Source organism: Aulonocara stuartgranti (genome assembly GCF_965226115.1).
Source record: "Aulonocara stuartgranti genome assembly, chromosome: 7".
Lineage (NCBI taxonomy): Eukaryota > Metazoa > Chordata > Actinopteri > Cichliformes > Cichlidae > Aulonocara > Aulonocara stuartgranti.
The window spans coordinates 58,022,582-58,154,498 of record NC_138945.1 but is presented as its reverse complement, the minus strand read 5'-3'; the positions used below and the strand labels follow the sequence as shown (position 1 = coordinate 58,154,498).

Here is a 131,917-nt window from a genome sequence, read left to right as displayed (position 1 = left end):
TCATCTTGTCCTTGCGGTGGTCACCAGAAAGCTCCAGGCAGAATTTGAGTAGGTATGGACATCAATGTGATGCCGAAATTTTATTATCCTGTTTGGAAGAGCCAAATGAATCTAAAATAACACTCAGGTTTACTGTTTGCTGTTGCACTGAAGAACCCTGATCCAGCCTTCCTGTCTTATTAGTCCGTTCACATTTATCTGCAGGAAACGAAACGCAGAGCATGAAACTGCTTCACCTCACTGGAAGGAGAACCGCAATCGGTTGTAGCCGTGATGCCCTCATTTAAACATCGGATAATTCAATCGTGCAGGAGGAAGGTTTCCATGTTAGAATATTATGTGGAGTGGTGTCTTTGAAGGCCACGCAGGAAGAAATATACACAGAGCAAAGATTTATTAGTGTGTGTGTGTAATGTGAGAATGGTGGTTTATGTATGTTGAAGTTTATTCTCCTCTAATGACTTCAACAGAAAACATGAAACTGAGGAGAAACTCTGTTAGTCCGTGCTGCATTTTCCTACTACAGGCCATCATTGGCGTATTAAGATAAGATAACCTTTATTAGTCCCACACGTGGGAAATTTGTTTTGTCACAGCAGGAAGTGGACAGTGCAAAAGTTATGAGGCAAAAATTAGAATACAATAAGAATAAATACAGTACACAGCTGTACAGAATAGAATAAAATAAAATACTATATACAGTAGAATAAAATAAAATAAATATACAATAAGATAAAAATAGAATACAAATACTATATACAACTGAGTAAAAATACAACGATGACAGAAAGGATTATTGCACTTAGTGTTATTGCATATGTATGGATGTGTGTGCTTGATCAGTTAAAGTCTTTATTATGGAGTCTGACAGCAGTGGGGAGGAAAGACCTGCGAAATCTCTCCGTCCCACACCGTGGGTGCCGCAGTCTCCCACTGAAGGAGCTGCTCAGTGCTGTCACAGTCTGCTGCATGGGGTGGGAGATGTTGTCCATCAGGGATGACAGCTTAGCCGCCGTTCTCCTGTCACTCACCACCTCCACTGGGTCCAGAGGGCATCCTAGAACAGAGCTGGCCCTTCGGATCACCCTGTTCAGTCTCTTCCTGTCCCCAGCAGAAATGCTGCCGCCCCAGCAGACCACGCCATAAAAGATAGCAGAAGCCACAACAGAGTCATAGAATTTCTTCAGGAGTGGGCCCTCCACTCCAAACGACCTGAGTCTCCGCAGCAGGTACAGCCTGCTCTGCCCTTTCCTGTAGAGGGCGTCTGAGTTATGAGTCCAGTCCAGTCTATTGTTCAGATGAACACCAAGGTACCTGTAGCTGTCCACAGCCTCAATATTCTGTCCCTCCTGTTATTTCTAAGGCATGTTTTTTATAAGTTTGTTATATGGCGGGTCATAATCATTCGTTCTGTAATTAACTGTTGCAACATGTCAGAAAATATGTTTATTCCTGATCTTGTCTGGGCAAAGCCTGCCATCTAGTGGGTTGACAGGGTAGCACCATGTTAGAGCGCAAGCAGTGGTTTTCTCCCAGCGCTCGACAGGGAAGGTCCATTTGGCTGTGTCTCTGTAAATTCCTGCATCTGACGCCCTTGAAAAGGCATAATCTGTAAGTGTGGCAAAACGGTTTATTGTTCCCACTTATTAGTACCTTGTTCAGCAAAGTAATGAGCTTCTTGTGTGTTTAGCGAGTTTGTTACATTACTAGCACAAGCTAGCTGTTAGCCCTTTGTTTAGCCTGCTAACATGAAGCATACCAGCATGTGGTGTTAGCTGTATCTCTTACCATCTCTGTATCTCTTGATTGTGTAGTGACTGTTTACATAAGTCAACAATATTTAATGTAATCTTTGTGTATTTGTATGGAGAGTGAATACACTGTATTCTGTTTCTGTTATTACAGTTTTACAAAAAAGGAAAATAAGGATCAGTAAAGCTCCGAAGAATGGCACGCGGTCTCCTGAGTGTTTACTGAAGCCATTTTATGTTTAGCTCACTGCATAAGCTGGATAGAGACATTCAGCTGAGGGCAGAAGAGTAAAAAGATTGTCCACGCATCAAGTGCACTGCCAGGATCCTGAGACACTCCAGCGACAGCAATCATGTCCAACCACGGGGACACCTCGCAGCTTTCACAGCTGGAAGTCAGGTCGGAATGCAGATCAGCAGCTTCACGCCGGTCAAACAGCTCAGCAGCTTCACGCCGGTCAAACAGCTCAGCAGCAAGCCTTGCTGCAGCACGAGCACGAGCTGAAGCCGAAGCTGCTCGAGCAAGAGCAGAATATGCCAAATGCCAAATAGACATGGAGGTCGAAAAGGCCCGGATGGAGGCAGCGCTAAATGCTCTGAAGCAGGAGGGAGAAGCAGAAGCAGCACTTGCAGCTGCAAGGGTCCTAGAGGCTGCAGTTCTGGACCAAGCAGAGTCTGTGAAGCCACCAGACATTCCTGCCACAATAGCTGCGGCTGTCAGCCGCACTCAAGAGTATGTAGATACCCACTTCCACAATAACACTAATATGGAAGGTGAGTCAAAACACAGTAGAGAGCAAAAATGTGACTTAGACAACACCCACACTACAGGGCCGGACATATCAGCAGCAGCTGCGCGTGGGTACCCCCCCAGTTCTCCACCTGTTTGGCAGCCCAAACTTCCACCTCCCCATTGGTCCAACTATGTTGGAGCAGCCAAACCACAACGACAAGCAGATGTATCAGACCTCGCTGCCCTCCTCTCGCGTCATGACCTACTGACAGCAGGACTGACAGTGTTTGATAACAAGCCAGAGACTTATCTAGCATGGAGATCTACGTTTCACAATGCCACTGAAGATTTAAACCTAAAGTGCAGTGAAGAACTCGATCTGCTCACTAAGTGGCTTAGTGGGGAGTCTCTCCAGCATGCTCTGAGAATCAGGGCTGTCCATGTTAACAATCCAGAAACAGGTCTTCAGCGTTTATGGCAAAGGCTAGACAGGATTTATGGCTCATCAGAAGTTATTGAAGCTTCTCTGTTCAAACGCCTAGAGAGCTTTCCCAGAGTTACTCCGAGAGACAATCACCTTCTACAGGAACTTGCAGATCTCCTCCTGGAACTTGAAGCAGCAAAAAACGAAGGATATCTGCCAGGCCTCAGCTTTCTTGACACTCCAAGAGGCATAAACCCAATTGTGGAAAAACTCCCACATACCCTGCAAGAGTCATGGATCAAACAGGGGTCCAAGTATAAGAAAGAACACAGAGTGCACTATCCGCCTTTCTCCTACTTTGTCCAGTTCGTAAATAGCAATGCTGAAATGAAAACTGACCCCAGCTTTATCCTACAAAATTACAGCACTGGGCACATGAGGATAGAAAGGCCGCTGGTGAGACAATCACATTTTAGAGCCCCGCTAACAGCAAACAAAACACAGGTTGGCACACCCAGCAACAAATCTAACACTCACTCTCTTGATCCCGACAAACGGTGTCCAGTACACATGAAGCCCCATTCACTTGCAAAATGTAGAGGGTTTAGGATGAAAACACTGGATGAGCGGAAAAGTCTGCTCAAAGGGCTTTCGATCTGTTACAAGTGTCTCTCATCAACAGAACACAGGGCCAAAGACTGTAAAGCTGATATTCGTTGTCTGGAGTGCAAAAGCGATACCCACATCTCCGCCATGCATGCCGGGCCACCCCCTTGGAGAAGTGGGAGCTTTGATTCTACACCAGAGGCACACGGCGGGGAGCCAGACATCCCGAGCTCCACAGTGACTACATCTAACTGCACTGAGGTATGTGGACAGGGACAACAAGGACGGTCTTGTTCTAAAATTTGCATGGTGAAAGTATATCACAGCACAGCCCCTCAAATGAAAACGAAAATGTACGCAATTTTAGACGACCAAAGTAATGTGTCACTGGCTCGTTCTCCCTTTTTTGACATGTTTAATGTACATGGTGAAGCCTTTCCATACACAATGAAAACATGCTCTGGCACAACGAACAAAACAGGCCGTAGAGCTCACGGCTTTGTCATTGAGGGTGTGGACGGAAAAGTGTCCATACCACTACCAACACTGACAGAGTGTAATCAGATTCCTGACAACAGGAGTGAGATACCCACCCCAGAAGCTGCAGCTGCTCATCATCACCTAGCTCACATAGCTGCACAAATACCCCCTCTTGATCCAGAGGCAGATATTCTCCTCCTCTTAGGCCGTGATGTAATTCAGGCTCACAAGGTTCGACGCCAGGCAAATGGGCCCAATGAAGCACCTTATGCCCAAAAGCTTGATCTTGGATGGGTAATTGTTGGGGATGTTTGCCTCTCGGGAGCTCACAGACCCACATTGAACTCCTACAAGACTAACATACTGGATAATGGCCGCCCCAGTTTTCTCTCTCCCTGTGGCAACAGAATCTACACAAAAGTGAAGATCACAGAAGAATGCCCCCTTTTTGAGAGCACACAGGTCAAAGATGAACTGGGCAAACACATCTTTCAACAAACTACTGATGATGACAAAATGGCACTCTCTGCAGAAGATAAGACGTTTCTGAACATTATGCACAAAGATGATGCAAATAACTGGGTCGCCCCCCTGCCCTTTCGTCATCCCCGACGTCGCTTACCCAACAACAGAGAGCAGGCTCTCAACCGCCTCATGTCCCTACGGAAGACATTAAAGAGAAAGACGGAGATGAAAGATCATTATGTGGAGTTTATGAAAAGGATCTTCGACAAAGGTCATGCAGAAAGGGCACCCCCTCTCAAACCCCACCAAGAATGCTGGTATCTCCCACACTTTGGTGTTTACCACCCCCAAAAGCCAGCAAAAATCAGAATAGTCTTCGATTCAAGCGCCCAGTTCGAAAATGTGTCTCTGAATCAAGTACTGTGTAAAGGCCCAGATCTCAATAACAGCCTTGTGGGCGTGCTTCTCAGATTCCGAGGTGACCCACATGCTGTGATGGCTGACGTGGAGCAGATGTTTCACAACTTCACGGTCAGAGAGGACCATCGTGATTATCTGCGTTTCCTGTGGTTCCGCGATCACGACCTCGATGGAGAAGTGGACGAGTTTCACATGACAGTCCATGTTTTTGGGAATTGCCCGTCCCCCTCAGTTGCCATCTATGGACTCAAGAAGACTGCTGTGGAAGGAGAGAAAGAATATGGCAGTGATGTAAGGGAATTTATTGAGCGCCATTTTTATGTAGATGATGGGCTAAAGTCATTTCCCTCTGAGACCCAGGCGATTGACATCCTTCACAGAACACAAAGGATGCTGGCTCAGTCTAACATCCGCCTTCACAAGATCTCATCCAACAGCCCTGTAGTCGTCAGTGCCTTCCCAAGTGAAGATCTAGCCACAGGCCCGCAGGAACTCCAACGTGGACAACACGCCCCACTCATGCAACGCAGCCTTGGGTTAGGCTGGGACCTGTCGACAGACCAATTGTCATTTCAAGTTGAAATCAATGACAGGCCTTTCACCAAACGTGGTGTATTGTCAGTCATCAACAGTTTGTATGACCCACTCGGCTTCGCTGTGCCAGTCAGCATCGAAGGCCGCTCCATTCTGAGAGAGATCTCTATGGACATTAGCGAATGGGATGCACCGCTGCCGAGGGAGAAACAGGACAAGTGGCAGCAATGGAAAGATTCCCTAAAGCACTTACAACAGCTCAAGATCTCCCGCATGTATACATCCATCTCACTATCTGAATCTCAGAGAAAAGAAATGCATGTTTTTTGTGATGCATCCACAAAAGCTGTTGGAGCCGTCGCTTACCTGAAACTCACAGCAGGCAATGGGCTCAGTGAAGTTGGGTTTCTTCTTGGAAAGGCCAGGCTGGCTCCAAAACCAGACATCACAATTCCAAGACTGGAACTTTGTGCTGCTGTGCTGGCTGTAGAAGTGGCGGAAATGGTCCAGCAGGAGCTTCACACTACTATCAATGAGGTGAACTTCTACACCGACTCGAAGGTGGTCCTTGGATATATTTTCAATGAAAAAAGACGCTTTTATGTGTATGTGCATAACCGTGTGGAGCGCATTAGGCGTTCTACCCAGACCCACCAATGGCATTACGTACCCACACAGCTAAACCCAGCTGACCATGCCACACGAGCACTGCCCGCTGAGCATCTGTCTCACTCTACATGGCTTAGCGGACCTGCCTTCCTTACAGATTCAGGCCAACGACAAATACAGAAAGAACCTTTTGACCTTGTTTGCCCTGAAAACGACACTGAGCTGCGCCCAGATATCGTATCCTGTGCCACCTTTCTGTCAAAAAAAGAGCTCGGGACCACAAGGTTCGAGAGATTCTCAAATTGGAGTCGTCTGCTAAAAACTATTGCCAGACTGCTGCACATTGCCGAGTCGTTTAAAGGTGAAACAGAGAGCACATGTCGTGGATGGCACAAGTGCAACAACTATGCTACAGAAGAACAGCTCCAGCAGGCCAAGGTTACTATCATTCGTGCAGTTCAAAAAGAGGTGTATGCGGATGACATCAAGCGCATGGAGCAGAGTGAGTCCATTCGCACACAAAGTCCACTTAGCAAGCTGAGTCCTTACATAGACGCTGATGCAGTCCTTAGGGTCGGTGGCCGGCTCGCAAGAGCTCAACTGTCAACAGATGAGACACACCCCATGCTCATTCCCAGTAAACACCACATAACCCAGCTCATAATCAGACACTTTCACGCACAAGTACGTCATCAGGGCAGACACTTCACCGAAGGTGCAATCAGAGCTGCAGGTTTTTGGATTGTGGGTGGGAAAAGAGCCGTCAGTAGTGTCATCTTCAACTGTGTCATATGCCGCAGATTAAGGGGCAAGCAACAAGAGCAGATCATGTCAGATCTACCAGAAGACAGAATGTGTACAGACCCTCCTTTCACGTGTGTGGGCCTAGATGTTTTTGGTCCGTGGCCTGTTACAGTCAGAAAGACACGAGGAGGTCAAGCAGAGGCCAAGAGATGGGCAGTGATCTTTACGTGTATGAGCACTCGTGCCATACATATCGAAGTGATAGAAGCAATGGACACTTCATCTTTCATTAATGCTCTGCGCTGTTTCGTTGCCATGCGAGGTGCTGTTAAACTACTCAGATCCAACTGCGGCACAAACTTTGTGAGTGCTTGCAGAGAACTCCAAATCGACAAGAAGGGTTGTCATAACGACAAAATCAACAAGTATCTTGGAGACAGAAGCTGTGAGTGGCAATTTAACCCTCCACATGCATCGCACATGGCTGGATCTTGGGAGCGCATGATTGGCGTCAGTCGGCGGATCCTTGACGTAATGCTGCTGCAGCACGGAAATGCAAAGCTCACACATGAGGTGTTAGTGACGTTCATGTCGGAGGTCACTGCAATAGTCAACTCAAGGCCACTTACCACAGTTTCTGCTGACTCAGAGCATCCTGAGATTCTCACTCCTGCCATGCTACTCACACAAAAGGTTGGTGCGCCCCCAGTACCACCAGGTCAGTTCCACGATCAGGACCTGTTTAGAGCGCAATGGAGACGTGTACAGTACCTAGCCAACATCTTCTGGGGACGATGGAGGAGAGAGTACCTCAGCGGACTACAGGGTCGTCGCAAGTGGAGGGCATCAAAGCCCAATCTACAAATTGGAGATGTGGTCCTGCTCAAAGAGGGACAAGAAAACAGGATTGACTGGCCACTAGGGCTAGTCACAAAGACCTTCCCCAGTCAAGATGGCAGAGTAAGGAAGATTGAAGTCAAGATCATCCGCAGTGGCGAATGTAGAGTGTACCTGAGACCCATCAGTGAAGTCGTCTTGTTGGTACCTAAGAGCTAAGTCTGAAAGACTCTTAATATCCTTTGTAATAGTGGGATTCAGCTTTAGTTGGTGTGACGTCCTGCAGACGTCAGGCGGGGAGTATTCTGTCCCTCCTGTTATTTCTAAGGCATGTTTTTTATAAGTTTGTTATATGGCGGGTCATAATCATTCGTTCTGTAATTAACTGTTGCAACATGTCAGAAAATATGTTTATTCCTGATCTTGTCTGGGCAAAGCCTGCCATCTAGTGGGTTGACAGGGTAGCACCATGTTAGAGGGCAAGCAGTGGTTTTCTCCCAGCGCTCGACAGGGAAGGTCCATTTGGCTGTGTCTCTGTAAATTCCTGCATCTGACGCCCTTGAAAAGGCATAATCTGTAAGTGTGGCAAAACGGTTTATTGTTCCCACTTATTAGTACCTTGTTCAGCAAAGTAATGAGCTTCTTGTGTGTTTAGCGAGTTTGTTACATTACTAGCACAAGCTAGCTGTTAGCCCTTTGTTTAGCCTGCTAACATGAAGCATACCAGCATGTGGTGTTAGCTGTATCTCTTACCATCTCTGTATCTCTTGATTGTGTAGTGACTGTTTACATAAGTCAACAATATTTAATGTAATCTTTGTGTATTTGTATGGAGAGTGAATACACTGTATTCTGTTTCTGTTATTACAGTTTTACAAAAAAGGAAAATAAGGATCAGTAAAGCTCCGAAGAATGGCACGCGGTCTCCTGAGTGTTTACTGAAGCCATTTTATGTTTAGCTCACTGCATAAGCTGGATAGAGACATTCAGCTGAGGGCAGAAGACTCAATGTCCATACCTTGGATGTTCAGTGGTTGCAGTGGAGAATGCTTGTGCCTGCGGAAGTCTACCACCAGTTCCTTGGTTTTACTGGCGTTGATCTGGAGGTAGTTCAGCTGGCACCAGTCCACAAAGTCTTGGGTCAGACCTCTGTACTCCTTGTCGTCCCCATCAGTGATGAGGCCGACTATTGCAGAGTCATCAGAGAACTTCTGCAGGAAGCACTGGGTGGAATTGTGGGAGAAGTCTGCAGTGTAGATGGTGAAGAGGAACGGAGCCAGAACCGTTCCCTGTGGGGCCCCCGTACTGCAGACGACCCTGTCCGACACACAGCCCTGAGTCCTCACATACTGTGGTCGGTCGGTGAGGTAGTCCAGGATCCAGGTAGTGAGGTGATGGTCCACTCCAGAGTTCACCAGCTTGTCCTTTAGAACCGAGGGAAGAATGGTGTTGAAGGCACTGGAGAAATCAAAGAACATGATTCTCACAGTGCTTCCAGCGGTCTCCAGGTGAGCGAGGGAACGATGTAGGAGGTGAATGACGGCATCATCCGCTCCAATGCCAGGCTGGTAGGCAAACTGAAGTGGGTCCAGTGATGAGCTTATTAGGCGCCGAAGCTGAGCCAGGACCAACCGCTCCAGGGTCTTCATCAGGTGGGATGTCAGAGCCACCGGCCTGTAGCTGTTGAGGTCCTTGGGGCATGAAGTCTTTGGCACTGGTACAACACAGGAGGTTTTCCAGAGCTGTGGGACTCTTCCCAACCTCAGGCTCAGGTTGAAGAGGTGCTCCATCACCCCACACAGTTGGTCCGCGCAGGACCTGACGACCCTCGAGCTGATGCCATCTGGACCCGCTGCCTTCTTGCCATTAATCCTCCTCAGTTCCCTCCTAACCTGGGTGGTTGAGAGAGACAGGCTGGAGCCTTGTGTTGAGTGTGTATTGGATGCTGTTGTTGGGGGTGGGGGGGAGTGAGCAGGGTGAATAATTTATTAATTATTTATGAATTTATGAATTTATGAATTAATTTGGGGTTGGCCATGAATGCAGACATGTTTGTTATTAATAAAGAAGAAGAAAGTACTACAGATGCAGTACACATGGGCACTATAGGATCTGGGGTCTGGAGCAGGTTAATGAATGTAGCTGCTTGTTATGAGCAGCCTGTTGCAAAAACATTTATTCCCATTTCTTTAGCTGAATCTATGACAAATGTCAATAATAACACAGTTTGGCAGGCATAAAAAAGCATTATTGCATCAAGAAGGTGATTCTGTAAGAGCGATTACCCATAAATTTGGCACATCTTGGCATAGTGTGCAGTGTGTCCTTAAAAGTTTGAGGAAACTGGATAAATGGAGGTCGAAAGAAGAAGTGTCAGGCCTAAAAACTATCTGCTGGAAAAGGGTGAGGTATGCCTAATTACATGGTTTGGTAGTGACCAAATGCAGTGACCGCTCCTCAATAAAACGCACACGAGGGCCCGCCTGGAGTTTGCCGAAAGGCACCTGAAAGACTCTCAGACCATGAGAAACAAAATGCAAAAGGAGTGGTGAAACAAAGATTGAACTCTTTGGCCTGAATGCCAAACATTTCATGCAGGAAACCAGGCACCAATAATCACCTGGCCAAAATCATTCCTACAGTAAGGCATGGTGGCGGCAGCATCATGCTGTTTTTCAGCAGCAGGACAGATGAATGCTGCAATGTACTTAAAGTTAACCTGCCCCAGAGCGCTCTCGATCCTTAGACTGGGGCAAAGGTTCATCTTTCAACAGGATGACAACCATAATCACACAGAGCCCAGATCTCTGGTTATCGGAAAATGGCTGTACATCGACGCTCCCCATCCAACCTGATGGAGCTCGATAGGTTCCGCAAATAAAAATGGGAGAAACTGCTCAAAAATGCCAAACTTATAGCATCATACTCCGAAAGATTTGAGGCTGCAATTGCTGCCAAAAGTACTTTGTAACAAGCGTCCGGCTGCACTGTAGATGTGGTTCCTGTGAACATTTAGTTGAACTGATGCTGAAGCCACCGTGTCATGTTGGAGACGAGGTCAGGTATTAGGACAAACTTTGTATTCCTCTCACATGGTTTGGTCAGACCTCTGTCACAGAGAAAAACTCTCTAAATCAGATAGTGAGATGGTCCAGTCGTCTGATAGGTGAGCCACAGTCTTGTTTAGCCTCCCTGTACTCTAAGCAGGTACAGAGGATGGCTTTATCAATCCTTAATAATGGTTCCCATCCTCTAAGGGGTGAATTTCAGCTTCTTCCCTCAGGACGGAGGTTTCTATTTCCGAGATGCAGGACAAAGCGTTATAAAAATAGCTTTGTCCCCGTTGCTGTCACTGAATTAAATAAGAACTGTTTTTGATTCGAAATATTAAAGTATGTGTCACAGTGAGTTTTATATATTTTACTAGGTATGTGTGTTTTTAAAGGGATGTCAAATGCTGTCATTTTTCTGTAAAGCAAATTTACCTTGCCTTTAGGTATAAATAAAGTTACCTTACCTTACCTTACCTTACCTTACACCTCTGAAAGCATGATTAGCATTTTAGCTCCTGCCTCTCCTGCAGTGCTTTTACACTTTGAGCAGAGAAACTTCAGAGCATTTTGAGCACTTCTCATGTTTGTAGAGCAAAAGATGAAGCAGTTCTAATAGATCAGTTTCATCAGGCATAGTTTTATGAAGACAGCAGAGATGAAAGTCATTGTGTAACAAAGTTTATTACATATGTCCAAACATATGTACAACACATTTCTCACTAAGAGTGGTTTTTTTGTCACAAATATAAATTATTTAGACTTTCTTAAAGAACATATGATACAGGAACTGTAGCTTGCTTGATGTGGAAGAAAACATGGGCTGGCTGCTCACTGTAACAAATCGGTTAAGTACCCCTGGACAGAAGACGCTTGATTTTCCTTTATATTCTTGTTTAAATATTTCTCAAATCATTAACTCTTTTGGAAAAAGCACACAAATTACCAGAGTGGGTCCCTTCACCAGTTTGCAAAGAATTACAATTTTGTACTTAAAAATGTGCCTGCGTGAGCCCTCCGTATTGTTCGTGAGCTGATATACAGTTTGATAATACAGACGTAAATAAGGCACAAACGGAGAAGCAAAGAAAAAGGTAGGGAAAAAAAAAAGAAAAATGGGGGTGGACAGGGTCAGATTTGGCACAGGAAAAGTGACTAAAGACAATAAACACAAAGAAATTTCAACAGCAACTTCCTAATTATAATTCAAGAACAAAAATATTGCCAAACGATTAAGTACAGAGAGGAGAAAAAAGAAGAAGAAGCTTATGTCGCTTAATTCCCCCCCACCCCAGAAATAACTGAGTATTTAACCATCGTAATACTGATAATCAGGGATCGATTGAAGTCGTAGTGTTATAAACTTTCGTACAAGTTGTTGCAATAAATACTGCTTCCAAAGCTTTCGATTCATCGGACCTACTAACAGTAAAGTGGTTAAAGTCAACAGAGCAGGAGGATTTCAATGATTTATACTACTACACAATGATTTTTTTTTTCCTTTTTAAACACGTGAGAAGTGTGACTTTGTTAAAAACCATCGCTGCGCTTGTAGAAGAAACAACTTGGCTTGTTTCGTCATTTAAGTGTCAACAGATCTCATTTTAACCTGCATGTTGAAACCCCCATGGTTCTGTTCGGCTACATGTTTGACACAAAACATTTTGAAGGTGCAGGTGAGAACACGGTACACATTCTATCGTACGGAAACCTTCTTATGACATCATTTGCACTTAAAGCTAAACGCAAAAATAAAAGTTCATGTCATGGTTCCTTTGGGAATTATCCCATACATTTACCATTCAAAAAGGCCAAAACACCTTCAGGCACTTTTAGGATGGAGATCATGGAGATTTAGTTCTTGTATCCTAAATTTTCTTTATATAATAATAGTCCATGGGACTAAGCATCCATGAGCGCGCCACTCAGTCTTTCCGTGATTAACTGATGAGTTCGTTTAAATAAAGTTGCATGTTTTAGGTTCTTTGTTTTTCCATCTTTACGACAGAAAACAAAGTTCTTCCTTCACGGCACAAATTCAGAGCCACAGTCACTGTCGGGGGCGGGGAAGAGCAAAAAATAGTTTGGTTTTGCTGGTAAAGAGGGTACGTGTTGATTCCCTTTTCAACTGTGAGCTTATGTTTTGGCCAGTCCAGACTTGTCCATCAGCAGCAGCATGTGGCTTTGACCCTGGACTAAATGCTTAAATGAGTTTTTTCAGCCTGCTCTGGGCAGACTTAAGTTTTCCTGTTGTTCCAGTTCGGATCTGCCATGGCATTCAGCTCTCCGGGCCTCTCCAGTGGAGAGCGGGAGTCCTGTGGCGACTTCTGAGCCTGCGGGGAACGAGGGTCTAGAAGTGGAGGAGGTTTTTCAGGGTGGAACGGCCTGTTGTAATGATCTGGCCCTGAAGGACCTGCAGGCCTGTGGTCCGGCATCCTCCTGAAATCCTGAAGAGGACCGTCTCTTCCCTGGTGGTAGTTAGGGCGGAAATCATCAGGACGTCTTCTTTTGGGGTCTGGATGCCTGAAATATAGTTGAAAGGTCGTTAAACTAAAGAAACAATGGTTCTCCTTACAGTGTAGTATTGTAGGGTCTTTACCTTAAAATATTAAGCACCTTGAGGCAACTGTGTTGTGATTTAGTATAGTATTAATCGAATTTATTTATCACTAAAAATAAATTCGTTCCAGTAATAATAATGGAGCTAACATCTCTGTAACTTAGGTGAGAAAAGAGCTTATTACGCACAGTGAACACGCCTGCATTAAACAGAGAGCTCTCTCTAAAATGTTACCCCATTATCTCCTAATGAGCCTAAATAAGTCACCTGATACTAGACATCCCTTCACAGATGTTGGTGTTACCATCGAGCCTGACGCTTTTCCCATTTCCTCCTGTTGTTTGTTAATTATTCTGGTTTTTCCTGAATAGAGGAATATTTGGTGCCACCTCATTTTTGTATTCAAAACCTGAAGTAATAATAATAATAATAATGGATTGGATTTATACAGCGCTTTTCAAGGCACCCAAAGCGCTTTACAATACCACTATTCATTCACTCTCACATTCACACACTGGTGGAGGCAAGCTACAGTTGTAGCCACAGCTGCCCTGGGGCAGACTGACAGAAGCGAGGCTGCCATATCGCGTCATCGGCCCCTCTGGCCAACACCAGTAGGCAAGTAGGGTAAAGTGTCTTGCCCAAGGACACAACGACCAGGACAGAGAGCCCAGGGATCAAACCGGCGACCTTCCGGTTACAGATGCGATTCCCAACCCCCTGAGCCACGGTCGCCCTTTCAACAAAGTGAAAACATTTTTACTTGAGTATAGTTTCTGGCTAATCTACTAGCCTCTGAAGGTCACCATATTCACGTAAACTCACCTGTCATAGTAGGGTCGGTGACCCCTGTGGTCCCGGTCGTTGCTGTACTGCTCGTATGGTCTTTTTCGAGGAGAGGAGTTGTTGCGGTAACCGCCCGAGCTGCGGTAGGGGTCTCCGTGCGGCCGTCGATCACCGTAGTGGTCCTTATAGCGATGAGGGTCATAGGGATGATGCCGATCTCCCTGCCACGATGAGTTGCTGTTACCTGGGTAGCTGTATTTACGGTCCCTTTGCCAGTCTCCTCGATCTGTAAAAAAAAAAGAAAAAAGAAAAAAAAAAACACAAGCAAGCTGACATTAACTGACCGATGTCTGATTTTTCTCCCTTTGAATAATCATCAAACACACGTACCGTCGTTGCTAAAGTGCCGCTTGTTAGCGTTGTACGGTTCTCTGTGGTGTCCGTGGGGTCCTGGCTGAGTGGAGTGCGATGCAGATCTGGAGGACGGCTGAGTCCCCGTGGAGTCTCGACTGGAACCAGACGGCTCTGGCCTGAATGACTTTACTCTCCCTGAAACGTCCTCCTTCTTCTTCTGCTCCTTCTGCAAATGTCACAGGATAATTTCAGCGCTGCTTAGCCACAGTATAACAGGTCAGGTTTAACCCCAAACAGCTGCTCACCTCTTCCTCATGCGATCGCTTCTTCTGTGCCATTTTGTAAAGCTTGTGTAGCTTCCTTGCACCAAACTCTGTAAACTTGGACACGAAAATCCAGAGATTTCTGTCCAACCCCCCCCCAAAAAATAACATAAATAAATAAATAAATAAACGATCAGCAGAATTCAAGAGACAATCGTCATGTTCAGTTACACACAGAAAATTCCCATTTTAATTTCTCACCTTCGCCATATTTTGACGTGTTCGGGATCACTGTAAGCTTTAAGGCACTCTGTGATGCGGTCTCCAATCTTCAGTAGGCATGTGCGTGTGTGCTGGAGCTGCTCCTGGTCGCTTAGACCCTCATCTGGTTTGTCCAGTTGCTTTAGGGCCTTTTTCACAGGCCTCATGCGTTCCTTACACTACAAACACACAGACAATGATTAATGCAATGCTTTGTTCTCGGGCATTCAAAAAATAAATGCAGAAATGTGATTTGTTCACAAGAGCTAAGAAGAAACTCACAATACTGAAAGTCTCCTGGTCAAGTTCATCGTCCTCCTTTTCTTCAATGGGAATTGGTTCAGATCCAGCTGTAATATGAACTGGACCTTGAGTCTTCTTCCCTTTGGCTCCTTTAGCCTGAAAGAGCAGACATCAAAACGTTCTTCAGCTGCACGTTAAAGCACAAATCCTGTCCGATTTAGCCTGTGTAAATGTGAGGAAGGCACTTAAATTCAGGTTATCAGCGTCTCTGAAATACCTTTTCTTTTCTGGGCTTGGCACCCTTCTTTTCTTTGTCCCCATCCTTTTCCTTTTTGGGAGTTCCCTGTTTTTCTTTGTTCTCTTTGTTGTCCTTTTTCTTCTGTCTCTTCTTCACAGTGGACTTTTCTGTTCCATCCTCCTGATTAAAAACATATAACAGCAGGTCATTAGTCATTATTTATTTACTTTTACTACCATTACATGTACTGCAGGCAGGCCTGCGTCCACACGCAGCCTCTAACATCCATAAAGAAGTAGAATTCAGTCTGACCGACCTTGACCTCGCCCTCTTCTGACGGGTTGTCTGACAGGCGAGGGGAAGAGATGTCGTTTCCCTGCTCGTCTTTAAGAATCTTGTTCTCCTTCTTCACCCGGGGCTTCCTCTTCTTCACTTTGACCTTGAAGGAAAAGACAACGAGTGAGGCTGAGGTACCGAAAGTCCCTTTGTGTACATGCAAATCCAATTTAATGAGATACTCAGTGATTAATAGTAGCACACCTCCTCCCCGGTTTTAGCCTGATCTGTGCTGTCTTGTTCTTTTTTAAGCAGCTTGAGAAGATACTCTGCCCTCGCCTGCAGCTGCTTGGCCTGAGGCTTCTTGCTTGGATCATCTGGAAGAATCTGTACAGACAGATTTTATTGTTAGACTCTTTAATTAATCTGTCAATTTTATATATTCATAAGGAGTGCAGTGAATATGAAGACAGAAATAAAACTGGAAAGAACTTAAAACAGCTTTTTCGAAAGCTTTTACAATAGCTCCATCAAGCCATTTTTCTTTAAATGCTTATAATAAAACTATTTTACATCGTGTGCTTGTGTAATTTTTGCTGTCTTCTACACTGAAGCTCTACTTTTCAGCTTAGCAGTAAAAGTAAGCATGTAACGCTTGCCTTATCGGCGAGTTTAAGGTCAGAATCAGTCTTGATCAGATCCCAGTTGCCAAAGCCGTGCTCGTAGATGCCGAGCAAGAGCTGAATGTCATCCTGCAGATCCCAATCTACATCAAAGTGAGCCACTTTCACCCTGCACGTCAGCTTAAACCTGGCAGAAGCAAAGTGTTGGTAGTTTTAATCCACAACAGAACATCAAATCTTCAACATGATACAAGACACTGTGTTCCTTCTTATTTCTACAGTGATATCTTACTTATTTCTCTCAGCTGGGTTGGAGGGCACAACTTTGTGCAGCGGCTCGAACTCTTCCTCGTGCTGAATGATGGACTTTGCATTGACTTGCACTCCTGAGATCTTGATATTAATTCCTCGTCGCTTCCCAGGACCTTTAGCTGGAATAATAATAATAATAATGATGCTGCTTCCTCATTTTTGCCACTCAAAAACCGGTTTCTTTATTAGCTAAATGACTAAAAGCGACATACCTTCGACTGGGTTCTCTTTAAGGTGCTCCTCGTGCTCCTGCACTGCAGTCACGCAGCTAGAATGAATCAGTTCACCGAGCCTCTTCAGGTCTGCGATGGATTTGTCCACCAGTTCAGAGTCTCGGGCAATGGCTTCCAACCTGGACACACAAAAATAAATAAATAAATAAATAAATAAATATGCAGAATTTAAACATAAATAAATAAATTTAAAAAAAATCTGCTCACTGCTACCTTAACATCTGTGACAATAGGCTTACCTTTCAAGTGGACATCCAAACTTCTTGTATGCCTTGATGAACCTGATGATGAGATTATGAATACGTTTTTATTGTGCTGACGAAAAGATGCTTTCAAAGAAAACCGAATGTCACTTTAAGAACAATAAGAAAAAACAACACACGGGACAAGTTTTACCTGCGAATCTCCGCGTCAGTGAAACCCTCCACGTTGTTTTTGCGAGCTCTTGGCCTTCCTCGCTTCTTTGGCTTCTTGTCATCATCGCTGTCATCGGTCTCACTTTCAGAGCCTGATGAACGGTGCTTCAGTTTGGAGCCCACATCACTGTCACTGTCATTGGCCTGAGCCTGAAAGCCAAAAGAGCCACATATTGAGCAGCTGCCTTTTTCCCCCCAGTTTTCTGTAACTCTTATGTGTAATAGTGACATAATCCATAATATATACTCAGTCACGAGGCTATGGGTTCATACAATTAAGGGTGATGCAGGAAAAATAATGGAAATGCAAAACATAATGCAAAGAAAATGTCGACATAAAGCCAACGCAAAGTCTAAAACCAGACAATCGAAAACTGTCATCATTATTACTCTTTCAGCTGCTCCCTTTAAGGATCACCACAGGAGATCACCTGCCTCCATCTCACCCTATCCCTAACATCTTCTTCTGTCACACCAACCCCCTTCATGTTCTCCTTCACTACATCCTTGAATCTTTTCTGAGGTCTTCCTGTGTTACTCCTGCTTGGCAGCTCCAGCTTCCTCTCATGTACTCGTTCCTAATCCTGTCCTGGACAATGAACTCTTTGCCTCTCCAGCTAAGCCTCCGGTCTTTTTGTCAGTGCCACCATCTCTAAACCACACTTTATAGCCTTGCTGGTTTCCTTCTATCACTCATCTCCACCCTGCCTGGAATCTTCAACTTCAACAATTTTCTTCAACTCACTCGAGCACTGTCTGCTGCTTTGGATGGCTGACCCCAGGTATTTAAACTCATCCACCTTCAATACCCCATGCCCCTTGCATTTTCACACCTGTCTCTCTTATAGTCACTCAAATGAACATTACATCAATTCCAGCTTTTCTTTTCGATCAATGCTACACTGCATCAGCTGGGAGGTACTCAGTGGGAAAAGCACTATGCAAAGCCTGAAAGCTTAACCTCCACCTCACATCAACACCCAGGAGAGGGGCATCTTGCTTCAATAAACTTCAGCTGAACTTTTAATAAGACCAAACTGATTAACTTTGTATGTTCACTATTCATAGGCCCTCATGGAGGCTGGATGAGTAATGAGAGGGCTCTTCCATTTGGCCATGCAGTGTGGGAGATTCAATTGTCTTGTGGAAGTTAACAATTTCATAGTCTTGCAAGCTTTCAAGGCTTAAGCTTGTTAGGTAGATGCTGTCATTCATCTCTTTCTTGTATATGTATGCAATATGAAACAGAGACCAGTGCTGCTTTCACAAATAACCTTTCCTACCCGCTTATTAGAGCTTCTGCTTCGAGGCAGCATGAAGATGTCCTCCATCTCCCGCTGCTTCGCCTCCTCTTCAATTTTGCGACGTTGCTCCTCGGGAATTATGTCATCCCATTCTGGAATGGGCTTCTCCTCGAACTCTGGAGTGCTCTCTTCCATACTGGAGAAATTGGCCACCTGCATTGACACATCGATGCGAGAGAAAGAAAAGAGACACTTTTGATCAGTATTTTATAAAAAAATTAATTAAATTGGGTTGGTCTTTGAGGATGCCGTAACAGCTTGCAGATACCTTAAACTGCGACAGAAGTTCATCTGTAGCACTTGAGCCTTGATCACTTTCTCTGGTTTCGGCCAACCTCAAAATCTCATCAATGTCCATTTCCTATAGAAACAAAGATCGTCTGTTTTAACTCCCAAATATGTGAAAACTATTTTAAGCACACACGAGCTTATTCACCCATTTTGATACCTGTGGTTCAGACTCCTCGCCTTCAGCCTCTTTGAAAAGATCTTCTGCACCAAACTTGAGAATAGCGGTCAGTTCTTCTTTATTGAACGGGTTTGAACTGTTAAAACAAATTAAAAGTGTTAATCACACAAAGAACGTCCACATCCCCTAAAACCTTCACTGCTAAACTCTCAAAGTCTTACTTTGTGTTTCCTGAGTTGCTGTCCAGAACAGTTCGACCAGTCGTGTCCATTCTCTGAATGACAAGATGGTCCAAAACCATCTTCTTCTTCGCCCTCTCGATAATGTCCTCCTCCACTGTTCCCTTCGTGACAAGTCTGTATATATTCACCTACGAGGGAAGAGCGCAGATACATTTTTATACAACAATCTCACTAGTTACAAAGCACACCTACGATTACAGACGTGAACCTGAGCGTTAAGATTACCTGTTTCTTTTGACCAATCCTGTGAGCCCTCGCCTGCGCCTGCAGGTCGTTCTGAGGGTTCCAGTCAGAGTCAAAGATGACGACGGTGTCTGCCGAGGCCAAGTTAATACCTAAACCTCCAGCTCTGGTGGATAAAAGGAAGCAGAAGTCCTACAAAACAAAGAAAAACAACAGAAACGATTATGTGAGCAACTGGAAACTAACTAATGGCGCTATTTGGGCCTTACTGTATAATTTATAAACTATACCCTTCACCAAATTTGCCATATTCTGTGTGTGCAATAAAGAGCAGCCCAGGAAACGTGAGGACATGCAGGAAATGGTCCAGCTGGCCAGGACTCTGCTATTAAGGGCATTAGAGCCCACGTGCCTTATGCCCCAAACATTTGGTCATCGATTTGGTCAGCAGTTGAGCCAATAATAAAGAAATTGCTGTAAGTGTATTCTACGTTGTTAAAAGATTAGAATAAAAACTGAAACTCTTTTATTTACATACCTCTGAGCCTTCTGCGTTAAAGTGGTCAAGTGCTTGTTTTCGGATTTCTCCCTTTATGGAGCCGTCGAGCCGCTGAAGAGGAGACAAGCAAAGAGAAATTTACCCTTTGAAGATTTTCCCGCCAACCACTGCATTACTCGTCCTTACATGCCACGCATTGCACTGATCTATATGTTTAAACTGACCACAGCAGCCTAAGACTAAGACTGTAAGCAAAAACAACCCGAGTCGAGTGACTTGCAGGAGTCCGTCTGGCCTTCGGTAGAAAATAACTTGTTGATATAAATAAACACATGAACTCTAAGGCCGGGAGAAGTATGCGTGCAACAACACTGACATCTGATGCCGAGTCTAATCTGCCCAGTGCAGCCATCCCCAAAGGCGCTTTCGCTGTAAACACCAATAAAAGCAACAGTCAAAGCCTGAGGCCTCTATTCACTGATGTTCCCACTGATGGTGGCGTTGTTATCATGAACAGGAGGCAAGGCGACAGCACCAAATGTATGGTGAAGGTTATGAAAATACTTATTTATATTCCGTCAGGTCCTCCTGATCTCTAACAACTTATCAAACAAGAAATTGCACATCACAGGAGGTGCATCACTGCCCTCCTAACCCTGGAGAAATCACAAAACTGAACACCACAGCCTGAATAACCACACCAATCAATCCTTAGTGAAATCTAACATTAGCCTTCTATTTTTTTTTTTTTCAAATCTTACCTGAAACGGATATCGTTTCTTAGACAGGTATTCAGCCAGAATGTCCAACATCCTGACCATCTGGGAGAAGATTAGGACCCTGTTGCCTCTTTCTCTGAGCCTGGTCAGCAGCTTGTCCAACAGTACCAGCTTCCCACTGCCCCTCACCAGAGCCTAGAAGGCACAAAAGTCAAAGCAAAATATCAGTGAGCGGGAAGAGCCGTGTTTTCTTCCTGTGTTAAACTGCAGCTAGTCTCTTTTAGCAGCGCTATCCTGGGGTGACGCTCGGAGCTAAATCGGGTTCACACTGAGATATACCTGCAGGTGTTCCTGTTGCGTTTCAGCGTCTCCATCCTCGGGCTGTTTTATGAGGAAACTATGGTTGCAGCACTTTTTAAGCTCCATTACGATGTTCAGGAAGCCGCTGGAGCTGCCTCTGGTGCCTTTGGCAAGAGCTTTGTAATTCCTTGTTAAAATCCACCTGGAAATATTCAGGAACAAATCAAGTTAATGAAGAAGAGAAATGCAGCCGCTACAAATGGCATTTATAAGAAAGACAGAAGCAATAAATGTTACAGAAGGAAGAAATAGAGTCATACTTGTAAAATTGTTTCTGCTGTGCGGACATTTCAACACGGAGGATTTGCTCCACCTTGGCCGGGAGAGATTTTTCCACATCTTTTTTGACACGCCGGAGCAGGAAAGGCTCAAGGACTTTGTGAAGACTCTGATAGCCGTTTTCCCTTCCCTTCCCATGCTCATCCTCAAAATCCTCCCAGGAGTCAAACCTACGATGCACAGCAGATATAGGAAATGCCACTCGTGTCACACAGGATGCCATTTACCCCGCTTTTGTTCAGTAGAATGCTCAAAGTGTGAATCGGGACGTACTTGTCAGGCATGAGGAAGTGTAAGAGTGACCAGAGCTCTTTGAGCGAGTTCTGTAGCGGCGTGCCGGTAATGAGGAGCCTGTGATTAGACCTGAACTCCATTAATGTTTTGTAGAGCAGGGAGTCATCATTCTTCAGCCTGTGAGCTTCATCAACGCCCAGGAACGCCCAGTTGATGTTTCCGAGCACCCCCTAGAGTCAAATTTTAAGATGCCGTCAGTTATCTCAAAGTATAAACATTCATTTAAAAAAAGAAAAAAGAAGAAGCCTACCTTGTCTTTAAGTAGAATCTCATAAGTGGTTAGTAGTGCATTGAAACGGATTCTTTTGGTTTGATGGTTCACCCACTCATAATCACGGATCTGCACAACACAGAAGCACCAGTTCAAAGTATGCAACTATTTGTCGAGCCAGCAGGAGGACAGAAGTATTCGAATTCGACCTACTATTTTCCTGCTCATGACGTCGCCAAGGTAGACCACCACATTCATGTCAGGGGCCCAGGTGTCGAACTCCCGCTGCCAGGAAGTGAGCGTGGACAGAGGCACCACCAGTAAAAAGGGCCCATAGAGCTGATGCTGGTGAAACAGGTAAGACAGGAAGGAGATTGTCTGGATGGTTTTTCCCAGCCCCATCTCATCAGCGAGGATAACGCTATTGCACCTACGGAGGGGGACAAAAAGATAGTTATGCAGGCTTTGTAAAATCCTATTTGGAGGGGAAGGGGGCGGCCTTGGTTATATTTATTTACCTGCACCAGGAGTGAGCGAGCCAGTTTAACCCATCCAGCTGATAATCTCTCAGTTCAAGGTTGGAGTCCCCAATATATGACGGCTGCTTCTTCAGAGCAACAAATCTTGGTCTTTGCTTTAATACCTGAAATGATAGAAACACACTCCTTCATTTATGAGGAGCAAAACATGCTCACGTAAAACTAAAAAGAGACAAAACAAAGAGACAGACCTGTAGTTACTGGGCTTTTACAAACAATTACTCATAGCACTCAGTAGGATCCACGTTCTACTGTGCACACTTGGTATGCAGCTATTGATTATTTTAGTAATCGAGTAATCTATTGATTATTCCATTGATTAATTGGATGGGAAATACTTTTCTCATTGGTTTCCATTTCAGAAATTGCAATGTTTTAATGCAAACATCTGTCAAAAAAATAAATAAATAAAACAAATTAATCCTTTTTCAATTGTATTGAGATGCAATATTAAATTGCATTTTTTTAAAGAAAACATTCTTTTCTACATTTTTTATGCAAAAATATATAAATAATCTAAAGTACAATCAAAAGGTCAAAGTCAATAAAATCAGATGTGTATAAAAAAGTAGCCCAAGTACATTTCTATTGGCTTACAAAAAAAGCTTTTATTTTTATATTTTCAAATATTAACACAGTTTAATTAATACAATATTTTATATTATTTAACTTTTAGTCTGAAAATATTATGAAAGCCTTATAATTAATCAGATGTAGTACACCCCATTCCCCCTTTAGACTCACCCCTGTTTGCTGCAGGTATTGAATCCATGTAAAATAGGACGGCTGCCGTTAACTTACAGTTAACTTATACAGCTTTCTGTATAAGTTAAATGTGTATCAGACTATGTTGACAGATCATCTGCATGTTTTAATAAAACTTCTAGAGGCCTAGTGCAGACTTTTGTTGTGTAAAACAAACAGGAGTGGATTGAACAACAACAAGGTTCGCTTTCCTTCACATCAGAGTTTGTTGATCAGGTGCTTGAGGAAGGATTCCTGCTAGCTGCTTCCCAAAAGGTTTTAATTGTGGTTACAGGAACAGCTGTTTTGGAGTCACAAATGTGGCTTGAAAATCTATTGGTCGCTTGTCACATGAGTGTGAGTATCCTATGCTTTCCTTGAACTGTTTCGCCCTAATGCATGGGGTCGGATTAAACTGTGCTTTGATAGGACTCCTTGCAGCCTTACCTTGCAGTCTTTAGAGGGAACTGTTTTGCTGGAGTTTCGGTTCATGAAGCTGTCTATGCAGTGCTGAAACTTCTTTCTAACCAAAGCTCCATCTTCCCAGCTGCACTCGGAATAGGGCAGACCCATCCACTTGCACAGGAACTCTGGTTCATTGGAGGATGGAGTCTTATGACTATGAGCTGTTCATTGAATGAGAAAAATGTTAGAAAGGTGATTGTTAAAACTGTTCTTGTTGCAGAGATGGTGGGGAAGAAGTTTAGCAACTTACAGGGGAAGTCAGAGGATCCCGGTGTCTTTCCTGTTTTTGTTGCTGTTAATAACAAAAATAATTTTAATGGTAAATGAATTAGTTCTTATTCTTATATTCATACATCCACCCATGCACAAACACTTTCATACAAGCACCACCAAGACTGGAGCAGCCAGGGATTAAACCCCTAACTACCTCCTGAGCCACAGTCGCCGCAAAAATATAGTTTGCCCACAACTTACATCGAAACGGTGTTTTCTGCAAAAGCGAGAACATAATGATTTCTTACCGATGATACGCTCCACAAACTGAAACTGCTTGTTCAAGTCAGAGGTGAGCTCTTGCTGGCAGTTGTGAAATTCAATGTCCTCAGGGGACGCCTTCCTCAACCTACAAACACGGACAAAATTGATGGTGAATTTCAGGGGTGGTGCACACTTGAAAAGAAATTCTGTGTAAATGCGAGGGTCGGGATTTTCACCATGAGTTCAGTTCATCATTTTTCTTCTTAAAGTTCTCCAGTTTCTTCATCCCCTTGACTTTCTGCTGTGTCAGAGAGTCCATGCTCTCCCACGTGTTGTGGATGTAGGACCAGCCCTTCCACTTAATCAGGTAATGAGACTCCCCTTCATCCTTCTCGGGGTCAAAGCCTTCGCACGGGTCCCCATTTTCCTCCACGGCATACACAGTAGTGCAAGCCCCAGTGGCTACAAGAGACAACGCTGACCTTTAGACTCCACAGAAAGCATTTGAGTGAATATAGGTTTAAAAATAATGAGACGAGTGAAAAAGTATCACCTCCTTTTTTGCCAGTCCTGGCATCCATTACTTTCTCGATGGTTTCGCTGTCGTCGTCCTGCTGCTCCTCACACGCGTCACCTGTCATTTCGATCAGGTCATCAGAGTCCGTTTCAAAGTCATGTTGGTCCTCTTTATAACTAGAGCACAACAGAAAGATGTGATGAAGATTAGGTGGTGCATGCGAGGTAAAAATGTTACTGGACTTCAACCCGTTTTAACACCAGCACTTATCTTTACATTTTTGCACGCTGTAGTGCCAGTTTTGGAGCATTTAAACTTGCTATACATCAATAAAAATAAAATGCATATATATAGCTGCGGTAGGACTTACAGGAAAGAGGGAAAAAAATCCCAGGAAATAATATCACTTCCTTCATAGCTCATACAGCAAGACTGACGACACATATTCCATTCTTGGAAGTGCTATGAACAGCTGACAAAGCACCTGCGTCTGGATTATAATTTTATTTTGTTGTGTGCACTTTTTGTTGATTTCTACAAACCCATTAATGAAAGGCAAAGGCATTCTGGGATATGTTGAATTCCTGATATGTAAGTGTAACTCATCTGGCTTTATATGCAAAATAAAAATACATTTCTCCATCTCATTTGGCTAAAATTTTACTGCCATTGAAATGAGTGCGGACACTCATAAAGGGTTAATAACACTGGTCATAGTGAAAACTCTAAATTACTTTTAAGAAAATATCCTTAACTTTAGGTTCAGCAATTCACCTTTTGACTTTTGTGGCACCCCTTCGTCGCGTCTGCCTCTTTGGAGTGTCTTCCTCATCGTCGTCGTCGTCGTCGTCATTGTCGTCGTCCTCTTCTGCCGACGACTCCTGTTTCCGGGACTTCTTCGCCTTCTGAGAGAGCTGCTTTTTGGCTGTTGACGATTTGCCCTGAGGCCTGTAAAACAGAGTTAAACACAAAAACAAAAGAAAGAAAGACAAAATCCACTTAGACACGCTAAACCAAAATTCCTGGCTCGTTCATGTCACACTTTTTTTTGGTTTCTGATTGTTTCATAGGTGATTCTAAAAGCTTGAAGCAGCCAATAGCATTTCACACAGAGCACAGCTGTAGCAAATTTGAGCAAAAACAAATGAGATGTTCGGACATGTCACAGTTTCATCAGGCTGGAGTGTTAAAACGTTTTTACTCAAACCAAAGAAAAGTCAAACCAATCAGCTCGCTCACACAATATGAAATGATTTAGAGATGCCCAGTGGGTAGCTGTCTGATGGCCAGGCTTCACTTCACTCTTACCTTCTAGCAGGAAGTCGTCTGGATCTAACTTTTTTCTCTTCCTGCTCACTGTCTGTACTGTCGGAAGCATCCTCCTCCTCCTCTTCATCATTTGAGTCATCATCTTTCCAGATATTTCTTATAACAAAGAAATGCCACAAGTTCACCCTCCACGCCCATGACTTTGCCATTTTACCGATTTTAATTGAAAAAATAATGGCCGTAGGGTGTTCATCACAGCCCAATTTTTTAAAACCAGGGTTAAGCCACTAATTGGATTTTAATGTCGAACAGCACCTGGCTGGCTGGCTAAAGCTAACTGAGCCCATTCTGAGACAAACAGATACCCATTTTAAAATAAGCTTTAAATGATAAGGTTCACAATATGAACACAGGCTGGCAGCAGAATGACACAAACTGACATGAACTCTAAAAACATGGGTTGAGTTCAGTGCACGTGTCATGAAAATTCAAAAATATTGAAAACAATATTGTGCTGTACTGACAAATTATAAATAAATGAAATAATGGTGAGATTATAGTCCTCAATAAGGTATTGACAGTCTCTATACTTACTCCTTTTTCTTAGCCCGGGAGGTTTTCCTTTTGGGGCTTTCGCTCTCAGACTCACTGCTGCCCTGCAAGAACAGCCAGCAGAAAAACATTTCAATAACAAGAAGCACCCGACAGCGCAAACCCTCCACCAAGGCAGCTTATTCTCTCCCTCCCTTAACAATACTTTCTTTGAAGAAATAAAGCATTCTGGGGTCAACTTGAAAGAAAAGCAGATGTGAAATGTAAACGTGAAATCACAGGTCAAATGAAAATTTGAAATGTGATATTTAGAATCCTCATTTATCAGAATCACTTCATAAACGTTGCCAATACAAACAAAGGCAGCAGAATTTTAAGCGTAGTTTTAAAGATAAGACATTTTATGCAAGTTTCACCTTATTTGACCTTAAAGAAGAGGTCAAAGGTCCACAGCAACATGACATTTACAATCCCCATAAAACATATCCTATATGCCTATATGACATAATCATTTTGATTGGAATGAGAGAAAATTGGGAACGGACGGTTTCAGAAAGACGAGTTTTACAGGGATATTCAGGTGTGTCACGCTAACACAAGGCATTCACACACTGCTGTGCTAGTGCTACCCATCAGCCTACTAGCTGATAGGTGTGTGGTGTGAATTTTTCTTCGTTCTTGAGTTATGAAATTCACAAGATTTTCAACTTTGTCCTCAAGTTCAAGGTCACTAAAATTCAAACTCGTCCAAGATTTTTAGCAGGTCGTCCTGTTGTATTTTGAATTTTAAAATCCAACATTGTCTTGTTCTCGAGTTGTCGCATTCACAAACTTGGGTGTCCGCCTGCCCAGCTGGGCAACAATAACCAAAAGACCCAACTCAACCATGGATCTTATCAAGCATTCTTCAGATTACCGTAAGTTTTCAATCATTCTGGGCTAGAGAGGTAATTCAAATGCTGCCTGAAAGATGAGCCAAAATGACCACATAACTTCATTAGGCCTGCATGCAACTTGGGTAATAAAGGGTTAAATTGACCTTAAAGATCTTGGTGGCTGTAAGGCAAATCTGTATGTACCGCTAACATGACGCCACTTTTGTACCTCTATAAAATTTTATCAGAATTCATTGCAATCTTTAAAGCTACAGGCAAACACGCACGCAAATGCTACCAAAAATAACCACCTTGGCAGAGAGAATAAGTGTCAAACAGACCAACACTACAAAACATCCACTAGATGGCGTGCATGGCTTGTTTATAGCAGCTGATGTCAATGCAGATAACTGCAAACCAGTACTGCTCATTCACATCTGCTTACCCCAGCTCCAATGTTTAATCGAGCTGGCTCCTGCCTGCTCCGATTGGACCGCCGGACACCGTACACATCTGGATGTTCTTCCCACATCTTCGAAAGAAAACAATCAGATGCTATAAAAAAAAGCCACGGGGTTTTCTGTATTTCTTTTTGTAAATGTAACATGTCGTCTTTTCTACTCTGCTGTTGTAAGCTTGCACTACAGGGCTGAAAGTAACGATGAGTGTGTCGATTTTTGCCTCAGCTCATTTCGTCATTGCTGCAAACCATCCACAAGCCACTGTGACACGTCAAAATGCATAGTTCTGTCAGACGAACGACGAGTGTACACATATATTCAGTTTACGATTAGCTGAGAAAAGAAAAGCAGCAAATCTTCGCTCACGAGTTAAACATTAACTGGGATTTTTCAGAACATCAATTGTTCTGTTGACTCTTTATTGTTACTGTAACCTTTTATGGCCTTTATCAAGGATTTATATCATTAAAGAATAGCCTTTATCCAGCTCCACCTAAAATTCAAATAATCTTTATGGCTGAGTGTCTGTATCACGTCTGTGGGAGAGTAATGTGAGAACATTGCATAATCACGATGACCTAGGACACAGCAAGAGCCTGACACAGATAGAAGGACAGTCTGGATAAAGAAAAGCTTTTACTGCAAAGAGCTAAAGCCCAAGTTTGCTGCATGTCACACCTTCATGATCAGATTACCACGCTCATGAATTAAGTCATTTCCATCACCACTGCGAGAGGGCAGGAAGTACAATCTGGTTGAACACAGAACGTCTCCGATGGCCTTTACCTTCTTCACATCAGCCAGGCGCTCCTTCTTTCTAACTGGCTTGTCTTTGACCTCTGCTGCGGTTTGCTGTGACTTGGACTCTGCAGATTCGCTCTCTGACTCTGAGTGACTCTCTGACTCTGAGGAGCTGTTTGACTCGGAGTTGTGCGATCTCCTCCTTTCACTGCCATGTTCGCTCTCTGACTGACTTCCCGACTCCGACGCAGAGCGGTTGGATTCCTCTGAAGCCGAAATGCTACAGGAAAAAGAATATGTTCATTTGACTTTGCCGTCAATGATGGGCTATTGCTCAAAGAGCTATGTGCAGCATCATGGCAGTAACAGGAGTTGTCGGTGGCAGCAATAAAAAGAATAAATATTTATGTAAATAAAAAAGAAAGTCTTAAATTTCAGAGCACACCCCCACATGAAGGGCACAGCGAAACTGCAAAAGCTGGATGGCATCAGTAATTCGTGACTTGGCCGAGAGGAAGCAGAAGCCTCATTACATCATGCTCCATGTTCCTTACTCAGCTAACCATCTTATAATAACCTCTTTCTCTCCAAGGCTCATAAATCCTCTTACAGGCATTTTAAACAGGCCTGCAGTGAACAGACCTGGTTTCACAACTAAAATACATTAAAACTGGGTCAAACACATTTAGCAGGATCAGTCTTTTCCACTCTGCCATCCTCTAAATGCTTGTGGCATAATGCAAAGCTATGAATTACCACAAGAAATATATAATTAGAAAATGCAATAAATAGGTGAATTTCATCCGTAGAAAAGATTAAAAACAACCAAAGAATTTACAGAAGCACCGCAGCCATCTGTAAGAATGGTCACTGTTCAGTGTTTATTGATCACTCACTCCTAATCTTTTAACTCAATCCCTTAAAACCACATGAATGGTCACAAGGAAGGTCAATATAGTTGGGAAACTAACAAAAATACTACCACTACTAGTTAATCTGGTAAGAATATGTTATCATGATATTGCTGATGAGGCTTTGATACTTTGGAAGTCTACAAGACTTTTTATTGTAATGCACTTACTTGTTTTTTCCTGTGGCATGGGTCCTTCATACAATAAAAGAGAAACTAAAACTGAAACAAATCAAAGCTAAACTGAAACAAGCAAAATTACTGTGGAAAGTCATTTAAATGGTTTACAAAAAATCCTAAACTATAAGCTCTGACCACAAGTGCACATTTCTTCAGTTTAAAACGTTTTAAGGGAAGCTTGGGCTGTGAGCAGTTTAATAAAGCTACGTTCTTCTATGTTGTATGAAAGTTTTATAGAGGCCTGAAGACGTATAAGGATTCAATGAAATAAAAATAAAAAAGAAGAGACATTTCGTTAGCCAAAAGGAGATAAAACTAATGCATAAAGCAATAAGAATTTTAAACATCTCATCAGATTAATATTTTTTCTGACGCTTTCAACTTTGATGCAAATGAACTAGCCTTGTGCGTAAACATATAGGTTTTGGCCGGAAGTTTCAGTAAACAGGGGTTATCAGTGGATAGATTTCTGTGTGCAGTTATCTTTTTGGACACAAGGCGTCACCAGAGCCCAGCATGGCTGGGCATAAATCTCAAGCAATCACTGCCTTTTACAATGGATCACATTTTAAACCATGAAAACGGCATCGTGTCCCATAAATGTTTTCATTAAAAACATTTGGTGTCATTACGTCTAATGAGCATCATTACTTTTATTTTGAAAATGGAGAAAGTGCTTATAATAACCATCTCGTGCCCTTTTTTAGACGATGGGAATTATGCTAAAGGCAAAAATAAATTTAAATGGTTGAAAGTACGCTATTACAGCATACACATGTTGCGCTCCTTCAAAGACCAAACTCGGAAGTAGATGGCTTCTTCCGCTTTAAGTGAGGTCAGGAGTGGGCGGGTCATAGAGACGTCCTCGAATTATTACTGGCTGGCGTGTTGCTAGGTGGCCACCTAGCCTATCACAGCCCTCCAAGCAGTCTCCCTAGCATCTGAGGTCTTCCTGTTCCTCCTCTGTGTAGTTCTGAGCTGAGTTTTAATACTGGTAAGTGAGCAAGCTGGGTACACAAAGCAAGGGCCATTTTGTGACTCAGGAGAGTATGTAAATACTACTTTCATGTCATTTAATTACACAAACCGGATAGATTTCCCTCATGTTGTTATTTTGGTTGCTTTGTTTGAATGCTCATAGTGCTCAGCTCTCTGTCTAACAAAGTCAGGCTGTCAACCCTGCAGAGGACACGTTTCAGTCACACTAGAGGAAAATACTAAAATGGCTGCCACAGGATCACACACAGAGACTACAAGTGTGATGTAACCTAACTGCAGTGTACAGCCAGTGTAATGCTGTGAGGGTGCTTGCAAACTGATGTGTCTTTTTTTTTTAAAACAGTCTATTGAGGTCAGGTCGCAGTATTTGCTTTGACAACATGGCAGTTATTCTTATACTGTTAGAAAACAGCATTTATGCACTGAGAACAAACAGATCCTGAAGAAAAAGAGCAGCTAGTCACCCCAGCATTATCCTCAAACCATGCAAGATTATTTGATGACATCTTTATTGATCAACAGATGTTTCCACTGATTTTGATACGAAGATTTGGTGTACCTGAGGACCACAGGGCCTTGCAGACATCAACAAAACACAATAATAAAAGTGGACAATAGGGCAAGAAAATGCCACTGTGTTAAAGTATTCAGACTCCAGGCCAGAGGCCTTTACAATCAACCTAGCAGGAAATACAAATAAAAGCTAGATTTAAGTAAAAATTACCACTGTTTAGCTTCAAACATTCAAAATATACATGTTCAAAAAATACATTTACATCCATATACCCAAAATAAAATGAGCCCCATAATCATTTAAATGTAGTGGACATGAGGATAAGAGAAAAAAGTTTCGAATTGAAAATGCTCTTGCAGGAAAGTAAAAATAACACCTTAAAAACATGTTAAAATTCTGTAACATAATGTAAGGATGTGAACACTGACATAACCTCTTTTTTTACTTTTAGCAGCTGTAAACAAAACAAAACACAAAAAACAACACAAAAACTGTTTACAACCACTGAGCTTTAATGGCTTTTTAATAAACAGAAATAATCCAGTATTAAAAGGTAGATGTGGTAAAACTTTAAAATATTTGGCCAAAAATGTAAATACAGAATAAAATAAAAATAAGTAGAGACTGACATAAAGTGAGAGTTGTGGGCACTTGCAAGGTCCAGAAACTGTCTGGTAAAGTATGTTACATATAAAATAGTTGTAACACTGTATATATTAGTGTCCAATGACAAATCAGTGCACCATTTCAGAAATAAATCAAAACCCCAAAATCAACAACGTTAGTTAAAAAAAAAAAAAAATGGTGCAATGCAGTACTAACTCCAAGACAAGGTCATATAACATTATAGCGAACGGACATTAAGACATCTGTGACAAGTTTTTTTGCAGAATAATACAGGAGGAAAGGCTTTCCCAGTGGTCTAACACATGCATCTTGTGGGCAAAGATCCATAACACAGGCCTGAAACCTCAGTATTGAGTGTAAGAAATGGTAAGGGGGGAAAAAAAAAATCAGGGTGTGGCTATTAAACAATAGCAAGGTCATTCAAGACACTAGTGCACGTCTTCAAAACCACGTCGCATATCTAACACAGGTGATCAACCATGCTTGACAACGTAAACAATCAAAGCAGAAACGAAAAAAAGGTAAAAAGTATAAGTCTCATACCTTGATGCATTGCTTTGAGTCGATCCTTCATCCTCTTGTTTTTTACTTTTACTCTTCATCATTGTTGTATCCTGAAAATCTGAATGGATGTTGCTTTTGTCCTGGTATTTACTGCCAAAAAGTTAAGAGGAAGCATGAACTATCATACAAGTCCCACAAGATTGCTTTTGCTCAGGTGGCAGCTAAAGCCTCGGCGGTGCGACACGAGCAGGGAAAAAAAAGCAACAAATCGAAGAAAGTAAGGATCATTATTTACATCGCTGGGTTAAATAGACCTCACAAAAACGACAGGTGCTCTCACAATAAGTTAAATGCCTTTGAATGTCTTTCAATATAGTTCACAGATCGAGCCGCATGCCGTTAATTCTAACTGCGTCATCAGACGAAGCGGTAGAAAAATAATATTTAAACATGAAGAAAAACAGTAAATTAAGCTTGACACAGTGTAAACATGTCAATTCAACGTGGAGAAAGGTGCTAGTCCATAAATGAACTATTAGAATCTCGTTCGCCCTATAACACTTTAAATATGCCTCCGACTCGAATAAAAATAAAGATGTAAAGATAATTACTTAATAAATTACAAAAACAGCCTTGTTTCTATAAAGCTCGTAGGCCCCTTGCATTCTTCATCTACTGAGAGAGCGACAGAGGAGAGGCAGCAGCACACTAAAAATGGAGGCGCGCCATGGCTGCCAGAGACCAGTATGGAAAACAACGACGAGCACTTCGCCGGAGCAGACGGCTCCTACGGCTCGAAAAAAACAGCACTAAAACGGCACAAATCGCGTAGATTTTCGTTAAAAACACGAGCGCACGATCGTTGCCCTCAAAATTTCATCAAAAATCGAGCAGTCTCGGACGAAAAACAGGCAAAAGAAACGATCTAACGAAAGCCCATGGCACCCTTCCCAAGGCTCAGCCGCCATCTAGAGCTCCTTCCCTGCTCTGAAAGCTTTGCCTTTGATTGACGTTATTTCCATTTACCCCACACTCAGGTGATGTTTAAGTCCCTCCCCTTTTATTATGTTTTTAAAATTCGTTTATATGAACTTACATACATTTTCTGCCCCAGGACACAAGCCTCAAAGTGAAACCTTTCTTGCCCTTTGATAAAAGGTAACAATACTGAGAGGCTGTAAAAGTATATATTTTGCACCAATTACATCACTTCCTGCGCAGGCAGGAAGAAGGACGACCAGTAGCCATTTTAGAGAGCCTTTGGAAACCATTTGGGCTCTGACCAGAAAGCTTTCAAGTGAAGTGTATTTTCAGGTGTTTTAGGGTTAGTTAAGCTTCACCAGTGGGGCTAATTAAATGGAAAAAGGGGAATTTTAATCACTCCTTTCTCTTTTATCTTATAAATCAACTTGATAAATTCCAACTCGAGTCTGAAGCTCAATTTCTATGGCCATACCTTGATAATTATTGACACAAAGCCAATGAAAAGTAATGTGATATTTTGTATGTATTCACAAATACAAAAACGAACTTCCGACTTTAGGTACTTCAACGTTGTCAAATTTTTTCTGCAAATGTGCCCTTGATATTTCTCTGCTAATGAAACAAAGCCAGGAAAAAATATACGAGGTCACATACTTTATTTAAAACAACATTTGAATATCAAATGTACAAAAGGCTGACTTTCCAAAATCAAATGTTAACTTTTCAACGAGTCCACTACATAGCCAGCAAAGGTGTTCCAGAGTCCATGTTGTAGGTAAAAAATAAAAAAAAATAAAAATCCAAATGTCAAAGTCCAATCAGAAAAAGGTTTCATCTTGTCAAAATTTGGCTAACCGCCAAATAACTTGCCATCTTCACGTTAAACAACGTAGTCTCCACTTCAGCAATATCCAGTTGAATGGGGTCTTGATAGGATAAAAAAAAGAAGGAAGAATTGTAAGCCCACAGTGCAATGTCCAGCAGTTAAAACCAGGTATCCTAAACTAGATTACAATTATGCCAGTCAAGCAACATACGTAGCTAGCTTTCAGCTGCGCTAGCGATCACTGTGCAGGTGTATTTTGTTTTTTGAGAGTTAAGTGTTCCTATGAACGCGGAATTGATTAAAAAGGATACAAATAGTAAGTGAACTGTAATAAAATGGCATAGCGATGTACTGAATGCGAATTTAAATTCGATAGGGTTCGCAACTGAACTTTGTAACTCTTGATACGTTTACAATGAAACCCAAGACAATGTTGTGTTGGTCCCAAGCTTTAATGGCTGTGGTACTTTTTTGTAGTGCTTTAAAAAAAAAATTGTGTGGGTTTTAAAGTAATTAGCACAATGAAATATGGGCTGAATAGGTCTTCCAGCAATTTGCGAAAAGCATTTCCTCAACTGACCACCAGGAGTAAAATGAGTCTAGAGTTGCACCTAAAGTCACATCAATCAGTTACGTATGCAATCTATTCACGCAACAGCTTTGATGTTCACACAAATTAGGAGTAAAACAGCACAACACAGGTCTGTAAGCAAATATTACTATATGAAAAATATGATCCACTTCATCAATTACCAGACTAACCAATTACATGAGCAACAGATGAACAACACATTAGCATCCAATAACTGTTAAAGCAACAGTTCAAACTATGGTCATTTTCAGTTGTCCACTATTCAGCAACAAGTAACTGTGGTTTGGTATTGGTCTTGTTCTATCAGGTTTTCAGCACAATGAAAATCTATAGGATTTGGCAAAATTAAGTATATAGGTAAATATGGCTTTTTTATTAAATGCCTACAGGAGGCAATACAGGCAACATCCCCAAAAATTGCGTGTAGCCGCATGAAATTGTTGTGTGTATCCTACAATGAAATTTATCGTCCCAAACTTCCCCTTTGTTAATTCATTTTCACAGCTGTTTTTTGCTAGCCTCTTAGAACTAAAAGTGAACGTCAGTCATAAAACATGGACAAACTCTACTTAAAGCAAACCTAGTTGAACTGGATCTAAATGTAAATATTCTGTTGAAACTTAAATTTGCCAATCAAAAAGCACATGACAAACGCAATCAGGTCAAAAAAAAAAAAAAAAAAAAAAAAAAAAAAGGAACTTACAGAGCTGTCTTCTTTTTCTTCACAAATTGAAATCTTCTCCGCAGTGTCTTCTGTCTCCACTATAGAAAAGATGAGGAACAATGAATGACACCCATTTAAAATATTCACAGAAAGATTTCCAGCTTTACAGGCTTTAATGAGCTTTAAGTGCTTGGACCTTTTAATCTATAAATGCTAATTCTAACTGTCAAAGATGGCTTCCAAACACTCATTTTCGTTGTTTCCAGTTGAGAATGATTTGAATGTGAGGAACGCATTTCTGAGAAAACAAAACCAACTTTTATAGCAATAATGACTTGAAAGATAATGTTATTTAACATAAAGGTTGAGGAGAAATGGTCATATTTAAACTCATACTGACTTCAACCTTTGTTGTTAATGTAAAATCAGTATTTTGTGCTTTAAAAGATCATATATATATATATATATACACACACACACACACAAGCACATATTATATGGTAGATGTACTGGACTGAATGACAATTAGAGCTGGCAGGATCTTCTTAGTCGTTTTGCAGACTTATAATTTATCTAATGCAGATAAAAAAAAATACTTGGCAATTTATAAGTCACTGTCGAGACACTCAGGTGTTGGTGTATGGTACATTTATGTGCTGTGTAACTCAAGTAGCTTCGCAAGTTAAAACTATTGCAGTTCTTTCTTTTCAAATTTATTCTATCAAATGAAATACTTTGTATTGCTCACTGGAGAGTGTTTCCTTTATGTTCTGTGTGTGGGTGTATCTAACCTGTGGATTTATTTTAGGATTTTTACAGTTACTTCTTACGATTAGAAGACGAGATTAATAAATGAATGCTTTTTTTTTTTTTTTTTTTTTTTTTAAAAAATCACACCTGAAAAGGACACCGAAAGACTTGAATTTCTGTGCGGAGAACAAATTGTGGTTGCCACTTTAATTGGTTTGGCAACATTTATGGGAAATAATCTGTTTTTTCCATTTTGAGAAAATTCTTAGTTACTTATACTTGTTACCCATCTGTGCAAGAAATTTTCTAAAATTCAAAATGGTCACATTCTTGGCTCCAAGTACTTCTACGAGACCCGTTCATTCCAATAATCCAGGGACTATAACCATTTTTATGTTATAGTTAGTGACTTTCAAGTTGAATTTTGCTTCCCAATTTATCAAACATTTTAAAATGTAAGATGTAATTGAATGTGGAGCATTTGCAAAATTTGTCAACTGCTTCCAGACACTAAAGTTCAGAGGAAAAGAAAAGGTTCAGTGACACTTTAGGTATAAATGATTAACAATTCTGCCCCAGAGGAGTTGAATTGCAGTTTTTAACACTTTAAGTTTTAGTACACCTGCAAATGAGATGCAACAAAAGTTCTTAAGTGGTAAAGCATTAAAAGCAGAAACGTTAATGATGATGTGCTAAAGTTTCCACAGCCTGTCGTTTACACATCTGTTACAAAAACATTGTCTCAAGTATAATTTACGATCACACACGAAACGCATTTCTTGCCCATGTACTACAATTGGTGTCATCGTTTAAAATCTGACACAAGAGTTATGAAAAGAACAATCCTTAAGATTAGTCACAGGTTAGCTAGTCAATTGTAAAATTATCATCAACGTGTTGCAAATAGAGATGTTCTCTTAAAACAACACAATAGCAGTTTAATATTAAGCAATTTAAATATTAATGTGCTGTAAGCTATAAAAATGTGCGAAGTGATCTTACGTGTCTGCAGTACACTTTATTCTAAGTGGCGGGAAAATTATTTCGAAATAACCGCGTAACGTTGCCATCCATAGTAAGTGAGCCCACTTCTATACATTTGGAATTTATGTGTTACATCATACACTAGGGGGCAGAACTGTGTTTGTTCAGAAGCGTAGACGTAGCGGTACTTCCTAATAATGATTCTGATGTACAAGCAAAAAACATAAATGTGGACTTTACAACGTTGCTTTTTTTTAAATCAAATTAGTAAGGTTATTGTTTTTTAATTGTTATTGTGATTTTTTTTTTTTAAATAATTCAGCACTTTTTTTAAGAGTTCAAAGCTCAAACTGCTTATAAGAATTCTTCTAAAGACACTCAAACTGCCTTAAAATGATACTTACAGTGTCTACTTGCAGTACGGATCACTCAAATTCTTCCATTCACGTTGGCTAAATGTCAACCCTTTGAAATAACAAAAAACAAAAAAAACTTTTTTCAGAAAGGAACTGTGACAACAGCACGCCCTACTGGCTGCAGGTATGCAACAGTAAAGACTAACGAATGGTAAGACTACGCAAAATACCCTGGTTGGTACAAATATAAAACATACCATTTAGATAAGGCAAAGCAATCTCCGCTCTTCTTTGACGTCATTTGGGAAACATCACACCGAATCCCTGCAAAAAACAAAACATTATTTTGATTATTCTAGTAGTCGCAATTAAAAAAAATCAGAACTTACATAGGCATACAAGCCAGTCATAAGCAAGCCATCTGTTTTAATACCTTTTTAAAGCAATATTTTAGGATTATCCAAGACCTCATTAACATATTACCATATTACAAAAACCCTAAATAAGTATTTACATATTTAGTTGTTACTTAGTAAAACTGTTTTATCTTTGCGTGCTTTGTTGACTCAAAACACGACTAAATTTGTCTTAAACAGTAACATCCACTAGAGAATACCTTAAGGAGGACATTTTGTTATGTGTAGGGTGGTACTAATCCGTTGGATTTAACGATATAGTCAAAGTTAGATGTATTATGCCATAAAAGACTAAATATCATCTGCTTTTATTATGTGTTGCATTTCCCTTTATATGTTTAGAAATCAACAACCTCATCCATGAGACTGAGATATTAACATGATTTTATGTCTTTATTTAATTTTATTACAGAATTTAGAATTTCCTTAAATTCACATACTTTTGGTGAAGCTTTCTAGCATAACTTTTTCTTTACATGATTTACAGATGTAAAGTGACTTGAAGAAGAAAATTTATGAGAATATTTAAATGACTTCTCCCTTCAGTACCTCAAAGGGTTAAAAGCCAACACCCTATTTTGTATTTCTAAGTATATCTTGGCTTTTATAATGTACAGAACCTACATTTTCACAATCAAGTTATGTACTGTTTATGTATGGTGTCTAAAATAAAAGGATTTTAGTTAATAGTCATATTTTGGACATTTTAGCAACTTATCACAATTTATGTAAAGTATTTTTAATTAATAAGCAATGAGTATATAATACTTTGTTACATCTTGCTACAAACTATATCTGAGCGGTCTGTGTTAATAAAATGTAAGAAATCATCGATTTTTAAATATTTTTTTCATCTAAAACTCGATGAAAAACCTCAAAAACCGAATACTGTGAAAATAAGCAAAAATGTACTTGAGGTTGTTGCGTTAATATCAATCAGCTCCCGATACAACATTTTTAAAACGAAACTTTTGCTTATTTTTGCTGGTTTTGTCGAACAAATTCAGACAAGGGCATTTGCCCTTTCAAGGACAAAGCAAATTTTAAATGCGTAGGTTGAAATAACTCCAAACAGGTCGCGAACAAATACACTTTCAAAAATCTAAACTAAGCTAACTCAAAACTGCCCTTACAAACATACAAAATCCACAAACTAAAAAACAAATGCATGCAATTTAAACTCTGCAGACCCTTTTCTTTTTTTCTTCGCTAACAGCACACCATAGCCATTTTTACCAACACTGCGCCTATCTGTCGTTCTTTCCACCATATTGCTTTACACGCCTGGCTCGTTTTTTTCAGCTATTAATGTATGATTACTCTTAAGTTCTTACCAATTTCACGGGCCGTGTCTATCCCCCGTCATCTGCCTCGGTCAGTGCCGCATTTTTGCGCGATTTTCGCCGTTTTGGTGGGTCTTTCAGCCGCATCGCTGAGCCCTTCCTCCACTCCGTCGTCGACGCTTTGCTCCTCTGCTGCGTGTGTCCTCCTCTCTGCCTCTGCCTGAGCTGATATCCTTCAGCGGCTCTGCCCACTTTTGCTCTCAACGTAAGCCAAGCTCCACTTCCTCTACAGCCCCATCTAGCTAGCGCTAGCATCATACTGAACATAAAAGAAATGTCCTCCTTTTTTTTTCTTTCTTCGGCTGAGCTCATGCCACGTTAAAAACAGCATATTTAAAACATTGTCGTAAATGAAAGAAGTTAACAAAACATTATGTTGGCCAAGTGTAGCTGTATATTTGTCAGATAGAGCTACATTAGGACGCTAGCTAGAAGTCCAAGTGAGAAAACTTTGTACGAATATTGTTATGAATATTGGCCACGAAGCTACAGTTAGCTTATTGAGGGTATACCAACACTTGAATCTAGTGTGTGCTTTCAGGCTACCCTTTTTTCTTTTCTTTTCTCACAAATCAAATGTGAAATAGTTTGTTGTTGTTGGGGGGTTTTCTTTACCATAATGCTGACCTTCTTTGATCCCCTTCCTTTTTATGGCCTTAAAGGCTTGCCGGGGACCTTAATAACACTTTATTAAGTTATAATACATGTTTTTTTGCTACCATGTGAACTCAGCTTCATTGAGGCCTTGCACACAGTCTTTCTTAGCCTAAGATGATGCCATGCTAGATGTGCTATGAAATTAACTTTTTATTTGTTAGTTTTGAACAGAAAATTCAAATATTTAACTGCATAATCCCCCCCCCCCCAAAAAAAAAAAGATGAATTGAATGGACTGGAAAGACCAAATCTACTTCAGGGTTAAGACATACATGAGGATGTAGCCGGATATAAGCACAGGTGTGAAATAGACAACAGAGGTCCACACTGCTTGTGACAACCTGGCAAAAATCAACTGATTTCAGCCCATTATTAACCTTAACTGCAAATAAACAAAAGGAAATAGAAAGGAAAACTCAAACTAATAATGTAATGGATGCATTGAGAAATCTATTGAGAACAGCCAAACATGGCAAGCTTGGCTTGTTCAGTGAATGCAGCCTTTGTTGGACACTATTTGTTGAAGACTCTGGTATGCACGCACTCCACCCCCATCGTGGGCCAATGAGATGCTCCACACAGCAGCGCATGCTCTTTCCAGTGGAAAATTTCTATAAAAAGATCATCAGCCTAGCAACAGGAGTGCCCTGCTGAGGTATTACAAATTCAGACGCCTCAAGTGAAGTGACCATGGCCTTATTTTAAATGACTGGTTGGATGGATGGTCCTTCCTGAATGCTGAAATCTAAATATTGTGCTCTGAGAGACTGACAGGGTTCGCCTCTGTGCCCCAATTGTACAAGTGCCACTCCTATTTGGTTCTTAAATGTGTTTATTTTAATGTTGCTTTTTGTAATGTCCTTAATGTGGTGTAGTTACAGTCATGTAAGATTTTATATTTATGTATAGATTCCAGTTTTAATGAAATTAATAAATGCATTTTGGTAAGAAAATAGAGTGTAGAAGAGGGTTTTAAAACCTGTACACACAACTTCACAAGAGATTTGTGTCTCCTCCTGGGGCCATACTGAGGCTCTTTCACTTACTGGGCAAATGTATGAACAACACTAAACTATAGAGCCAGTAAACAAGTGGAAAACTCACTCCCCTTAATTTAAATATAGAAAAGTATGATACATGTAGTACATTTTATTGACAAAATGACCCGTAAATCAAAGATAATGGAGGATCTATTTATGCGTAGTTTGGTAGGAAAATGGTAGGAAATTATAAATTAATCACTAGAATCGCATTTCTATAGAAAATAGTGTGATTAGAATACTTTAAACACATGTGTTAGCATATGAAGGACTACCGTTTATATATGTGAGTAAATGTATGGATAAATGATATATAGAGTGTCCGACCTACCTTTTTTATACTGTTATTTGTGGTGTTTTTTATGTGTATGACTTGCAACTTCTTTTCTTCATCCGTTCTTAACAATTCTTTAAAAAAATTTGTAGTTTTGGGGAAACTAGGCTTATAATGGTAGCTTTGGAGATGAAAAAGGTAAAGTGTAAAGTGTTAACATTTATCTTGGAACACATGTTCTCAGAATTTAAACCTGTAAATGCAGCACTGTTGTAGAAAGGTGTGGATGTTGGTTCTAGCAAAGACTGACCCAACAATCAAACATAAGAACAGGTTCTTATGTTTGATTTTTCACTTCGAAAGATGTAAATACACACAAAATGTGACAGTCAAACAAGGAAATTAATGCTTAAACCATCTTTGAAGGTAAAGAGAAATAAGATTCAAAATAAATACCATGGATTATAATGAGCATATTTCATAGCACAGGTAATATAGATCCTATAGAGTATTGATGTGTTTCAATCTAGTTTAAGGAAATGCATGACATGATCGCCTCAGTCATAACCTGAGCTGTTTTTCTGTGCAAAGTTCAAGCCCTGTTCTCAGGATGTGACAATATCCTTGTCAGCTAAAAATTTGTATCCTCCCTTTTGAAACAAACTCTTGCCCCACATGGGGAAAACCACAAAAAGCAAATACATCTGAGCAAAAATGATTATATATAATATACATCCAGCCTTTGGACAGTTTATAATGGTTGTTTTGTGTGTCTGTCTGGTATTTGTGGTTCACTTAAGCTCCTCTGACATTATTGTAATTTGCGTACAAATCCGTGTTAGATCTTACGTCATAAAATACGTCTTTAAATATGAAAAAAGAGTCAACCACTAAATGGATTGTTTGCTTCAAAATGCCTCTGATTCTCGAGGTTTTCGCTAAACAGAGTGTGCTGCATGTTGAAACCTCATCTGAGGAGAAAATGCTTGCTCTATTATTATTTGGTGCTGCCATCTGGTGGACCTTGTTCAGATTAAAGAGTTCTAATAAGGGAAATGTACAAAAGTACAGAAATAATTAAACACACCACACACACACAAAATGAGACTAGCTTTTGTCTTTGTTTTCATACACAGGGAGTCCCCACAGGTTTGTCTGTGGTCTGATGTCTACATCTACTGTAGTTTTAAGTTCCTTCCTTACTCTCAGTTACAGGCAACCCTTGTAAAAATAACTTGTAAATATCGCTTCTTCGTTTTTTTGTTTTTCTTACAATAATTCTGGTTAAAGACGTAATTTTTTATTTATTTATTTTTATTTTTTGGGGAGGGGGATCATTATTTGCATCTATTTTAAGACAGACCCAAAGACACTGATTTAGTCATTTTTTAATCCTTACTGATGTGGTTGTCAGTGGTTATCACTGACCCACTGACTTCTAGGTATTTTCTGGTCAAGATTCCCAGGAATTTGCGGTCGTGAACCCGGTGTCTGCTGCCCTTGTAAAATTGCGTATGCTACGGCCCACCGTTAGAAGGGAAAAGGGCTGCCTTCAGTACAGTCGGAAATTTGGGAACTACCAATCGACCTTTAAATGTGCTTGAAGAAGTCAGGATACTCTTCCACCTATGAACCGTGTCAGAGAGTAATGATAAAGTAAAATTGTCCAGGACTTTACGTTGACTACATACCTGCAGACAAGTTGAGATTGCATTTATTCTTAGATTAATTTTTATACTACTTACATAATGTTGAATTTTGATTACAGCTATCAGGAAAATTTCACTGTGAAGAAATTATGGTATGTGTTTTTGCTTAAACTTGGACATAAATGTTTACCCCACCCTATTTAACTGTTTGTGTGCAGGTGGTCTGGTAACAATGAAAACCACATTTCATGGAGCCATAAACGTGTGCACATGAACAGAAATTCATATGTTGTTCTAAAATCACATATAAATAAATGAAAACACTGTAAAATACCAAGAAAAGTAGCTTTGGATGGGACAGAATAAACTGTTTTTTAATTTCCTTCAATAGCTCTTTAAACGCTGATGACTAAAAATGACCATTTTCTAAAAATCAAATACATTTAAAAGCTGTTATCTATTAACACTGAAACCATATCAGTAGCCAGTATCTTGAACTGTGAAGTAGATGGGCCACAGCAACATAAAACTACACCAGGCGTTGTTTCTGTCAGCTAAGGAAAGTCTCGTCCACACTTCTAATAACTTCTAATGATTCAAAATATGAGCCGTGTTGAAAGGAAATCCATGAAATTGGACCTGCACATTTCTTTGATATGTCTCTTGTATTTTATGAGCTTTTTTTTTTATTTGTTTTTTATTAAGGTAAGCTACTAACAGGTCAAACTAAAGTTGCCAGCATAATTTTCCCCCAATCGCACGAAGTTGTTGAAATTACACGATTAGCTTGAACGCAGCACAAGCCCACATAATGCTCTTCTTCAGCACCGGGAACAGCGGGTCAGCCTGCAGAGCTCTTCCGGAGGCGGATAATCCCCTTCTCTGCGCGAAGTCCTCGTACAGTCAGGAAGGGATCGCTGTAGCTCCCCTCGAGAGGAACACGTTTTGGGATCAAATGCAAGTTACGACGGGGGAAGCGCAGCTTTGAGGACAGCTTGGACGTGTAGAGAAATGTCTGCGCATCTCTCCCTCTGGCTTTATTGTGTAAACAACCAAATCTGACACCGATAAGCGGATTCTCTATAATGTGACAGCTGCTGTCGCCGCTCATCTATTTCGGGAGAAACTACGGGCAGTATCCCGCTTGCGTTTTTATTATTTCAGGACAATGGTGGCTCATAACCTGGCCTTAACCTTTATTGCCGCGGCTCTTTGGGGGGTCAGCGGCGAACTATTGCTCACTCCTTCATCTGCGACGCACTTAAATTCAACATCATCATCATCCGTCATCAGTCAAGATTCACTGACTAACAATGCCACGGATGCTGCCGTGGGATCCCGGATTTCATCTCTAATGACGTATCTTCCGACCCTGAAAAACATTGTTATTTTCATCTGCGTGTTAACAGCTGCTCTCATCACGTGCCTGGTCATCAAAGTGGTCAGGTAGGCAGGTTGGCGCAGAAAAAACAAAGCAATCGTTGCAACGGTTGTGAAGCTGTAAAAGTCATGCAGACATTATGAGAGCAGGATTGTTTATACATTTGCGTGTGGTTGATTTGTCCCCGTGTGATGTGATGGAGAAGGGTCTGGGCCTGTTGATTCTCATCTTACGGGGATTTCTAGGCACTGATAAGTTTAGCGTCATACTGCCTTATGTAGTCGTTTTATGTGCCCGTAAGCCTTGAATCTAGTGAAGTGGGCTACATTGTTACTCTGTTTACATTTCTCTGATTGCACAGTTTATTTTCGGGCTCATCCAGGTCAGATCTAATTCTGCTAGTTGCTATTTTCCTTTGCAGTCAAACTGTTGATCATATTTCTAATTAATCAGTGAGGTTTTTTTTAGTCCCTAGCATTTAAGAAGTTGATGTAAATAAAAACAGTGTAAGATCCAGGTCAGATCTAATTCTGCTAGTTGCTATTTTCCTTTGCAGTCAAACTGGAACTTCTTCTTTGGGAGGTTGGCGCTTACTTAAGCAACTGATTATCACCATATTGAAATAATATTTGCCCCACTTTTTGGGCCAGTCTGAGCACTTTAACAGACTTCATATGGCAGAACTAAAGGAAGATTACAACTTCAGGTTGTAGGCTTTGTGGTCCAAAAGGCAAAGTTTTAATTCTCTTGCTCACCTCATGTGTGACTGTTGTCTTTTCTCGCAGATCTGGCAGAAGAATCAGGAAGACTCGGAAGTATGATATTATCACTACACCTGCAGAGCGCGTCGAGATGGCGCCTCTCAATGAAGAAAACGATGAAGAGGATGACTCAACCCTTTTCGATGTCAAATACAGGTTGGTTTGTTTTGTTTTTATTTCTTTTGGGTCACTTAAGCAATGACAAGTTCATCATGTTACATTCATCATATTCCAAGCAGAACCAGAGGAAAAACTCCTTTTCTTCAATTTCTACTGGTCACATAAGCAGAGAAGAAAGAAAACACGAGAGCCTCATGTACTGAGAATGTTCTACGTGTATCAGAGAAGAGAAAATGTAGATGTGGATGAGTACTAAAAATGATGGCCTTGAAGACAGATCATAAGTTTCTTTGTACAGGTTCTTACACAGCAAATGTAAGGTTAATGTAGATTTTAAAACACTGATACGTTTTCCTCAGGCGCCTTAATCTTTACTATTACAGTCATAAAATGCTGAAACCCTGATTTGCTTATGCAAGATTGCACTTTGGTTTTGACTGTGAAATTTTGCACAACGGCAAATTTACCAGCCGTCCCGGAAGTTTTTTTTTTTTTTTTTTTAAGTACAAAGCTTGATTAAAAACTGTGTGGCTGACCAGCTTTGGTCATCCTAAAGAAACACACTACTTTAATTCTAATGCACTGTTGACTTTAGGTCTCACCCTTCCGTGCTTTCCATTGTTCACACAGTCACTTCCTCAAAGGGACGCCTTGTTTAATTGACATTCCTGACTTCCAAGTCAGACAGGACTCTTGACGGGCAAACACACTTCCTCCTCACTGTGTGCTCGTTAAGTAACTCTAAGTTTCTGCTTTGCAGGTGAATACCGGCGTGGACGTCAGCGTGTTTGAGCTGATGACTCCCACTTGGCCCGGGACAAGTACAAGTGATTTCCTGTATTTTTTGGGGTGTGTGTGTGTGTGTGTGTGTGTGTGCGCGCGCGCGCGCATTTCCAAGTCTTACCATATCAGCAACTTAATGCTGTCAGTGCATGGCTTGTATCTGTGGTTAAATGGTGTTTTGACATTACTGTTCGCTGCTTTCCTAAAACTTCTATCACGTGAGCCAAATAATCTCCCAGGTTATTTCTAATGTTAGAGATAAGGAGGCTCCAAAAGTCTTTCAGCGAATGTCTGCTTTGAAGCCATGTCCGTAATCCAGGGTTAATCACACTTTAAATAACTAAATAAATACATGGTGGTCACTACAGATCATCGCCTAATGCGTAAAGTAGTCATTTACCAAGAGTACTTTCTTCAACTGTAAAATTTAATTGATATTTTTTTAACCAAAACCAAATATTACCTACATGTACTAACCACTTTGTTGTGCGTATATACTGTTAAAGGCTTTCCGGTCAGGAGTGAGCATACGCTACATATATATATATATTTTACCGTGTATTCTTTCAGACATTCCTGTTTCGCTGCTATCACAGCTGACGTTGACCTTTAAGGTTATCAGATTTGACTCGAAGCGCAAAGACTTTGTGTCATATTTATGGAGTATATACCAGTTTGCTATGAATGTGAATCTGCTGTTATCGAGTGCGCTGAAACACGCTTAATCCTTAAAAAAGGAACCGCTGAGCAGGATCGGCGCTGCCTGTGGAGACTGCGGTCATGCCGCCACAGTGATTAACATGCGCCCAGTATCTTACTTTCAAGGCCAAGTTAAAGTTTGACTTTTCAGGGTCAAAGTCCAGTTGCTCGCTTTAAAAATATCCCCAAATTTGATATTCTTTATACGAGCTAACAAATTAAAGTCCTTCACTGTAATATTCACTAATGGCTAACTGACCTCTTCTCATAAAAGAAGAAATTTTCCTGGGCTATGATTGTATTAAAGGCCACTTTTGACATTTGGGGAAGTGATTGTTACTTTTTATAAATACTAAACCACTATATTAAAAACTCATATTAAAAAAAATTAAATTACGATTATCTATCTAAAGTTTTATTCACAGTGAATGAAAGGAAAAGCAGAGGAGATCACAAGACCCTCACGTCTCCGTCTGCCCAATAACGATAATTACATTGTTTGAGGAGCGAGGCAGAACAGACACAGATGAGTTTTTCTGCAGCACACGGTCGCGCGGTTGCCGTCTGTGACCTTCTCTTTTAATCCAAACTGTTATCTGATAGTGCACTGTGGCCTGCAGGTGCAGCTGTTTCCAAATGACCTCCATCCTCGGTTTAATAAGAAAATAAAAAGACTGCCGTGACCAAACTTGCACAATCAATTTATCGTTTTCTTTCTCTCCCCACGCCTGTCTGAAATAAAGTGTTTTTGGAATTTTGGGTAAAGCTGGATGTGTTTATTGTCTTGACAGAATCATTCATTGAATCATATGTGAATCAAACTTGTAAACATACTGAATTTTTTGAAATATGATGTTCTGTAATATTCCTCAAGCTGGCTGCTGTTATTTACTGTTTTCCACTTTTTCTCTTCTGTCCCGTGTCTTTAACTGTTTGTGCAGAAAGCTGCAGATCAATGTGTTTGTGCCTGCTCAGACAAAGATGCCAACCTTTGTCAAAGTTTTTTTTTTCTTTTTCTTGGCTGGAGTTGTGTGAAATGATGGAAAAACTTCACCGAATCATCTGCTGCACATGGTCGCTCGTAAAGAGAAATTAAAGCTGTAGCGGTGAAACTAATTTCCATGATTCCGCATTTTACCCAAAAACAAAAAAGAAAAAAAAATTACAAGTGGAACTGTTTTAAAAGTTTATAGTAAACAAGCCCCTGCTTGGTTTCTGACACAGATGTGCGTGTAGCCCTGTCTGTTTCCTCAGTTTCCATTTATTTGAAAAGCCACTGAAATAAACCCGCTTCCTTTGAAGTGTCAAGGAAAAATTTTGTGTATTTTTTTGCCACAGAAAAGTACATTCACGTTGTCATAAATGCACACGTTAAGCATCAGTGAGTCACACTGAGGATCATAAAAACGAACAAAAAGACTGGAATATGCTCAAACTGTATCCATTAACACAAGACAAACGTGCAAAAGCGAGTATTAGTTTGCTGTAATTTGCACATTAAACAGATGTTAACAGGGTACGTGGGGGGGGGGGGGGGGGAGCAAGATAAAAACTGTACAATCTTCAGAGCAGGGAACATGTGTGAGAAAGTTTTTCTCATCTGTGGCAAACTCCACATTCTGGGTTAATTAACTTAATAGCGTTGGTCACAAACCGTTTCTATTTTTTGCCAAAGTCAGACAAGCTCACACAAATAAACCTTTCATTGCTTCAGACTGCTGACGTCTCTAGTACAACTTTCATGTCTATTCTTAACTTAATTGGCGGCGTAATAAGGTCGACATGCAAGTCAACAGGCGCATCCTGTCAAAACAACACTTTTTGTGGACAAATCACATGGCTGAGAGCGCATGAGAGGCTATTTGTTTAGCTATGGAGCTCTTGGAATATTTCAAATGCTTCCTTTAATTTTCTATAACAGAGGCATATTGTTACAGAAAAATACCCAGAGCTTCTTGGCCAAAATCTCAACATCGAGATAACTCCAAAAAAAAAAAAAAAAAAAAGCCCAAAACAAAACCCCTTTTGATGAGGCGGATCCTCGAAGTACAAAAATACAATTTAATCTTGTGTTAAGATGTTCCCGTTTGAAAAGCCAGTCTACTACTGGCCTTAAAATGTACATAAAAAGGAGTTTCTATCCTGACCAGAGGCCTACGACGAGACGTTTTTTGCATACTCTGTTTTTATTTTAAACTGATAACTAGGTTAAAGAACTCACAGCCAAATAAAACCTTTTATAGTGTCTGGGCATGGGGATGGTCCACTTAGGGACTGGTGGAATTGATTTATTATAGGCACAATACTATGTATCAAACTATTATATTGGTTTAATACTAATTCCAAACATGCTCTACAAGAAAAATGAACACATCACTCTACCTCCATATTTCTTAAAGTGTGACCTGTGAGCCCGTAGCAGCTCTTGGTAACATGTTACGAGGTCTTTCAGGGCAACAAAGAAAGAAATGCACTAGTTTATATTTAACTAATCCACACATCAAACTATTCTTTACACTCACTGGCCACTTCATTAGGTTACCTTGCTAGTAAGCTGCCTTAATGCTTTATGGGATATGTGCTGGAAACATTCCACGACCACCCGTTGTGGTCTCCTGTCGCTGTGCCCCGTCTGCTTCACGGTGCAACGTGTTGTGTGTTCAGAGAAGCTCTTCTGCATACCTGGGTTGTAACAATAATTTGAGTCAGCTTAAAGCAGTCTAGCCATGCTCCTCTGACCTCTGACATCAACAAGGCATTTCCACCCAAAGAACTGCTGCTCACGATCCAGTGAGCTCCTCTCTTTATCAGGCCATTCTCTGTGAACCCTACAGATGGTTGTGTGGGAAAATCCGAGCAGATCAGCAGATTGTGAAATACTCAGACCAGCCTGTCTGACACATTCAGAGTCACTTAAATCCCCTTTCTTCCCTATTTTGATGCTCAGTTCAAACCTAAGCAGGTCATCTTGACCACATTTGCCAACATTCCCAAATGCACTGCTGCCTCATGATTGGTTGATGAGATATTTGCATTAACAACCAGTTGAACAGCTGTGCCTAACAAAGTGGCCAGTGAGTGTAGCAGCACATATCTGTGTTACAGCCATTATAGCAGACTAAACCTTTCTACCACTGACATATATAGCTGGTGTCAAGAAATGCAACACTGAACATATTAAGTGTCGCGAAAAGTCAATTAAAAACACAAATAACAGACACGTCACACACATTTCCAGTGTTTGTGATGTGTGCAGACCTCCTCTCCCTACATTGGTCATAAAAACCTTGAGAACCCTTGCTCCACATGAATAAAGGCATACAGATGTCCAGCTCGGGGTCCTCTCAGTGATATTTCACTGAAATAGTTGCTGATTGCGACTTAATGTTAATTTAAAAGCACATTATGGAGCTTGCTTGTTCCCAGGTTTGTAAGGAAGCCAACGAATACATTCATCTCAAAAAGTAAACCTCTTCTTAGTACAAACATCCAGCTACCGTCTCACCCTCCGGTGAGGAAACAGGGCTGGTGCTGTTTGAGGAAAGTTTACAAAGTGGGTTTACCGTTGGCAAAGTCTGAGTAAACATTCGTATGTGAACAGCTGGTACACTCCTCCATTATGCTCACGCCTTCCTTTCTTGATTTGGTTCTCAAGGTAACCTAACTTTATTAGACGGTGGCTCTGGTTTATTGGAGGTTTGAGTTTTTGCTTGTTATTAACCTTCTAACATTAAAGTAAGGTTATGTCATAGAAAGCGTTTAAGAGATTCCATTTCAAAGTGTTTTAAAAAGAAATGTTGGTCCCCTTTTTTCCTCTATCATCATTCTTCCTGATTATTAAGTGCTTCCATCTTGTGGCTCAACAAGCGAACCAGTAATTTAACAGCTCACAAAACACCCCTAAATTGAGTCTTGTCATCGCAAAGTTGGAATATGAATTTCAGAGCCAGCCTTATTAACTTTTAACACTTGTGGGATGTCAGCTACTTTTAATTTAGAATATAAAAATGAAATTATATTCATTAATTTATTTAATCAACACACATACAGACACGCAAAAAAAGATGTGCTTGTGGAGAGACCTCAGGCCTGAGGGTGGAGTTGGTCACTCTTTGAGCTTGAAATAGAAAAATTGTTCATTCCAGCTGTTGAAAATAAGTTAATTCAAGTCTCATAAAAGTGCTAGCAACGAGAAAAACTGCTCGTATTCAAGTCTGCTTGCCGCAGAACCTTCTGCTATTTGCTCTGGAGATCTTTCTGTGGTCTCTGCTGGATGCCACAAACCCCAGTGTGGAGCCGTAGCGCCCCCTGTCTGTGCAACGTGCTCAGGGTCCTGAACTCCAAAGGCATGGTGTGAGGACTCGAGCTGGAGGTGTACTCATATTTGAGGGTGTCGTAGTAGTGGTATTTAACCGGTTTGCCTTGCGGGTCGAGCGAAAAGGGCCAAAAGCCGTAAAGGTGGATCTCCTCGCAGAAGCGAGTGGCCATTGTGTACATGAGGAGGCCGGTGGTCGGACGTTTGATGTGGACGTTGTTCGTCAGCCAGTACCTGCAGATGCAGACAGAGACAGAGCTGTAAGATAAGACAAAACAGGAGACACTCGGACAGAACCAGAACAAAAGGATGAGCAATGAAGGTGTCCATAACTCTTTTCTGGGTACACAGTGAGCTCTGCATTCACTGGGAAGAACCACTTTTCTCCTTCAGTAAGAGGAGGAGTTGAATCCTGCGCGACACAAGCAAAAATAGAGAGTTTGACCGACACCTTTCTGATGTAAACAACAACACACTGGCCTCACAACTGTCTCGCATATTCCTAAAGTCTTCTGTAGGTCAGTTGGTTTAATAATTTCAGTCTTTCAAACGTGATGACTGGCTGCTTTCTTCCCTCTCTCTCTTTTACCTTTGAGTTTTCCACTGGTGATTGGTTGAAGCTGTAGGAAATGGGATTTTTAATTTTGTGAAAGAAAATGACTTCTATCTGTCGAGAGTTGGATTTTTTCACTGCAGTTGCAGAACTGCAGTAACTCCTGGCTGCTGAATTTGACATGAAATCAAAAATATTTAGGTGGACGATTTTTTTATGTTTTACTTTTTTGCAGAGTGTTGCTGAGCAGCACAGACTGTACGTTCTTTTCACTGCGTGAGCCTTTTTAACAAAAGCTGCAGACGCCACAGCTGCTCTGCACGACTATTTTCTCTACCTGAGGTGACTAGCAGCTCCTGTGACAGTGACGTGCCACACGCTCCCCTTGGGAGCAGCTTCGGGGACAGATGGTCACACGTTCGCTTGCATCAGCTTCATTTTCCTTTCCAGTCACTGGCCCATTTGCCCAGCCTTGAGGCCACAACAGCCTCTCCTCTAACACCCTCTATAGTTAATGTGGAAGCTCGTGTTGAGATGCAGCAGCAGTAACCTCCCACTCTAATCAGCTCATGAGCCGTGCAGGACAAACAGTGGGCAGGAGAACAGGGTTTAATTATCAGTGGCATCATCCGAGGTGAGATTTGAGATTTGGTTGCGGTGAATATGAGCACATAAGATTTATTCTCTACTGCAAACTAGCACGATTTAAAGTTCGGCTTTTCCAAGGAAAGGTCAGGGGAGCATTTATCAGGCACGACTATCGATTTAGGGCAAAGACTGTTTCTTACGGTCTGTAAACAAGAAAAATCATGGCTGGTTGTACCTCTTTGCAATACCGAGAGTGAGTTGGAGCATAGAAAATCGCATAATTTGGTCACCGACCAGCGGTGGTTGTTAGGCTTTTAACGAGGCAGGAAAGAACCAGGGCAGAGTGTGCTAATGATAACAGAGGCGAGGACACACAAACAATAGCAGAGAGGGATTTTTATAAATGTCCAAATGCACTTTAGGACATTTGACATCAGTGTAAAGAGGACTTCTTAAAAAAAATCACTGACAAGCTGTTAAATAAAAAAAGATAACAGTAATGATAATAAATGGAATTTATAACATGATTAACCAAATGCACTAAACACAACACATTAAACCACAGCGCAGCAGCTTTTCCTATTATCTGAGCTATGCAGGAGCTCCGGAAAAAGCAGCAGAAGGAACAAATCAACAACATTTGCAAATAATTAGGCAAACTGATCTTTTCACAAGCTCGTATAAATCAGGCTAAAGAGCTGACGGGAACATGTGATCACCGAGATTTTGACTTCGCCTCATCAGTGAAGCCTCAGCGTGACGCTGAATTGTGAAATGTGTGTGTTTGCTTTCTTGCAGAGAATCAAGTCGAAAGATTGACTTTATGAACACCATGAGGTCAGTCCACACAGCTTTTTAATGCAGCATCTCTGCTGGTTGCCTGGCAATGTCACGGTGTCAGGTGCAGGACTCGCTGCTCCCTGCTTTTTTTTAACCAAGATAGAGTCAAATGGTGGGAGCGCTGTGACTCAATGGAAATGTCATATTATATTTTGGTCCAGCACCACCTCTGACCCCGTGACTTTTCTTTTGATTTCACCATGAGGATGATATTGTGGTTTCATTTTGGAGTGATGATGCAGGTTAACCTCTCCCAGCTGTAACTGGGCAGGACCATCTAATCAAACCACACAGAGCTCCTGTGGATGATTACGAAATGCTGGGTGACTCTCACACTTTTTAGCCACGGTATCTTTGCTGTGAAGTACAGCAGCTGCTTAAAGACTGGTCCATGTTGATTACCATGCGTGCTAAGCACTATGGAAAAGCCTTTCCCAAGCATGGTGGGCAGACACAGCACTCAATTTCTAGAGAATTTTTAACTTCCCTCTGTGCTCAAGCAGCTTTAGTGGAAAGTGTGCACAAGGAGATGGACTTAAACACCGTGCGTGTCCTTGTGGACTTGTACTGAATCCTCTCATGCACCCTGCCCTCAAAGCAAGCATTGAGCATTGTGCGGGTGCAGCACTGTTGGACAGAACTAAGCAGCATATGCAAACATTCAACTTGAGCCAAAGAGACCAGGCTAGTACTTTTCCTTTCCTTTCCTCAAGATATTCACACTAAGCTAAATGCTTCTTACCTGACATGACATCAGACAAGACTAGACCTGAAGCAACATCTGCCCATGTGAAAGAAGTACATTTCCCAAATTGACCCCATCACATTGTATCCAGGGTTAAATTGGTATTTTATATATAAAGTGGGCCTATTTTATATTTTCCTTATTTTTTTGTCACAGTGCTCATTTCGGGAAAAAGAAACCCATTTCTTTTCCTCCCTTTTTTCCCCGAGTTTCCACAATTTACAAGTGTCCCATAAATGTGTCACAAGCAGGCGATCCTAAAGCTGCAGACTTGAAAAGAGGACAGCTATAAAAGGAGACAGCAACCGAACAAATGAGTGCGATGGTGCCCGTTTAAAACAGCCCTGTGCAGAACAGACAGACCGTTTCAGGAAAGCAAACACATACAATGAGATAAAAGTGTAAACAAAGAAATGTCGTTCATACTTGTTCAGCTGTCTTCGTGCGATTTTTTTTTAATTACATTTTTTAAAAGTTGGCACTTTTCTGTCATGCTTTCAAATTTCAAGGCCCTTTTTGAGGGTTAAGACTAAGCTTAGGGTTAAAATTAGAATTAGGTTCAGGTTAGTGTTTGGCAGTTAGCTGTGATCCTAAACTTAGGGCTGAGAGGCAAAAGTGAAGCACAGAACGATAACGGCACAGCACAGCTGTCACTCTTTTAGTCAAAATCTTGTGAGCCGTTCATTCAAATGACATCAAACTGGGCACTGCACTCAGCCAGGGGCCCCACTAATACCCCTGCAAAATTTGAAGTGGATTGAAAGAACAGTTGGAGAACAGATGGACGGACAGACCGAGAGTCCTCAAATTATTAGAAAGAAGTTATTGTCCAAAATAATACTCAATTTGGCTTTCCCAAAGACAAAAGCACTGACAGTTTAAGCAGTAAGTTGGCTTAAATGGAGTTAGCTAAAATGACTTGTTACAAATAGAAGATCAACTAAAGGCTGCACAGTGGGGAGGGACGTTTAACCAAAATAAGTCATTCTTGGAACTGTGAGTCATGCAAAGCTACTCAGTCAGAGACCCAGAATAAAACTATAGGGCTGAAAAATGAGCATAACAGTTTCCCTTTTAGGTAAATTTGATAGGTGGGCCCTTGAGTGGAGAAAGGCAGAGTAGCTTTATCTCACCGACTGCCCCCGGTGATCAGCTGTGCTTAAAAATAGCCACCTGGGCTGCAGATTGGCTTCGTCAGCCCCTTTGAGTGTGCTGCTCACAGGTGTTCTTATAAGTCTGTGCTTGAGCATCTTACCCTCTGACGGCATGGAGAAGGCGCAGCGATGGAAAGGCGGTGCGTATGTCTACGGTGTGCAGCAGGATGAGACGCAGTGCCCACTCCACGCGCTCCTCTCCGCCCTTGGCCATGAAGGCTGGGATCCACAACACGCTGCCGCTGAGGCTTTGAAGACGCCGTAAGAAGCGTTCCTTCCACTCATTGGTGACCAGGTCCTGGAAGGCTCGCTGCACTACTGACGGGTTCATGGTCACCAAGTTGGTCCGCCATCCCACGTCCTGAAAGTATTCCTCCACCGGTGCCAGGTTACACCTTAAAGCAAAGAGCGTTCAGTTTTAACATGGGGAAATACTCTATTAAACACCTAGGATTTACACAAATGAATCAAATATATGGTTCGCTAATGATGTGTAAGGCTTTTACAAGTATACAAAAGTAAAGAAAGTCAAAACTTTCCACCTTTATGTTACAGTTAAAGCTCTGATATCCTCTATGAAGGCAACTTTTAAGTAACTTTCACCTCCCTATGTGGTTCTGATTAATGAAACACAGGTGGATAACTGACGGGTTGCATTAAGCAAATGGTGGAAGCTGTTCGATCATCTCATCGTGAAACCTTGACGAGAAGCTTTTGTTTATTCGTTTATTTTTTCCACGTAATTTAGCAACCATCTGTTTCCCCCACCACCACCCAAAGTCTGAAGAGTGAAACAGAGCAGAAGTAAAGGTGAAATTCAGCAGGAAAGCAGGGTGGCATTTTCTTCATTGATGTTAGTCTCCGCCTGAAAGTAAATGTCAGAAAAACACAAAGCTGGTAATTATCCTCACAGCGAAACATCTCCATTCTGTAGGCCGGGAGGAGACATCAGGAGGCCTTGTTGTTAATACGTTTTTATTCTCTTATCTACACACTGATTACAGTGTTTGTTTAGTCTGAGCACTTCAGATCTGCGGGGTTTGTTCATATTTTCAATGATAAATTACCAGGACTTTCATCATCTGAAACATCAGTGTAAAAAGAATCAAAATTCAGTGCAGTGATTCTTAACTAAAGATTAATGACAAGTTTTATATAAAAGCCATAGTTTAACTAGAGCTGCCTGTCCCAGCTTTTGCTTATCTTTTTAAATTTTAATTCAGTTGTTTCACTTAGTATCCACTGTGACTTTGCTTGTTTCCATTTACAGTGGGGCAAAAAAGTATTTAGTCAGCCACCGATTGTGCAAGTTCCCCCACCTAAAATGATGACAGAGGTCAGTAACTTGCACCAGAGGTACACTTCAACTGTGAGAGACAGAATGTGAAAAAAAAAATCCATGAATCCACATGGTAGGATTTGTAAAGAATTTATTCGTAAATCAGGGTGGAAAATAAGTATTTGGTCAATAACAAAAATACAACTCAATACTTTGTAACATAACCTTTGTTGGCAATAACAGAGGTCAAACGTTTACTATAGGTCTTTACCAGGTTTGCACACACAGTAGCTGGTATTTTGGCCCATTCCTCCATGCAGATCTTCTCGAGAGCAGTGATGTTTTGGGGCTGTCGCCGAGCAACACGGACTTTCAACTCCCGCCACAGATTTTCTATGGGGTTGAGGTCTGGAGACTGGCTAGGCCACTCCAGGACTTTCAAATGCTTCTTACGGAGCCACTCCTTTGTTGCCCGGGCGGTGTGTTTTGGATCATTGTCATGTTGGAAGACCCAGCCTCGTTTCATCTTCAAAGTTCTCACTGATGGAAGGAGGTTTTGGCTCAAAATCTCACGATACATGGCCCCATTCATTCTGTCCTTAACACGGATCAGTCGTCCTGTCCCCTTGGCAGAAAAACAGCCCCATAGCATGATGTTTCCACCCCCATGCTTCACAGTAGGTATGGTGTTCTTGGGATGCAACTCAGTATTCTTCTTCCTCCAAACACGACGAGTTGAGTTTATACCAAAAAGTTCTACTTTGGTTTCATCTGACCACATGACATTCTCCCAATCCTCTGCTGTATCATCCATGTGCTCTCTGGCAAACTTCAGACGGGCCTGGACATGCACTGGCTTCAGCAGCGGAACACGTCTGGCACTGCGGGATTTGATTCCCTGCCGTTGTAGTGTGTTACTGATGGTGACCTTTGTTACTTTGGTCCCAGCTCTCTGCAGGTCATTCACCAGGTCCCCCCGTGTGGTTCTGGGATCTTTGCTCACCGTTCTCATGATCATTTTGACCCCACGGGATGAGATCTTGCGTGGAGCCCCAGATCGAGGGAGATTATCAGTGGTCTTGTATGTCTTCCATTTTCTGATGATTGCTCCCACAGTTGATTTTTTCACACCAAGCTGCTTGCCTATTGTAGATTCACTCTTCCCAGTCTGGTGCAGGTCTACAATACTTTTCCTGGTGTCCTTCGAAAGCTCTTTGGTCTTGGCCATGGCGGAGTTTGGAGTCTGACTGTTTGAGGCTGTGGACAGGTGTCTTTTATACAGATGATGAGTTCAAACAGGTGCCATTCATACAGGTAACGAGTGGGAGACAGAAAAGCTTCTTACAGAGGACGTTACAGGTCTGTGAGAGCCAGAGATTTTCCTTGTTTGAGGTGACCAAATACTTATTTTCCACCCTAATTTACGAATAAATTCTTTACAAATCCTACCATGTGAATTCATGGATTTTTTTTTCACATTCTGTCTCTCACAGTTGAAGTGTACTTCTGGTGCAAATTACTGACCTCTGTCATCATTTTAAGTGGGGGAACTTGCACAATCGGTGGCTGACTAAATACTTTTTTGCCCCACTGTAGTTTCAGTCTTTATTAATTATTGTTGCATGGAGGGAATATGTCAGAGGCAAGATTTAGTAAAATCAGTACAGGTATTATAAAAACACAGAACCTCTTGAAATCACAGTCTTGTAGAAATTCAGAATCTCAATAAATAAATACATCAAAGCCTCATAAGGCAATTTTTAATTAAACAAAAATGATTTTGTTCTGTAAGCCTCGTGTTCATTTAATTGCTCCCTTTTTGTGACTGGTCAGGTGCCACCAACGCCATGCTATCTCTTTCATAATCTATGTTTTAAACCATAATTATAAAGTGAATCACATTTGCCAAATTTGCTAAAACTTCAGCAGGCTTTGGAGTTAAAACTTTAATTGCCACAGATTTGATTTTTTTTTAAAAAATTAATTAATTAATTAATTTGAGCAAATGAACCCTGGATCTTTTATCTGTGTGGGTGTTCTCCGCTCTGGGGTGTTGTGTTTTACATCTTAATGGTTGCTGTCGCTGTCCACAGCAGCTAATGTACCCACTGCAAAGAACAGATGGTGCATGATGAGCTGAAGCAATCTATGTACCCCGAACGCTGTCAACCTACTTTGTGGGAACCGAGCGAAGGGCAGGGAACTATATTTAGCTGCAACATTATCTGCCGATCGGATATGTGAGCACAGAAGCGAATTCCTCCGCTTCTCAAAATGACACATTTCCTGTTCTGTGACTTCAGCTGACCATTACTGCCATCGCCTGGCATTATCATGATGCTGAGGGAGTCTAGAAATCATGACCTCTTCTCACCAGGGTAACACGGCAGCACAAGATACAAGACAGACAGGCATACAACAGAATCCACTCGTGAAAGGTGTGCAAGACTTTGAGCTATCGATCAACCAGCGCAGTGAGGTGCTGCTCTAATTCTAACAACACTGATTTCTGAGAGAGTGCAGGTTGGGCGGTTCTGTTCGATCATGCCTAACTCCAAAGATAATTTAAACCAGAACACTTTTCTTTTTTTTTTTCCATCTGCCAAATATAATACAGCCTTGACAGGCTTTTTTTTCTTTACCTCTGGTGGCAGGTATGAATGGTGATACATAACCCACTCAGGGACTCGCGAGCTTGCACCCAAACACAAACAGACCTGGCCGATGGCTTCGCAAACAGCGCGCTCTGCTAAATGAGAGCAGGGCCCAGGAGAACACTGGTGTTTCTCTGAAAAGCACAACGTCTTACCGCTGAATGCAAAGGCTGTTCAAAATGTCAATTTCATGTATAATCGTTCATCTAACAGCTCTCAACTTGACAGTTGGCTCCCAAATTTAAGCCATCAGAGAGGCTTTGACAGCTTTTTCAAATGCGCAATTAAAATATTTCCAGCCGTGTGGCCACCAGCTATCGATTATCATACTAATATGAATTATACACTCAGTGCAGGAGATAAGACAAGCCTAAAACTTAATGCACCAATCTATTTCAATTATAGTCCATTTTAACTGCTGTGTTTTATGATTTATTTCAAGCAAAAGGCTTCTAAGACTTAAATCACCCATGTTACCTGATAACAAAGTCATGAGAGTCGATCTCAGGCCCACAGCTGCTGTTCAGAAGGATCCCGGAGTTGCCCACGATGGCACAGCGCCTGTAATGCTGGTTTTTCATGGGGGATACGGTTGGCAAGAGACGGTAGAGATTTTCTGAGATGTTTGTGGTACTGTGGCGATCAAAAACATAGTGGATGATATCTCCCGGTTTCAGCGTGCCCTTCAGAATCGAGATGTCTCTCTCCGGGTCGAGGAATCTCAGAATGTTTTTCCTGTGAAAAGAGAAAATATGCGCCAATTATGACCGCCCGTCTACAGCGAAGTGTAAAACCTTGTGGAGATAATTGTGGAGGGTGATAAAAATACCTGATGAGGTGGGAGAGGGTCTTATTGAAAGTCCAGCTGTTTGACGAGTGTTTGGCAGTGTTATTGTAGATTGGACGGTGACGATATGTGTCCGCGCTTGCTGTTGTCAAAGCAGTGGGGTTTACATGTACTGCAGCTTTTCTAAATGATAAGAAAAAGTTGTGTTACCAACACACAGTCCAAAAAAATTATGCCTGTTATCTCCTCCATGTATTGCTAGAATTTGCCCCATTCATTGCTAAATCTAAAGGCTGTTATGTCAAGCTTTTCCTTCTCCGAACAGACTAAAAACAGAGATGCTGTATAGAATGTAACCAAGAAAAATATGTGAATCTGAGTGTACCAAGGTAGAGTTACGGTACAAGAAAACTAGATTCAACAAATGACTCCATGCTTTGTTTATTACCGGCTTTGCTCTTTTCCAGTCCCTTGGTTCATCTTCTATGTGTGAAATTTAGTTTCACTTCCTCTTCCTTTAACCCAACTTATTTCTGATTGGTTGCCACTTGCAAACAGAAGGTTTAAACAGCAGATTGCCGATTAGGGCTATCCCCTCTTTGTGACCTAATAGAGAGCCAGTAGGAGGAAATAACATATGAAAGTGAACCTTTTTAATACACTGAAGCCTGAATTTTTCACATATGGCATTTTTAGTTATTCCCATGCCGGCTCCATTATTTGAAAATTTCGCCATTTTTAATAGGAGCATCTACCATCAGTAAGCCCAGAAAATGAGGAAAAGTAAGATAGGTCCAACTTAAGATGAAAATTTGAACTGGAACATGACATCTGATGGGGCTGCTCTATCACTGGCCATTTTGATAGGGACACCTGTTCAACTTCTCATTAATGCAAATATCTAAACAGCCAATCACATGGTATCCATTTAGGCATCCAGACAAGACACCCTGCTGAAGTTCAAACTGAACATCAGAATGAGAAAAAAATGTAATTTAAGTTATTTTGAAAAAGCGTAGTTGTTGGTGCCAGATGGGATCTGAATATTTCAGATTCTGCTGATATACTAGGATTTTCCCATGCAACCACCTTTACGGTTTATAGAGAATGGTCCAAAGAAGAGAAAAAGCATCGTTGATGTCAAAGGTCAAAGGACAATGGTCTGTTGCCTTCTTGTCTGCTTCCAGCTGACATGGAGGCAAAAGTAAATCAAATCACCACCTTTAAAAGCAAAGTACAAACAAGAGCATCTCTAAATATTAAACATGGTGAACCTTAAAATTGATGTGCTATGGCAGCAGAAGACCACACCTGTGGGACTCCTCTCAGCCAATAACAGAAAACTGAAGCTACAGTTCACATGGACTCAACAGAAGACTGGGAAAACGTTGTCTGGTGTGATGAGTCTTGATTTGCTTCGACATTTGGACGGTAGGGTCAGAATTTGGCACGAACAACACGAGAACATGGATCGATCCTGCCTTGTATCAATGGTTCAGGCAGCCAGCGGTGGCGAAATGGTGTGGGGGATTATATCTTGGCATACTCTGGACTAATATGTACCAACAATACTAATGGCTGAGTATTGTTGGTAAGCATGTGAATCCCTTTACAACCACAGTGGACCCATCTGTTGATGACTGCTTCCAGCAAGATAACGCAACACATCACAAAGCTCAAATCATCTCAAACTGTTTTTGTGAACATGTCAGTGAGTTCACTGTATACACACAGCACCCACAGTCACTCTATCCCAATCCAATACAGTACCTTTGCAGGGACAGGAGATTCGCAACACTGATGTGCACCTGACAAGTCTCCAGCTAATATGTGATGTTATCAAGTCAATATGGACCAAAATCTCTGAGGAATGTTTCCAGCATGTTGCTGAATCTGTGCTACAAAGAATTAAGTCACTCTTGAAGCAAGAGAGTGGTCCAACCCAACAGTAAAAAGGTGTACCTAATGAAGTGTCTGGTGAGCACAAATACTGCTTCAGATTCTTAAGGACTTGCGGCAGGCTATATGTAGGTACAGATAATATTACTTCTACTTAAGTATCTGATTCATTCAGCCACTGCTCCAAAAAAGGACCTCCTTGACATGAACAATAACTGTTCGGCGAAATACTGCAGTTTCCTTAAAGTTAAATCCAGCTTTGCTCACATGGCAGATGTTTGCATTGTCACATGGATACCACACAAACGCACATACACACACATACTTTGATGGGTATTTATAGCGGCTGTGTCTCGCCTTAAAAAAAACTAATGAGACGCTCACTGTGACTGACTCACTGTGGCATCATAGCTGTAAAGGATTCAGTGACCAATAGCAAGCGAAAATTACCCAGAGAGGCCATTTAGCTACCCACTGGTGTTCTACAGCTGTGTGTGTGTGTGTGTGTGTGTGTTTGTGTGTCTGAGTAGATAAGATTTCAGACCTGTGTGGTTTGGGGATGAGCTGGTGCAAGTTCATCTTCTTTGAATGTCCAATATTTCTGAGTGGGAAAAAAAAGGTTTAGATTGAATTATGAATCACTTACTGCGGTGTAGATTCTTACACTGAGCTGTATCCAGCAGCAGGCGTACTGTACATCACTCTTACAAGACAGAATAAAGGTGAAAAGCACACATTAAGGCATTTTTAGAGAACTTCACTGTGGACCCATTTGCTGATGTAATGAGGGGAAATGTGGCCTTAATGGGGCCCCATTATACTGAAAAGAAGATTTTCTTTTCATGGAGGAAAAGAGCGATCGCTTTACAAGGGTGTTGAATGCATCAGGCAAAATGCATTTACAGTAAATATATTGTATATGCATTCAGATTGTTAAGCTTCGAGCAATTTTGCAATCGTGACCTTGGTCACATCTAATAGACGACTTTAAATATAGGAGTGAAGAAGTGAAACACCGGAGTGCTACCGGGGCTCCTTTCATTCGTTTTACAATCCCGGTGGCCTTTAAATATATTGTTATAATCATATTAGCTTGAATTTTATGCAGGAGTGGAATTGGTTCTGGTGCTTCTCCCACGGCAAATCACAAACCAATGTGACCTCATTACAATGTGAGCCACAGCCGGGTAATTGCTTTCAAAACAAAATGTTCTTGCTCAAAGGGGAGAAATGCAAGAAGACAAAAGCTGCATAGAGACGTAGAATTTTTTTCTTTAAAAGTGAGTTTTTGTTTTTTGGTTGTTGTTTTTTTTTTTGCCATTCAGGTAACAGGGCGTCTTTCCATCTATGTGATGATTATGAAGAGAAGCAGAGGAGGATGTAGCCCTGCTGAGGTCTGGTTGGATTTTTTTTCTTTTCTTTTTTGGAACCTGCATGTTTTTCATGCTAAATTAAGAATGGATCTTCTTGCAGGTCAAACGCGAGTGTGTGTGACTTGGAGGAATCCTGCGGCAACATTTCAAACTCTGAAAATGAAAAGAAGAAAAATATATAGAGGAGACCCTCTTTTTTTGTCGTTCTTTTGCCCCTTCACCTCTTTTGTCTCTCTTACACACACACACACACGCTTCCCCCTTCTCTCTTTCTCTCCCCCCTCTCTCTTATAGTGTAAATGTATCCTATCCCGCATGCAGCCTGCTGCAAGACAAATAGCCTAATCCTTGGAGACCCAGGCAGGCGGGCTGCTGTAGGAACAGCTGCTCCTGCTGCACCCAAGTGTTACAAATGTAGAAAACAAACCGCGCACACTCCGGCACCCCAAACTCCGAACTTCATTTCAATTCAAATAAACTCGTTTATTCCACTCAGTCAGCCCCCTTTTCCCTCCCCTCACATCACACATCGCACCTCAAATCTTCTGAGAAAGCCTGAAGGAAATAACCTGCTGGGTAAGAAAACAATGGGCATCATCTCTCCCTCCCTCTCCCTCTCTCACACACACTGCGTGGATAAATCACGGCGGGATACTTACGCAGTTTCTTCCTCCACTTCTGCAATATCATCAATTATCAAAAGCACAACCAGCAGCGTTACAAAGCCGAACAACAGTGTGCGGAATACAAGCGGCATGGCTGAGAGGGGGGAGGCTGCAGCCGCCGGGGGGGCCGGGGGGAGTCCCTCCGTTTAGCGAACACTGACTTAAATGAACCTCCTTGTGTTTTCCATTTAGAAAGCGAAAATCCGCTCAGTCATCTGTGCCTTTGTTCTTTTCGCCAGAGTCGGACACTCCCCGGCGAGCTGCGGTCCTTCCTCTCTCCTCTCTCTCTTCTCAGATGTTCAGTTGTGTGTGTTTCTGTTTCCCGACGGGGCGATGCTGCTGCTGCTGCTGCTGCCGCCGCTGCTGCGGTCTCCGCTCTTCCCTCTATTCCCCAGTCAAACTTTGAACGCGTGCACCTACAGAGCCTGCCATGGGAGCAGCGAGATGTGGACCACATGCAGTCTTAAAGGCGCAGGGGCCAAACTCTCCCATCTTCACTCCCCCCCCACCCACCCGCCCACTCCACATCCACCATCCACTCAGCCGGTTTGATCTCACTCTCCAGGTTGCTGCTCCAGGTGTTGCTGGCGCACGGAGTGAGGAGAGGTGAGAGACTGCAGCAGTGTGGAGCCAGCCTGCACAGGTGTATGAGGCGAGTGGTTAAAAAATTTAAAAAAAGAGAAAAAATCAGGCATGCATGAATCATCTGAGTGCAGTATTCAAGCAGGCATGTGTGGTCTGAAAACCCACGTTGTCAAAATAAAGGTCAAACATCTTTCTGTAGCCGTGTTCACCACTGTTGGAAACTAAACTACTTGTGTGCCTTTCATAGTCAGCTTTAGTCATTAGTTTGTTTAGAGCAGCAGAGAGCCCTATATCTATCTTTTTTCTTCACATTTCCACTTAAAAATGAATCCCAAATTTTGTGAGTAACAAGAGTGAAATTCACATCTTCGAAAAGGAGATGCAGCACATCTTCTCTTTACCACCAGACCGGAGTGGCATTTGAAAAAAATCTTCTATCTAATCAAAAAAAAAACCCCGTAAATAGCCTTGCAGCAGTGAGTCAGTGGACAGCGATGTCAATGAAAATGTTCACACATCCAACAAGAAAAAGAAGCCAAAACGGATCCCACATCTATCTGCGTCACAGTAGCTTCTGAGTGCACCCTGTTTGGCAAATTTCAACAAATACTGCACTTTTTAAATGGGCCAAATATGTAAGAAATCAAAGCTATTACCCCACAAACAGCAAAGATTACACACAAGTAAAAATAAAATACACTGCATTGTAAAAACAAAGCATAATTTGCTTTTGTCTTATAGACACGTTTTCTTTTTGTCTTATACAATATCTTATATCTAAAAGTGAAATTGATTAGAAAAAGTTCACATTACAGGGCTGCTACAAAAAGGAAGCAGAAGAGCATCTCTGAAGCAGATGTGTGGCAGAAGCCCAGATGTGTGGCAGAAGCCCACACGTCTGCTGCTGCTGCTGCTGACGTTGGCACATTTTCAGTGTCTTAGTACCAACTGAGCGTTGTTTAAACACCGCAGCCTACCTGAGTGCCATGGATGACCAAAGTGTCACAAAAAGATGTCCCAAAGCTCAAATCACATCAAACTAGAACATAGCTGTGAGTTCACTGTGCTCAAATGGACTCCACAGACACCAGATCTCAATCTAACAGAGCATTTGGGATGTAGTGGAACGGGACACCAGCATCATCCATGTACATCCAACAAATCTGCAGCTACTGTGTGATGCTGTCCTGTCAATATGGACTGAAGAGCGTTTCCAGCAACTTGTTTAAGCAAATTGTGAGCGACTGGAGTAGTGTGCTTTGTGTTATCACTTATGCAGTCTTGTTTGTGCTATCAAAACGCCCCTCAGAGACACTTTCCTCTGACACTCATCAGAGAAGTGTTGTTCAAAAAAAATTAGAACATTTTGATTTTGGGAAACTGTCAAAAACTGAAGTTGTCATCAGGCATTGTGAACTACTACTTTCCACACTGAGGAGCATGTTGAGACTACAATTTGATATTCAAACATAGGCGTGGATGCTTGACCAGCTAACTATATAACTCGTTAATGGGATTTCAAATCCACAAAAACAACTGGAAGGAGTTTTTTTTTCCTTTCGCTTGTAGCTATAGATAAAACACTGCATTTTTACAGTGTGGAAGGGATGGTTTGGCTTTTGTGTGACTGTGTAGATACTTCATTAAAATCAGAAAAGATTTAGGATTTAGGATGAACCATTCTGTTAATCATTAGATGTGACCTGGGGTTTAGCTGGAGCTTTAGACGTCCAACCCCAGGAAACTCTGAGTTTGAAGCACTTCTTTTCCTTTATTGTGTGAATCTAACACACCGAGTTGCAACTTTTCGGGGGGAATGCCTGCTGACTTTTACTGGAGTAAAATGCATTTTGCTTTCAAATAATCATCCTCATCTTTCGGCATTTAAATTTCTCCCTGCTTAGTCAACGCGCCTCCAGGCACGATTTAGTCTTTTGTCATCTTTTTGTGTTTGCTTGAATTTAATGCAAGAGTCAGATTGTAACAAACCGACAGCTCTATTCGACGTCAGGCCGCTTTTGTGTCATTTGTTTGAGGAAGCAAGTGCAGACGTGCAGGTAAACGCGCCACCTGATCGTGCCGGGGAATTTATTTTAATTTAATCACCCCTGGAAGTTAACTCACGTTGAAAACATGTCACACAAACCTTTGTTTTGAAGTCATACTGTGCATCTCAGAGCAAGACTCATTTGCTAACTAAAACCCCTGTAACATAAAGTTCTGACAGCAGTTTTCACATTTTTCTTGGTTGTCAGACAATTTCAGGAAAAATCTTCTGCTGATGTTACAATCAGGAAGAAAATATCAAAAACCTCCCCCATTCTCCTTCCTACTGGCTCCTTCATGTTTTATCAACCTGTCTGCTTGTACACGGCACCAGAAGAGAGGCTGCGCAGCCGCTGGCTGAGATCACAACATTGTGTGTGTGTGTGTTTGTGAACAGCGGGGATATTTCAGTTAACCACAAAAGATTCAGTCGTTATATGAGCACACAAATCATTCACTGGAATGAAAAAAAGGACCATTAGCTAAAGAAAAAACGTCTCTATCCCCTCCACAAACTTTTGAGCTGCGTGTGTTAATGATATACATAATAATCAGCCACAGAGTTCATTTTTCTGATAAGGCTAAACTATCGACATGTTTGTGCTTTGAATTAGGTTCTGAATACAACTCTGCCCCTTAAACAAAGCACTTTTAAAGCAACTATTATCGGCACTTCATCCGGTTTTTGTAAAAGATGACCTTTTGCTTTTATTGACTGGGAGGATGGCTGAGATGAAAGCAATTCAGCCTTCTTTCTTTCTTTCTTTCTTTCTTTCTTTCTTTCTTTCTTTCTTTCTTTCTTTCTTTCTTTCTTCCTTCCTTCCTTCCTTCCTTCCTTCCTTCCTTCCTTCCTTCCTTCCCTCCCTCCCTCCCTGAACTTTTCCCTCCCGGCTTCACAGACTCATAAATGTTGGACTGTTCTGTGATTTCCAAACACATTTTTAAAATTTTCTCAATTATTTTGCTTTGCTCAGGGAATTCCAGCACTTTTCGGGCATAAAATAATTAGAGCGCTGATGTTGGAAAAGAAATGAATCTTATCACGCACCCCTTTATTACTGTTATGCTGTGCCAAGATTTTTCCTTTGAATATATTTATGTTTATCCCAAAATGCTAACTGAGCATGTTTACTTTTTTATTTTCTTGCCGTTCCTTTAGCAGATGAGTTTCTTCATAAGTACAAACGTTTGAATAGTCGTCATCGATTCTTCATTCCTTTGTAATTAAAAGTCATTTATTAAAATGTGTTACCCCTCCATTATACAATTCCTATCATTAGCATCATTTTCGCCCTCAGTCAGTCTTTAGCTAGTTAGTTAGTTGATATATAATGAAAGTAAATTAGGGATTATGCAGTCAAAACAAATCTAAAGGGAAAGTGCTATCTGTTTTCACATTCCAGGCATACATTTTCTACACGATTGCGATTCACAGACATGAATAAAGGTCTAATTTACATAAATTGAAAAGTGCAGCTGGAGCCCTGAGATTGTGCATAATGACTCATAATGATATTTACACATATGATGTCTGGTTTTACATCCAGTGTTAATTCACAGTTCACTCTCAGTGTGTTTAGTGGAACATGTACGTCGCATTTCCACTCTGGGATGAAAATCCAAATGAGAGCAGGATGAATTCAGTCACTCTATCAGATTAACAGTCACTGAACGTGTATCAGCAATTTGAGAAGGATGCAAGTCGAGGCACCCCAGAGAGGATTTACTGCTTTATTTTCTCCACTCGAGCTGTTGTGTAACGCTTTGTCTTACTAAAGCAGCCATTAGGCTAATTGACACTTCTTGACTAAGAGAGAAAACTCTTGCCTGCAGCAGCGTCTGTTTCCTGCTGGTGGATTCTTGTTGTTGTCGTTGGCTTTTTTTGTTTTGTTTTGTTTTGTTTTTGCTCTGCCTTTCAACAAGGACACCTTCCCGGGGAATCGCAGTTGTTGTATTTTGTGCATCTTTGTTGTGAGGAGTATCAGGAGTGAGGTGAATATCAGAGGCTGTTGAGACAGATGCAGTGATACTGATACTGCTGCTGTCATGCACAAGCTTTTTCTCTTTCTTTCTGTGTGTGTGTGTCTTGTTCAGGAGTGTCATTGAGCTATTATTAGACTTTACAACCACCTGACAACGACACTCGCTCAAAGACAGGCAGAAATACACTGCGCCCTCATTTTTAAAGCGCATTATAGCCACATTTGCAAGTGCTGAGGTGTCATTGTAATTATGAGATGTCGTTTTCAGAAGCAACAAATATGAGGAGGCCATTAATTTTGCATGTAAGATCAGTGAGATCTGTGTAACATATCATAAGATAACTGCTCCAGCAGACTGTATTTCCTTAAATTTGATAAGACTAAGGAGATGAGGGAATAGTACCTTGATGCCTCTATACATGCTTTACATGTGTCATAAGATCCATTCATCTATTTTCTTCTGCTTATCCTTGGCAGGGTCGTGTGGCGCACTGGAGCCTATCCCAGCTACCACAGGGCGAGAGGCTCCAGGCACGCTGACGCAGGGCTAACACAGACATCACAGTCACATACACACCTATGGGTAATTTAGAATCACCAATTAACCTAACCTCAATTAACCGAACCCACGCAAACACGTGGAGAACACGCAAACTCAGGACCTTCTTGGTGTGAGGCAACAGAGATAATTATGCCACCGTGCTGCCATAAGATCATGTTTGGCTTTTTTGAACCGAAGAAAGCAGAGGTGGGCTCGATCCAAAGATAATATCGATAAGAATGCTGGTATTGGTATAGATATTGGATACATACTAATGCAATAGCATCGATACTTTGTTGCCTCTTACTTCAGTATTGTGTTGAACCTTTTTTAAAATTACTATTATTTTACTAAAAAAGAAAAATTTGTTTTAAAATATGTGAAACTTTTTAGTGTTTTTTGTTAATACAACAAAGCACACTTTGAAATTTAGGTTAATACAACTAATTATTGTGAAAAATACAAATCTGTGAATTAGTGAAATGTATTCAGAGTTGCAAATTGATGATGGTTCATCTCAAACCATGACACATAAGCCTTTATAGGTCAAAAGTATCGGTATTAGTACTGGTATTGGTGATACTTGGTATCTAAACTATATCAAAAGTATAAGTATCCCACAGTACTAGCAGACAGGCTTCAGCTCTGCAACACTGTTTTTAGTGTAATGCCCACCTGTTACAGGTCAGCTTCTGACTGACAGGGTTAGGGGTTTTTTTTGTCGATACCTGTAAAGTATATTATTGACACTTTTTCAAAATTTCCTTCTTATCTCTCATTTGGTTACATTTTAATGACACTCAAACTGTAGGACTAAATCTTGCACCTTAAATATTTGTTAAGGCTGAAAACAGGAATTAATTCCAGTGTGTTTGTTTTTGCCCAGAAAGGATAACTGGCATAATCATTAGGATGCTGTTTTCATATATGGGTTAATATAAAGTTGCTACAACGTTTGTCATATGGGATTTCACTACCGTATTTTCTACCTTAGTTATTTACAGAAATCAGCACAGCGGTATGACAAGGACGAGAAATGTCTTAATTTGTGACATAGATTCACCGAGGCTGATTTTAGCGAGATTGACAGGTTATTGATCAGAGATGCTCTTCTGTTCTTCAGCTGGTGTGGTCTTCTGATGCTGTTGTAGCCCATCTGCTGCTTTTCTGCATAGCTTGGTTGATTTTCTGTTGCCTTCCTATTAGCTCGAAGCAGTCTTGCCACTCTCCCCTGACATCAACCAGGCATTTTCACCCAGACAACTGATCCTCACTGAATATTTTCTCTTTTTCAGACCATTTTCTGCAAACCTTGCCACAACAACCATGCCACATTCAAAGTCACTTAAATAATTTTTCTTCTCTCGGTTTGAACTTCCGAAAGTTAACTTGATCATGTCTGCTTGCTGAAATTCCATGGATTACTGTCAGATGATTGGACGATTTAATATTTGAGTTAAACAGCTGTACCGATGAAAGTGAATATATATATATAGCTCTGCTCAGTCATTTTAGCTCAAGGTTGGACATTTGAGAGTTACATGATGTCAAGAACACAAGGACTCGTGTGCTACGTCCAGAAATCCAGGAAAGCTATTATTCAAGTGTTTCTTAAAAAACCCAGGAGAGAGGACCACATCAGTCATCTTGTACCAGCTCCCTGTGTGTCAATAAAGTGACTTTTATATTCTTTTGTTGGTTTATAAGGGACTGAATCTACTTCACTTTTCATATGTCATATATCAGGAATGAAAGTCTTAGAAAACGTGAGGTCTGATTGAACTCTCACGTCTATTAATGTGATGAAGTGAAGAACTTTGAATTGTGCTGCTTTTGAAAGCCTTTATTATACAAAAGAAAAAGAAAATTCTCATTGCACACTTTGTCCTTCCCTCAGCAGCATTTGCTGTTAGAGAGCCTTATATACATCCTCATGTAACATTCATGCTTATTTGACTTCAAAAGGTAAAATTGTTCTTTGATTTATTTATTGTTTTTATACAGTAAAAATATTAAGTAGCACTTGTTAAAATTATTTTTGCAGAAACATGTATTGATTTACATAATATCTAGAAGCATATTTTACAAACTCTCAGTGGTTCTGTGGTACTCAAACTGTGAGAGCTAAAGTCTAACGGCTAAACTAAGCCTCCAATCCACTGTGCAAATCAAAATATGGAAAGTCTCTGTCCTCATGTGGTACCATTAATTTCTCGTGTCTATATAAAGCATCTCGCTGGGCGAGGACTTGGTACAATATTGGGAATATGTGCTGAGCCGTGAATACAAACTGGTAGCTGAGCTGGAGCTTTTATTTTAACAGTGCCTCAACACTTATATTAGAATCTTTAAAAAGCCTATCTGAAAAATAGAACCGTGATTACACACACACACACACACACTCCAACAATTCCATGTTCTCGGTCCTTGCATATCTTGTTCCAGTAGCCTACTTCCAGACCTCATTAAGCCAGGTGACATCTGAGCCGGTGTGGTAAATAAGTGCAGCAATTTATTGAAATATGTGCAAACATGAATAGAAATACAGTATACAGGGCAAAAACAGAGTTTGTACAATTCTAAAAAGTTTGAAAATCAATATTTTGTTTGACCAGCACAGCCTGAACTCTTGCGACTCCTGCATGTTTTTCTGTCCAGCTATGCTATTACTGCATTGGCACTTTGTTTGGGATCATTGTCATGCTGAAAAATGAAGTTGTGGCCAACAGCATTGAGTCACATTATATTTTTCAGTGGTGCAGTTACTGCACTAAATTCATTAATAAATTACCGTTGCAATTGTGTCGTTACTTGTGGGAGGAGGACCGCGGTGGAGCAGCCTGCAGTCCAGATATGGACATTACTGTTTATTTTATGAAAGGACAAGAGTACGATGGTAAAGCTGAAACTACATCCAGGATAGAATCAATCGCATTCTGCTGATAACACAACTTCAGCTCTTTCCAAGTATCTGCACAGACAGCATGCTAACACAAAGCTAGCCAAAACCCCAAAGTGACATTAAAGCTGAATGCATGCTAGCAGCCAGAGCCTGAACTTCAGCAGACAACAAAGGCAGTGATGAGCAGTCAGCCTTGTAGCTTCCGTTTGTACTTGTTCATGTTTCTAAAGTTGACTGTGGCAATCGCTTTGAAGTCTCTCTGTGCTCGTTTTCAGCTTTGCTTCAAGTTGTCAATTTTCTGTTCATAAATAAATACTAAAATATTGCATCTGTGTTCTAAATAGAATAAGTTATGTGTTGGTGTGTGGAACTGCCTCAAGTTTATATTGTTGGCCATTTGAACAAAGTTAAGTACCGAGTAGTGTAACAAATTACTTCATCCACTTAGTAATTAAGTAAAATACAGCATTACTTGAAAAAAAAGTAATGAGTAATGTGTAATATATCAGAGGTGGGCAGATGAATCCAAATATTGATAGCATTGATACCGATGCTGGTATTGTTATCGGATAGATACTTTGCTCTATCCTGTAAATATGCATTATATTATTTAACGTAATATAATCATGTTAAATAAATTATGTTTTTCAGAAATGAAAAATTGCATTAAACAGACTATGACAAATGTTGAATCGTTTTGTATCAACTCTCATGTCAGTTTTACTTATAGCACATTTGAACAACAGAAGTTGATCCAAAGTGCCTTAGAGACAGACATGTTTAAATTAAACTAAATTGATTTTAATTTTACTTACACAACAGCCACCCATATGGGCGCTTAATATTGTAAGGTAAATACCCCTACAATAATACAGAGAAATCCCAACAATCAGACGACCCCCTATGAGCAAGCACTTTGGCGACAGTGGAAAGGAAAAACTCCCTTTTAACAGGAAGAAACCTCTGGCAGGACCTGGTGCAGGGAGGGGCAGACATCTGACGAGACCTGTTGGAGGGTGGGCATTCCAGGTCTCCAGAAAATCCAGTTTTAAAATACATGAAAAGTTAAAAGATGCATTTCGTTATGTTAGCTAATTATTGCATAAAAACAGTGATTTAGTGGCCATTAAAATGTATCCAGGTTTAGCAAATTGATTCATCTCATGGATCACGACACACTGCTCTCTCTGACCTAAGCTGCCTTTAAAGGTTAAAAGTATCATTAAAGGCATCGGTGTTGTATTTACTCTGTATCAGATCGATACCAAAATCTGGAGTACTCCACATCGCTATAATACATTACTTCTTTTGAGTTAAGACCACAACACTTTACAGGTTGTATTGCATTGTGGATGAAAATATGACCAATATAATTCTATCAACTTTGACCGCAACACCACTGGCTGAAATGCAGCCCCAAACCATGACCCAGCCTCCACCATATTTTACAGATGGCTGTAGACACTCCTCCATACTTTGTGACATTTTGCCCCTTAAGTCGCCCCCTGCTAGCCAGCAGAAACAGTGGTTGTTTATAAAAACATTGAACAACTCAGCTCTACACACATTTTGCCTGCTCCCTTATTCACAAGGGGCCACCACAGGATGGCTCTGCATATTTGATTTGGCAGATTTTCACACCTGATGTCCCTCCTGATGCAAACCCCAAGGGACTCGTGCCTCCTCCTGGGACCAAACTGGCAAGCTTTGACTTGTTAGGCGAATGTGTAAACGACTACACTATGGAGCCACTTACACACAAACAGAACTCAAAAGAAAAGAAAAGAACTCAAATTTGTATGAATTTTCTGAAAAATAATTTATTTCCAGAGTAAAATAAACAATATGCTGCCATACAAAAAGTGTAAGAAAAGGGACAAACTGTAACTGCAGAGAGCTCAGCTGAGTAACAGGTCACATGTGCAGTGAGTCACACCTGGATATGAATTCAGTGCCCTTTAACTTTATTTAACCTTGTACACACAGTCTCCTTTAGCACATCTGTAACCTCTGTATCTTATTACAGGCCTAGTTTGAAGACACAGGCAACACACCATAGATATGAATTGTCCCAGATCTTTTGTAACATCAGACACACACACATCCCAGACAATTAGATTACATATAATTTATACTCGAAAACAATCTAATAAAAACATTCTGGGCCAAATGAAAACAAACCTTCCACTTGAAGGATGAACAACATAAAAATACTACTTTTGATTTCCTTTGCTTTGACACTGGGTGCAAAAGCCAAAAGAAAACATATAGAAAGTTCTTATTCAAACTATCCCTTATTAAGACATATTAGGCTGAAAAGAAGTAAAAACAACATGGAAATGCTATCATGAAGAAACATTGCACATTTCAACCTATAAGACAAGACCTCAACGTCTAGTCTAAGAAGTATCAAAAAACAGTGTCTATGATCCAGCAAGAGAACAGGAAACTGAGCAGTTAAAAGATCCAACAGGCCACTAAAATAACCCAGTGAGGGTGTTTCTGTTCTGTCTTTTTTTAATTTTTCAATAGGAAAATTTCCTGCAGTGAAATTAAAACGCATCAACTAGTAGTTTGTAAACACTTGGCAACTTTTATAAATATGAATAACTGAAAAACAAACCAAACTTTTCTTTTTTTAACCATAAAAATGTCATTTTGAAGAGTGACGGAACAAAAACACACAGTGCTGACTGAAAGGAAACTGTCACTGGAATCGTGACGGACCTAAAACAATATGGCAACTATAGTTTGTAGTAGCATCATGTCCACTCACTAATAACAGACTAGGACTGAGTGGGACGGTACTGCGCTCGTCTTCTACCACAGAGTCAACACGGGAACTCACTGGCAACACCTGACAACACCTCGCTCAGACGTAAACAACTACAGTGGACCCTTTTGATTTTATCGAGGACGTGTAGCGCAGTCGAGAGCCACCGAGGACCTCAATGGGCCGTAAAATAGATCGCCTTTATCAAAACCTCTTGAATTTAACAAAGAAGAAAAAACTACATTCCTAAAATAGTCATTTAAATGTCCATATTGTCCTTTTTTTGCTTTACAAATTATAAAACAGACTCCATATTTTCACAAAACTCGTGGTCCTCGAGGTTGTATATAAACTTCGTCCTGTCGACGACTTTGGGGCCGTCGGTGAGGGACGGGTAAAACTCAGTTGGCGTCAAGTGGCCCTCGTGACTTTTGATGTACTTTCTGTAGTTCCGCCGCAAGCAATACCACGTGGTGGTGTAAAGGAGGAAGGCGACACCCTTGAGAACGATGGCCAGGCTCACGTAGAGATGCCTGTATTTCGCGTTGTCGTACAACAGGCAGGCACCCTTCTTGTCGCAGTCCGAACTCCAGAAAAGGCAAGTGGAGTCGATCCCAGCACCAAAAATCAGAGGAGGGGGAATGAATCCTGCAAGAGAGAAACATGCACTGAGCTAAGGTTTGCTGGCTGTAAGAGGAGAATCATAAATCTTCAAACTATCACTCCGTACGCACTGAAATGATTTAAAAATCACATTTTGTCTCTCTTATGTTCCATTTCTTCTCTTGCCTCCTGAACGTGAGGTTGTTTTTACACTCTCGTGATCTGATTTACTTGCTTTCCATCTGAAAACACGTAAAGTCGATGCAGCCGCGCATCAGCGATTGACGGGTTGCCGTCATTAACAGAGTGCGTCACTGGAGGCATTGGTAAAACGCCACACGCTTGCAGCCTCAACAGGATTTGTGCTGCGAGTGAGAGAAATGAGACTGAGCGATTGCATGTGAAAGTGATGTGTTATCTGGAAACGGTTCCTACCGAGGAGTCGCAGCAGAAGGAACAGCACACCGAGCGCGTATGATTTCAGCTCAGGGCTCACAGTCCTTCAAGAGAAACAGACAGAACAAAAAAAGTTTTATTTTTCAAATTAAAGCATTGAGAGTCTCTTCACAAAATAAAATAAAACCACAACGATACCTGATTAGGATGATGACAGAGGGAGTCTGGGCCATGGCTCCGACCAGGCTGCAGACACAAATCACGCACAGGAAAATGAGGAAAGACTGCTGGCATCCCAGCATTGGGCATTTCCCGGGAACCGCCGTGGCACTTTCGCTGTCGTTGGATATACAGGAGCAGCCGGTCAGATTCTGTCAACAGAAAGAGAGAGAGACGTTTGTACAACAACAAGCCATTCATCCTGCAGGAACACACATGCTACACCTGCTCCTCACGTCTGGATCAAAATCCTCAGTAGAAATGAGCAATGTGTGTTTGTTTTAGGAGCACTTAAAAACTGAAAAAAGAAAAGCAAAAAAAAATTCAGCAGCAGTGAAGTGGTGATATTTTGTGCTGCTGAGCTGATGTGATTTGAAGCACGTTACCACCTGACTGCCCAGCATGTGCATGCTGATGACAGAGCTGTGAAATACTGGGACTTCATATCTGTGAACACTATAAAGGTTTCTGGTGGCTTTTCTGTGCTACAGTCCTCATCAACATTGCTGGTACTCATCATAATCAGAGGGCAAAAGCAAAATGAAAACCTGAGAAATGTTGGATGCGGGGATCCCAGTTCGGCTGCAGCCGGCGAGGCAGGCGGACAGGTAGGTGATGCCGTTGGAGCCGCACACAGGGCTGATGGAGGAGGTGAAGCAGCTGCATTGACTGTTGCACTGAGCTTCTGGTTTCCTGCTCGCCTGCAGGGTCCTAAACAGAGAGAAACAGCTGTAAGTTACATCTGTAAAACTAAGGAGCCCTTTATCAGATATTATGGACACTGTTTCACTTTTAACATCTCCATGGAAACGACGCAGCTCTCCTAACCCGCTCTGGAACAAGTTGGTTTTAGGCCACCAATTTCAAAAGCGGCTCAAACATTCAGTATTTCTACAGGATGAGCACACAGACTAAATCACTGAGTTCACACTTTATTAAAGAGATAAAAGCAACACCGAGGCTGAAGACTGAGCCTGAATGCTTTTATTTTAACTGAAAAAGAAGCAACCTTGGACTCAGAGGTCTCAAAGTGCGCTGCAAATAAAAGGAGGTGTTTAATATTCATCTGAACACATGAATATCTTTTACTAGCACAATGATAAAAAGATAGAGAAAGAGCTCAATGCCAAAACCCCCGCAGAATACAGTGCTATCGGTCTCAAAGTGATCCAAACAGGTACGCTGTTCTTGAGGAACCTCGACACATCTGTGTGCAAAACACAGCTGGATTTCTGCATATGTGTGTGCATGAGTGTAAAATCTCCCCCTCCTCAAAAACAGCCCCTGTGTGACAGATCAATTATCCTCCTCTTAATCTACTTCCTGCCCCCTGTTTATATCGCACACTTACATTAACATCCGTTCAATAAACATCATCATCATTTGTAACTAATAATTAGCTTCACTAGGGCTAAATGTAATGTATTGATTACCTGACTTAAACAGGCTTAAATACTTAAATGAGACACAGCAACCAAAAGTAACAATTTTTAACTAAAATATGATGATTGACTGATTATACAAATATTTGCTGCTGTTGCAGGTTTAGCTGTGGTACAATAACAGCTGTGGCAGCCTCGCCTCTGTCAGTGCGCCCCAGGGTGGCTGTGGCTACAATGTAGCTTGCCATCACCAGTGTGTGAATGTGTGCGTGACTGGGTGGATGACTGGATATGTAAAGCGCTTTGGGGTCTTTAGGGACTAGAAAAGCACTATATAAATACAGGCCAGGCCATAACAAGATTAAAGCATTGAAAACAGAGGAGCAGTGAAAGCTGGCAGAAGATTTTTTTTTTACCTGGGCTTTGCACTATGAAGCGAGTTCAGCATACTTCTGATATCTGTTCATTTCTGAATTCATTTACCCAAACATCAAAAATCACGATAAGCAGCCACAAGAAGCTGCTAACCAACTCACCAAGGTTACCCAGGGTTTCTCAATCGCACATTCACCTAAAAGGTTTGATGTTGGCGCAACAATCAAAATTAAAAGTTTAGATAAGTATACTGGCAGCAGAGCAGGTGACTTTGCCAAGGAAGATAAAATTATGAGGAAAGTATGGGGAAAAATATAAAGAGGTTAAACACACAATACAGACTGAAAGCGTCATTTCTGCTGCTGACTAAGCAGCGGTGTGTGAGGAGAAGCGTTGCACAGCAGTTTAGTATTAAAAGGCCTGAATGAATGCAGGGGCACTTTAAGTGCTTTGGTCAATAAGACTGGAAAAGAGCTGCTATAATAATAAAATTTAGCTTATTTGAAGCCAGGAAAGAAAACCAGCAAAACGCTGACTGCACTGACAGTAAACAGAATCATCAATATCACAGCTGTATCCTGTGTATTAGGACACAGGAGAATCTGAGAGCAAGTAAGGAACACATTAAAAACAGAATTCAAATTTAGGTTTAGACTATGTGCAAATTTAATGTAATAGGGAAGAAAAAATGAAGGAATAAACTTGCATCTAAGAATTTATAATTCTTAATGGTCATCTGTGTATTGCATCAGAAATTAGACATTAAAAAGTAAAACCCTTCTACTATCTGTGCAGAAGTCAGAGGCTTTTCCCAGCTGTGGTGACACTGTGATTGGTCAGTAGGTTGATCTCTAACCTTACTATGGTGATGCACCCCAGTAAGAAGTGACAGAGTTACTAAGATGATAAATAAGGTCTTTGTTCTGTGGCAGGTAGTACAATTGAAGATGCCACTGGCAGGATTACTAAGAAGTTAAGGGTAGATCTGCATGAAAACTGTCAGGCTTGGTGCAACATCGAAGCGATTACATATGGAGGCTATCTAGATCTGAATACAGGCATTTTTTTTTTTTTTAAAGGACTCCTTATCATTCTGAGAGGCTATCATTGATTATTCCCTCTAAATTCAAATCCAATACAAAAAGAAAAAGGAGACTTTGGATTGTGAAAAACAAAACAAAGGAGCACTGGCAGTAAAGCTAGATTTCTACCAGAGAGAAAAAAAAAGGTGTTAGACCCAGCCCTGCTGGGGGGTTAACAGAGCAATAACCACCTACAATTCCACATACTGTGTGTGCCCACGTCAGATGATCTGTGGGGTGTATGCCTAGGTGTAGCTCTGCCTCACTCACTGATTTTTTGACAGTACTATTCAGATACAGGTCAAAATGGGGGCATTTTACTTCATGCCGTCACAAATAGTTACAAAACATGAGATGAGAAAAGGGAGCAATCTTGATATCACGAATTAATCCACAGGCTGATATCCTTGGATTCAAGATACATGCATAAGGTGAAGAGGAATGCAATGTGTCTGTTCTGATTTGAGATGTTTGTTTCTATTAGAAGGAAGAAGCCAAACACCATATTTGTTATATTATCATATAATTTGCTTTGTGGAGTAAAATTACGAGTTTATCCTCATGTACTTCTTTAGGTTTTATAAAAACAAACTGTCTTTTTACCTTTGAAGTAAAGAATTTAAGTTAAAAAGTGTGCGCATGAGACAGTGATTCATGCTAATTTATGACAAACGACATAATAAATACAAAGTCCCTTCTAACAACAGAGCTTCACTTGAAAGGTTTATCAATATGAAAGTGAATAACGTGTCCTGCTGCATAATAGCTTTGCTTTAAACCTCTTTTTATTGGTGTCTGATTCAGTGAAGTCTGTCACATTCATATTCAGTTCATGCAGCCCTCGAGGCCACTTTCCAAACAGAAAATCTTTTTATAGACTCGACAAAATGACACAAAGTTGTTTGAATAAAAAGCCTTCTGTCCCATCTTTGCCCCAATGTCCAGCAGTGATAAGAATTTTTATTTACACATTTATAGTCCCTACAGTTCATCTGCAAAAAAGTCCTCCAGCCTTAGCAGCAGCACCGCTTTTCACTGCTAGAGTTTGTTAACTGCTTGTATTCTTGTTTGATAAACTGGGTTTGAAATGCTAACAGTGCATTTCGTTCCTCCTCAACCTATGACATGAAAACACGCTGAAGTGAGGACAACAGAAATATATCATTAGATATCTGCCGTTCCTCCACTGATGAGTTCATCTCATCTTACATTAAGGACACAGTTTCTGGCGACGTGTGAATGAAGCTTCTATGCAAGTTCAACGAGGAAGACCTAGTATTAACTCGTTTCCCTGCATTCCTGCATGGTTGGGCTGCTAGTCTGTTGTTAGATCACTTCTTTCATCATTATCTCTGGTCCAGTAACTTTATTTCCTTATTCAGCGAGTCAATCAGCCTCTGTTCCCTGTGCTTTAAATCTTGGTGCTCACTGTGGCCCGCCTCCACTACATCTCCATTTCATTTTGTTCGCTCAGATACCCTCGTCCGAGTCCATCTGCTTTATCTCCATCACCACCAGCAGCGTCTAGACTCCAGGGTGGTCCTGTCCTATTTCCCACCACTGGTGGGAGTGCTCTGCTATGTAGCTTCATCTGAGTCTAATCATCAAATAGTTTATTACCCAAACTTTGCACTTCAACACATTGAGTTCAATTCTTTCAAATAGTCTCTGCTTACTGAATTGGATATCAAAAAGGATGGCTTCCCAAACTTTATGTAACTACAGCTAGTTTTAAAAAGGGGTTATCCAGGAAGTAAACATAGGCCAGAAGCCTGAAGATCAGAATGCCACACTGAGCAACAGCGCTCTAACTCGTCCCTCTTTCACACATAAAAGATAATCTCAACTTGCACCTCTTCACATGATCTTGGCTGACAGTTACTTCAACTGCTTTATTTATTGTGTTACATTAGTCTGCAGCCCCTACTCGCCTTGGATCAAGGCACGGCTGAGGTTGGCGTGAGGAATATGCCACTTTTAGCCTTTTAGTTGTGGTTATTAAGTAATTTAAAACCAGTGTCTTCTACAAACTCCGGTGTCAGTTTCCACTTTTCGTTGATGCTTTTAAGCAGAGGATGTAACAAGTGATAATATTAAATATTTTTTCTTACATGTTGCCATACGGGATGGTCACTCCTGCGACGGGACCCGTATCACAGCCAAGGAACAGAAAGGAGACGTAGCAGGCGGTGGACAGCAGGTTGACCAGCATGGCCATTCGGATTGCTCCCAGCGCTGATAGATTCAGCTTCTTCACCAGCAGACCACCCATGAAGATCCCCAGACACGCACATGGAATAGCTGTCATACCTTAAACACAAGATAGGCCCAAATCTGTTTATTATGCTCCTCTGCAGAAGAAAAAAAAAAAAAGTGTGCATACGTGTGACTTTTTGCACAGAATACAAACCTAACAACTGATTTGCAGAGGTGGTGGTGAGGTTGAACTGCTGCTCAAGATATTTCCCCAGAAAGGCTGCAAAGCCGGCTACGACGGCGATCTCCATACAGGCTGCCAGGACGATACAGGTGAACACAGGGTTCGACAGGAGTTGCTTGGTAACCGTGGGGATCACTGGACATAAAAGGAAAGAGGAAAGATAAGCATTGAGGGTAGGGCTGTGCGATATGACCAAAATCTCATATCCCGATATAAGACATCTATCGTCCCGATAACGATATAAATCACAAAAATTTACATTTTCTGAAAGTTCTGTGAATCTCGGGCAGCTTGCATGAAGTGTTTCCAGCTGGGCGTCGTGTACCTGCAGTTGAGTGTTTTAACCGATGCATGAAACTATACATTTTTAGACATAAGTTGTAACGGCCGCCGTTTGCTTTGTTTGTATTTATTACACGGTGTGCTGCGGGAAAAAGCCTGTTCTAACGTTTGAGTTTAAGGTTTATTTTTTAGCACCTGGCGGCTCTTTTTGACTTCTCATCCGTAAATAATCTGCTCTTTCACGTGATTCAGTTTATTTTGAAAAGTCTCAACAGGGTCTTGAGCTTTATTGTGAAAGGTTTATGTGGAAAATAAACAAGCAGACACGCAATGGTTTTACCGTCGTTGTTGCTAACGACACCGCATAACAACAGGCGGTTGTCCGTCCGTAGTGTGGTTATATTAAATATAAGAGAGAACTTTAAGAAATTAATATAGCCACTACAGTGACCATCAAAACGCTGAAAAAACTCTACTAATCCAAAACTAGTGTTCAAGTTCTTCTAGTAGTTCATTTTACTTTTAAAAGTTGCATACTCTTTCAATGTATTTCCCCTTAATGAGACAGATATTTTACAAACTTGTTGTTAATTAAAATATATATACAAGTACAACTTGCAATGGTGCGATGTGGGGACCTAGTCTAGACTCCAGTAGCTAGAGTAGATTTACAGTTCAATTCTTATGTGTTATATAGTGGGCCTTGAAGCAGCTCCTAAGTTTATCCTTTGTCTCATACAAGCCTCCTTTTCTTTGAGTCAGCTTTATTCTGATCGGCTGGCCCTTGAAAACAGCAAGTTTGAACATAAGCTGAGATGACCATACTAATGATAGATGTCTGAACCAGAGCATTTAGCACAGTCTGAAACTGAGCTTTTGGTTTACTGGGATTATATACGTATATGTTGACCTCACCATCTGACCATGTTTAACATGAGCACTTGTCACTATAACAGTAAAAAATAAGAAAAAAATATCATAGGTTATCTTTAACAACACATAATACTACAAAGGATGATATTATAACTAATCTAGTACCATTTACACTAACAGGTTTTATTTAAAAAGGACTGTAGCACTTCTGTTTTGTCAGTACTTCATAGCATTTGGCAAATACAACAAATAAAAATACAAAATGTTGTGTGTTTTTGTTCCATACATGCTTGCATTAAAAAAACAACACCAACAACCAAAAAAAAAAAACTGCAGTACCACACTGGATGCTGCATGCTCACCCCTGAGTTGCTGACAGCAGGTGGGGCTATTGGCAGGCTCATGGTTAACTACGACTCCGTTGCTGGGCTTAGGAGTCTCACAGTCTGAGCTCAGAGAGGGAGGAAGCATAACCTGCTCGCTATCTGCTCCCTCCTCCCGCTCCCTTGCTGGCAGCGACTGAGGGAAGCCAAACATCAAGACAGCAGAGCAGAAGAGTAAGGCACCACACAGGAGGAAGCCTGCCCACCAGGCCCCGATCCACCGCGGGTCTTCTGGAGTGATGTTCAGTTTACCTGCGGGGAGGCATGGTGTCGGTCAATAAACTGCACATGCCAAAAAAAGAACACACGAGAGGATCACAGAGTAGGGACACATTCAACTCACTGGTGTCAATGAAGATGGCGTCCACATAGAATTTAGTGCACAGCGATCCAAGGATGAAGCCGCAGGCAGGTCCGAACACCAGTGTAGAGAAGAGGATTCCTGCAAAGAAACATTGATAAAGTTTAATGTTTGATTTCTACACATCCAGTACTCTAGGATATATTTTTATACTGGGAAAAAATATCTAAAGTAACCTAAATGCTTTATTGTTTTTCCTCAAAGTCTTGTTAATATGTTCTGGGTAGTGTTAAACATTTATGGTAAACAGACATATAGTATGAGAAAGCATCAAGCAGTTTTAATTAATTTAATTTGCTCATCTGAGTTTGTATTCATTAAAAATCTTTAGATTTAACTTATTTTTAAGTAGCTACACAGTTAGTTTTAGTCTTTGTAAGATGGAGGGTGTTCTTACAGAGGAGCAAGATTTAGGAAAATCAGAATACAGTACAAACAACACCTAACGAGGGCACTTGATTCCCTGTACTCTACTTGTTTGTTTATCAAATGAGTAGTGGCCCCACCACTCACCCTATGATAGCTGGGATGAACTCCAGCCTACTTGGAGAAGCAGTTAAGAAAACAGATGGATGGAAACTGGTTTAATATTTAGCTCATAAAAGGTCTGAATATAGTACAAAAGGCTCAAGTTCTAAGAGCCTAAAAGTGAAACCTTCAATTGTCCTACTTTTCTGGGCAGCTACTCGAAGATATTCAATTTCAAAACGTATCAAAATAGAACGACAGCAAATCTTCCACAGTATTCTCTTCGTTTTCAGCGGTCCTATCCAGTAGGTACACTGTGGAGCATGACGGCAAACACAGAAGCAATTCAGCTGTCATGAAAGATCAAGTCAGTTAAAAACCACAATGCTATTGGTGGCAGCACACAGCGACTGTGTTCGTTATGCTCACATGGCTCAGCCCTATCAAACTCACAGCATAACATACACACCTGACAATGGAAAACAGTGGTTCTGTCCCAGTCTTATAGTGGGCAGCTTGAAGCTTGATCTAAAAATCCTCATTAGAGCATTGTCAGCGGGGTGGAAGTCTGGCACTATGACTCAGACTGCAGGGAGATAATGAAGACTTCAAAGCTCAATTTAGGAGACAAATATCCCCCCGACAGTCTGTCCTGTGATCTGCGGTATTATTAGACCTGAGTGTGGAGAGCTGTACTGCGACAAACCAGATCCGAGTTTAAGTTTAACTACTGCTGCGCACAAGAAATGCAGTTTCGAATTACCATCAAAATGAAATGAAAACATCCCTGCTAATTCTGCTTCCTTCTCTTGGGGCATTAAAAATATTTCTGCTACCAGGACGATGTTGTTTGCATGCCAAAAGCAGCCACTTAACAAAAACAAAACAAAACAAAAAAAACAACAAAAAAACATGGAAACTGTGACTAAGCTGTGTATGTCTTTGCTTGTGCTGAGAGCAAATGCATCAGGCCTGCTTCCTGCCTTGACCACCCACATAGGAAGGGAGTCAACACATGAGCCTCATTCACATCACAGTTTATTCTTCGCATAAAGGAAATGGCTCACAGATTTGCTAGGTGGCGTTTACTACCTATACCCTCTTCTCCATTTTAATGCGATATAAACAGGCTCATTTAAGCTAGACTAGGAGTGAAACAAAACAGAAAGAGCCTTTCAAGTCGTGATGGGAACATTTGGCTGTTGTTCTGAAGAATACAAGTGAAACATCTTTGTGGTTGACAGTCAGACCAGCACGGAAATGAACAAAGACCCAGATGTAGTCATGAGGCACTGGATCATGACAAGTTTTCACCTATTCCTTCTGCTATTTTCTGAGATTTTGGCAGGTGGCTGACAAATTTCCGTTGCTGTCTGAATGCAAGACTTCCAAATGTGAGAAGTTGTTCTTTTTTTTTTAATAAATTGTCAACTCACTCACACACACACACACACACACACACACACACACACACACACACACACACACACACACACACACACACACACACACACACACACACACACACACACACACACACACACAGAGGAAGTTGTTGTATTTCATTAGGAAGTGTTTACTATATACCTAACAAAGAGTTTTGCTTAAAGAAGCGGACTGCAGCCACCACTACGTGACTACAAAATTTGCCTGTGGTGTTGCAAATGAGGCCTATGCACTATTTCTTTCGCGTTTCCTTAGAAACTAAGTGTTGCTTTCACATAGCAACATCACAATTGCTTTCACCACAGGAAACCCCAGAGAGGAAATTCAGTTAGTGAAATCACCTTCCAGGAGATGATAGCTCAGTAGTCCACGAATCAGCAACCACTGAGAGGATAAATGTCTCTGCCTACCCCTGGTTGCTCTCAGAAACGCTGTATCTTGATGATAACATTTAAGCCACATGGCTCACATGGAAAAAAAAAAAAAAAGGTTAGTAATCTAGTGTGGCCCCTTATCAATCTGCTGCTTCTGGAGGAGAAACAAGGGCAGTGCAATTTGAAAGTCAGAGATAATCCCCACTTGAAATGATAGAGTTTTACATTTTTTATATGTTATGGGTCAATAACAACAGAGGCAGGCATGTCATGAGTTGGCCTGCATAATAGCATTACAAAAAAAGCTAAATTACAGTTACCAACAAAATTTGTAGTGCTTTGTGTGCCAGGTTATTTCTTGACATGGCGACTAACTGTTCCCACATTGGAGCTGCTATTAGATACACAGTCGTCTGTATATCTACAAAATCTAGCCGTTTCTCGCCATAATGAGCGTCACCACTAAGTCAGCAAATATCTGTTGTGTGTACCGCTTTTATGCTCTTATCTAAAGATTCTTCAGAGCTGCACCACAAACGATGACAATGCAACCATTTTAAATGTCACGGTGTGTAACATGGCTCAAAAAGAAAGTTAAACTCACAAACTGTGTCAGACTATGGAGTATCACAGTATTCACTGCATTGAGCACTGGTGAATTGCAACAAAACGATCCAAAAAAGGTTCATCTCATGAGTTTGTGCATGGCTCTGATGTTTTGATGCATCCTTGCATGCGTTCATCTCTCACAAGTTACATTTTTTCCAGTTTTGCTTCCATTACTCTGGTTTGTGTGTTTTCAGTAGTCTAGTCAGTCCAGTCAGATTTTATTGTGTGATGATAATAATAATAATAATAATAATAATAATAATAATAAACATTACTGAATTATTGGATGTGTGGAAAGAATAGGAACCTAAATTCCTAATCCACTCTTTTTGTCTTTGGTCACCAGAGATCAATGGTCAGAGGACTTTTTCCGAATCAAAGAGTCTCTTCTCGCCTCCTCAACCCCCCCAAATCCAGAAAAATCCATCCGTTTTCTTCAGTTCTTCTGTGCACAAAAAGTAGCAGACTAAATGGACAAAATGATGCATTAAGAGAACAACTTGGTTACTTTTACATCTGAATTGAGACCCTGACTCTTTGGTAAAACAAAAACAAACAAGTGTAGCTACACTGACTATAAATTATTATATTTTTTCCATAATATGATTCAGCAGGAGTAAAAACTAAAACCCAAGTTAAGCACATTAAACCTGCATGAAGGACAATACACAACCGCAGCGTAATCTCTCTTTTCCCTTCTAGCTGTCCCGTTACAAGATAAGTACAAAACAAACTAATTTGTTCATGTTGTACTTCACTCAAGCCTTTTAGTACCCTGTGAATTATACTCTCTGGGGAGCATGTTTGATGTAATTTAATAACAAAGCTTGGGTCTAGTGTTTTTGTCTCCCTGTAATTGACTTAGAGACCAATGGAAAAAGCCAGAAAAGCCACGTCCATATTAATTAACCCACAGATGCATCTTAAACCGGGGCTGAATATAAAAATACTCCCGCAAAAACAAGAGGCATCATTCAAACTGTAGATCAGAATCTCCATTTCATATGCAACTCTTGTGCTAAACTAACTTTGATAGTGTTTCCGCTCAAACATCAATGCATTAGTGCGTCTGTCTTACAGATGTTTATAATGATGTATTTAAAACACCATGCACAGATTAAACCATAACACAAATGATGAAGGTAGTGACAGGCTCTTCATAACAATCACTCAGGTTAATGCCAGATGAAACCCAGAGAAATAGATATAATGCATGCGTTCACATAGCCCAAAGACCCTATAAAAGCCCTTAGCTGCAAAATTCAGTTTAATCTGGGTATTGAAATTATAAACCAGCACACTGTGAGGTTAAACACACACACAGAGTAATCGAAATGTCAGATCCATGACAAGTGCACCACCCTTGGTTCATTTCCTCCTCTCACTGTACAAAGAGTTCATTCGACTCCTCCATTAATCCTGCTCAAGTAGGCTCAGTAATCTCATGAGCTAAATAACAGCAGAGGGACAATGTAGTGTGGGAAGCCAAACAACAGCTTGTGACACTTTCACAAGAGACCAGACTGAACCTGAATGAGCTGAATGACCAGTAAAGATAAAACCAGCATCCCAACTCGTCACATCTGAAACCTAAATACGCGTTCAACCCCAAGGTTTGGTCGAGACGGGGAAAAGAAAAGGCACAAGATTCCAAGGTCACATCAAAGTGACTGCAACATTTACACGCTAGAAGATTAAAGAGCTTTCACACCAAAACCTCTCCTCCTCTTCTGCTCTATCAGGTCATCAAATCCTCTGGGTAGGAGGGTAAAGACATTTTTAAGATTAAAGAACATTGAGAAATGCTCAAATAGGCCAGACGTGTCAGAGGAGCATGGACAATTTGCTCCACAGAACTGAGATGGCATCAGTCACTCTGACAGAGATTCAGACAAATACGACATTTTAACTAAGAAAAGTCACACACTACACCCAAGAAAAGTCCTGTGCTTCAGCTACAGCACAAAACTTGTCAAAACTGAATTTTTTTAACAGTTTTGAAAAGAAATCTCCTACTGTGCAATGGACCGAAGTACTTCTAGGAGCAAGTCTTCATGAAATGCATCTAAGGGCTTAGTTTGTGCAGCATTATCTAATTTAACTTTAGTTTTCAGCTGTCACCAGTAGAACGTTTGCTGACCAACTGTAGCTGTTTTAACCTAAAGTGAAAATGACCCCTAGTTTTAGTTTAAGTGTGAACACAACTAGCCTAAGTATGCACTGATGCATGCGTAGACTGGGACATCTATGTGACAGAGTCAACTAAAAGCATTGTAATACCCATTTTGAATTTTGTAATTTGTCCTCATTTGCCCCTGAAAAATACCATTCATATTTGAAAGATTAAAAGACTACAACTAAACTGAAACCAAACACTGTAAAAATAACAAAAAGCAAAAGGGGAAATGAGCAAAAAAAATAAAAAATAAACTAGAATTTTTTTTTTTAAAAAGCAAAAAAATAAAATAGCCCAATAAGATAGAAATTACACCAAATATTTTTTCTACTTACTGACCTTCTAAAAGTAAAATAAAAGAGTTCAGTCAATAAAATTCTAAATAAAGTACAATGATAAATAAGTAAAAAATAATAATAAAAGAAACACAACAAAACACTATGTAAGAAATTGAATATGTAGAACAAAGAGGCTCTACGAAGACAAAAAATGCCTTAATAGATTCAATAAAGCAAGATAACACAATAAAAATGGCTGCATGAAAAACAAGCAGAGCTAATGTCAGATGGAATTAAAGTGGTTGAGTATAACAGAGAGCAGTGGACAGTGTAATAAAGTGACTTGGTGTACACAGAGTGCTAAGTGTTGTGACAGTCCAGGGCTGAAGTAAACTATTAATGAGATAACAGTTGTATAGTTGTGTGGTACAAAGTTCCCGTATATGAATTCCATTTTAAAATCATCTAACCAAGAAGCAGTGGAGGTAGATCGAATCGTCTACTAATCAGTGGGTTAGTGGTTTGATCCCAAGCAACCTCGGAAAAGATAGTGAATCTCAAATTGCTTCCGATGCATCCGTCTGAGTTCGAGTGTGTGAGATAGTTAGAAAGCACTTAAAGGCATAGAGCAAAGTGCTGTTTGAATGGCTGCATGTGGCTTTAGTAGATATATACACTCATTGGACACTTTATTAGGTACAACTGACTTAATGCAATTATCTAATCAGCCAATTACATGACAGATCTTCAGTGCATTTAGATATGTAGACTTGACCTGCCATAGGGCTGGGCCATATACCGTTTACGGTAATACCGGTACAATGTTAGGCAACGATAAGAAAATGAAATATCGCGATAGAATATGGGTGAAATGCACATGCGCAGTGCCTTTGTTTTCATACGCACATGGCCGAAAAAGCACGGCGGCAACGGAGAATGAGAAGGGGGAAAGAGGATTGTTGAGTGAAACGGATGAACCAGAATTGGTTTTTAAAAATGGTGCAACTTCACTGGTTTGGTGTTTGTCTGTCAGATACACAACAAAGCACATTTTTTTGTAGAAGTTAGCTCGCTAGTTTCACTAGTTACCTAAGCATGATAAAGCATGTTCTGACTGAGAGATTTCTGAAAAAATTCAAACGTACAGCTCTGCTATCACTTCCAACATAAATGAAGACAGGAAACTAAAAAGCAATGACGTTGTTGCAAAGCTGCTCTTTTTAACTTCAGTAGATATTATACATGGCTATGCTCAGGATATGTCAGCCCATTTCTACTGGAAATGCCTTTTGGTTAAACTTTCAGCAAGGGATTTGCATTTGCACTGTTAAATGTTTATATAGCTTTAATGCACATAAAAAACAGCTGCTTGTTTAAGTGAAAATAAATTGATGGGTTTTTTTTGCGCTAGTAAAGTTGTGGAGTTGAATTTTGTCTCGCAGAAATTATATCGTCAGTTATATCGTTATCGCAAATTTTCAAATATATATCGTGATATATATTTTTGGCCATATCGCCCTGCTCTAACCTGCCATACTTAAAACCACACATTAGAATGTGGAAGAAAGATGAGTTAAGTGGCTCTGAATGCTGCATAGTTATTGGTACCAAACGGACAGGTCTCGGTACTTCAGAAACTGCTGATCTACTGGGTTTACAGTAGAATGGCTGGATTTATATTGAAATGTAAATATAAATCCTGCAGCAGTTTCTAGCAGGAAAATGCCTTTATGATGCCAGAGGTGAGATGGCAGAATGATCGGACTACCTTCAGCTGACAATAAGTCCACAGTAACATAAATAACCATTCATTACAACCAGGGTCTGCAGAAGAGCATCTCTGAATGTAACACTTGAACCTTTGCAGCAGATAGGACACAGCAGCAGAAGACCACACTGGGTGCCACGCCTAAGAGCTGAGAACAGGAAACTGTGGTTAGCACCTAGCTGAATCTATCATATGAAGAACGGAGGCATTTCTGAAAGGAAAAAGGGGGGTCCAACCTGCTACGAGCAAGATGTGAGTAATGACTTGACTGCTGAGTACCAGTCCATTTTGTGATGGAGGATTGTTTGGCCTAGGATACATGCTAGTTAATCATTGCTAGCTGGCTGAGGTTAGCTGTTATTGTTCTAACAGGCAAAATCATAAAATACAGTTCGCTTTAAAGGGCTGTGATAGATAAATTTAAGAAACTTTCAGCACACTTCACCAAGAGTCTTAATAATCCTTTGCCCTTTTGTCCCACCTCATTCACAAATTGATGGCCCTTCTTCTTGCCTGGTCAGACAGCTGACTACAAGCTAGAAGTAAGTTAGGGGCAGCTACTGCACACAGCCTGCTTTGTGTCTTTTCCTGAGTCCTCATAAAGATCTCAGAATCTTTTATCTGGTACATTGGAAGATTTCAACTGACATTTAACCAAACTTTGGAAAAGCCAAGAGTTACAACCTCAACAGGCTCAATTTAAGAATGATGATAGCAACAACGAGGACTCAATGCTGTCACCTGCCCTAAACACAGGTGTTACTAATCATATCAACGAAGGCTCTGTGCCCAAGCTGAACAGAGCCTAATTAATGTCATTAGTAACACCTGAGTTCACCTTTCATACCATGGCTGCTGTGAAATACATGTATTGTGTATCTCTAGATAAATGTGTGGGCTGTGCATCAGTGTGTTGTTCCAACTTTGACCTCAGAGCAGAATCATGTCTCTGGTTGGTGTGTGGCTTCAATTTGTCATCACTAAATACAGACTTTTTCAACCACCATCTAGACATGAGCTGTAATAAAAACAGACATTTTACGCAATTCACAAGACGTTGCAATCTTCCTGTAACACTTTGAAAGCAAGCATATCCAGAAATCAGGTCCTGAATCATTTAGGAGTAAAAAGTTACTCAAGCGCTTTCATGTAACAACATTTCTGGGTCTTGTTTTACTGCATCATATCTCTGCCAATAACACAGACAGCCATGCTGTACCTGCAGGATGTTTTTTTTTTTTTACCATAATGACTCATTACCGGTACCAATTTTCTGAAAATATAAATAAATAATTAAAAGATAAGGAAAACTTTAAACACAAAGGAGCTTGCAGTGTCTTATCTGTTTGACCAGAATTTTTTTCCGTCCATGTTCTTAAATTGTGTTATGACACAAGTTAAGGTTTAAACATTAAGTATGACACATGTTACAAAGATGCAAAGAGAGGGACACCACCTTATACTGATCTTTGTTATGTAAACCCAGCCTCCCTCATGCCAACAGGATTACTGCTAACAGGTAAGTCATGCCATAGTCGCCTCTGAGGTGAAACCTATTTTGATGAGGTACAAAGGCGATTAATGGTCACCAAATCTTTAGCTATCCGTAAGCAAGTACTAACAGAATTAGAAGACAGCCTTCCCCACAGGAAGCAAAGCTTCTACCCACCCAGCTTTTAGTATCAACGTCACCATCACTTGTCAAAGCATTTGCGATAAGCAGGAAGTCTCACTAACTTTCCAAAATCCAGACAGTTGCAAACTTTCAAATGCCTATTAATTATTTTCTAGTTATCCCAGAGGATGTTTAGATGGTTTATTCAAGAGGAAGGAGAATTAAAAAAAAAAAAAAAAAAATCACTAAAGTCAAAGAACTTAATCAATTTTCTGATCAACTGACTTCAACTTTCCGTTGAAGCTGGAGGAGAGAAAAAGAGTCAGTTTGTTAGTCAGCTGTACCCAATAATAACCTGTTAACTCTACACAGCCATGACCTAAATAAAAAGCCTCAGCTCAAAGTAGGCTCTCAACTCGCATTCAAATGCCATTACATCAGGATCATCCTACTTTAACTTCCGCTTACGTCAAATCATGTCAAATTTGAAACCAACCCTTCGCGCACACTCAGCCGGGATCTGATATAAAAACAGCTGCTTGTGTGTGGAAATGGTTTCACTGACTGACATATGGTTGCTACACAGAAACTGCAGCTTGAGGACACGTTTAATACTATTAGCATTCTGACCCTGAGGATGAGTGGGGAGGTTACTGCAGAACACGGCCAGACCTCCACACGGCTGACACACCAGCTTTCCAGCAGGACTTTTCCCCCTCAACACCCCATCACGTTAATCTGGACTCTGGCTCAATTTAAGCCCAGACAGGTCGTGGCCTAAATAGGGCCTCGCGAAAGGCTACACATCCTCACGTTATCACCCTACTGTCTCCTGATACGAGTCTAAAAATTTCCCTCCATGCCACAGGAACACTTCTCCTCCACACCGTGAGCTACATATATAAAACATAATTAGGCAAAATACTGATGTCCATCTCGGCCACTGTATTCAAGTTGGCAAGGCAACTTCTGGCAGCTTCCACAAACCAGCGCCCACTCTTGCATATTATTAATGGATGAATTATAAGTTTGTTAGATGTATTTACACACTAATCAATGTATATGAGTAAAATACTCTTTATATAATATAGGAGAACCACCAAAAAACAAAACAAAACAACCCCCCCCCCAACTAACTGTACCATAAACCAAAACCCTCAAATATTCAGGCATCTCAAATGTGCTTATTTTCTCTTGTATAAACTAAAACTGGATATCACTGAGTTTGAGGTTGCTGGTCAGATACACTCGCTGATATATTGTAAACTAAAAAATTAATCACCACATATAGTTGTCCTGCTTATATTATATATTGTTTTACTATTTTCATACAAACCATTACATGTCTAAGACGTATAAAAACTATATACTATATGATATATCATCTGTGTCAGACAATCTTTATCCTCTTTTATAATTCAGAGGCTGGCACAGCTGAGCTGCCACTTCCCTTTGGATGACAATACAGAGAAAAATCATTTAAGTAAAACACTGTGCGGCGGGATGGTAAAAGAAAAAGCCTTTTATCGAGTGAGATACAAGACAGAGCTGGAACATTGTAGTCCTGTCATGGAAATAAATGCGTTTTTAATCTAAAAAACAAAACAATCCCCATCTGGACCTCATACATTATATAAAACAGAGTGAGGCCATCATATTAAACCTTTTGGGAGAGAAAAAAAAAAGTGTGTTCATACCCTGTGTGTCTCCTTACAGATACATGCTGGACTATGGAAAATACATTTTTAAAAAGGCCTAGCCAGAGGTGAAAGAAGCTAAAAATTATTGTTTTTAAAAGTTGTATTTCATTTCACCACTGAGGCAAGAGTACATTGGTAGTAGTAATAATAATAATAATAATAATAATAATAATGGATTGCATTTATATAGCGCTTTACAATTCATTTACTCTCACATTCACACACTGGTGGAGGCAAACCACAGTTGTAGCCACAGCTGCCCTGGGGCAGACTGATAGAAGCGAGGCTGCCATATCGCACCATCGGCCCCTCTGGTCAACACCAGTAGGCGGTAGGGTGAAGTGTCTTGCCCAAGCACACAATGACCAGGACAGACAGAGCTGGGGACTGAACCGGCAACCTTCCGGTTACAAGATGAGCTTCCCAAACCCCTGAACCACGGTCGCCCTAAGAGTTCACAGACTAATGTCTTAACATGTAGCCCCATTTTGAAGATTTAGAATCAAAAAATTAATGCATCAGAGGGCAAATTTCCAAACCTACAGCCAACACTGATGAGAGGTCCTCCCACATACAGTTGTACTTCATAATCCAGGAGGCTTGTTCTAAGTGTGTCTATAATCTGTCTTTTCTTTCACCTCCCAGGTCAATGACAGTATGCTACTTTAGCCTGAAATGCAGTAACTTAATCTTTGAGTCCAATTAACCTTATGTCATTAAACTGTTCCAGGAAGCAGTGAAAGCCCTCATTAACCTAAATGGCACCAGTATTAGCTGGATCTGACAGAGGTGCATTTGTTTTTGTTTCATGTCCTATGGATTTAAATCCACACTCCCAATTAGTTAACCATGCCATTATCAGTATAATGATCAGTAAGGCCTTTTCTGGAAATTGCAGGATAGCAATTTCCAAATATTTGGGTAATGGATGCTTTGAATGCTATTACAACAATAATGATGGTCTTTTTGTGCTGTACGATTACATAAGCAGACTGGGCATGCTTTCAAACATACTACTGATGTGACGCTAGAAGCTCAGAGGACTCGGCCAGACTGCAAAGTCTGTGAACGCAGGGTCAGCAGAGGAGGACAGACACAAAGAGACAGAGGGAGAGAATGACGGGTAGATGGTGTGTAGGAGTTAATGTAACAGAGTGAAGCCTGGTCATACAGTGATCCGTTTGTAATCAGCTTTTAGACGCTGGAGCTGAGACGGTGCAAGACACAGTCTCCACTGTTGAGCAGTGGGCTGCTTGGATCAAGGCAAGGGGCAAAAAGACCAGCGCATATATGGTCTGTGCTGGAGAGCTGCAGCTGCTCTATTGAAGACGAGGAGCACAGAGAGGTTCTGGACTCTCTGACAGCAGCTGGTAACAGCTTCTTCAGCAGGTGGTTTGGCTTAATTATTAGAATAAAGATGCCAGCAGCCCATCTCTCCTTTTTTCCTCGGAAAGATGGGAGAAGCAGGCACATAAAAACACAGCCAAGTGTACAACATCATGTCCGCCACCAAATAAAATGGAGCACTAATTGTGCTGCATCCTGCGGAAAAGGAGAACTGATGTGGAAGATATGATGAGTGAAGTGTTTTGAGGACAAATAAAAGGCAGAAAGCATTTGGGCAATGTCTAAAATCATATTTCTATCCAGACCCTAAACTCTGTCACAGCTCTCTCATTCTTAATTTTAGAGTTAGTACAACGCACTGTGAGGAACTCATCTGTGACCTCATCTTTAGGTGGGATTTCACTACTTACTGAAGGAATTTACTGTAAGTGATAAGAGACTGACTGAACAAACTACTCTTTTAGGTCTTATACTAATGTCTCAGATCAGTGTAATTACAGTCTGAGTCAAAATGAAACCTTAGATGGGCGAGGTCATCTTAGACATGTGCAACTAAGAAACAGCATTAACAAACAAAGTCTACTCAAACTTTTAATCTTTCTGCTAGTACTGATTAATCTGTTGTGTATTATTAATAACTGTTTAGTCATTTGGTGTGTGAAATATTACATAAGTGTTACATAACACTAACGACATTTTTTCAAAGCCTCTAACTTGTGTTTCTTGTTTTTAAAACCAAGTCCAAAAACCAAAAGACATTCAACTTATAATGACAAAAAGTCTTTTTTTTTAACTTTCTTTTTAAATTAATTTTAAGTACTTAACACAGAAATCAATCATACAATACACTCTGGACTCTTACTTTGGAGAAGGATATGATCAATCCATCAGCCATTTTGCTGACTCAGCCTCTGAGGACAACGGCCAAAATTTCACCTTAGCCAGCAGATATCTGGGCCAAGAAGTGTTCATGGTCATTGTTAATGAATGGAGAAGCTAAATTGCTAATAGCAAATGGTTAAAGGAGTGCAACTTGTTCAGGTTAAAATTATACAATCCCTATTTTGCTCCAAGGGAGAGCAACAGGAAACCAAAGCCTGTTCAAACATGATCAGAAACAGACACCGAAGCTAAATCAAAATCTTGTCCCTTTCAGATTATCCTTCTATGCAGATATTAATACAGATTAATGTCAATCAAACTGCAGTGTCACAGAAAGCCTTCTGATTCAACACCTATTGAAAGGAGCATAACACAGTGGGACTGGAGAAATAAATAAAGGCTGACTGAGTCCAACAGTCACTTATGATTACTGCCTACTTATTGATCAGAGTCCATTTAATTAGGCACTGTTATCCTTCAGTCTCTGCCATCACTGATATGGGGATTAAGTGCTGAACATGCTTCTGTGTAATCCTAGGAGCCCACAGAGCAACCACTTACGCACCACTCAATCAATGAGGTTTGGGATTTGTGGTAAAGCCATGTGAATCCATGTAAGACCTTGTCCAAGGAGAGGGCTTGCTATAAAGTTCTTAAAAAGGACAGGTACAGGTATGGAAAGTCAAAGGTGTATCTGTGTGTGATTTTTGTTTTTAAGATCAGACTAGTGGCTGTATCCATCACTGCATCAGGATAGGAAAAATTCCACCCCCCCCCCAAAAAAAAAGAAACACAGAAGCCTAACAACCGGACGTTTCTGTGGCAACAGTCTGTTGATGCCGCTGTGTTTATGATCTGTCTCATCCCACCTCTTATCCCAGTGCTCCTCCCTCAATGGATGACAAAAAAAATCCCCTTTTTAATCAGCAGTGACGGTGCCTGACCCAGATTGCCTCTAGAAGACTGCCTGGCTGCAGAGTCGGCAGGAATTCGTGATGAAGAGGAAAAGGTGTCACAAGCATGTTCAGACCAAAACAGTGGCTGTGAATACAGCAGGGTGCCAAAAATACAATAGAGATAATAATGAAAAAATTAATAATAAGATCAGATGGGTTGCAGCCAGGAGCTTCAGTGTACGACTGTGTAGGTTTCAGTGACAGAGGTTAAGGCTTTCATATCATGCCATCCTGTGATGATCCATATCATCTGACCTATTTCTTAAAGGCCAAATGTACACTTTTTTTCACTCCTTGATGGTGCAATTGCAGACTGTAAAAGGTCTTTCACCATCAGCGGAACTATAAAAAAAAAAATCACAAATTGGTCAAACTCTGCAGATGTGTATTGCATGACTGATAGTGTCGGGAACAAGCAGCTAGAAGGACGAACCTATTGTCTCAACCGTTTGTTCAGTTTTGTATGACAATCTGACTTGAAACCTTAATCTTAAAGGTTAAGGATGGGACTCATGTTAGCATGGTAGAGTTGCTCTGAAGGTGCACAGGACTGTAAAAGAGCCTTGTCAATATAGTAACTGTCTATTGAATGCTCATTAACTGGCTAATTGTTTCTTCTCTCACTATTCTCACACTATTTTTCACACATTTTAAGGTGTTTATCCTTTGTTTTTGTTTTTTTTATTTGATTCCTTTTAAACTTTGTAAATGTAATTAAATTACAACAATTTAGTTGTTAACAAGTGAAACTGTTTATCTTTACATCTAATCGGCCCAGCCAGATATAAAGTGGAATAATCACAGCATGAGTGCAATATTAAATACAAAAACAACAAATTGACAGGGAGGTGATTCACTTTAGATGACGAGTGCTCCTACTACACAGCAGAAATCTGGAATTTTACAAATCACCCCTTGTGCTAAATTCACACCAGTGTGAGGTTAATGAAACATTATGAGATAATTTTTCAAACTGGCCTCATTTGATTCCTCTAGATAAACAAACTCTTTAATTGGCTCTCATTGTCTGCAAACAGCAGCTTGTGCAAAATCTAACTATAAACTGATCAGTATGTCTTGTCTTATCGCTGCACGGGACTGAGAAATTACCTCATTAGAGGCAGGAATGGCGGAAGACTTGCATCAAACAACTCCTTTTACACAAATTTAATGAACCTTTCACTCAGGGCAAGTTGCTAATCAATTATAGTGATTTCCCCATTTACCAAAACTGGAGCACTGTTAAGGGTGCAGACTCCCACTGCTCTGCACTATGTCTCCTTGCTTCCTCTCTGACTCTTACTTGACGTGCTACTCAGAGTATTCAGGGATAATTAGTGATTAGCTCTAGGACCGCATGTTGTTGACCGGTTGGATACAAGATAATCTCGTGTTCATTGCCCTCTATAGCCTCTAGAACCAGAGTAGAAGTAACTGAGCAGGGAGTACACTGTATCAGGGCCTGCAACTCAATGCACTGTAAACTCCTCTATGCCAATCAGCCTGTAGAGCAGCAGACGGTTGCATGCTGTCACATATGGCGGACAGATAGTGTTCATTACAGTGATGCAGGGAAGCAGCGGCTCATTGATGAAAGGTTAATGCAACCCTATTTATCATCTTGAGATAAACCAAACTTCTGTTGCTAGGCAAACTTTGCATGCAGCTTATACCATGGATGGAAAAACCCATTTAGGATCTAATCCTTCAAGATGACATTACCATGCGCCGACTTTAAGTAGCTTATATAAACGCCATACCACAGCAGTGTTTGGATTCAAAGCATTTTAGGAGGAATGTTGACAAGCTTTTCGAGGATCCCTCCGAGACCGTTGTCACTGCAACCACTCAACAATTTTCTTAACAAACCTGAAGCTAAATTTATCTCTGAGGGGCTAAAGTAAACAAAAATGGTAAAATATGTAGGTTTGAATAAATTAGCACTACATTTTGCCCTAGATAATAATGAGGGCTGAAGATAAAATACAAAAAAGTGATTGGAAGAAAAGTACAAAGACAGGAAACACATTTTTAAAGACTTTCCAGGTAGAAGTCTCTTTGGTATGATGTGGCTGTGAAAGTTTACCACAGCTCTTTGTCAAAAGGAGACAGAAACACCTCTCTGTGTGAAAGGAAGTTGTACACAAACAACAAGTGGAAAGTAAGACAGGTGACAGCCACACAGACCACCACAGTTTAGCGGCATAGAATAAGATAGAATTGATCTTGTAAAGGAAAGTTTGTATGTAGGCCGTAAGAAACCCCCACCCCAAAACTTATAATCACTACAGTAATGCGTAAACACTTTCTATACAGGTGCAAGGAAGCTTTCCTGCAGGGAAAGAAGGATGTTGGTTGCAGCCATATAATCTGTGGTGCTAGCACTGCCAATTAACCACACTCAGCAAACTAATCTATTACTGTGTCTGTGATTATACATGCAATATTTAACCATATATGTTCAACTGAACTCCATTTTGACTATTTGTAACTTTTAGACTTGTAGATTTGTTCCGACTTTTTTCCCTCCCATTTACCCAATTAGGAAATTAGTCACCAGGAACTTCCCTACCCAAAGCTTAGACTGAGAACAAATTTGTGCTTATAACTGTATGAATCACAGACTGTGATGTTTGTTAGCAGATTAAATCACAGAGACCACAGATTGCTAGCTAACAAACTGCTTTTCCTAATAGTGTTTTCATTATGTTTTCAGTGATGACTGTGGCCAATAGGGCATATACAAATGTTCTCTCACTATTCAGACAGACAAAGACATTTGAACTGCAAAGATAATGAGCACTGTGAATGATATAAATAATTTTAACCTACAAATTTATTCCTGAATGTGCCATATTAGTTGTCTAGCTCCAGAAATGATTGAAGTGGAAGTTTGATTCATTATCCTAAAATAACTACATCATTTTTTTTTTATCCATTTCATACTTCCACTCAACCCTTGTGTGTACTATACTGCAGGCAACGCATGCTTTACATTACGATGACGTAATCAGAGGCTGTTTAAAACGTCTGACACCTAAACAGACAGCTGTGTGAAGTCAGTAAGACACACAACATCAGCTCTAGAGGCTTCTGTGTGACTGTCCTGGACACTGTATTTATGCAGTTGGGGGTCCTGTGGGAAGAGCCAAAATTAGAAGTGAATAATGAAAGGTCATGGAGCAGTGGGAATAGAGATCCTGTTGACGCAATCTGTCCAATCATATTTATTTCCTTTGGCCAGCGACCAGTGGCTACATCTAGACTGGAAAACAAACCAAGACAACAGCATCCAATAAAATACCTGATGATGCTCGACTCCGCGGTGGCAACGTGATTCAAACTGACTTCTTCAGAACACTAAGGTACTTTCTTTTAAGTAGAACATGTAGCCTACCACTTACCAATGGAGGCTTAGCAAAAAAAAAAAAAAATCTATTAACAATGACAGAAAACATATTATAATCAGAAAGAGACCAAAAAGCTCTCTGAAGAGTCACAACAGACCAGCCTTTAGTGTGTTTTACAGTTGTTGTTAAAAGAGTAGAGACACATGTCTGCTGCAGTGTACACAGTAAAAGTAGGAAGGCAGAGCCTCTCGAGGAGTTGTTTTTCATAGGCCTGTGTGGTATGCGTGAGCGTCCCGGCCCAGTCAGACCCACCTCATTGCTGGCTGGTTGGCATTCCTGCCTAACTCTGTAATTATGACTCCTCTCCAGGCCTCTATGCTACACTCTCCCTGAACCACTGTACTGAACATGGCGCGAGACCTGCCCTCTTCAAAGGTATGTGCTCGTCACCTCGCCATTTAGTTCAGACCTTAACAATAACTCATCACTGGGTGGAAATATGCTTTGACAACAGTGACGGGTAACAGCTGTGCTGAGATAAAAACACCATCACTTACAGATTAGGATCATTAATTGTGCCGATATTTTTCAAACTGGGGCTGAGCTTAAAATGATATGATAGTGAATTAAACAATACGTAAAAACATATTTCTTCTGCTTTAAATCCTGACTATTTGTTAACACTTGCAAGTGTGAACGTGTCCAAGTCTTAATGTATCATCATTCTGCTGAAAATGAGACAGCAGTGGTTGCAGAGGAAGCTTTACTGTGTGTGCTAACACATCTGCCTGCGACTGCTGTGAGAACTATGTGTTAAAAGTAAGGTTTTATTGTTAAAGAATTAAAAGGCGTGCTCTTTATGTTATGAACATTTCCTAAAAACCAAGCCTAAACTTCTCATCAAAACACTCTCTGCAAACCTTTCTGCAGAGGTTAAATAGCCTGAAAAAGATTAGAATTGGAAAGGTGTTAAAGTATTAAATAAAGCACTTTTTTTAAATTAAATAATCTTGCTATGTTCACTTGATGGTCTATGATCCATATGATCCAGCTTAGAAGAAGCTGGAAGCTGAACTGCTGAACCATTTTTTCATTAATTATTTCACAAAGTGATGGATCCTTGCCATCTTTACTTCTCTACTTTGTTTTTGCTTGTTGTAAATTACTTGTGTCATTAGTTTTGATCTATTAAACCAAGTGTTTTGATTATTATGTGTCAATAAAAGAAACTAAAGAATCTCTTGTTTCTATTATTGCCAATTTAAGGTATAGTGTGTATTCTGCTTTTATTCATTTTCTACACAGATGATCTTTACTGGTGTGTAGGGAGCTAAAGTGAACTATGAAACTGAAGCTCAAGACATTGGCCACAGAACCTGTTTAAAATTAATTAATGTGCAGTAAATAACCAAACACAGTGGAAGAACAACAAAGACTTATGAAACACAACTTGGTGTGTTTCTCAACATTGTTATTGCTGAAGTAAACTGAATGAATAATCCAAAAATGTAACAAAATATGAAAGGAAATTCAGACAATATACACCATTCATGGAGCTGGGGGCACATGACAAGCCTGCAGCAGAAGGATTAGGACGATCAGCTGAGCACGACTCAATAACACATTGTTCCTCGCTGCTCACCGCTTGTTTTTCCTCCAGCTCTCCTAGCAGCTTATCAGAGGAAGGCAGGACCAAATCTCTCCCCCCCTGTGCCTACCAAACTTCAATCACTCACAGTCCACTTCCCACTATAAACAGATTACAAGCATCGACACTGTGGTGCGAAAATGTTAAAGCCTTTTGTGATACTCTGAGCTCTGTTTGAAATCATAGAGCTCCTGACAATGTGCTTTTTAAAAAAAACAACAACAAAAAAAACACGTTGAAATAAACACAATGACTGGCAATCAAGAACATCAGCTTTGGCCATGAGATTACAAAGCACACTGCTGGCTTTGTCCACAGGTCACATCTGTATTGGAGTGACACACAGCACGCTGCTGTGCAAATGTATCAGGAAGGGTGTGTACCAGCCTGAACTCATCCTACATTCAGGCTCTCATTGTCTCTGCTGCACACTGGTAACAAACATTGCCTGCTATTCAGACACATCTCATGCACTCTATCAAAGGTTGATGTTTCAATCTGGATAACAAATTACAGGCCCAGTCAAAACATAGAGACAGACTGATTGGGATTTTTGCCTGTGGTTTACATGTAAAGGGAAAGATTAATCATGCATAACTGTAAGTCAATGAAACCTTTTTTTTAAATGAATACACTGAAAAACTTATTTTCAATTCTGTATGGTGTGTGTGTATGTATATCTATATCTATATATATCTATCAAGAACCTTACTAGTCAAATTTACAAATTGTAAGGCCTCAGATTTAGTTGCTCTCTAATCTCTAAACAGCTACTGTGAATTCACACTTTTGCACAGAAAGCACTCTGAATTCACCTTAAACCTAGCCACATCAGCAGCATCCTGGATTTGAGAGAGGAGCGCAAACACAGCAGACCGACACATTTCACCCATTTCTGGCCTCTTTACCACTTAAACCACTGCAATGGAGATTAAACAGCTCCAAGATGTGCTCACCTGGCACTCACATGAACAGGCCTGCGCTGGGAACAAAGGGAGATGGTGTGCAGCAGAAGTGCACATGCATAATATGTTGACTTAAGCTATGTAAACATTAGACCTGATGGCGATGAACAAACACACAAGGTTTCATTTCCTCGGGAAATCAATGTGTTGCTCAAAAAGAGCAAAACGTTTCTTCCTTTGATGACACCCTAAGAATTTTTAATATGGCTCACCTATATAGAGTGAGGAGTCTTTCTTCTTTACGTGATCATCGATATAGGAGACCCCCAGGGGCTGCACTGGCGTGGCTCCAATCCCCAGCAGGACCTGGGCTCCGATCAGCAGCAGGTACATCATGTTGGTGTTGGCCTTGTTGTCACATACATTTTTCTCCGCTTGCTGAGCCTCTGAACTGCTACTATTGGAGCAAAAATCCCGACCCTCATTAGTCCTCCACACTTCCCCTATCTCATACTGATTTGTTAGAAACTCGGGTAAAGCTGAGAGCAGAGCGCCGAGTGCCATGACGATGCCACCGCAGCCGATCAGACGGGGCCGGTGTGCTTTAGCCCCAAAATAGCTGACAAACAGGATAAGTGCCAGGTTGCCTATCTCAAAGCTGCTGGCTATCACTCCGACGTCAGCACTCTGTAGGTTGAACCGCCGCTCCAGGGTGGTCAGCACACTCACCTAAAAACAAGAGGACAAAAAAAAGGAACAAATAAGTAAAATGTGGGGCCATGCGAATAATGTGGAATGAAGAAAAAAAAAATGTGGAATACATATCTGGATTTTAAAACAAGAGCCATTGAGGAAGCATGATTATTCAAACATAAAAACACACATTAACTATTAGTGGATCTAAATAGGGCCTGTGCTTGATTCTTTCAAGCACTGCTATAAATCACGTGTTTCCATCATCATCAGTCACATTGCTTTAAAGTGTGCCTTTCTACTGGAACATCCTGAATAACGAGCTGTTCAGATGTTCCACGCCGTGGCTCCTCCCAGGCAACAGGCCTCTGTTTCTGATTAGCTGGGCACAGCAACATTTACTTTCATTGCTTCTCTTGTTCACCAGCTGTCATCCAGAGCAAGAGTTAGAGCTTACCAGTAACTTCTAAACAAAGCAAACACAACAGAAAGGTTGTATAGGATAGTTTTTTGGCAACCCTGTTTGTCAGATACGATTCAGAGGTCAGGGAATAAATACTGTGAGGCCACATTTATAGTCAGGATATACAGAGACGGACAATTAACACTTTAAATTTAGTTAGACATGTGCATGCCATGATTTCCCAGTAAAGACGGATCTGTGGGAAGAGTCTCTCTGAGCAATGTGAACCACAGTGGCACATTTTAGAGAGTATAAAATGCTATTTATATATTTGGCTCAAACTGTCCTTTAAAGGGCACAACTACTTCCCTTTTCCCAACTGCCACTATGAAGGAGTTTTGATTGAGCTACTAAAAAAAAGAAAGAAAAGATCCTACTAACACAAACATCCCCTGAAAAGAGGGCCCCACCAGTCAACTTGTGGTTTCTGCTGCTGGAGCATTTTACACATTTCTTTTCCAATTATGGTGATTTAATGTACACAGTTGATTTAGGTTTATAAGCAGTTTTAATGCAGACATAATCTTTGTGGCTCCAAGAGGCTCTGTGCTTAAGGCTTAAATGTGGAAAACTGCTCTTTTCGTCCGTCATGCAAACACACTTGAATGTTTCCTTACCTTGATGCTGTACATTTTAAGTGTTTGGTTTGCAGGAGGAATCACAGTGAAGCATCAGCTTTATATTTTTAAACAGTAGAACATAGAATATATTTTCAGCTTTTCTTGTATTTAGTACCTTCACTTCCTCCACAGCTGTCCTTTCAGTGACAGCTCAACACACTGTGTTCTCCTGAAATTGAACTGCAATCTGTATCTGTGGGTTTACTGGGTGCATTATCTTTACTTTATTTACCTGTGCACAATACTTACTACACAACAGGTGCGTAGACTGTCACTTCCAACAACAAAAAAAACAATGCTATACAGTCTATCTGTTTTGCCATTTGGGTTTAAAATAAGCTGTCTTCTGTGACTTTTAGAAGTTAGATGTGACAGCAGGTCATTTTTGCACTTCTCTGAACACAACTGCAGTGACTCTTTCACTACTTATCAAAGTGCGGAGAAGATGATTGTTGGGAGCGGCTCATGCCGGAGTCCTTCAGTGAAGTTTGTTGGATTGAAAACTTCAGAATGAGTCATGACGTTTCTGCCCCTTGGGTGGCTCTTTCTCGGGAATGCAAACACACTAGATGGGCTGCATTTATGCCTGGCTGGCTCTGCCCAGCTGGGATCTAAGCTCAATCCTGTTTTACCCAGCTGTTAGAAACAATAGTGAGCCCCAACAACCTGTTAACATAACAGCTGCAGCTCTACGCAGACATTAACATTGAAACAGAGGGAATAAAGCCACCACATCATCTCATCCCATTATCGAGAGCCTGCAGTCAGCACCTGTGACTGACAGTTTGAGCAGTGGAAACCCTCTGGATGAGTCATACTCTGGTCTGCAGGTTCAACACGTTTCTGACTTCAACAACCAGCTTTCCATCACGGTTTTTTCACTTACAAGCATAAAATACACAGGAAAAACTGAGAGGAATGCTTAATGGTCAGTGGTCAAAGCCACATTTTCTCCGCATCACAACTCAGACTGTGGAAATGTTTAATCTGTCTCACAGCAACAAAACAAACCTCGTCATGCTGACAACCCATCAAATATGAGAAGAGCAAACCTTATGTGAGCATGAGGAGACAATTTTTCTCAGGATGTACTGACCAGGCATTTAATTATCAACATGCAGAAGAAAGCTGCTCACTGCTGACAGTCACTTCTGCACATTGAGGTTCAGCATTGATGTAAATGTGCAGAAATGGTGCTATTTGTGATGGAAGAGCAACTGTTTATAACTAAGCTTCTGCTATTAGAATGGAATCCACTCTGTTTTATGAGGTGTGGCTTACAGCAGGTTGAAGGTTATCTAAAGGTATTCGAACAGGGCTGCATAGGTTATTTTTAAAGAGCTCTGTTAGTGGCATCCAAAAGAAGCTGCCTCCACAGTTTAGGACATGGGCAAAGAGATGAACTTTTAGTTAGTACTTTCTCTTTTTAAATAACTTGTATAGCATAGTTTGAACACTTCTTTAGAAATGTACTGCAGTTTTCAAAACAACATTTTACACTTTCACAGAATCTGATATCTGACAGGTGTGTTAATGGTTATACTCGTGTTCCAATCAACAAAAATGGCTGAAGTAAACCAAAAAATGTCTGGTAAGTTACTAAACAAATCAGATCCCACCTAAAACCTTATGTTAAAACATTATAGGTATTATATAATACATTATATAAGTACTGAGATTTCAAAAGGACAGCCATGTTTGGGCTTCCTCCGTGTTTGAACACACTTGGTGTGACAGGCCTGCAGCACCAAGACAAACACTGTTGAGGTTCAGTTGTTGCACTTTGTAGCTCAAAGCTTTCAAGTGTCAGATTTGGTGGTTTTGTGAGAAGTGATAACATGAGCAATAGATTTTGAACTCTTGGGCCCTGCATACAAAAACTGACCAATGCTTTCTATTTATAGATTTACATATAACACCACACCCTAAATTTAAAATTTTAATCAGGCATCACTATTTAATGGATGTTTGAATATATTCATCATGCATGTGATCTATTGATATCAAAAGGCAGCAACAAAATACCTTTTTAACCACGGCAAAATAGAGCAGCTTAAATGGCCATACTTCAGATGAGTTGCTGTTTGTTTACCTATTGAAAGCCCATATCCTGAGTGCACATACATTATGTTAAAAAGCTTTGGCATGATTGTAAGCCAGGACTTTAGTTTCCTGTAATACTGTGATTCAAACTCTATGTCCACCAAACTGAAATGATTAGTCAATTAATCCAGTGAATCAAAAAATTTAATTCATTTTTCAGCTATTTTAGCAATTAATAAATCAGTTCTGTCATTTTACCAAGCAGAAGGAATGGAAATATTCTGGTTTTAGCCTTTTATATGTCTTTATAATATCTCATCATAAACTGAATATCTTTGGGTCTGTACTATTAGTCTAGTATTGTAACATACCTAGTAATGACAGGAAAAGAAAAGAAAAAAGTTATAGCCCTAATGTGCATTAGACCATTGAACTCGACTGCCTAGAACAATCTTTCATTATTTGCTTCAGACTCAAAGCCGTTAATTCCCTCTGTTCACTTGCACAACTAAAAAGAACAGGCCTAATAAATCACGGACTGCAGACGTACATGTGTGCTCTCATGTGTTTGTGCAGGTTAACCGTTCCCCTGTAGTCAAGCTGCTAAATCAGGAGGCACAGCGTGCTGTTACTGTAAGTGTCTTGTGCTGTAAGCAGCTCACAGAAATCAGAGGGGGTCGTGATAGTTAAATTTTGCCCCTTTGCTGCCAGTAAACACTCCTAAGCACCTTCATCCAATCAGACACCGCATTAGCTCATACAGGTCGACACCAGCTCATTAGACTGTCACTAAGCCAGGTACCTCAGTCCTGGCTGAGTAAATGATATTCCATGTAAATCAGCTCGGTGGGTTTTACAAACAAAAACAGGCCCAAAAGCTTGGCACTAAGTGAATGATTCCAAACCTCACCTGCAGGTCTATCTTTCCTTTCCTGTTTAAACAGGTGTCCAGTGCCAATAAACTACAAAAAAACTGCAAATGCCTGTTTAATCTGAAATAAACAGTGAAGAAAAAGACCCCCCTCCTCCCCGTAAGCGACTCCCGAGTGGCACCACTGTGCTCTGTTGTTGCTGGGCCACAGGATGCTTGATGCTCAGCAGGTTCAGTAAGAGTTAAGATAAGATGTTCCACTCCAAATATGGACAAGATATTTAGGGTTTTACTCTAATAATTGAACAAGCAAGCTGAGAAATCAGTGTGATTCTTGGAGAATAAACACTGCTAATATTGAAACTAAATGTTCAGAGTGGTTCGCCCGAGGTTGTGAAAGATCCTCTGGGACCCTTTGAGGAAAAATTTGAAGCACTTCAGGGAGCTTTGTTTAACAAAATCTATATTAGGCATTCCTGTGTTCAAATTTTACTGTAACACTCCATCATCATCATCATCATCATCACCAAGACACATTTCAAAGATTCATCAGAAGAAAGCAGGTGTTAATTATGTTATTTCTCATACTAACAGTTTATTTGTATGAGTAATAGTAAATGTGAAAGCTTAAGTAATGGAGGGGAAATTTTTGACCTTGAATGTCATTTGGGGTCAAAGCAGCCAAATTCTCACATCCTAAATATGTTTAGGCTATTATTACTAAAGCTAACCAGAGTTTTAAAGTCACCCTCTGGTAAATGGATGGTAAATGATGATTTAGTTTGAGTTGTGACACATTAGAGATAAATTAGACATGAGTGAAAAGTAGCTATAGAGGTTTTCCTCACAATAAAAACACAAGCAAAAGAGTGGTAAAGGGCATACTATCCTAAAGGGCAGACTTTACTGAGAAGAAGGCAGGTTTCTGTCCTGACACTGTTCTGCTGCATTAGTCAAAAGCATGCAGAGCAGGAAAAGCCCCAAATGCAATAGCCTAGTCCCAGTAAACACAGATCTGAGCAGCCCCCACTGCAGTGGGGTCTCAGTTCACACTGCAGGCACTCCGAGTCCTGCGTGAGCTCGGGTTGTGTTGTACTCACCAGGTATGCTCCGACGGTGCCCTGTGCCAACATCAGGGCGCATTCCGATATTAAGAATATCTTGATATTTGAGAAGCACGAGGAGTTTTTGCGGGGACCGTCTGCTTCCAGCATGTCCCCGCCGCTCCGGTCCGGGTCCCTTTGCTTCTTCACCTGCATCCTCTCCTACGTTAGCCTCACAGAACTACGAGAAATCGAAACACACAGCAGGGTGACCAAAGGCACACACTGGCAGGTACAGTGTTTCGCTTTTCGCTTCCCCTGGAGGCTACATTCGGGGTGCTCCTTGGCGCCGTTCCTCTCGATTCAACAAACTGTACTCTTTCATCTGACAAGCTACCAAACACACATCCAAACTCCGCGGGGCTCCGTCGCTCGTCTGCGTCTAAACATTGCCTCCTTGTCGACGCGCAGAAACATGTGAACTCCCTGAAGGTGTTAGCAAAGGCACAAGTGAGACGCGGACACGTAGATTCCTGTCAGATCGCATGTTTCCGCCGCGGACTTCAGTGGTTTTTCGCGGCGGCTCTGGATTTTGCTCACCAGGTTCTTATTTTTCTGCTAAACTCCGGCCGTGCCGGTCTGTCATTATCCCTAACTCACACAGAGCTTGCCCTGCCTCCGCGCTCCCACCTCCCTGTACTACTCTCCTCCTCTGCGAGCACAAGTGCGGCCCTAGAGGCGCTGCAGAGAAGCGTCGACTCCGCTCAATTTACATCTACTACAGTAGTCCTGTGGGGCCTCGTGCTTGTACTGTCCACACGTGTTTAAGAAACACTTAACTATAACAAATTGCCATCTTCTCACACCATAAACTCTTATGTGGTTTTTGCTGGTTTGAGGCTAGCTGCTAAACCGATTCGTTTGTCAACTACAGTTTTAAGTAATTTACCTAAGAAAAATGCAAATGAAGTGAAGAATACAATATGGTTGACACGCCATACTTTATACTAGTACTATTAAAATATAGAAATAGAATATAAAGACAAAAAACGGACCAGGACTTTAACAGGCTTCAGAGTTAAGCATTTTAGCTACCGCCATCTCGTGCCCTTTTTCTAAACCAGCAGTTGTAGAAGCTGTAAGCTAACTTAGCTGGCTAGCTAAACTGAGTAGCAAGAATCGCTAATTTACTTCAGTAATATAGTTCTAACTTTCGATCATGTAAAACAGGCTACAAATTATATACATGTTGGACAAACCTGGCAGCCAACTTCTTAGACTGTCTTTTAGTATAAGAGAAGACAGAAATGAAACCCACCTGTCTCTAGCCTACACTTGTAATAGGTCAGTTATTTTAAAACAAATATCCTTACAGTTGCCACAAACAAATAATTAGCTAAAGTGAGCAGACAGTAAGAAGGGATTACCAAAGTGCTAGCAGGGGCTCCATAGTGGGCCACAAAGGTACTGCAGGTGGTCCAAAGTAATAATAATGTACAGTTACATATTTATATAAATACATTTATTCATATAAAAAAAGATAAAACTGGCAATATAAGGGGGTTAGCTTGTGCTATTAATCAATACTCTGACCTAAATGTACAACACATGTATTGACTTTTGTGTCTAATTTGCAGGTGGCTCACATATTGGGCTTATAACTTAACACAAAAAATTCAAGGAAATATACCAATTTCTCTTGTATTTTAATTAGAGTGAAAATGTAAGATTGAGATTTTCTGGTTTTTAAGTGTGCCACAGCACTGGTGAGTTTGGGAATAGCTGTTCCATTTTAAATTTGGGGATTAATATACTTTAAGAGCCTTCCTCTAGTGGCCATGTGAGGAACTGTAGTTTTATGACACACTTCCTACATGTTTGTAGTGCTTATGGGAAGCTAGCGTTCATCTGTTTGCTTTTTTATCTAACTCAAAGTGACAGCAGCCTCAAGAATTGCCATTTAAATAGTTATCCAATCATTAAAATAGTTGTAAGAAGTTGCATGAATAATAAAACTAAAAATCATCTTGTAATGACATCACAGCAAGTGTGACACTAAATCCATTTCTAAAATGAAAGACAAAGATACAACTTATTGAGAATTTACAAATACATTATAAATTAAGAAAATTGCTGGACATGCGTGTATAGCCTATACAGCATCAGTGCTATGGACAGGCTATAAATGTATGCATATATGGTTTAAAATAGCAAAGTCAAATTTATATCTTGTGAATCGGAATCAATTAGCATATGCTCTGCTACCAACCCTGAGCTTACATTTTCAAATTTGACTTTATTCTAAAGTTCTGTGATCCATCTTCTTCTGCGTAACCAACTCAGGGTTGTGGGTTGGCTGGAACAAGCTGTCAAAGGAGTGAGAGGTGATGGTACATCCTGGACAGGTCACATATATATATATATAAACTCCACACAGAAAGACCCAGATTGGATTTAAACTCATAACCTTCACCCAAGTGATAGTGCTAACCACCACACCACTGTGACTCTGTGAACTTCCATGTTACACCAAGGAAAAAAAATTCCACTGAAACACAAAGAGGTATTCAAACACTACTTCAAATCATCATTTTGGTATTTCTTACTATAGAAGATATCGCCAGGACCACATTTTGGCAGGATCACACACACACACACACACACACACACACACACACACACACACACACACACACACACACACACACACACACACACACAGGCGGATTGTAAGTGCAAAAACAGCACAGGCACAGTGTCGCATGTGGTAATAATCAGCTAAACCTTGCAGTTGCATCACTTTAACACTGCCTTGCTAAAACATATAGCAGGAGTTGGCTATGATGTAATGTAACCACATAATGTGATAATGATGGTGTGGAAATAAACAGGACGATAAACAAAATATCGCGTAAAGGCTGTCAGGATTTTCTGCACGGGTCTACGCACAGTTTTAGATACAGCAGCAAGAGATGGAAAAGCAGCACATGTAAAGGTCACGGAGATGAGTTGGTAATCGATCAACTGTGAGATGTGTTTGGTTTTTTTCATTCAGTATGTGTCAGTGTCCTTTTTAATGGCATAAATATGGGGAAATGTCAACAATAATAAATATTTTTAAACCAGTGACAGTGTAAAAAATAAAAAAGCAACATAAAAATGAAGTTGATCTCACATTATTCACAACATTCACCTACAGTTCCACTGGTATGACAAACCCAGAAGACCTGAAACAGACTCTTTCTCACTTCCTTTGGAAAAACGAGGAGCCAAAGCACAATGAAAACAATAAATGATCACTGTGTTTCAGCCACCAGCCCCCTCATTTTCAGAAACCTTTGGCAGGTGTCCAAAGCGAGATGATCATGAATAGTAGACGTTCCCTCACTCTTGACCGGCACACTCCCACACGAAAATGCTTCCCACACTGCTTCCTACGTTCAGCCTGTCGGGAAAAGCAAAACACAGAGCGTGAAGATGACAGTTTTAGTGTCACATGGTTCAATTATACAAACTGTGGCATAGCCTTTAAGTTCCAACTGAGCAACGATGTGGCAAAACCGAGACATGTATGTAAATATTGAAACGAGCAGTGTAGTGAGAAATGGAAATCTAAGGTACAGCAGAGTGGTTTGCTAGTTTCAAATTGTTCACAGACCCTACACAGCTGAAGCACAACGTGTGTCTGTGACACTTGGGGAGTATCAATGATATTCAGTGACTCCATCATCACCGATGCTTTTCCCAGAAGGCTCCCACCCTCTTTAGCCTGCTGCCGTCTGCCTGCTTTCACCAGTGGGGATGCTGATCAGCTTATAAACAAGTGTGCTGGTATTTGTTCATACATAGCTGACAATTTCTGTGACTTTCTTTTTCACTTGTTGATAGGTGCTTTAAGGTACTCAGGACTGATTTGATCTCCAGTCATTTTGAAGGAGGGTGTAGCTACTGTATGCTGCAGGATGTCATCAAGACACTGAACTAAAAGCAGTTATTAAAACAGTAAAATTTTGCATTTCCCCCTCTCCCTCCTCACAATGCTTTAAACACTCTAAAGCATTTTCACGCAATATCCATAAAATTTTGGTAGAATGAAATCTGTTTACCTTGGTTCAACATCTGAAACACAGAAGAAGTAGTCCGCTTCAGAACTGATTCAGTGCTGGAAATGTTTAAATTAGCCAAGGACAGAGAGTGCAGGACACATATCACCAACTGGCTCAACATAGCCGCAATTTGACCTCATACAGACTTCTACGGAGCCAACAAGTTAGCAAACACTGTGAGACATTTGCTTTTTCACTGCTCTGCAGTGGGCTGCAGTGCATTTATGAAAAATTAGAGTTCCTTTTAGGGATATGTTACAATTATAAAACATGCCATTTGTGTATTATATGAAGAGAAGATATATTAAAAAGCTCATGTTTCATACCATTCTGATGAATCAGTCTGAGCAATAGCAAAAGTGAAGGAGGAAACAGGAAGAAGGAGAGGGGGATTTTTGACCTTAAATTACATTTCGTGCCAAAATCAGCAAACCACCATGATACTACAATCAGGATTCAGTCGTCTGAACCGTCGGTGATGTTCTGCATTGGTCAAAAGCAAAGCAGGCAAAGAAAACAAATCTACTTCTTAAATTCAATGTTGTTTTTCACTGAAGATTATAGAGCTTTAGGTATTTTAGTGAGATAAGAGAGTCTTGCAGTGTTTCTTTTGAAACAAATAAGATGGAAATTAAGATAAGAACAGATGCTACATCCATGGACAAATCTGCCAGAGAGAAAACATGTTTATACAGTTTATTTTAGTATTTTAAATACATTACATCAGTCTGTACTTTGTGATTCACATTAGTTTTAACAAGAGCCATTTGTAAAGCAGATATGTGTGTGGTTCTGTTGAGTTCTTTCCTGCTCTGTGCGTGTGTGTGTGCACCACTGTTTACATACAGTAGACGTGCAGAGACATGAGTCAGGTAACCAGCAGAGGGTGGAGACAGCTTGGTCCGGTGCCAGGAATGTATGAATGGAGAAGTCTGCAGAGTATTGTTCTGCCTTCTGAAACAGCTGCTATTTATAGGATTTGGAAAAGGGTGGACTGCGGGAAAAAAGCCCAGCCCATTTGGGAGACAGTGGGGAAAACTGAAGGAGTCTGAGGAATGACTGGGAGTACAAACAGTCGTGTACTTTAACTTTTCCTGTTTAAATTTCAAAGGAAAGCATGCTGGCCAAAGAAAAGCTACATGTGTTTTTTTTAGTCATTTAAAGTCAAAATCTATCTTTTTCTGTCATCATTATCTTTATGTCATGTAGAAAGCTTACTTTAACTCCCGGATATTTAATTACGGCACACTTCTAGATCTCTATGTTACTATAGCAGAAGCTACAGTAGCCTCTACTATAGTGATTCGCAATTAAAATTACAATTAGACAAGCAGTAACACTTTAGATGTTGAAACTTTAAACATCAATTGAACAACCAGTGAAAAAACAGTGTTTTTTTAGTTCTCAGAACCTTTTTGATCAGCTCATATCGGCCCTTGGTGCAGCTTTCTGACACAAGCTCTTTTAGCTGATGCCTCTTTAATGGCACCCTCCCTTTAATATATCTTTCCTGTGATTGGCTGTTATTCACAGACAGAACTTCGAGGCTTTTCTGTTCACAGAGACTAACATGACCATATTAGGGAGATCCCCTCTTACTGACATCATACAGAGCCATGAAGAGAAAAAAGAATTTGAATATCAAATGTTTTGAGATTTTTGGCTCTGAATGAATATTTTTGCATTGGCCCCATGGCTTTAAACTTAAAACTTTAATATGAGCATCCACATTACATATGATATGTTTCTTTTCCAAATATTTATTTATAAGTGACTTATGTATGTATGTATGTATATATATGTATATATTGTACTATTCTTAGTTAGCGTATTGTCTGTCTTGTCTTAATGTTGGTTTAAAATGGAGCACTGTAACAAAAAATAATTTCCCCCAGGGATCAATAAAGTATTCTGATTCTGATTCTGATATATAATAACAAGGAAAAGCACAACTGGCCCAGTTAGGCTTGAACACTAATACTGTGGTTGTAGTAGAAGCTACTACAGTGGAGACTCTAATCTAATCTTTTCTGTGTAAATATTTCCTTTATGAACTATATTTCTTACACAGGGCCAATGTGGAGAAAGCTATAAAACATTACTCTCACACACCAGCAGTGTCTCTGACTTTTCACGGCTCACCTCACTTTGAGTCCCGCAGAGGGTTTCACCTCTGGTAAAGGGCTCGGGGCAGTTTTTCCTTCCCCGTCTGCTGCAGCTGTCAGTTTTTGTGTCCTTGTTGCAACTGAAACATCAAACACAAATTTAGGCAGGGTCCACAATTTGAACACCTGCAGCTCTCTCTCTCTATATATATATATTCAGCTCAGTGCTGATCTTAGAGTTATGCAATAGTTTGCACAGAACACAGAACCAATCATTTTACAGTCTTCATTTCATTAGGCCTCAGCAATCGTCCACAAAATCTCTTCATCCTTCTCTTACGCCACTGTGGCTATGGAAACAGCTCCTGGAGGATATGGGCAGCAGGCTCCGCGCAGAGGGACTTTATTTTTATGTTGTGAACTTATCACCAGATTAATTGGAAATGTGATGTGACTCGCTGCAAAAACCCAGTGGTCATTTTGGGCACCCGCTAATGCCAAATTGGCTTTATAAAGACTGTATTTATTTTTTATAAATATTTTTGTCTCATAAGAATCCTTTTATAGCTTTAATATTTAGTTAAGTAAACTGTATAAAACAGTTTTCATCTAACTGACTGATGTGGAGTTGGTCTAATAAGATAAGAAAAGATAAGATAAGAAATGACCGTGTACAATAGTACAACGAAATTGAAAACTGTCCCACGTCAGCACTAAGTACAACTAAACACAACAAAACACAACACAACAACACACAGCAGATGTTAAAGTGGGTTTTTTTTAAAGTCCAAAAAAGGTATGAGCAAAAAAGACTTGACTTAATAAATAAATAAAAGAATGAGTGAATGTTTACTGCACATTATTATTGCCCCCCAAAAATGTCCAGGGAGGTAACCAATGAGATCAGCTAATGCAGGGATGTCGAACTCTTTTTAAATCACAGGCCACATATGGTCCACTTTGATCTTACCCACTAAACAGTGGACGTCAGACAGATGTGCAGATCATGTTTTTATATATATACCAATTCTGGACATCTGTGTGACATCTGAATTTGGTCGACAATTTGGATGTCCAACCATCACCCAACCTGGACGTCAGTATGATGTTCAACATTTGAACTTTGGACTGGGTAATTTTCTTGAACATCATGTGGATGTCTATGGCAGGCGCAGGAAACTTACATGATTAAGAAATGTAATTTTTTTTATTTACAAATTTCAACATTGTTATCAACATGATACGTATAAATGTGGATTATTTTTAAACAAACACAATTTATTATGTATTAGCCTATTGTTTTATTCAGTAGGCTATTACATGTTTGTGATCGGTAGCAGAAGTTGCAACCGACAGTATGTGCAAGTGTGTGTGTATGAACTGGACATACTTTGCAAACTGCCTGTCAACAACCACAGTTGGACTATAAATAGCCCGTACACAGAGGTCCTATGAATGTCAACACTAGAAGTACAGTATAGTAGATGTAAAAAATTTTTTTAAAAAGACATCAAAACAAAAGTTGTTGCGGACCAAAATTGCACCTCCAAAAAATGACTTAAAAAGACGTCACTACAACGTCACTTTGTGCATGGGGCAGACCAGTGAAACTCCAGTTTCTGTCAGTGTAAAAAGTTGAACTATGTATTGAGATATCTTAATATGACACAAATAAGAGCAATTTAAACATTATGTGTCAGTTTTTCTACATGGTAAAGAACTGCTGCTGTAGTAAATCTAAAAAATCATTCTTCTCATCATCATTTGAGCGATGATTGTAAGAATGTTTGTAAAATTACAGAAACCTATAATCCAATTACACAGCAAAATCTCCAGTGTTAAATTAACACTGGAGAGTGTCTATATGGGTCCACACCTCTGAGTGTTAAATACAACACCGTTGAGTGTTAAATTAACACTTTTGACAGTGTTATATGTTTAAAAGTAACCTAGTCAGTTTTGAAGATTAACAATGGCTAACACTGAGCAGTGATGATTTTCTAACACTGGAATATTTCTAACATTTTGAGTTATTTTCCAGTGTTAGACAATGTTACATGTTGTAAATATTTCTTAACAAAATGCAGTAGTTTATGATATTCTGTGATCACTAGATGTTTTATATTATTAAACAATACGATATATTTAATTAAGATATATGAATGACAATGCAAGTTTAGCAGTTCAAAAAATTCTACATAGGAACAAGTTATTTAGATGTATCACCACTTTGCCAGGGTCTGGAAGAAGACCCAAATTGCCAACCTCATAGGAAATTACTTAGAATATTCAGGAACAACCAAGGAACCACTCAGGCTCAAGCCTGCCATGAACTGGAAACTGCTGGAACACCACAGTGTCACTGTCCACAGTGAAGTGAGTTTCACGTCATCGTAAATCGAGAGGGTGCTGACTAAGACCGAGGAGCCTGCTCCAAAACTGACACCTTTTTGCTTGACTGAAATTTGCAGCTGTCCACATGGACAAGCAAAATGCCTTCTTGAGAAGAATTTTGTGGTCAGATGAGAAAAAGATTGAGGTATTTGGCATGACAAGAGGTACGTTTGGAAGAGTAAAGGTGAGGCTTTCAAGTCTTAAGAATACTGTATCAACTGTTAAGCGTGGTGGTGGTGGCATCATGTTCTGGGGCTGTTTTGCTTCAAGTAGTACTGCTACAGAGTGGTCAGAAATCCAACCAGAATTATACCAGAAGGTTTGTGATGACTACCAAATGCTTCTGGTTGAGGTGCAACTTGCTAAGGGACATTTAACCAAACATTAACAGGGGTGTATCTATACTTGTATGAGTACCTGTATGTATACTTTTGACCCTGTGTGGGATAAAGAAAATCTAAAACAAATTCAAACGTGTTCATCCAATTCTTTAAAAAAACAGTCCAAAATTACCATGACATGATGTGTGCATAAACCTTTTGCCAGAAGAACTGCTGTAGGTAACATTATGACACAGGCAACTTTTTCCCCTTATATTTGCATTTTACACCCATCATACACTTATCAACTTATCATTCCTTATCTTTTTAAGCTGACTTCTCAGAATAAAGCTGTAACTATCTTTACTAGTGCTACCATTGTTGCAGCTTGGTTGCTTGGTTGTTGTAGCATGTACAGGTTTCTTATTTCAACAACATTAGATTGGTGGATATTCTCGCCGAAGTTCATTGCATGTTCTTCTTCTTTGAGTGTGGAACGTTTTCAACGTGACATCCTGAGACTCTGGGTGCCGATCAATGCTGCTGAGCTTAAATTTCACTTGGAGGGAGCTGCCTCTGCAGAGGATGTGCTCACTTAAAACGTGCATGGCTGAAGGAATGTTTTCGCTGGAGAACCCCCAACATGTTTCCCGTGGTGTCAAATCACCCTGCCCGCATTCATACTACTCAGTGACTTCAGTGTTTGTTTTTTTTAATGTTTAATCGTGTGCCAAGCACCATAACAAAGACACAAATTTAAAACTCAACTTTAGCTGCTGGAACGCAGCTATGTAAGCCAGTGACGTATGCTTAACTGTTAAATATGTGACTATAGTTCTCTCAACATTGATCCCTAAATTCTTACGACACAGATAAGATGAGAAAGAGAGTGAGACCCAAATGGTGCAGCAATATCTAATGTCATAATCTGTGAGCAAGGACAAATGAAGTTTAATCACTTACTCAATTTTACCCCCTTTTAGACTTTAGCAGAGATCTTAAGGGTGTATAAAAACTGCATGAAAGTAAGGAAAGCCAAATGGCATTCAGTAGGGAGTTGATGAAATGTCACCAGGCACTTATTGTGATTGTGTCCATTCTAAATATAGCTTCCTGCTGTCTGTTCTATATTTCAAACTGTTTCGTGCTGCTGCACTGATCTCTATTTTTACACCAATATCAAAAGAGAGGGCAGCGTGTGATTTTAAAATAGCGTAATATTATCTGTGTCACTGGGGAGAGGGTTTCAAGCATGACACACATAAAGCAACATGGTCTGGTTTCCTTTCCATGGTAAAGTCAAGCCAGTGGCTATATTTGCTTATTTACAAACGCAAAATGGCCTTTGATAAGCTTGCTGTTTTCCTGACTTTGTGCCAAATTGTTGTTTCTGAACGCAATCCACATCAGCCAAATGTTGCATTCTCATATTTGATGATATCTTTGAACAATAGCTAAGGATTCTTCAAGGGAGAATTCCAGGTAATGTGCGACTCACCTCGAATGAATTCACAAGCATACAAAATGTAACTGCTAAAACCAGTCCAGCGAGTTGGATGGTGCACATGAAAAAAGTCACCTAAGGAAACTGACTTTTGAGCCAGCTGAGCATGGGAAAAATGCACTGGAAAGTTTTGAGTTACAAGTGAGGTAAGATGGAAACAATGGCAGGACAGATCGAGGAGATCACAAATGGAAACTTCCGAGAGGACATTTGAGTCAGACTATTTTTTTTTTCTTGCGTTGCCCTTTATTTGCCTGTCAAAACAATATATGCAAACATGAGTTTGCTTCACTCAGACGGCAAGTAAATAGACTGGTTCCTATACAGCGCTTTTCTACTTGAACACTCAAATCAAAACAAAACAAAAGAAAATGCCACAGTTAACAATATTCATAGAAGCTTTTTCATAGAAGCTGTTTTATACACGTAAGTGCTTTCTATCTAATATTCACACTCCAACGAATGCATTGTGGAGCAAGTTTTGGTTTATTATCATGTCTAAGGCTACTTTGGCATTCAGACTGGAGGAGCCAGAGATCAAACCAATCTTTTAACTAGTAGATGACGTGCTCCACCTCCTGAGCTACAGCCACCGACAGCAAGAAAGAGTCAAGGCCCTCTGATCTCATCTTCATATGACCTGGGTGAACTGTATCGAGATGGATATTATCCCAAAGTACTGTTTAAGTGTTGTGGGATAATCCCACGGTTGCACTTGAAACTGAAACATCCTTAAGGTCATGGCAAACAGATTGGAACACTAAAATTCAGAGTTAGTTAAAGAGCTTACTGCAAGAATTTTTATATACTGTGTAGCTTGTGCTACGACGTTTAGAAAAAACACCTTATGCAACCAGCAGCCACAGGCCTCTGAACCATCTTACCACAATGTGCTGCAGCTGAACTCAAACTCATTTAGTCTGCCCCCATGAGATACTCACTGTATGCAAAGTGCATGTTTGGACTTGGTTTATGTGTTTGGAGACAATCATATTATCTGTTCATATAATTGCAGGTGCTGTTGAGTTTCTTCTTCACAGTTGCTTCATCATCACTTTTCCAGGCCTGATATCACCTTAAATTACACCTCACCCGACAGCAAGGCACTGTTCTGGATATTTTGAAAACCATGCATTATACATCTAATTTCAAATCTGGGTATGATATTTAAATGATGTAGAAAAGCTGTTTAAAAAAAAAAAGAAGTAAGAATGTTTTTTTGATTCCAGTTAGACATGAGAGTTTATGCTATGCCTGTTTATGCCCTGTCCTTATCTTCAACGTCATGCTGCTCTATTGTATCTTAATTGTCCCTTGGGGATTGTTATGATCCAATGTTGTCAGTGTTTTGTTTTATGCGTGACTCCTCCCACCAGAGGATGGCTGTGGGTTTTTCCCCCTTCTCTTTTAGGAGTTGGACACCTGGGCGTGCCTGCCGAGTAGTTGGGTGGAGTCTCTTCCTGTCCTTGGATTGGATAATTGGCTAATCACCTCCAGTATTTAGCTACCAGATGACAGCCACCTGGCTCCCTCTCTACTAGCCTCCACCACCCAACAAATAGCATGAGCTTTTGATTTGGTTTTTTGATAGAGTGTCTGTGCCCAGTGAGTTGCAAGTATAAACGTGTGTGTATGTGTTGGTATCTTAGTTTTGTAAATAGCTGTAAATAGATTTGTAAAGTAGCAACTGAGTATTTTGTTCACCTTGTATATATTGTTCACTGCAGCAGCCTAGTAGGCGTGAGAAGCCATTTTTGTTGATTAAGTTTTCTCCTGTTTTTCATGTAGAAAGTTAGGTAAGTGAATTGTCTTTTGTTTGGTTTTCATTTTGTGTAGGAAAGCATAGGGACCATTAGGGAGTTTTGTTTGTTATTTTTGGCACTGCTCACTGCTGAAGCAAATAAATGGCTGCTTAGCATTTTAGAAGATACTATTGTTTGGGTTCTTGTTTTGTTGGAGCGGGAGTGGGCCAATTTTTTGTTGCGTCTATTACACGTCTAGACAAAGAACGTAACAGGATAAATAAAGTCTTTCTGATTCTATATCCTCTCAGTTGTTACTTCATTAGTTAAATCTTGTTAGTACAGGATGGAGCCATCTTTTGCCAGATCCAACAAGGTGCTGGGAACTTGGAGGTTTTGGTCCAGATTGACAAAATGGCATCACACAGTTGATGGCGTGGCGCCTGGTTTGGTCTTCTGCTGCTGAAGACCATCTGATTCAAGGTTCAACGTGACTAAAGCAGTCTGACCATTCTTCTCCGACCTCTGACATGAGGTATTTTCTCAGAAACAACCAAGTCACACACAGAGTTACTTACATCACCTTTCTCCTCTACTGTGTTTTCAGCTCAAGCATGTCATCTTGAACACACCTACAGGTCTAAACGTCTTGAGCTGCTGTAATATGAATGATTAGATATTTATGTTAAAAAAAACAAGTGGAAAAGGTGTTTTTATTAGAAACAACAAAAAAAAGACATTCAACTCCAAACAAACCATTCAGAGAGTGCTGAACCATATAAATGTTGAACTAAAGAACTTCAGTACTCCCAATTACATGTATTTGTTGAAGATAATTTCTTTGAATTTCAGGAGTGGGACCAAACCTCCATACATGCCCCTTCGTGTTCTATATTTATATACGACACTCCTGTTCATTCTCACTTTTGTGCCTCACCCTCCCTCCACTTTTTCAATTAATTCCCTTGCCCGGCCCAGGAGCCACCGCCAGTCCCCTCTGAGGCCTTCCCCAAACTGCAGCCTCAATTTATGTTCAAGCCATCTGCCGTTACCTACTAGAAATGCTGTCGAACCCAAAATGAGGATGTGGTTCCAGATAGTGAATGTATGTATATAAAGTATTTCATATCACAAGACAGCAAGAAAAAACCAAATTCCTTTCAGCACATAAGCTTTCTTCAGATACACATTTGGGTGTAGCCCTTGTAAAATGTCACTAGGACCTTGTTTGTAGCCGATATACACAGATACCCCGAAGATCTTGCTTTATATCTAAAACCTGTGTGTATTTTATTGTAAGATCTAGATAAAATAGGTGTAGATAAATAATAAATGCATTTGAACTAAAACCCTTAATCAGAAACACAGTGAGCACTCCTCCAGTGGAAGAAGTGTATTGGATGAGGATGGAGTGCTGTGAGTGGAAGAACTATACATTTAGTCATGCAAACTTTTAGTCATGTGAATTACCACATTGCCTGTAATCCCTTTAATTAAAGACTTCTAGTCTTTGTTACGACTGGCAATTATGGAGGAATAGATCCATAAATCCAGTGTCACCACTCTGCACTCACAGGGGAAGTTAAAGCAAAGCATTGTTTAAGATCCGCTACATTATCCACAAAGTTAGATTTGACAGCTGCCCTTATTAGACAGAGTAACGGCACTCTGCAGTACAGCCTTAAGCATGAAAGAACTGAAACAGTTCTGTAGGCTTCACTCAGCACATTTCATTGCTCATTTTGCAGGGAAGATATTTTAGTCAGTGACATTTTGATTGTCAGCGTTTGGCAAGTGGTGGGCTGATAATTCACATTGGAAAGCTGACTAATTGGGCACCACGTCCAAAAGACTCGCTGTCACTGGAGGCTGGCCAGAGTTAAGATGATTTCATGCAACTGAAGAGATAATTCACTTGCAAATTTCCCTCGGCAAAGAACGAGATATGCGTGCGAGTTCTCTGGCCTCGATAGTAATCCTGGTCGCAAAGCAGATCTTTGCTGTTTTTTCCTCACATTCTTAGTTTTAGTTCAAATTTCTCATTATTTCAATACTTCCTGGTACCCTCAACACAGACATGAAGTCTGATGGCACTGCTGGGGCAGACAGTTTGAGCTCAATCAAGTAAATCTATGCAAATAAAGAGGAATCATGTCGCCCAACCTTCCTGTCTGCAAAAGGTATGCAAACATGCAAGTCATCTGACCGACCTCTGTTCTATGACAAATTTGCAATATAATGTGTATAAATATTAAATGGCAGCCGTTTTTTAATGACAAGTAAAAATATATATACTCCCTAGCCATTTTTACACATATATAGAACTTTAGTAAACAAGAACAAATGTCTGTTTTTATCCTCAGCTAAGTATAAAATTTAAAAATTTTCATTGATGAGGTTTTCATGAGTAAAGCCTTGATATATTTATTTATTTTTAAAGTTTTCATGAGCATTCATTTGGAGTAGTTTCTGGTCACCTAAATACTGTGTGTCCTCACTGTCCTTAACTAGTATATGTGCGCCAGATTTCATTGACTAATTGTTAACTATGTGTATTTGGTGCTGGACAGTTTCGAAAATTGGATTTAATGGAGTTCTCTAAGAATCGGGCATATATATACAAGATTTACAAAATCTTGTTTCCATCCAAATAGTTTTAGATACTACTTTGTGCTTTTGCAAAATAATGGCTAGAATAGTAGACAATTTACTAAAAAAGTGTGCCTGTAATTGTATAATTTTCTTTGTGTTGAAAATATCCTGTGTCACAAGCTAAGACCAAACATGGAAATGATAGGAGAGGACTTTATGTAAAATTCTGACGAGCTCTCAGGGGCCATTACAAACCACTTACCATATTTATACTATGAAATATTCAAGCAGCACTTTTCCCAGCAAGCACATAACCATTCTTGAAAGTCAAATGCAACCAAACTAAATGCAACATGTGAACATATGGTCGCTTTGCAGTGGGACAGCAGCCTCGAAGATATGCTTTTAGGTAAAGTCGAGTCAAGCGATGTGCAGTTAAATCACATTTGTATATGTCAAATAGGGGAACTTAAACAAGTTATATTTCAAATCAGATGCAAGCTAAAAACAGGATTTAAATGAGGACTCTGTAAAGCATTGTAGTTGTTTACTAGCCACTCTCCATTTTTGCTGGACTTTGTTTTGAGCAGGCACTCTGGTTGTCTTTTCCTGCCAATACTGGAAAGGATAGAGGTGGATTAATTGTCTCAGTAATTCTAATGGTGCAAGTCTGAAAGCTTCTTTCCTGTATGGGAAATGATATGCTAATGGCCTGCTCTTCCCTCTTCTATAGTCCTGTATCACAGCTGTCTGATGAGAGCATCAGCCTATAAGTGCCTGCTAATGATGGATGCTTTCAGTTTTATCAGCTGCAAGCAACTGGCTTCAGTAGTCCTGGTGAAATTATCCCTTTGCTTTGGCCTGAAAAGATCCATCTGTCTTTGTCTTCAGACATCCAGATAATGAGTTCTGTTAGGCATCTTTTCATGATTTGCAAATTTCTGCTGTTACCGTAATACATGTATTCAAAGCCGATCAATTGACAGTTTAAGCTAAATGAATGGAGCGGTACATTGGTTGAACCTATATTTCAGCAACTGTTAATGTCGAGTTAGGAAGGGCACAGATGACATTAGCTATAGTTGGAGTGATATATTGTTATGGTTAACAACTCTATAGTTCTGAAGTTTTTATTTTCTATTTTTTATTATTCTCATCTGCTCAATCAGTATGTAATAAAGCTTGAATAAGAATGGCAATTCACTTTACTTCCATTGCCCAGTACCAAAATAATTTACAGCTAAATAGCTGGATAGTTCTCTCTTGGGATTGCTGTAAACCAAATGCTAAAAGGAGGCTGAACATTGCACTTGCGTCACAGAATGATTCCCCTGAATATGTAAATAGGTAGTCACCACAGTAATGTTTTCCTTCTTAGGGAGGTGAAGATGGTGCAACATGACTTCTTCACAGCAGCAACTGTAACTGTAAGCTACATGGAAAGATATAAACCAGTAAGACAGAGATTAAAAACAAAAATCTGTGCCGACCCTGAGCACACATCTACAAATGCATGCACTAAAAGCTGGGAAATTCCAGCTATTACAATATGATGACATTTCATATACTCGGGCTCTATACACTTTGACTGATTGTGTTACATCTGCATGCCTTCCTCACTGGCCACTCTATTGGTAGCACCTTGCTAGTACTTGGTTGGTCATCACAACTGTCTTAATTCTTCACAGCACCCATTCAACAAGGTATTCCAAGCACTTCCATACTGACATGTTAACATTTTATTCAGTGATGCAAATCTCCTGTTCCAACACATCCCTAAGGGGCTCTATTGGATTTAGATCTGGTGACCAGATCTAAATATATATATATATATATATATATATGAATGCTTTCCAGTGTTTCCATTGGTTTTCCATTCATTGTGAGGATATATATATATATTTTTAACCACATTTCCTTATCATATCCGCAGAAGAAGGAAAGGTAGAATTATCACACACATAAAGCGAGTGTGAGTTAAGTCAGGAAGAAGATTTATTTGCTTAAGCACATACAGATATGAAGCAGGTTCCTGTGAAACAGCCTTTGATGAGAGGACGTTGTTGAGGTTATATTACATAACTATCCAATGAATGTTGCAGAGGTCCATATTATTCCATATTTTAATACAATTTATTTTATTTACAGCATCTTTTCAATGTTATTAGTACAATTTTTAGCATTATCCTAAATAACTTCTATCTTTTATTTCATCTTGGGCATTAAAACTCTGAGCAATGTGCACACATAAGATTAAAACAATGTCTAGCGTCAGTAAGTCCTTAAAAACCTCCTTTCTTAGTTGTGGACGGCTGCATGGTTAACTGCACGAACATTTAGCAATATGCGTCACATGAGAAAGAGTGAAACATGCGCGTCAGTCTGGCACATTGATGAAATTAAAGCTGAGTCTGTGTTGCTGTCACTTGCACACCATGAAAGATGTGTGAATAAACTCTTAGCACATTAGCACAGAGACACATTTGTTTATGATTTAGTCTGTACAGTGGCTGAAATAAATTTTCTATCACAAAGGTTTGTAGTTGTTTTTTTTCTTCCCCCCTTTCTCACCATCTCTTCTCCCCTCTATTTTTCTTTCTCTCCCTCTCTTTCTTTCATTCTTTCTCCCTGTCCTATCCCCCAGTCATGTCTGTCCCATCTGTAACAACCAAAAATTAAATCAAATAAATACATAATTATAATAAAGGTCAATCAAATGGACCAATATGGCAAGGCCATGATGATCCAGTTGGTAAAGTAAATCCGCTTGGCATCTTTCTTGACCTTAAGACAACAACTCTGATGGCTAAAGATCCAAACGGGACAGGCAAAAAAAAAAAAAAGTTTGTAGTTTAACAATTAGCTATAGATTAGCTATAAAGCTAAAGATTTTTGTGTTGTTGCGCCTATTACAGCAAACAAAAGCACAACACATTAGTTTTGACTTTGACTTACTTTTACTTACACGTATTTAATGTTTTGTTGGTTATGTACAATTTAACAGGCAATTAAGGTCAGCAATGTATGATAATATTAATCTAGAGGTCCTCTAAGCACTGTAAGGCAATGCATTTCTTTCAAAATAACCCATCCATCCATCCATCCATCTTCATCCGCTTTGTCCGGGGCCGGGTCGCGGGGGCAGCAGCCTAAGCAAAGAGGCCCAGACCTCCCTCTCCCCAGCCACCTCCTCCAGCTTATCCGGGGGAATACCAAGGCGTTGCCAGGCCAGCCGAGAGATATAATCTCTCCAGCGTGTCCTGGGTCTGCCCCGGGGCCTCCTCCCGGTGGGACATGCCTGGAACACCTCACCCAGGAGGCGCCCAGGGGGCATCCTTGTCAGATGCCCGAACCACCTCAGCTGGCTCCTTTCGATGTGGAGCAGCAGCTGCTCTACTCTGAGCCCCTCCCGGATGGCCGAACTTCTCACCCTATCTCTAAGGGAGAGGCCAGCCACCCTTCGGAGGAAGCTCATTTCTGCCGCTTGTATCCGCGATCTCGTTCTTTCGGTCACTACCCACAGCTCGTGGCCATAGGTGAGGGTAGGGACGTAGATCGACCGGTAAATTGAGAGCTTCGCTTTTACACTCAGCTCCCTCTTCACCACGACGGACCGGTGCAGCGTCCGCATTACTGCAGCTGCAGCCCCAATCCGTCTGTCGATCTCCGGCTCCCTTCTCCCATCACTCGCGAACAAGACCCCGAGATACTTGAACTCCTCCACTTGTGGCAGGAACTCATCCCCGACCCGGAGTGGGCACTCCACCCTTTTCCGGCTGAGAACCATGGCCTCAGATTTGGAGGTGCTGATCCTCATTCCCGCTGCTTCACACTCGGCTGCGAACCGTTCCAGTGCGAGCTGGAGGCCCTCACCCGATGAAGCCAACAGAACCACATCATCTGCAAAAATCAGAGATGAGATTCTGAGGCCACCAAAGCGAAAGCCCTCCGCCACTTGGCTGCGCCTAGAAATCCTGTCCATAAAAATTATGAACAGAACCGGAGACAAAGGGCAGCCTGGCGGAGCCCATCACCCACCGGGAACGAGTCCGACTTATTGCCGGCAATGCGAACCAAGCTCTTGCAACGGTTGTATAGGGATCGAATGGCCCGTAGCAATGGGCCAGACACCCCATATTCCCGCAACACCTCCCACAGCACACCCCGAGGGACACGGTCGAATGCCTTCTCCAAGTCCACAAAACACATGTAGACTGGTTGGGCAAACTCCCATGCACCCTCAAGTATCCTGGAGAGGATAAAGAGCTGGTCCAGTGTTCCGCGACCAGGACGAAAACCGCATTGTTCCTCCTGTATCCGAGGTTCGACTAACGGACGAACTCTCCTTTCCAGCACCCTGGCATAGACTTTCCCAGGGAGGCTGAGGAGTGTGATCCCCCTGTAGTTGGAACACACCCTCCGGTCCCCTTTCTTAAAGATGGGGACCACCACCCCGGTCTGCCAGTCCACAGGTACTGCCCCTGATCTCCACGCAACATTGCAGAGGCGTGTCAACCAGGACAGCCCTACAACGTCCAGAGCCTTCAGGAACTCGGGGCGGACCTCATCAACACCAGGGGCTCTGCCACCAAGGAGTTGTTTAACTGCCTCAGTGACCTCGCCCCCGGAAATTGGCGGGTCATTCCCCTCATCCCCAGACTCTGCTTCCTCCTCGGAAGACGTGTCAGTGGGATTAAGGAGGTCCTCGAAGTATTCCTTCCACCGCCTGACAATTTTCTCAGTCGACGTCAGCAGCGCTCCGCCAGCACTATACACTCAAAATAAACCGATTTCCTTATTTTTGGTTATCATATATTTAACTTTTTTTTGTGTACCTTCTTTATTTATTCCATATTACATGGAGCAACTCCATGAATTTCATAAATGTTGCACCTGCACCAGCCAGGAAATTTAATAATCCTCTGAAGTATGTGCTGTATTTCACACAGATATGCTGCAATGACAAAAGTCATTGCAGCTGACAGCCTGGGAAAATATGAGTTTATTATTAATCTGATTTATTAAAATCACTGCAGAAACAACTTTGCTTCAAAGTTATGTGCCTGCTATTTATAAATTGCATGAGCACATATTTTAATTATGATGAATTTGTTTTAGATGAGCACATGGTTTATGAAGGTCATACGTTTGGCTTCATTTATTAGAATTAAGAAGCCAATGCTGCAATTGCTAAAACCTCCTATGATAAATGAAGGCATTCAAATGCAAAATTAAGCAGTCTTTCCAACATAACGAAAGCCTATTATACCTTTATTTTTTTTATAATCGCAGTTAATTCACACTCATCGCACCAGTAAACAAAGGTTAGTGAGGACTACTATAAATACCAGCTATGAAATCACATAAATGCTATAGTATTACAGGTACATGGTTAGCATACAAATATTTTAATACTTGAGTTTTTGGAGCTTCGGTCGGGTTAAAGTCATTGATAAAAGTTAAGAAAAAGACAGTCATGTACTGCAATAATGTTTGGACAACTTACCCCCCCCCCCCAACAACAACAACAAGCAGTTGACACAAAACATTTTAGACTAATGAACTAAGAATGATTTGGTCCTGTGTGATTTAGAGTAACTTTTCCCTCTATGACTAAGCTACACAAGAAACCAGGTTAGAGGAGAAATCAGATTAAAGCAGGAAATTGCGGCATGCAGAGGGGGGAAACTAAAGCTGATAACATCGAATCAAACACACACAGATGTGTTTCCAACACTTGAGAGGACAATATATTGTATCTTATTTTTTGTTGACTTAACCTAACTGCTGCTCATCTCACTGTAACTTTGACCAGAAGTAACTCATTAACCAAAGTCTGAAATTCCTTTCAGACTTAGGTCATACCTTGTGGGAACTTGTAGTTTGTCCCCATAAGGAGGTAAAGTTGCAGATGCACGTTCCCAAAATAATAGTAATACAAGGACACACACAAATACACATATGTGTCTTTCTTAGCTATCACTACAAACTTAAATCTAAATCTAACCTTAGGCTCTAAGACCAACTATTAACCCCCTGATCAACACTTCAAAGTGCAGTGACCTCATATATGTACTCACTCCCAAGATTTAAAACTCAGGCTGGTCCTCACAAACGCAGCTATACAAGTACACATCCCACCTCACACACACAAGAAGGCATGCGTTACAGCGTGTCTGTGCAAACAGCCAATTATCTGAGAGTCTTTTTCTGGACAACCAATCGGTGATCAGCAGCAGCATCCGCTCTGTTTTTTCTGGTTTCAGGAAGCAAAATTGTGTGCAGCAGAAGAAAACATGAACTCTTGTTCCACCTTGTGGCTGTTTTAAATATCCCCCCAAAAACAAAGATGTTCTTCTTCTTAAAGAGTGGACACGCAACAGATCCTGCTTATACCACGTTGTTTAGTTTCTCAGGTTCTCAGGATTTATTATACTTCATTACGATGCATTAGTTGTAGCTCAATGAACTCAAGTAAACCCTTTCTGAGGTTAAAATAATTATTGTGATCTATATTTTAGAGTATTAGAGTGTTGTCCACATCAATCTTCAATCATAAACAAAAATCCAGCATTAAAACTTTACTAATTAATAGATTACAGAATTATTTTTTCTATCCTTCATAGCTTTTAAAACTGCAGCAGTTGTGTAGATTATTTAGGAAAAGCTGTATTTGCCTGTTTAAAGCTTAGTTTCCTCTCAGATGATATAATAGAATTAAGCTCATGTGGCATACAGTGGAAATGAGGTTATCTGACGTAATGACAGAACCATTTTGGACTTTACTCCCTCTGCTTCAGCGCACTCCACAGGAGAGACGCAAGCGAGGAACCACGTGAGGGAGACATCATTAAGTTACTGCTGTTGTTGTTGATGGTGGTGGTGTGGGGGGTGGAAGTGGTTGGGGTTTGTTTACCCCGCCCACCTGTCTGCCGTATAATAACTGCTGTCAGACGGCAGCAGTGGCACAGCAGCAGCCTCCTCAGAGAGGCACAATACAGCTGTTTCATTGAATATGGATGCCAACATTGTTGTTATGGGGATGGAGAGCGTTGGGAAATCAGGTAAAAAACAAACAAACACATTTTCAGTGGAGATGAGAGGTTACACTTACGTCTCTTTTCCACACAGTGAACTAAAGTTTGTGTCTTTTTAGCGCTGACTGTCCGCCTGTTAACTCGGAGATTCATTGGAGAGTATGGAGATATTGGTAAGTGCCCACTCTTTATTTTATTTATTTATTGTTAACTTTGATGCATTGATGCCTTAAACATCTCCTAAACTATCTTTTGTGTCTTGCAGAATCAATCTACAGCCACAGCTTCATAGTAGATGGGAGGGCGGTCACTCTCAATATTTGGGATTCACATTATTCTCAGGTAAGAACTTCAATATGTTGTTACTAATTCTAATTTTTCTATTTAAAAACTCCCGTTTCTTGATATATAGTGTTTAAAAATTTAAAAGAAATCCCAGTCTAAGTAAAAGCAAAGGTATTAGTGCTGGTATAAGGTAAATATATTAAAAGTAAAAGTAGGCTGTTCCTTTTATTCTAATATTATTTTTAAAATTATCTTAAAGTTCGAAGAACATTTTGAATGTGTGAGCTGGTCATGATAGCAATAAATAAAAAACTAAATATCTATAAGCTCGTGTCTGTAAGTCCTAGAAATGGAGTATCACAAAATAAAAATTTAAAATGACTGACTGTCTTGTTTTTGTACAAAAATATAAAATGCTAGGACAAATGTACTTTGTTGCTTTCTGCCTCCAACTGTTGCTTAATATGAACTTCAGTGTGTGGTTTTGCAGGATTTCTCTGCAGACTCGTCACTCTTTGAGAAGAAGGTGCGATGGGCCGATGGCTTTGTTCTGGTCTACAGCATCTGCGACAGGGCCAGTTTCAACACAGTTAGCAGGCTCATTCAGACTATCAAATCCACCAAGGACTGCCTGAGTGCAGACAAAGTACCCATAGTGATTGTGGGTAACAAAAGGGACCTGCACCACAGACGGACAGTGACGAGCGAAGAGGGCCGGCTGCTGGCTCTCAACACAGACTGCCAGTTCTATGAGGTGTCAGCCGCCGAGAACTACCACAGTGTCCTCATGGTCTTTCACGGCCTGGTGGACAGATTGAAGGATGCCAAGCTAACCACGAAGAAGCCTCTAAGGTTGAAGGGCATAGTGAAAAGCATGTCTGCAGTGTTTGCCAGGAGACGGACTGAGTCGTTTTAGTAGAAATGTGACAAAAGAAGAGGAGACTCCATCAGGTGGATATCTGTCAGTGAAACATTACCGCGTGTCGCATGTGTGTTAAAAAAAAACTCTATAAAAAGGTAAAAGCTGTTATGCTTCAGAGAACATGGGCACAAAACAATTTCACAGAGGTTACAGATGCTTTCTGCACTTTAACTGCACTTAAGTTAACATAGTGTCATTCTTCATCCAGCCTCTTGCCATTTAAAATCCAAAAGTGTGCAGCGATGTATGAATTGTGTTTGCAGTGTATGTGTGTTTTACAAGATTTTTTCAGATGTGGCTTCAGATCCAAAGAAATTCTATGCACAAACTAAATGTGCCTTTACTTATTATGTATATGCCAAAGATCATTTCTCATGATTAGAGTGAAAGTTTCTTCTCCCGAAAAAAGTGGCTGAAAAGTGCTAAATCCGTTAATTAATTCTTGGAAGTGACGCGTAATATTTCTATTTATTCAAGTCTAAACACTGTAAACGAACAACTGAATAAAGTGGTTTTTTGTCAAAGTGTTTTATATCTTTATGTTTGGTTGTTTGACTGTAAGTCAGTCCCTGAAATATACTGTTTGTATGAAGTTATAAGAATTTTAAATAAACCATGTGCAGAAAGATTTTCTATTGCGCTTGTTTGTTTTACAGTTATTGATTCCTGCTCACCCCAAAATGAGTGAGGATCCTGTGTGTACTTGAGATCAGCAAAGTCTATTCTGGTGGATACTCGGCTAAAACATTCACACCCATGTCTCAAAACTGTCTCACAACTTAACAGCACATCACACTTCGTGTTATGATTGTTTGAGACCTGGATTGTTGCAGTTATTCAAGAATAGATTTGCAGTTTTTTGTACAGCTTCCACATCCACATGAACACATCGACTTTTAATTTTTGCTTAATCCCACCAGTTCACTTTTCTCACACTGCACTAGCTATACCAAATAATTGGCCAAAAGTGTGTATCAAAGCATAGGCTCAACGAGTCACAATCACAGTCAAAATTATGGTCTAATGATGGCCTAAGAAGATATAGGCTGCTTGATATATTTATTCTTGGACCATTATTAGACCACTTAAACCACTGCTACAAGTAGAACAAAGGAAAAGAAGGTTTTTCATAATTTCTGAGGTCTCTCATATATGAAATGGACTGTTATCCAAAAATATTTGTATTTATTTGCAAATGTATTAAATT

At 40.6% G+C, this 131,917-nt stretch overlaps 5 protein-coding genes across 11 annotated transcripts; 2 read left to right on the top strand and 3 right to left on the bottom strand.

The window, feature by feature from the left end:
* Positions 1-11,318: 11,318 nt before the first annotated feature.
* Positions 11,319-39,212, bottom strand: chd2 (chromodomain helicase DNA binding protein 2). Of its 3 annotated transcripts, XM_082538424.1 has the most exons (42): positions 38,999-39,212; positions 37,506-37,572; positions 37,297-37,357; positions 35,198-35,256; positions 32,132-34,002; positions 28,404-28,638; positions 27,602-27,688; positions 26,324-26,385; positions 25,769-25,885; positions 25,235-25,408; positions 24,497-24,636; positions 24,180-24,405; positions 23,988-24,088; positions 23,717-23,758; positions 23,449-23,627; positions 22,237-22,361; positions 21,932-22,148; positions 21,758-21,847; positions 21,487-21,677; positions 21,195-21,383; positions 20,914-21,076; positions 20,617-20,769; positions 19,895-19,966; positions 19,399-19,548; positions 19,153-19,301; positions 18,971-19,067; positions 18,791-18,883; positions 18,502-18,675; positions 17,199-17,368; positions 17,042-17,083; positions 16,782-16,921; positions 16,550-16,688; positions 16,294-16,444; positions 15,899-16,021; positions 15,675-15,797; positions 15,398-15,538; positions 15,160-15,276; positions 14,878-15,056; positions 14,659-14,758; positions 14,390-14,579; positions 14,039-14,285; positions 11,319-13,176 (listed from the first exon to the last, which is right to left on the bottom strand). In XM_082538424.1, the coding sequence occupies exons 5-42, from the start codon at positions 32,191-32,193 to the stop codon at positions 12,891-12,893; spliced, it is 5,436 nt and encodes a 1,811-aa protein (XP_082394550.1). In that variant the 5' UTR covers positions 32,194-34,002; positions 35,198-35,256; positions 37,297-37,357; positions 37,506-37,572; positions 38,999-39,212; the 3' UTR covers positions 11,319-12,890. The 3 variants fall into 3 exon arrangements, with proteins under 3 accessions (XP_082394550.1, XP_082394552.1, XP_082394551.1); XM_082538426.1 differs by lacking the exon at positions 25,769-25,885; XM_082538425.1 differs by lacking the exon at positions 27,602-27,688.
* A 4,231-nt stretch (positions 39,213-43,443) lies between these two features.
* Positions 43,444-47,686, top strand: fam174b (family with sequence similarity 174 member B). Its single transcript, XM_082538428.1, has 3 exons — positions 43,444-44,073; positions 44,794-44,925; positions 45,650-47,686. Exons 1-3 carry the CDS (start codon positions 43,796-43,798, stop codon positions 45,651-45,653), a joined length of 414 nt encoding a protein of 137 aa, XP_082394554.1. The 5' UTR covers positions 43,444-43,795; the 3' UTR covers positions 45,654-47,686.
* st8sia2 (ST8 alpha-N-acetyl-neuraminide alpha-2,8-sialyltransferase 2) lies at positions 47,327-63,666 on the bottom strand. The gene is made up of 6 exons (XM_082538427.1): positions 63,218-63,666; positions 61,730-61,786; positions 59,329-59,469; positions 58,977-59,234; positions 54,668-54,961; positions 47,327-50,920 (listed from the first exon to the last, which is right to left on the bottom strand). Exons 1-6 carry the CDS (start codon positions 63,313-63,315, stop codon positions 50,608-50,610), a joined length of 1,161 nt encoding a protein of 386 aa, XP_082394553.1. The 5' UTR covers positions 63,316-63,666; the 3' UTR covers positions 47,327-50,607.
* Positions 63,667-73,073: 9,407 nt separating this feature from the next.
* slco3a1a (solute carrier organic anion transporter family member 3A1a) lies at positions 73,074-109,267 on the bottom strand. 5 transcript variants are annotated; one of them, XM_082538436.1, is made up of 11 exons: positions 109,131-109,267; positions 107,761-107,944; positions 102,243-102,699; positions 82,431-82,529; positions 82,067-82,339; positions 80,520-80,684; positions 80,221-80,419; positions 75,819-75,981; positions 75,250-75,422; positions 75,091-75,155; positions 73,074-74,700 (listed from the first exon to the last, which is right to left on the bottom strand). In XM_082538436.1, exons 2-11 carry the CDS (start codon positions 107,917-107,919, stop codon positions 74,348-74,350), a joined length of 2,106 nt encoding a protein of 701 aa, XP_082394562.1. In that variant the 5' UTR covers positions 107,920-107,944; positions 109,131-109,267; the 3' UTR covers positions 73,074-74,347. The 5 variants fall into 5 exon arrangements, with proteins under 5 accessions (XP_082394562.1, XP_082394559.1, XP_082394561.1 ...); XM_082538433.1 differs by lacking the exon at positions 109,131-109,267 and adding an exon at positions 109,022-109,118; XM_082538435.1 differs by lacking the exon at positions 109,131-109,267 and adding an exon at positions 108,963-109,095.
* Positions 109,268-129,426: 20,159 nt separating this feature from the next.
* Positions 129,427-131,326, top strand: LOC309709791 (ras-related and estrogen-regulated growth inhibitor-like protein). Its single transcript, XM_082538619.1, has 4 exons — positions 129,427-129,530; positions 129,623-129,676; positions 129,769-129,845; positions 130,279-131,326. Exons 1-4 carry the CDS (start codon positions 129,482-129,484, stop codon positions 130,702-130,704), a joined length of 606 nt encoding a protein of 201 aa, XP_082394745.1. The 5' UTR covers positions 129,427-129,481; the 3' UTR covers positions 130,705-131,326.
* The last annotated feature ends 591 nt before the right edge of the window (positions 131,327-131,917 follow it).

What these genes read in the sequence shown, in the direction of transcription:
- chd2 (XM_082538424.1), bottom strand. Translation starts at nt 32,193, where the DNA reads ATGATGAAGAGTAAAAGTAAAAAACAAGAGGATGAAGGATCGACTCAA. An exon ending in CAGCAGAAACAATTTTACAA is followed by an intron (nt 21,077 to 21,194) that starts GTATGACTCTAT and finishes GAATATTTCCAG; the next exon opens with GTGGATTTTAACAAGGAATT. An exon ending in TTTGGATGTCCACTTGAAAG is followed by an intron (nt 16,922 to 17,041) that starts GTAAGCCTATTG and finishes TTGTGTGTCCAG; the next exon opens with GTTGGAAGCCATTGCCCGAG.
- fam174b (XM_082538428.1), top strand. Translation starts at nt 43,796, where the DNA reads ATGGTGGCTCATAACCTGGCCTTAACCTTTATTGCCGCGGCTCTTTGG. An exon ending in CTGGTCATCAAAGTGGTCAG is followed by an intron (nt 44,074 to 44,793) that starts GTAGGCAGGTTG and finishes CTTTTCTCGCAG; the next exon opens with ATCTGGCAGAAGAATCAGGA.
- st8sia2 (XM_082538427.1), bottom strand. Translation starts at nt 63,315, where the DNA reads ATGCCGCTTGTATTCCGCACACTGTTGTTCGGCTTTGTAACGCTGCTG. An exon ending in TCTCATGACTTTGTTATCAG is followed by an intron (nt 54,962 to 58,976) that starts GTAACATGGGTG and finishes CTTTGCTTTAAG; the next exon opens with GTGTAACCTGGCACCGGTGG. An exon ending in CTTCTCCATGCCGTCAGAGG is followed by an intron (nt 50,921 to 54,667) that starts GTAAGATGCTCA and finishes CTGCATCTGCAG; the next exon opens with GTACTGGCTGACGAACAACG.
- slco3a1a (XM_082538436.1), bottom strand. Translation starts at nt 107,919, where the DNA reads ATGCAGGTGAAGAAGCAAAGGGACCCGGACCGGAGCGGCGGGGACATG. An exon ending in AGACTCCTCACTCTATATAG is followed by an intron (nt 82,530 to 102,242) that starts GTGAGCCATATT and finishes GTTTCTTTGCAG; the next exon opens with GAATCCTCTTCTCTACACTG. An exon ending in CGCCATCTTCATTGACACCA is followed by an intron (nt 82,340 to 82,430) that starts GTGAGTTGAATG and finishes GCCTCCCCGCAG; the next exon opens with GTAAACTGAACATCACTCCA.
- LOC309709791 (XM_082538619.1), top strand. Translation starts at nt 129,482, where the DNA reads ATGGATGCCAACATTGTTGTTATGGGGATGGAGAGCGTTGGGAAATCA. An exon ending in GGAGAGCGTTGGGAAATCAG is followed by an intron (nt 129,531 to 129,622) that starts GTAAAAAACAAA and finishes GTGTCTTTTTAG; the next exon opens with CGCTGACTGTCCGCCTGTTA. An exon ending in GGGATTCACATTATTCTCAG is followed by an intron (nt 129,846 to 130,278) that starts GTAAGAACTTCA and finishes GTGGTTTTGCAG; the next exon opens with GATTTCTCTGCAGACTCGTC.